Genomic DNA, 115,524 nt, shown 5'->3' on the forward strand with positions numbered 1-115,524 from the left:
GTGGTCATGTATGGATGTGAGAGTTGGACTGTGAAAAAGGCTGAGCACCGAAGATTGATGCTTTTGAACTGTGGTGTTGGAGAAGACTCTTGAGAGTCCCTTGGACTGCAAGGAGATCCAACCAGTCCATTCTAGAGGAGATCAGCCCTGGGTGTTCTTTGGAAGGAATGATGCTGAAGCTGAAACTCCAGTACTTTGGCCACCTCATGCGCAGAGTTGACTCATTGGAAAAGACTCTGATGCTGGGAGGGATTGGGGGCAGGAGGAGAAGGGGACAACAGAGGATGAGATGGCTGGATGGCATCACTGACTTGATGGATGTGAGTCTGAGTGAACTCCGGGAGTTGGTGATGGACAGGGAGGCCTGGCGTGCTGCAGTTCATGGGGTCGCAAAGAGTCGGACAGGACTGAGTGACTGAACTGAACTGAATTCAATTATTTACTAAGTTGGTTATTTGCTAATTCAAACAAGTATTTGCCAAGTGCCAATCACTAAGGAGACATAAGGCAAAAGCAAACAAACAAACAAACAAAAAAAACATAAATTCTTTACAGAATTTGAAATCTAGTGGAGAAAGATAGGGAAGAAACAGCATAAATTCCATGGAAAAAAATTAAGTAATGGCATCAGAAGAGATGCAGATATGGTAAATAAAAGAAAGGGCTGAAGGAGGGCAACATTTCAACAGAGAGAACACTCAGGGCAAAGGCCTCACATTGTCTTGCCACTACCATTCTGTATCCCATTTCCCTACCCTTTAACATTTAAAGAAAGAAAAGATTTTTTGGACTGAAGAAAGTAATGTACTTAGTAAATCAAGCTATTAGTTTCTTAGGGCTGCTTTGAGCAGGTTTTATTTTCAACACTTTGTTTGAGAGATCCATCCATTCTCCTCTGTGTGGACGCAGATCATTCTTTTTCACCGCTGTATAGTATTCTACCGTATAATGTATGCTAAATCATTTACTCATTCTATTTTTGATGGTCACTTGTGTTCCTTCCATTTGTGAGCTATCATGAGTAAAGCTGCTTTGAACTTTCTTGTGTAAGTCTTTTGATGATAGACATATGCCTTCATCTTTGTTGGGTCATAGGAGATATACATATACACACATATGAAAGTGAAAAGTGAAAGTGAAGTTGCTCAGTCGTGTCCGACTGTTTGCATGGACTATAGCCTACCAGGCTCCTCTGTCCATGGAAATTTCCAGGCCAGAGTACTGGAGTGGGTTGTAATTTCCTTCTCTAGGGGATCTTCCTGACCCAGGGATCGAACCCGGGTCTCCCGCATTGCAGGCAGATGCTTTACCATCTGAGCCACCAGGAAAGCCCTATCTATTTATCTATCTATCTATATGTACATATATGTATGTATATACTTCAGTTAAGTCCAGTTCAGTTGCTCAGTCGTGTCCGACTCTTTGCGACCCCATGAATCGCAGCACGCCAGGCCTCCCTGTCCATCACCAATTCTTGGAGTCCACCCAAACCCATGTCCATCGAGTCGATGATGCCATCCAACCATCTCATCCTCTGTCGTCCCCTTCTCCTGCCCCCCAATCCCTCCCAGCATCAGGGTCTTTTCCAATGAGCTGGCTCTTCACATCAGGTGTCCAAAGTATTGGAGTTTCAGCTTCAACATCTGTCCTTCCAATGAACACCCAGGACTGATCTCCCATAGGATGGACTGGTTGGATCTCCTTGCAGTCCAAGGGACTCTCAAGAGTCTTCTCCAACACCACAGTTCAAAAGCATCAATTCTTTGGTGCTCAGCTTTCTTCACAGTCCAACTCTCACATCCATACATGACCACTGGAAAAACTATAGCCTTGACTAGATGGACCTTTGTTGGCAAAGTAATGTCTCTGCTTTTAAATATGCTTTCTAGGTTGGTCATAACTTTCATTCCAAGGAGTAAGTGTCTTTTAATTTCATGGCTGCAATCACCATCTGCAGTGGTTTTGGAGCCCAGAAAAATAAAGTCAGCCACTGTTTCCCCATCTATCTGCCATGAAGTGATGGGACCAGATGCCATGATCTTCATTTTCTGAATGTTGAGCTTTAAATCAACTTTTTACTTCCTCTTTCACTTTCATCAAGAGGCTCTTTAGTTCCTCTTCACTTTCTACCATAAGGGTGGTGTCATCTGCATATCTGAGGTTATTGATATTTCTCCTGGCAATCTTGATTCCAGCTTGTGCTTCCTCCAGCCCACCGTTTCTCATGATGTACTCTGCATGTAAGTTAAATAAGCAGGGTGACAATATATGGTCTTGATGTACTCCTTTTCCTATTTGGAACCAGCCTGCTGTTCCATGTCCAGTTCTAACTGTTACTTCCTGACCTTCATACAGGTTTCTCAAGAGGCAGGTCAGGTGCTCTGGGATTCCCATCTCTTGAAGAATTTTCCACAGTTTATTGTGATCCACACAGTCAAAAGGTTTGGAATAGTCAATAAAGCAGAAATAGATATTTTTCTGGAACTCTCTTGCTTTTTCGATGATCTATCTGATGTTGGCAATTTGATCTCTGGTTCCTCTGCCTTTTCTAAAACCAGCTTGAACATCTGGAAGGTCACGGTTCACGTATTGCTGAAGCCTGGCTTGGAGAATTTTAAGCATTACTTTACTAGTGTGTGAGATGAGTGCAATTGTGTGGTAGTTTGAGCATTCTTTGGCATTGCCTTTCTTTGGGATTGGAATGAAAACTGACCTTTTCCAGTCCTGTTGCCACTGCTGAGTTTTCCATATTTGCTGGCATATTGAGTGCAGCACTTTCATAGCATCATCTTTCAGGATTTGAAATAGCTCAGCTGGAATTCCATCACCTCCTCTAAATGGCTGTCTGAGGAGGCCTTACAAATAACTGTGAAAAGACGGGAAGTGAAAAGCAAAGGAGAAAAGGAGAGATATACCCATTTGAATGCAGAGTTCCAAAGAATAGTAGGGAGAGATGAGAAAGCCATGCAAAGAAATAAAGGAAAACAATAGAATGGGAAAGACTAGAGATCTCTTCAAGAAAATTAGAGATACCAAGGGAATATTTCATGCAAAGATGGGCTCAATAAAGGACAGTAATGGTAGGGTCCTAACAGAAGCAGAAGATAATAAGAAGAGGTGGCAAGAATACACAGACGAACTGTACAAAAAACATCTTCATGACTCAGATAATCAATATGGTATGATCACTCACCCAGAGCCAGACATCCGGGAATGTGAAGTCAAGTGGGCCTTGGGAAGCATCACTATGAACAATGTATACACACACATATATATATATATATATATATATATATACATATATATATTCAATTTTAGTAGATATTGCCAAAGATTTTTGTTTTTCAAAGCAGCTGTACCAATTTTCACTTGGTCCACATCTACCAACACTCAGTATTGTCAGGATTTTTAATTTTAGCCATTCTGATAGATATATAGTGGTTGATTTGCATTTCCCTAGATGGTGACTGCAGCCATGAAATTAAAAGACGCTTACTCCTTGGAAGAAAAGTTATGACCGACCTAGATAGCATATTGAAAAGCAGAGATATTACTTTGCCAACAAAGGTCTGTCTAGTCAAGGCTATGGTTTTTCCAGTGGTCATGTATGGATGTGAGAGTTGGACTGTGAAAAAGGCTGAGCACCAAAGAATAGATGCTTTTGAACTGTGGTGTTGGAGAAGACTCTTGAGAGTCCCTTGGACTGCAAGGAGATCCAACCAGTCCATTCTAGAGGAGATCAGCCCTGGGTGTTCTTTGGAAGGAATGATGCTGAAGCTGAAACTCCAGTACTTTGGCCACCTCATGCGCAGAGTTGACTCATTGGAAAAGACTCTGATGCTGGGAGGGATTGGGGGCAGGAGGAGAAGGGGACAACAGAGGATGAGATGGCTGGATGGCATCACCGACTCAACGGACATGAGTTTGAGTGAACTCCGGGAGACAGTGATGGACAGGGAGGCCTGGCGTGCTGCAATTCATGGGGTCGCAAAGAGTCGGACACGACTGAGCGACTGAACTGAACTGAACTGAATCACTAATTATGTTGAGCACCATGTCCTATACTTACTGGTCATTCATATATCCTCTTTTGTGAAGTGCCTATTCAAGATTTTCCCCTTCTTCCCTGACCCTTTAAAAGTTTTAAGTGATGCCTATATTTTTGATTGATTTATGTTTATACATTCTGAATATGTCCTGTTTGTGGATATGTGTATTTTCCTAATCTGTCCTAATTGCCTTTTTACTTTCTTACTTATATTTTTTAGCTGTCAGCAAACTTTTTCTGTAAAGGGCCAGATAGTAAATATTTTAGACTTTGTAGGCCATGTGGTCTCTATTGCAACTACCCAACTTCACCTTTGTAGCACAAAGCAGCTCTAGAAAGTCATACATTAAATGAATAAGCATGGTTGTTCCAACAAAACTTTATTTACAGATACCAAAAATTTGTATTTCATATACATTCCACATATCATGAAACATTATTGTTCTTTAAAGTTTTTTCAACCATGCAAAAATGTAAAAACCATTCTGAGCTCACAGACTGTACAAATACATGTAGTGGGCTGAATTTTAGCCCATGGTTTGGTGACCTCAGGTGTATTTTATAAATGTAAGTTCTTAATTTTAATGAATTCCAATTACATCTCTTCTTTTGTCATTATTACTTTTTATTCCCATATAAGAAATCTTTGCCTACCCAAGGTCATGAATAGATTCTTCTTTGTTCTGTTCTAAAAATTGTATTTTATCATTCATGTTTATGTCAATTATCCCTCTGGGGTTAATTTTTGCAAATGTTTTTTTCTCTTTTGTTTCTGTGTACTCAAGTTACATATTTTTTCCAGGTTTTTTTCATAGCCCTTCCTTATCTGCTTTGTGAAACTTTCCCTGATAGCCCTATGTGGAACTTATATCTCTCTACTAGCCTTTCATTCAATGGCTACTTTTTGATGACTTATTATGTACCATGCTAAGCACAAGATTTGGCTTTTGTCTAAAGAGTATAGATTTTTGAAGAAAGCAATTAAATCTTTACAATAAAATGCGATAAGTGTCAGGATAATACTGCAAGTATTTGTTTTTTTTTTCCTACTAAGAATGAGTCATTTGAAGAAAGAGACCATAAACTTTCATTTGATTATCTCTAGCATCTAGCATGAATTGTAGTATAGAATAGGTGCTTATGAAAATGTGATTAAATTAATAAATGCCCATATATATACAGTGAATAAATGCACAAATATGTATACAGTGAATACATATATGGAATATGTATACCATATGAATTCAGTAAATAATGCACATAGATGTGTATGTATGTATATGTGTGTGTTAAGTTGCTTCAGTCATGTCTGACTCTTTTGACCTCACAGACTCTAGGTCATCAGGCTCTTCTGTCCATGGGATTTTCCAGGCAAGAATAATGGAGTGGGTTGCCATAGCCTTCTCCAGGGGATCTTCCCGACTCAGGGATCGAACCTACATTCCTTATGTATCCTGATTGTTAGACGGGTTCTTTACCACTAGGAACACCTGGGAAACCCATATGTATATACCCATACAAACACACAACACCTTCACACATTCTATTCTTTTTCCAGACACACACAGCTGAAGTGCCACTAGGGAAAAGATCTAATTTCTCCCTTGTATACCTAGACAGAGGACAAATTTATTCAGATTGATGATAAGAGTCTCAACGACTCATGTATCAGATGGCCCAAGTTCAAATCCAGGGTCTACCACCTTGTAATCTCAGACCAGTTTCTTAAATTCTCTGGGCCCCAGTAACCTCATTTGTAAAATGGGAACACTTTCCTCATAGAGTTTTTAATGAGTTCATACATGTAAAATAACTAGAGGCCAATAGGCTCAACAAGGACAGGAATTTTTGTCTGCTTTGTTCATTGCCATATCCCTAGTTCCTAAAAGAATGTTTGGTACATATCAGTTCAGTTCAGTCGCTCAGTCGTGTCCAACTCTTTGCGACCCCATGAACCGCAGCACGCCAGGCCTCCCTGTCCATCACCAACTCCCAGAGTCCACCCAAACCTATATCCATCGAGTCGGTGATGCCATCCAACCATCTCATCCTCTGTCGTTCCCTTCTCCTCCTGTACTCAATCTTTCCCAGCATCAGGGTCTTTTCAAATGAGTCAGCTCTTCACATCAGGTGGCTAAAGAATTGGAGTTTCAGCTTCAACATCTGTCCTTCCAATGAACACCCAGGACTGATCTCCTTTAGGATGGACTGGTTGGATCTCCTTGCAGTCCAAAGGACTCTCAAGAGTCTTCTCCAACACCACAGTTCAAGAGCATCAATTCTTCTGCGCTCAGCTTTCTTTATAGTCCAACTCTCACATCCATACATGACCACTGGAAAAACCATAGCCTTGACTAGACAGACCTTTGTTGGCAAAGTAATGTCTCTGCTTTTTAATATGCTGTCTAGGTTGGTCATAACTTTCCTTCCAAGATGCTCAATAAATCCTTGTTGCATGAATAATAAATACTGTATCAGGAAAATATCAAAAATTCTTGACTATTACCATTTAATGTACAATATAAAAATTCTGAATTATCCTTCCAATTACTCCACAGCTACAATTTTTACTTTGGGAATCCTAGCATTTTTCTAACATGACACAAGGGGGCAGCATCGGTCTCCTTTTGAGTTTGCAGCCGTGCTCCAGTTTTACTTGGTCTAGAGACAAACTGCCACATCTTAAATTGGCAAGTTCCTTTGTCCATTCTGGATTTTTTAAAAAAAATTAATGAACAGCATTGACTGTTTAAATTATTATGCACTTAGTTCTTAACTGTGTAGTTTTAGCTAAAGAAAAGATTATTGCTTGTAGAAAGGTAAAAATATGGACATGAATTGAGGCTGCTTTTCAGTAATACTAGCGATTTGTGTTCTCAAACTTCCTTTTGGTAATGAATAACTGCTTGACAAACAACGGGCCCAAATCTTCCTTTTCAGTGACACAAAGTGCAACAATGCCATTCCTTTCCAAATCTATAAGAAAAGACAAAACAGTGTGAAACTTTTTCTAGTTCTTTTTAATAAAAATGTGAGACTAATTTTGCACTCCCTTTAACGTACTCTGAAACCATAGATGAGAAGCAGAAATTTCTGATCATCTTTGAGGGTGTAAAGGAAAGAATCTTGATTTAGAAATCAAGAGTGCTTCAGGAATTCTAGAGATTCCCTGGTGGCTCAGCCAGTAAAGAGTCTGCCTGCAATTCGGGAGACCTGAGTTTGATCCCAGGGTCGGGAAGATGCCCCACAGAAGGAAATGACAACTCATTCCAGTATTCTTACACTCATTCCAGTATTCTTACCTGGAAGCACCCCATGAACTGAGGCGCCTGGGGTGCTACAGTCCATGGGGTCGCAAAAGAGTCGGACATGACTAAGCGACTTCACTTTCACTTTTCACTTTCAGGAATTCTAGTGCTTCAGGAATCCCCTTAACTCCAACTTTAAGTAAATCTCTTATCTTTCAAAAATTCAGTGCCTTCACTTCTAAAATGAAGATAATGATCTCTGCCTTACCTACCTGAAATGAGATCAGTGAATGTAAATACCTTTATAAACTGTAAAGGGCTCTATTTTACACAGCATGAGCTAATGTTAGAATCATTTCCATTTTACCTTCGGGGAAAACCATTCCTAGCCAGTTAAATGGGCTTGCCTCAGTTTTCTCATCTATAAAATGGTCTAATGATATCAACCCCACCTACTCTGGTGAGCTGTAAGAATAAAAGAATAGATGTGAAAGGGCTTTTAAAACGAAAGTACTCCACTTGTACAAGATCATTAGTTTAAGCAAATAGCTTTTCTTGAGTTTCACAAACAATCCTAAAGAAAACCATGTGTAACTAAATTATGTAAAAGAAATAAGCATGCTTGATTTAATACCTTCAGAATTCTTAAGAAACTGCACATTTAAAAACATATAGATATAGAGATGCTGAAAGTGTTATTTCATCTAGGGGAAAAATAAATAAAATTAAATGATACATTCAGAGTTAGTACTGGATGGGTGTTAGTCACTCAGTTGTGTCCAACTCTTTTTGACACTATGGACTGTAGCCCACCAGACTCCTCTGTCTGTGGAATTCTCCAGGCAAAAATGCTGGAGTGGATTGGAATATCTCTGCCACATCTTTATTTGCATCCTAGGCAGTCTGACACAAGAATCACAAAGACTTTAACCCTCAATCTATACTGGATAACTTTTAAAATATGAATTTAAAATAGGTATATTGTAGAAATAAAGTGCTCATTTAAGATAGTAACATTTAATTAACATTTGTCAACTATCTGTTTTATGTATGTGTGCGTGCACATGCTCAGTCATGTTCCACTCTGTGACCCCATGGACTGTAGCCGGCCAGGATCCTCTATCCATGGAATTTTCCAGACAAGAATACTGGAGTGGGTTGCCATTTCCTACTCCAGGGAATCTTTCCAATCCAGGGACTGAACCTGGGTCTCTTGAGGCTCCTGCATTGGCAGGCGGATTCTTTCACCACTGTGCCACCTGGGAAGCCCATTTGGTGTGGTGAACTAGGTATTTTCAAATCTTATTTCATTACTAATGTTTTAGTCCCTGGAACCAGAGAGAAATGTCAGTTCCATTGAAAAGTTGAGGAAATTAAAGTTCAGAGAGGTTGTTGAGTGTTTCTCAAGTCAAACAGCACTCCCAAGATATTCAGACCTTAAATCCTCTGCTCCTTCCTGCCTTTCCTCCATAGTGTTGCTCTGGAGGCCTCTGCTTAGTCCAGTGGGAGCTCTTGTGCTATTGAATCCAACACTTAGGAGCAGCAAGCCAACAAGTTTTGTTTAGTAAAAACCAGAGATGGAATGTAACACTTTAAAAGAACCTGGATAAATGGGTACTTGTTAGCCAAAACTTAGGTCTCCTTAAGTGAATTTCAACGACTTGGGAAATTTGGGCTCTGACCTTTTGACTACACAATTTTATGTAAAGAAACCCAGTTACCTTTCCTTTAAATATTTCCAGAGCCAATTCATGCGTTTTCAAAAAATAAAGAAATGATTAATTATTAAATGTTAGGGGTTAAAAAGAGAGAGAAATAAAGTTATGAGGTAACAAGAGATCTTAGAAATGAAGGCCATTTAAATCTCTTGGGAGGTATTAGTTATTTAAGAATGATGTGCTGCTGTTGCCACACATAATAAGTTAATCTTAAGAAGGCATTTATCCCCGCTGATGTTATAGTCTTTATACAAACTAGTTTAGTGAACTGAATGTCATTTTCAGGTGTGCATTCTGGTAGGCTATGTTTACCAGGAATTTAAATTATGTAATTACTTTGAAATGACACCACTCTAAACTATCAAGTCAGTTCTGTTGCATTTTACTTGCGAGTTGGTTTGTCCAATTTTAGGATTTAAAGCAAAGAGGCCTTCAAATGTATGCATCTGGGGAGGCTGTTTTATATCCTATTATCTAAAGAACGATACTGACACTATGCTTATGGCTTGTTCAAGTCCATTTTAATGAGTATCTGTAGTGTTCTGCTCCTTTGAAGAGTAATCCAAAGGTAATAATTGTTTGCACCCAACAACATGCATCAATTAGCACTATGATCTTTTTGTTATGGAAAAAGTAGCCCACAGAGCCTTGTAAATGGAAATATAAAGCTCTTATTTAAACATTCATTTATTTCCACCTTTTTTCCACTCCTGGAATAACAGATTTTTATCCTTCTTAATAAGTGGCTGAATTTAATCCAGGGAACCTTAAAGCCAAAAAGGTTCCTGGTATTCAATGTAGTGCTGAAGTTTACCATCAATCTTACTCAGTAACTTTAAGGACCCCAACAGCGATTGTTGAATTATATCATTTAACTACAGTAAAAGTCTAGCTTTTCAAAATGTGTATTCTTAAATTAATAAAAGTCATTCCATAGCGAGGGAAAAACAGACAGGAGATGTAAAGGGAGGTAACTTAAAATTCAAATAACAGAACAGAGGATTCTACAGTGGGATATAAGTGGCTGTCAGTGGCACTTACGATCCTCAGAGGACTTTTGATGCTCAGAGGAGGGAAAAATCAGAGAGGGCTGCTGAAGTCTCAGGGGCTTGTTTTTACTTTTCATCTGGGATTCCAAAGACGTAGTTTGGTGACTTCGAACTTCAAGGACGATCGTCATAACAAGGAGCGTGGAGTGGGCAAGGGTAGACACCAGAATCCCGGAGTTCCTTTTAGAGTGTCAGTAATGGTGAATTGGACTTGTAATTGTTGTAATTGGCCTTGTATTGTTTCTGCTATTTTAACATGTCAGGAAGAAGCATTTCTCACTGTAAAGGTGTCTAAGGGATCGGTTCTCTTAATTTCCCTGACTTTTCCTTGCTGCTATTTGAATGGAGAATGCTGGGTCTAATCTGTATCTAGATTCCGCAGCTCCAAAACTGTCTTGGAGATTCAATTACTCTCTCTTTCAGAAGACAGTGATTTTGCCTTTCTTTGCCCACTGATTGCTATGCCATCTAGACTTGAGCTTAGTTCTGTAGGCACCAAACTGTGAAAGATACCTGGGAGATGCTTCAGAGCTGATAATCTACAGAGGGCACTAGTCTTTACTAACTATAGCACCAAATCAGATGGTGATAAATGCTACAAGAGTAAAGTGTTGAAGGGGAAGTTAATTCTATCCAGGGGTCAAGGAAGGGCTCAGAGAAAAGGTGACATTTCAGACCCTAAAACAAGAGAAGCATTTTGGTAGTTAGAGAAGGGATAGATGTGTATTACAGGCAGAAGGAGAAGGAGGACAGAGTGTGGAGTGGGAAATGACTATCGGAGACAAGGCAAGTGGCTTGTGGTGGCTGGATATAAGGTTACTGAACCCCATAACAAGTCAGTATAAAAAAGAACATGATCAATATAATGTATAAAAAAGCTACAGTATTTCTATTTCTGGATGTACAAAAAAAAGACATCTGGAAGGAATATCTATTTATGGTACTGTGTGCCCAGTTTTCCTATAGGCACTACAGAAGTTAAAAGGAAAGGCCCTTGCCTTGGAAATGTTTGTACTCTACCTGGAAGAAAAATTAAGAATTAAGTACATTTTAAAATAAAATTAAAAATTAAATAAATTTAAAAGTAAAATTAAAAATAATTTAAAAGCATATAACAATCTCTAAGGCAAAGCATTAAATCACCCCCAAACTACCCCCCACCCCCACATAGTGGTACAGGTAGGTTGGGGGCCAGTTGATCTAGTGGAGGGCTTGGAATTCCTTCACCCTGGAAACAGGAGTAAAAATCACAGTTAACACCTATACCTGGCGCTGTTCTAGGCCCTGAGGGCGGTTAGCTATTTAAGTCTTCACAATTCCTCTGTTTTGGAGAAATACATTAATTCCAGTTGACATATCGGGAAATCGAAGTACAGAGCAGTGGCCAGGCCAGGATTTCAAACCACAGGTCCAGTTCCACAGTCCGTCCTGCAGTTCTTTTTCTGTTCCTATCCTCGGAATCCTGGGCTTCCCTGCCTGCAATGCAGAAGATGCAGGAGACGAGGGTTTGTTGCCTGGGTCAGGAAGATCCCTTGCAGGAGGAAACTGGCTACCCACTCCAGTATTCTTGCCTGGAAAATTCCATGGACCGAGGCGCCTGGCGGGCTCCAGTCCATGGGTCCATACAGTCACAAAGCGTCAGACACGGTTGAGCACACATACACACACGCACCCTCAGATTTTACCCCAGTATCTGGTGCTGGGTGTTAAGATCTTAAAAACAATAAAAAAAGATTTTTTTTTTCCTTTGAATATTTTTGGGATAATACGATTCAAATCAAAATAAAGACTTGAAAGCCCCAAACGTGCCATGAGCTGAACAGCCTAAACTTTTGCCTGACCCAAGGCCAGCAAGAAAATGTTTCTTTTTATACTTTTTTCCCCCTCCTTTTGTGACAGTTCAGTGTTTCTGAACGCTAGGGGCTCCCGGATTCTCTGGTTTGAGAGTAACTTTTCCTTTTAGGATTTTTTTTTTTTTTTTGTAAGGGGGTGGGGGAAAATGTGGCCTTAATTATCCTACGTCTTAGGCTGCTTAAGGAAGGGGCTGTGCTTTCAGAATCCCTTCTGAGCCAAGTAAGGAGGTCCCTCTCTTTCCCTCTCTCTTTTTTAAAAGGACCTCGTGCAATAAAAGTGCTGAAAACAAACCCTGGTGATCACAGCGGCAGCCGCGGCGGCAGCAGCAGCAGCAGAAAGAGGAGGAGGAGGAGGAAAGTTGGAGTCGCGGCAGCGCTCGGGGGTGGCTGGGCTCCGCTCAGCTCCGCTCCGCGCAGCTCCCATTCATTAAGCAACCAGGCGCGGAGGAAGGTGGCCGAGCGCCCGGGCTGCCCACTCGCTGGTTTGCGCACAGACACGCCAGCTCGCGTTGCAAGCAGCGCAGCGCTGCAGAACTTTCCCCTCGAGAAGTTGGCTCTTTTCACCCTGGACTTTCGAACGATTCAGGGTTGAGACAGGAAAAGCAGAGGAGCCCCAGGGGGAGCAGAAAGCACCACCGCCTGCCTTTGGAAGCGGGCAGTGGGGCCGCACTCTCCCGCCGCGCCCCGAGCAGCCTCGGCCGGGAGGCGACCCGGGCGTCTGGGTGTGTGGTTGCTGTCGCCGGGCGTCTTGACCAGCGCCATGCAAAACTACAAGTACGACAAGGCGATCGTCGCAGAGAGCAAGAACGGCGGCAGCCCGGCGCTCAACAACAACCCGAGGAAGGGAGGCAGCAAGCGGGTGCTGCTCATCTGCCTGGACCTCTTCTGCCTCTTCATGGGTGAGCCCGGCCCCACTGTCCCTCGGGCCCTCGGCGCCCGGCGCGCGTCCCAGCCCGACTCGGGCTGCGCGCGGGGCGGCGTTTCCCGGCCGTGCCGCGCAGTCAGCCTCGGGGGCCCCTGCAGGCTTCTCGGGGAGCCTTCGCGCGGCTCTCGGCCCCGGGGTCCCCGCCCTCTCGGTTCCCGCCGCCTCCCCGGCCTGTAAAGAAGTGTCGGGAGCGCTGTAGGCTTTCGCGGGCCACTTGGACACCGAATCCTAAAAGCCGAGCTGCAGTTAGAAGCCCGGGCAGAATCCCACGAAAAGAGTGGGCTCGTCCCGTTAGGAAAGGGAAAGTCGATGGAACCGGGACCGGGAGCCGGCGTAGAGCTGGTTGGACATCCATCCAAGTAAGATGGATCTCCTGGAGCGCCGGGCTCCCGCCTGGAGAGCGCTACCTTCTCCCGGCCGAATGTAAACATTCAGCCCTTCCGCTGAGCCTGCCCAGGCCTTTTCACTTGCTGCTCTCCTGCACGCCCCCCAGGGGTTGGGAGGGTGCTCTCGAGGGGCTTGATGCGTGGTGCCGACCCAGCAGTCACTTTTAAAGCGCCTACTGTGTACCAGGTGTTAGTTTTGACTGGCCCTCTCCGTGACTCCGTGCAGTACGAGCGAGGAGGTCCATTTCACCAGTGAGGAAACTGAGGCACTGGAAAACTAGCCACCGTCCTGCATTGGGACCAGCATTAATTGTACTCCCGAAAAGTTGAGGCAGTAGCTTGCTTCTGTTTTCCAAATTGTTTGGAAGTCACAGCTAGAAGGAGTATAGGGCGTGGGGTGGGAGGGTCAGGAGGATTTATGAACTGCCCCCGGGGCGAGGGGTGGCTATTGACACGAATCTACAGGAGTTCCAAGGTTGAAGTCAGCTTAGATTTTTTTTTAAGCGAATCATGGTGAAGTGGAAAGCGTGCAGGACTTGTCATCGGAACAGGGCCACTCTGCCACTTGCTGAGTGTGTCACCTAACTGCCTCTTTGGCCTCAGTTTCCTTATCAATTGAGTGAGTGGGTTGAACTAGTTGCTCTCTGAGGCCCCTTCCTGCATTAAGAACTCGGATTTGGTCCAGGGGCTGTTCTGCCAACTCTGCTAACTGAAGAAACATCTGTGTTCCCAATTTCATTCCCTTAAAATAGAACTCCTGCACAGGAGGTTCAAGTCCCCTTTGAATTGGATTTGTGCACACAGAGTGTGCAAACCAGAGACTTTTTGGGCTGGAGTACCAGGTCCCTGTGTTCATGACTCTTTAGCAGGGTCCTTACTGAGGTCCATCTGTCCTTGGCTTGACTGTCCATAGTGAATTTTCAGAGTCGAAGAAAGAAGAGACTCTTGGAGTTTAAATGGAACAATGGCCTCCTTTAGGTACACGGAGACAGCTGAAGGTCAGTTGTGCTCTGTGGAAGGGAAGAAAGGTGCCTGCAGTTCAGGTAGCAAATCCCATTCTCACCTCTTCATATAAATTCAACATTAAGATGTTATGTAAAGGAATTGTCACTGGGGGGCCCACCTTCCTGAAGGCAACCGACTTATGCACAGTGGGGAGATTAGTGCTTAAAGTCTTCTTGCCAAGCTATTGAATTTTTAAGAGATCCTCCCTGGTCCTGGGGGAGTACCAGGAACCCAGAAACACACTGAAGCCCTGTTTGCTGTAAACTTATCTGGGCTTCCAGTCTTTACTGGTGCGGTTTGTTGGTGGAAGGGTGAACTCTTTCTAGACTGTCTGTTGCCATGTACCCTCCTATCTCCAACTTGGTGGTTAGGGAAGCAGAGCTCTGACAGTTTTGTTACCCTTCCTTCTGCTTTCCACTCTGATTTCAGAAGGCAATCCCAAGAGATGGTGTGTCTTATCAAAGGAAAAAGTGTGAAGGAATTTAAGACACACCTATCAGCTATAGTTTAGCCAGGGACACACAAATCCCAAGATACTGTTGTGCATTGAAAGTGTGAGTAAGGTGTACAGTTGTGCATTTCAGCTCTTCATCTGTCCTGAATCTCCCTATGTCCCTTCCAAAGCTAATATTCTATACCTAGCTGTTTATTAAGCTTATTTACTCTTGGCCTGTTCCAGCAAATGGTTTTGTTTACTGTAAAAAATGTTTATAATAGGATCTTTTATTTTACCATAAGAATCACACAGCTCTCTGTTTTAAGGGTATATGCCTTGCCATTAACATCATGTCAACCAAGTCATTTAAAAAGTGTCTCCCCTGTGCATAGACCAAACCACAATATCACTAATTTGATGCGTCTTGACCTCCTATAATAGGAAACAGTGCAAGGTAAACATTTACTTGAGAAATTTATGCAGGAGAACTCCCTTTGACTTCCAAAAGAAAATTATTAACACAACATGTGATTTTAATATTCCACACATCACAGTCCTAAAAAAATGTTTCTACTTGGTTCACTTTTTGCCTGGGACTGTCAGTCATGATTTAATTTTTATATAGTCTATTGATCATGTGGTCTGGATTACAAAGCCCTAATACATGAGAAAAGACACAGTTTTCTGTTTATTCTCTCACAGGAATATACACCAAGATTCCTCTCCTTGTGTCTGGAAAAAAATAAGAGGCAATGTGCAATATACGTGTTGTTACCTTTTTGGAATGTAAAATTCTTGGTGAAACAATAGAAGTCCACTCACCTTTGAGGGTGAAAGGAATCTGGTGTCAGAGAATCACCTGTGGGAGTTTATATCTCAGAAAATAGCTATCTTTGCCAATCATTGCTTATAAAAATGGTTATGAATCTTTGCATAGTAGTTCTTCTGAAATCGATTTTGTTTTTCTTTTGGTTGCATAATATGGATGGCCTTCTGTTTTTTTAATACAATGCTTTTGCTATACCAGGTTGCAAGAGAGCAGCAGAGACAATTCCCGTGCAAGGAGGAAGGAGCATCTTTTCTATCTAAGCTCTATTAGAGTCTTTGTCAAGTAAATTAGTTTATGTACTTTTCACTGCAACTGATGAAGAGACTATCTCCATTTTATAGATGAGAAAACTGAGATTCACACAAGTAAATTTGAGTTGATCCCTAATCTTCAGCGGGCATGACTGGAGTCCATCCCCCTTCCCTCATCAGAAGAATCCTAAAACTCAGATTATTAGAAAAAGTTTAAAGCTCTGTTGGCAGAAAGCCAGGATTTCTCTGGTGATTCAGTTGGTAAAGAATCTGCCTGCAATGCAGGAGACCAGGGTTCGATCCCTGGGTTGGGAAGAGCCCCTGGAGAAGAAAATGTCAACCCACTCCAGTATTCTTGAGTGGGAAATCTCATGGACAGAAGGAGCCTGGTGAGCTACAGTCTATGGGGTTGCAAAAAGCTGGACACACTGAGCAACTGACACACACACATGCTGCCCCTCCACATTTTCCAGCTCATTATTGGCAATAAAACAGATGGATAAAGGTGGTTTGGCTCTTCTGGTCAATGATATGGTCCCGTTGCCCTAAGGCATTGCTTTGATTTGGGGCTTCTAACACTGAGTAATTCCCAAATTTTGAGGGTGCTTTTTTACCCTATGAGACAGTGGTTCCAAAGAAAGCACAAACAGCAGTGCATAACTGTTGTGCAAATGTGCAAATTTGGTAAATCTATGTGGAGCTTCTCTGCTTCATCTCATCTCTTCCCCGTCTCTCTCCCCAGGTATTTACTGACTGCCTCCTCCCAGCCCGTGCATTTTGATAGGTGGGCAGAGTTAGACAGTCTAGCTTCTTGTCAAGGGCTCTGTTCAAGGGCCTTCATCCTCTGAGGTCAGTGAGCCCATCTGTGAGATGGTGATCAGAGTAGCTGCTCCATTACATTGCCATGAGCATCAGAGGAAATATTGGATGTGAAAATTATTTGTCATCTCTCAATACTTGGGCAAATGCAAAGGATTTATAACCCAGACCCCTATATGAAGCTTTTGTGGCTATGTTTATATGCTGTGTCTCAGAATCATAGGTAGATGAGACCATGAAACAAAAACTCAGTAACAATATTATAGCAAAGACCACAAAGCATCCACGTCCAAAAGGAGAAGTTCACACTGGCCTAGCAGGTTGAAGACAGATGATTTTCATTCATTGTTGATCTAAATTTTAGCTGAGAAGGCAACCCCTAAAATTTAGCACTATTTTGAGCCATCCCATCTTCACAGTATATTCTGATCATGCGTTAGAGAAGGTTCTTTGTTCAGAATTTTGAGCATTACTTTGCTAGCATGGGAAATGAGTGCAGTTATGCAGTAGTTTGAAGACTGTTCCTCCTTTGACTTTGGATACTAGAAGGTGGGGTAACTGAGTTTATGGTGGGGGTGGGAGATCTTTGAAGGAGCAGGTGCTCAGGCAGATTTGGTTTGAAAGGCTTGGCTTCTGTGCCATTCCTTACCAGGAAACATGGTTAGTGAGGCAAAGAAAAAGAAACTCAAATGGGTAAAAATAGAGAATTTGGATAGTCAGCAACTATGCTAATAACTTAGTGGTTCTAGAATGTTTTTGGACACTTCTTGATTTGCAGTTAAATGGCTGAAACAAAATTCTAGAACTGGTTCAGTCTATGGGATAAATAAAATTATCATGTATTATTATTAAACTCTTCACTTTTAATAGTGAGAGGGAGGCAATGTGATGTAGTGAAGAGGATGGGAGACTTGGAGCCAGAAGTTCAGGTTCCAGGGTGGCCAGAGCCAGCAGCTAGTTGTGTGGTTGTGGCAAGTTAGTTTTTAATGGGTCTCAGTTTTTTCCAACAGCGAAATGGCTGGTTGGGCGGGATGGTGTCTAATGTCACGAGCTGCCTTGTGACTTTCCAGGATGGATTTCTAGTAGAGAGGAATGAAGCTTGGATTTATGGAATGTCTGCCTGGTACCTGACACTTGTGCTCTGCTTAGCTCTTGGTTGTATATTAGCTCAGGAAGTCACAAGAGTAAGGGCCTAGGAATAGGAGCTCTGGTCTTGTGCTACTGTGTCGCTGTGTGACTTTGAGAACATTCCCTTAAATTTTGTGGGCCTGATTTATTGATTATGATCACAAAGGAAAGGGATTAGATCATCTCTCAAACCCCTTCTAGCACTAACAATTTTATGAATCTGTGCTGATAGATAACTGGTGTAGAAATCCAGAAATTGCTTCTCATAGATTATTTATCAACAGTTAAATTTTTATGTTTTTGTGTCACAGAAGTATTGCTGACAATTAGCTTGAATTGGGGTTCATTCTGGAGGGATAAAGAGCATTGTCTTTTCTTAGAGTTCATCCAATATGCTGAGAACCTCGCTAGATTTTTTCCTGGCCAGATGGTGTCCTTTCACCTGCTTCCTAAAATTTATAGGAATTACAGGTGAAGAAGGAAGCAAGCCCAACGGGTTTTCCCTTCTATTTTTTTTTTAAACTCTGCTATTAGAGTCACTAAGTATGTGTTTTTAATAATGCAGCAGACTTTGATAACTTAATCTACCACATGAACCAAAGAATTTAGAAATAGATTTTCACTTAATAACTAGTGAACCTTCCAGCCAAGAAGCATCCTGAACTGATAGAAACGAGAAGGGAGCCTCCATTTCGTAGGTAAGCCCTGCTGACTCCTCCAGGCCAGTTGAAAACGTTTATTTCTTCATTGTTTGGATTGGCTAGTTTCCCCCCCCCTCCCCCCCCCCCCTTAGCTCTTTCATCCCTTTCTCTTGTACTTGATATATGCCATAGGGGTATAGCTGCCTTTGTGGGAGACTGTTGAAGTCAGGGTTGGTGGCCTCTTCCACGTTTAGTGCTATTGATTTCCTGTCAATTTGACATTCTTTCTTTTCCACTTCCTGTGCAGTTGTTTGGGCTGGCAAGCCCTGCTGTGCATAGCATGATGTTAATAATGCCAACCCCCTGGGGCTACTTCCCAGTTTAAAAAGTTTTATTAATGGAGACTTGCTACCCTGAGTGTCAGTTTAACATGGTACACATTATTTGGGGAGTGATAACTTTCAGGATTCCTGCTATATCAGTACTTCATAACCTCAGCTAATAAGAACACCTGTCTGGTGTGAAATACAGATTCTCAGGCTTCTTTCCAGAAGATTCAAATTCAGTATGCTCTGGACCACGGCCTAGGATTCTGTGTTTCATAAAAGCTTCTAGTGATTCTTATCAGGCTAAATTTGAGAATCACTGTGTTGTTTAATAGCTAGTGTCTTAATGGCGATTGAGAAAAAGCTATTGGTTTATAGAGAAGGATTAAATGTTCTGGCACTTTTTAAATTGTTAGGTTGTCTGTATTTTTTTTTTTTTTTCTGTTTGTGGTCAGTACACCTGTCTTTTCCAATAAAAATGTTTAAGACACCTAGAGATGACCATCCTAAGTGAAGTGAGTCAAAGACAAATAACATATGATATCTCTCATATGTGGAATCTAATTAAAAAAAAAATGATACAAATGAACTTGACAAAACAGAAACAGACTTGCAGATGTTGAAAACAAACTTATGGTTACCAAAGGGGGAAAGTCCGGGCAGCAGAAGGCGGGGCAAATCAGGAGCTTGGGATGAGCCTATACATACACTATAATATGTAAGACAGATAACCAACAAGGACCTACTATACAGCACAGGAAACTCTACTCAATATTCTGTGATAACCTATATAAGAAAATAATCTAAAAAATGAATATGAGTATATGTATAGCTGAATCTCTTTGCTGTATACCTGAAACTAGCACAATATTGCAAACCAACTAAACTCCAATTAAATTAAGAAAAAGATATTCAAGACTTTTAGAATTCTTTCAAAAGGAAAAATTACCACAGGGTGCTTGCCTGAAAGTCGCCTGTGATTTTTAGTGCAAGGACTTGGTGAATGTGAAAGTGTCCAACTCTGTGCAACCCTATGGACTGCAGCCCACCAGGCTCCTCTGCCCATGGGATTCCCCAGCAAGGATACTGGAGTGGGTTGCCATTTCCTGCTCCAGGGAATCTTTCCCATCCAGGGCTTGGTGGTGTCTCCTAGTTGCTGAGAATCTGGCATTTTTACTTAAGCTGAGTTCTCTGTAGTGTACTTATTGAAGGCCAAGTAACCACTTTGGATAAATGAAGTGTAAACTCTATAAATATTTTCTTTTGAGATATTGAAGTTTATTGTGTGTGAGTAAAAAGTAAAATGAATGATTTAGATTTCTAAAGAGAGCCTTTAAAAAATCAAAGTTAGCTTGGCAGAGTACTGGAGGAACAGTACAAGCTTTGGATTCACCCAGAGCTGGGTTCAAATCCTGACAGAATGTCCTCTCACATGTGACTTGGGCAAAAACTGTTTAATCTTTCAGGCCTCAGTTTCCTCACCTGTAAAATACAAAAGCAAACCTCATGACACTCATGTATGGTACAGCGTAGATGATATCATAAATCTGAAACTACTTGGAAAAGTTTAAAAGCACTAAGTCATTATTGGGTAGTATGTAGCTATTATTATTCATAGTAATAGAATTTTCCTTTCCTTCCCACTGTTCTTACTCCTCAATGGTTCTATGAAATCTTCTTTAATGTTTTGGTTGCGAAGTTGCCTGAAATGTATCAGGGGAAACAATTGTGAAGAGAGTCTAAGAAAAAGCCAGACAGGGAATACAAATGTTTTCCATTAGCCAGAGGAGAGCAGTGGCAGTTTTGGGGAAAGTCAGTGTGTGGGAACCTCAAGAGCCTTTGGTGGTTACTTTCTTCTCCTCTGGAAGTGACATGGCCATATCACTTTAAGGGAAAGACAGATACACCTTAGGAAGGCTGGGAGGAAGTTTGGACAAAGGGCCTGTTTTAGGGTCAGCTCTTTTATGTGTCTTTCGAAAGCCCAGGGGAAAAAAATCTAACTAAAAAGAGCAGCCATGTTTGAAGATAATCGAAATGCTTGTCATCCAGGGCATTCTCCATGTCTCTCGAGGAAGGGAATAACTGTGAGAATGATTGTATTTATTGTATGCCAACCATGTGCTATAGATATTAGATCCATTTAGAGAGGAGGAAACTGCAGTTCAGAGAGGTTAAGTAACTTGAACAAGAGCACCCAGCTAGTAAGGAGTCACTAAATTTTCCAGAACTCTTGTCAGCTTACCTTGCTGCCCACTTTCCAACGCAGTTTATGCCATGAAGGCTCCCTCTTTCTATTCCATTCCATTTCATTTATGTCCATTTTATTGGGCCCACATATGTACAAATGTGTTCTGTAGGCCCAATATAGCTTCTATTTTATGTCTTAGTTCTTGGACTGGAAGGCATGTGGGATCTTATCTCCCCAACCAAGGATTGAACCTGTACCCTCTGCAATGGGAGGCAAAGTTGTAATCACTGGACCACTAGGGAAGTCCCAATATAGGACACAAATATGAGTCTTAATGCAAGGATCATATCAGGCAGTAAAAGGCACAGAGTTATATAGAGATAGTTGCGCAACAGCTTGGTGTGTGCTGACAAGCCTCTCTGGACATAAAGAAAATTCCATCAGAGCAATTTTTCAGTGCCTAGATTTGTGGACACTTTAGCATTTGAAAGTACCTTGAGGATTTCATTATCAACAATACTGAGATCATTTTTCTATCTCAGTCAGAAAAATAGGCCTCTTTGAACAGGGGACAGGTAGGAGATCTGAGGAGGAAGCACAGGCTTTGGAGACAGAGAGGTGGGAGTTTGCTTGCGGTTATAAGCTGTACACCCTTGGGCACGTTGTGACGTCTCTGAGGTCTCTGTCTTCTCACCTGTGAAATGGGATAGCACGCACTGTGGAGCTGCGAGGTGATGCCTGGTTTAGTGCATGGCGCTGGGCGCTCGCCAGCTGCTATTGTCATTGCCACCACGTCCTAGTCAGTGCTCTTCACGTAGGAAGACATGGAGGCCGGGACTGGTTAGTAGCTGTTCAGTGACGAAGGAGCAGGGCCTAGAACCAGTGCCTTTTTACCATTTTTCTTTTCTGGTGTGTCCTTGTCAGTTTGAAACTTGATATCATATATGAGGTAGTGCTCCAGAGAGCTCTATTCTCATTTTTCTCTTGCCTGGGTCAATTAAAAGAGGAACAAGACAAACAGGTTTAACTTTTAATCCAAATCAGAGGATGATAGCTGAGTGAGGCTAGAGACACGTGGTGCAGATTTGAAGGACTAGGCAGTTTTTTTTCATATATCACTTTTCTTCAAACTGGCCCTTGTTCTAGAAAGTGCTTATTACCAAAGATCACTGCTGACTGATTTGAACTTGAACAGGCACCGTCTTTTTCAAATGACCTGTCTCAGGAAAGGAGAAAGAGAAGCCAATGTTTTCAAAGTGTTTGCTTTTGACTGAGGAGGAAACTGAGTCTCAGATGAAGTAATTTCCTCAAGGTCATGCATGAGTTGGTGGTCCCCACATTCAAAAGAAGGCTAGGTCAGTTTGTCTGATATCCTTGTGAAACTATTCTTCCCTTAAGTCCAAGTTAAATTATAAATGATGATCTGCATTAAAATTCCCAAATTTAAAACAAACTGAACCAAACAACACACATAAGATCCAACTGGCGACTTATGAAAGGAACTTGATGATTTCTGTGTGCTTTTAAACTATACATTGCAATCAGAGTATTGGTGGGAAGTGTGTTTTTGAGGTTTGTCACAAATTAACAAAATTATATGCCTAGAGAGTTTTGCAGAGAAATGCAAATCAGTGTAAGCGCCTTGTCATAATAAGCAGTATGCTTTGGTTCCTGTTTATGTGTCTTTAAAGCACATAATACACATGATTATTGACATGAAGGAAGCTGTTCTCATTGATGGTTTCTTTATATCTGGCCTCCAAATTAGTTTGTGGCATCAATCTGTATAATTTCTAGAGAATCTATTTAATTTTTATGTATATGCCTTTCAAGTATGTCTTATCTTCTGCAGTTGTTTCCTGAGCATCCACTATGTGTAACCCCCCTCAGTCCCTTCTTCCCCTCGGTTTGGGTCGGGTGGTAGGGTTCCTTGCACTTCAAAAATTCCCAGATTGGAAATGGTTACAGACTTTTTAATAATTTCACACATTTAGTCCCACTGACTTGGGAGTGGTAAGGGAGGGGCTATAGTTGCACAAGGAAAAGCAATGAATTTGCCTGAGGGCATGGAGCTGGGTTTTGCTAGAGAAATAATAGCCCACATTATACAGAGTAGAGAAGGAAATGGCAACCCACTCCAGTATTTTTGCCTGGAAAATCCCATGGACGGAGGAGCCTGGTGGGCTATAGTCCATGGGGTTGCAGAATTGGACACAGCTGAGTGACTGAGTACATAGTACATATAGAGTGGGAGAGAGTAGCAGGGGAAGCAACAGATGCTGAGACTTGGAAACAGGAACATGTTTGGGAAGGTGAGTGGTTGCAGGATGGAATGTAAGTGGTGTGTATTTGCACTGAGTTGGGGGGATAGAAGATGTTGGGGATGAGGCTGGAGAGATGATTAGGAGCCAGATTAAAAAGAAGAGTTATAAATGGCAGGCTGCTAAAGGACTTGAACTTTATTTTGGAGGACCAGCGAATGAAGTTGTATTTTTGTTTTCATTTTTCTTTTTATTGTGGAATATTTCATATAGAAACCAGATTCAGTATGTACCTAGGATCTGGGTCATAGGGTAACTCCATGTTTAACTTTTTAAGGACCTGCCAAACTGCTTTTCCATAGCAGCTGCATCATTTCAGAAGTGTTGTAAGGTTAGTTAAAATGTGTAAGGAAAAAAAAATTGCAAAAGTTTTACAGGCAACCTTTGGAATTAACATATTCATGAACAATTTTTAAGAGGAGGTAAATCTACTCTGATTTTTGTTTGAGATCTTTGGATTTGAGGAGAGGGAAACTGCAGGCAGAGGAGGAAGATCAATTGAGAGACAGATGAATCTGAGTTACTGGGGACAGAGAGGAGAAGGATGGGTGAAGAAGACTAAAGGAAATTGGGGAGGGGTAATGTGGAGGGGATGGGAGGATGGTGGTGGGGTTCCTGATCTCCTGGTTGGGAGCCTCTGAACCATGGTAATGCCCCTCCCTCCACAGACATTTTAAATGCAGTGTTTGTAGAAGACTTACGAAGCCCCTATTATAATAGGATTAGTAAATACTTCTTTATATTCATAATCTTATTAAAAAGATGAGGCTATAAGTTATATATATATATATTTTTTTTAATTTTATTTATTTATTTGCTCTGGAATCTTTAAATTTCTCAAATGCCCCTTAAAATAAATGAGCCATTAGAAATCCTCTTGGTTTAGGGAAACAGTTTTCCATGGGTTATATGGTATTTTTAAAAGTTTTACTGAGACCCAATTTATATACCATAACATTAATTCATTTAAAGTGTTCAATTCACTGGTTTTTAGTATATATTCACAGAGTTAAGCAAGCATTACCATAATAAATTTTAGAAAAAAATTTTTTTTTATCACTGCAACAAGAAACAAAAATGTACCTGTTAGCTGTCATCCCACATTTACCCTCTTCCTTCCCCATCCCATAGCAACTGCTGATCAACTTTCTATTTCTTTGCCTTTCACTCAGCATAATAGGAGAAGGCAATGGCACCCCACTCCAGTACTCTTGCCTGGAAAATCCCATGGACGGGGGAGCCTGGTAGACTGCAGTCCATGGGGTCACTAAGAGTCGGACACGACTGAGCGACTTCACTTTCACTTTTCACTTTCCTGCACTGGAGAAGGAAATGGCAACCCACTCCAGTGTTCTTGCCTGGAGAATCCCAGGGACGGGGGAGCCTGGTGGGCTGCCCTCTATGGGGTCGCACAGAGTCGGACACGACTGAAGTGACTTAGCAGCAGCAGCATAATATTTTCAAGGTTCATCCATATAGTAGCATGTATGTTCAGCATGTATCAGTACTTCATCTACTTTTATTGCCAAGTAATATTCCATTATATGGACAATACCACATTTGGTTTATACATCTATTGGTTGCTAGAGCATTGGGTTATTTACCCTTTTTGGCTCTTATGAATAGTGCTGTTATAAATGTTCATATACAGATTTTTGTATAGACACAGAATTTCAATACTCATGGGTATATTTACCTGGGAATAGATATGCTGGATGATATGGTAACTCTATGTTTAACTTTCTGAGGAACTGCCAAACTGTTTTCCATAGTGGCTGTACCATTTTATCAATAGAGGTGTCTTAAAATTAATTAAGATATATATGGAAAAAATGCAAACATTTTACTGAAGACTTTTGGAATTAACATATTTATGAAAACACTATAGTGTTGCTTTGTTTGTCAGAGAATTTTTCACAAAGAAAATTTTCAACCAGTTTAGCAGTGTCACTGGGTTTAAGATGAGTGAATGGAGAATAATAAAACTGCTTGAGGAATAGCTGGGTCGTCAGCTAGACCCACTCACCTGCTGAGTAACATACTTCCAGAAACTAGAGTGTGACAAGCAGATTCCTGCTTCAGTAAAATGAAAAGCAGCCTTGGATCTTCAGAGTACCCTGAAAATAGTTAAAAGTACAAATATTGAAATCTATGTATTCCTTGGATTTGCTTTATGATATTTTTAAGACCATGAAATAGAACTGTAGGTCCTGATAAGACTGATTTCTTTTTTCCCATCCTTTCCCCACTGGAGAGACAGCTGTATATGTGATTGCCTCTCAGAAACTAAAATTACGGTCCATCTTTTAGATTTATGTGCTGGACACTGGGTGATATTAGAGTATAAGACACAAGGACAAATCTTTAGAAATTGGTTGGAACTGAAAATTACGGTGCAGATTAAGCTATAAGTTATTGAAAAATTAGACCACATACAATTTAAGAGGGTGAGGAAAAGACACTCAACCTTGAATATTAGGGACTTTAGATGATATTTCACTTATCTTTTCAATCACAGAATAAGGTAGATGTCAATAACTGGTTTTGCAACTCAGAGAGGGTAAATGATTTGCCCAAGTTCACACAACTAATACGTGTTAGGTCTGGGGTTTGGACTCAAGCTTGACTAAATAATGACAGTTGCCAACATTTACCGAGTACAAGTATGTGCCTCTCACCGGGCTATACAGGGCGCAGGCATTCTCTTGTTTAATCCTCGCAATATGCCTATGAAGTCTTTGTTACTATTATCTGCATTCACAGAATTGAGATTCAGAGATATTAGAAAGAACTTAACGAAAGTTACGAGCAAGTGAGTTTGAGTTGGGGTCAGACCTGAGAAGTCCATCTCATGAGGCCATTCTTAAACAATAGGCTCTCCTGCTTTTGTTCTATTTCTGAAGCTCAAGTTTTCTGCACTGTTCCCTGCCAACTTTCACGTCAGTAACACATGAAGACTTGTCCAAAATGAATTAGTCTTGTGATCCTTACCCTGGGTTCTCTGGGCCCATCAAGGTCTACTAGGGCAATCACAGGGCATCTTGTGCGCTTTGCAGGACTTTAGAAATATCTAACATGTACTGTTCATTTTTCAATGATTAACTTGCCTAGGTTAACTGAGAGCATCGGCCTCTGCCCGGACTGGTCAAAGCGCTGGCTTTCTGTGCTTGTGATTTGAGTGTGGAATGACACCTGGCAGATCACTCTGGTCTTGCTGGTTATTTCCACTCATTAGGAGATGTGATTGGCACTTCCCGTGATTTGATTAACAGAAGCAGACAAATGACTTACATGTAGTTTACCTGGTAAATAAAGATGTCATAGAGAGTCATGGAAAAACCGCAAGGGATCTTTGGTGGTGAAAATGTTGAACATTCTAGAATGGACAGGCAGCTCTGTGGATGGTGGACACTGATTAAATGCCTAGTGTCTTCTTTTGAAGCAGCTGCTTGTATTGCTACCTAAAGGAGGAACTTCTGGCAGGCTAAGATTTTAAAATATTTCCAAAGGTAGTCCTCCCTTAATCTGCTGTTTCATTTTCCATGTTTTCAGTTACCCTTGTTCTGAAAATATTAAGTGGAAAATTCCAGAAATAACTCAAAAGTTTCAACTTGCACACAGTTTGAGTAGTGTGATCAAATCCCTCACCAGGACCCCCAGCTGTCAACATGGGCTGCTACTGACCTCCAGCCACCCATGTTGTTATGTCTTGATGATCCACAATCACCCGATGCAGATGGTCCTGCTCCTGACGTAAGATCAGAAGGTCAATAGTAGCTTAATACTGTATCGAACTTTATCTTATCATGTAGGTATTGTATCATCTTACATCATTGCAAGAAAAAGGGCGGCTACAGTACAAGCAAATATTTTGAAAGAGAGAGACCACATTCACATAACTTTTACTGTAGTATATTATCATAATTGTTCTATTTTATTCTTTGTGATTGTTTTTGATTTCTTCCTGTGCAAAATTTATAAATTAAAACTTTCTCATAGCAAGGGTATGTACATACAGGAAAATTCTTAGTACTTCTATTATTCAGTACTGTCCACAGTTTCAGGGACCCACTGGAACGTGCTAAGTCTCTTCAGTCATGTCTGACTCTTTGACCCTATGGACTGTAGCCCACCAGGCTTCTCTGTCCATGGGATTCTCTAGGCAAGAATACTGGAGTGGGTTGCTATGCCCTTCTCCAGGGGATCTTCCCAACCCAGGGATCGAACCCAGGCCTCCTGTATCGCAAGCGGATTCTTTACCATCTGAGCCACCAGGGAAGCCCCAGAGGTCTCAGAAGTTTCCCCCCAAAATAGGAAGGCTACTGGACTGGAATCTTTTGTTTAGCAGGCTTCTCATTTAAATCTGTTTAGAGAGAGTGGCTCCAATGACACAGAAGGAGGGATGATGGTCCCACTCTTTGGATGGTCTGTGCTGTAGGCATGGTGTGAATGCAGACTTCTCTGGGGCTGGCTGGGAAATTAAAGTATACTTCTTGGGTCAAAGCATTCAAAATACAGAGCTTTCAATCTCAGGGGAAAATAAGCCCTCTTGATTTAGGTTTAATTTTCCAAAGGCCAACTGATGGAGTTGAAGAACCTTTCATTATAATTTTGCTTTAAATTGGTTGTTTGTAGCTGTGTTGGCCTCAGCCGTGAAATCCAAACATTTATTATTAATTAATAATACCTTTCACTGAATAGTGCTACCAAACGATAATGTATGCATTAGATAATTTGCATGTAAATATTCTTTCTTGCCTCAGTTCATTTTTCTCAGTCTAGCTCTTAAGCTCCCCAGCCCTGAAAAGCCCACAGAAAAATATACCCAAACCACCCTACTGAGGAGGTCATTTTCCAGATGTCAACATGAAAAAGGCTGGGAAAGGAACATTTTTGAACCCTTCCACTATAGTCGAGCACATTCCCATTTCTCATCAAAGTCTATAACGGTGAATGGAAGATATTACTGTAACTGATTTTACAGATGTGGCAGTTGCCTTTGGGAAAGGTCGAGGAGCTTGTTGGGTATCCTGTATCTAGAAAATGGTGGAACGCCTGGGATAAGAACCAACCAATACCTGTGTAGACTCTTTCCTCCCATGGTGAAGACTGGCACTAAAATTTGCACTGGCTGCTATTTTCAATAATAAACATATGGAGAGCCAGCAAGCCAGCCAGAAAGTTTCAAAGTTAAATGACCAGGCCTTGTGAGGTATTCAAGTGTTATTTGGGGGTTAAAGCATTTTGCCCATTTTACTATTGTTTGTTTCTTTGTAAATTCCTGGAAGATAGAGATTAGACTCAAAAACCTCTGGGCTGGAAGTGGGAAGGGCATGAACTAAAGAACATCTATCTTCATTGCAGGCAGTCATGCAAGGGGCTGGTTAACCTGCTTGAATTTCGCAGCAACCTATGGAGGAGGGTGTCGGAGTTCATTTCAGTTTTCTCAGCACCTGGTTAGCCCTACCTGTCTCAACTCTTTTTGGTGGGTAGTATATTAATAATTCAGCTAGTTCATCACTAGGGGAGATTGTTTACTGAGACTCCAGGGGAACTGCTTTGCTAGGATCTACTTGGAGCTGGTAGCTTGGACCATGTATCCATTTTGATTGAAACTATGTCACAGAGCTTCCCAACTCCAGTTCTGCAGAACTTGAGATGAGATGAGATGAATACTTTGCCAATTTTATACAGGAAGGGAACGACTTCTCTTCACACAGAGGGATAGCAACCTCAGATGATATTGTTAATTCTTCTTATTGGTCTTCTGCAAAGGAGTTTTTTTAAAAGGCCGAGAAATGCAACATTTTGAGTGCAGCAGCTTACACTTGGGTTAGAGGCTCTGTGTATTTCCCAGGCTATTGTAGGGCTCCTATTCAGCTGGGATTTGAATGGAGTGTGATTTGCATAAGAGCAAGTGTATAAAGTAGGTCTTTTTTCCCCTTTCCTCAAAGAAGTTTTGTGGCATTTCTTTTTCTGACAGAGTTGGCATGAAGCTTTGACAAACACAGAGCCATGGAAAAGTTAAACAGGACTGAGAGCAAGCCCATTTTGTACAGATTCTTCACGCTTAGAATGCAGAGCAGCTGGCAGGAGGCAGCTCAGATCATAGGAGTCATGGCAGGGGCTGTTCGTCTGCTGTGAACTGGTGATGAATGGGAAGTGCTCACAGGACCAATGGGAAAATGGATCATTGCCTATTTACCATTCTTTGTGGTTGGGGGAAACTACAGATGAGAACATTCCTGGACTCAGCTGGCTATCTTATCTATCCTTCAGTATTTATTGAGATAAATACAAAGAGATAACAAAGAAATACTAAGAGGTGGTTCCTGCCCTCAAGGGGTAGGTAAGAAGATGAGAAGGGAGACACACATTCATTCTTGGGGAAAACATGACCAGGTGTCTTGAGCTGATCATTAAATGAAAGTTTAAAAACAGGAGGTCTACGAGGCAGCTCCATGCTGATCCTGGGCTGTGTTCCCAACTTTGCTGTATTAGTTGGATGATAGAATGGAGATGATGATTCATTCCTTGCCTACTTCATGAAGCTCTTGAGACCAAGTGTATGGTATCATGTTTATATAAGGAAAATGCTTTGAAACTGTAAAGTCATATTTGTACAATGAATATAAATGTGTGCATGTGGCTTCCCTGGTGGCTCAGACAGGGAGACCTGGGTTCAATCCCTGGGTTGGGAAGATCCCCTGGAGAAGGAAATGGCAACCCATAGTCTGAATCTGCTGTCCTCTGTTCTCCCTGTTTCTATCCCATTTTATCTTTAATTAAAAAAATATTTATTTATTCGGCTGTGCTGGATCTTACTTGCACCATATGGGATCTAGTTTCCTGATCAGGGATCAAACCTGTGCCCTCTGCGTTGGGAGTGCAGTCTTAGCCACTGAAGCAGGGAAGTCCCTATTCCATTTTAAATGAATTTCTTCATACACCTAGATGTGAAAACATTCCTTTACAGGTTTTATTTCTAGGGGGATATGCTTTCCCATATATTATTTATGCATTAACTATATAGGAATAATTTCTCAAAACTGCAATTTTAATCACATAGGTCCTTCTCTTTGGGATTTTTTTGACCATCACCACCCCCCCCCAACCCCACCCCCGCCCCCACCCCACCGCCCTGGTTGACTGTACTAAGACTTCTTAGTATATTTGAGGCTCTTTAGAATCTGGCCCCAACCAACCTGCTAGTCCCTTTCTTCCCATCCTCCCACTTTGTGCCTTTGCCCAGGTGTTTCCATTCTGTGACTATTCCAGAAACTTTCCCACCAAATCATTTGTTTGTTCCATATATGTTATTCACCTCTTATAATCAATTCAAGTGCCACCCAGTCTGTGAAGCCCTTTCTAATTTCCTCTGGGCAGAATTAGTTCTTCTTTAGGTGATCATAGCACTTTGTATTGACCTTTCTTATGTCAAAATTTTTGGCTTGTTTTATAGTTTGGTACAGCTCTGTCTTAATAGACTATGACTCCCTTGTATAGAACAAATGCTTGAAAATTTTTAATAAAGTCAATACATTGAAGAAAGTGTAAATAAAAGGCTGTTTTGGTAAATATAAACAAGAAGCAAACAGAAAAATACAATTTTTGTTGCCTGTACTGCACAATCTTAAAACAGCTACTGGCACAATATCTCTTCTTTCTATAAATAGCTGAATTATTATTAAGTATAATTATAAAGCTAAACACTGGGTGCTTAATACATACTTCCTGCAAATCAGTGTGATGAAATGGAAAAAGCCTTCACTTGCTAGAGTTTGTAATAGCCTATAATAAAGTATTAATTAACCTGAGAGATTGGGAGTATGTACTTAACTAAAGGCAGCTAGATATTTTAAGTTCAAGTTTTACATGTACATAGTGTTTTGAACTTGGTCAACAGACTGAATTTGTACTAACCATGATAGCTTCCATTAAAAAAAAGCTGAAGTTACCCTAAAAACTAGGGCTATATTTTAGGATGATTGGGTTTTTTCATCCTAGTCCTGCCCTAAGGAGAGGCTCTGTGAATGAGCAGAGCAGAAGCCTCCTATCAGAGAAAGATGCCCAAGCGGAGAGTTAAGAAATCTGGGTTTATGTCCTACCTTTCTTGTTAACTTACTGGATCACTTTAGCCAAGCAGCTTTCCTTCTCTGTGACTCTGTTGCCTCCTCTGTGAAATGTGGCATGGAGAATTCTCCAGGCATTTCCTCTGAAATCTCTCTCTGTGCCATAAAATATCATGAAGTTCACATTGAAGGAGGAAGAGAAGGCTTTTTTTCTCCTTTCAACTCTTTTCTGTTTTATCATATTACTGTTCTGTTTATTTCTGCTATCACATCAACAGTATTCATTCATTGCTTTTACCCACTGGAAAAACTTTTAAAAACAATCTCTTAATATCCTGCTGCTGCTGCTGCTAAGTTGCTTCAGTTGTGTCTGACTCTGTGTAACCCCATAGACGGCATCCCACCAGGCTCCCCCGTCCCTGGGATTCTCCAGGCAAGAACACTGGAGTGGGTTGCCATTTCCTTCTCCAATGCATGAAAGTGAAAAGTGAAAGTGAAGTCGCTCAGTCGTGTCCGACTCTTCGCGACCCCATGGACTGCAGCCTACCAGGCTCCTCCGTCCATGGGATTTTCCAGGCAAGAGTACTGGAGTGGGGTGCCATTGCCTTCTCTGCTTAATATCCTAAGACACCACAATTTGTATGTTTACCTTTTTAGATATTTATCTGGGTTAGGCTGAGATTGAAGTACCAAAATGTCTGATTCAGAAGAGAAAGGAACTCAGAACAGAGCACCTAATGTGTTTTATTCAATGCTTATGATATCCTTGTGTAATGGATTATCACTTGAATTTTACAGATGATAAAACTGAGGCATGAAGAGGTTAGGTACTAGGAAGTAACCCCAGTGTCTACCTTGCTATAATTTTAACCCAGTATCAGCTATGTTTGGTTGTCATGCTGGTAAGTCATTATTAATATTAATAATAATATCAATCAGTTTTATAATTAGAAGCCCCTGAATAATCTGTGGTGATGCATCACTTCAACTAACACCCATTGAGCACCTTTCATGTACCAAGTACTGTGCTTGGTGTCGGCATCTAATGATGAACTGGATGTAGTCTTCTAGAGTCTTCTAGAATGGACACTGGGCAGTAGCAGTTCTAGAAATACAACCTGGACACTGTATAGAGGTAGCAGAATTGAGCTGAGGGGTCTGGGGGTAGTAACATCACCACTTGTTCGGATGGCCAATTCAGGAGAATGCTCTTGTGCACTGTTGTTGAAAACGGCATTGCACTGAAGAACTTCATTGAGCTGAGTGATTCGTCTGCCTAAGTTCTAACCATTGGTACAGTGACCATCCTTTAGAATAATCTTAGAATGCAGGAGTGGAGGGGCCCAAGGATCAAGGGTTTCCCCTTGCCCACTCCCATCTCATAGGTGGGGAAACTAGGCTCAGAGAAGTTTACTCTCTTAAGAAAATGAGTAAAATCCAGAGCCAATAAAACCCTTACCTTGTGCAGGTTCAAGTTTAAATCCAATAAATACCTTATTTTAAAGCATCCCTTTACACCGTGGATTTGGTTATTCTGTAAATCAGATAATGGTCCCATGTGTCATAATCTACAAAGCCTTTTAAACCTTAACATAACATCCCAAAGCACGGTAATGCACTCTTATAGTAAAAATATTCCAAAAATATGATTATGTTAAAAGGGGATAACCCTCTCATCATCCCTCCAAATTCCATTCCCTGGAGGCATTGCTGCTAACAGTTTGTAGTTCCTGCTGACCTTATTTTGAATGCACAGGTATTCTCAGTGGCATCCACCTTCATCCACATTGGTCTCATTTTTTTTCCTGGACACACCCCACAGATGTCTGCCTTCTGGCCTTGGATCATGTCTTTGCTCTTCAAAGCACCCTCCCCTTCTTCTCTGCCTATGGGAAATAGTATCCATCCCTAGGCTGGTTTCTGCACATCTCATGCCCTTACTAGTCCAACCTTAGGGAACTTTCACGTAGTGACCTTCAATCACTTTGTTGGTCTTTTCTTTCCTAAATAATTGGACAGGTGAGTGAGATGGTCTTTAAGCTTTGCTGAGTTCATCAAATATAAAGGACTCCACATTTAGTTCTGTGCTTCCTGGTTGGATATCTTGATCCATGTTGAATTGCTGAATCCTATCAGAGGGTTGCGACATAAGAGGAGAGATGAAGAGAGTCACCCTAAGAAGTTCCCACAGTTTAAACTCAAGTCAGAAAGTTTTAAACTTTCAGAGGCCACATGACATAGTGGAAAGAGAATGTGTCCTTGGGGACAGTTCTGAACTCAAATCTTGGCTCCACCATTTGCTAGCTTATAAGTGGAGGCCAGGGTTGTAACCTCTGAACTTCAGTTTCATCATCTATAAAATGGGAAGAACAATTCCTGTCTGACAGAGCATCCCAAGATCAGGAGATACAGACAGTAGGCTCTTCCACATTAATCTCTACCCTCCTTCCTAAAATCTTTTTGTTTGGAAACTCTTATCTGTCAGAGTTGGCAAGCTTCACAAGGAATGCGAGATAGCGTTACCTGGATGTATAGCAGATGTAGTGTACAGAGAATGGATGAGATGCGGTTTACCTGATCTGTGAAAAGGAAAAGTTTGGAGTCCTTCCAGGGACTCATCAAGCAGCTGCACAGATGTAGTTACCTTTCCATCCGCGCTTGATGAAGGAAGGTGTTTTCCCATTTGGAGAGAACCTGCTGGAAATGTGTCTTTAATGCATTCCACTGTTCTGAGGCAAAACTTCCCAAGAAATTGAGCAGAGCCTATGAACCAATATCATTGAAAGTTGATTAAAACTATCATCTTAATTAAATACAAGGGAACAAGAAGTTCTCAGTATTCTGGTAGCAATTAAAGACTAAAGAGTCAATTTGAAGTTGTTTTTGCAACTCTTAAAATAATACTCCCTCTCCCCCACCCCTCATGAAAAGAGTTTTTAGCTATAGACATGCCCTCACATTGAGGTTTTTGAAAGCCGTGAGGACCACAAACCTGCTGGCAAAGCCTTCTGCTGCCAAGACATCGAAGTTCTCAAAAGCAAGAGGGTTCAAGCTCAGGATACGCTGATTTGGAAAGAGAGTCCAAACAAAGGGCCTTTTGAGGCAGGAAACTGGGCTTTGGCTTCAGCACAGAGCGATGTGGGATTGGAAAAGCGCCCTGGGACTTGCTGAGGAGGAGAGGGACTATGAGATCGATGGAGGAAGTATAAAGTTTCTCCATACAGTGAGAGCTTCTTTCCAAACCCTCGAAAGTTGGTTTCAGAAGCTGTTATCTTTCCTCTGTCAGCTTCATCCACATGCCTTTAAAATGTGGACTTCACAACACGGTATGTCTTTGAACAGAAACGGGGAAATGAGTCTCAAAGGTACTTGTGGATGTTCCCCTTTTAGCACGACGCCTGACCTGAAGGCCAGTGGTTTTCTTTGAAAACCAAAGCAACCACATTCATGAATTCATTCATTCACTCGCTTAATTGCAAAATTTTCTGATCACCTGCTACATGCTAGGTTGATGGGGCTATAAAGCTAAATGGCACAATTCCTACTCATGGAGCTCAACATCTAATTTACCAAAACTTGAAGTTTGTCCCACTGTGTTCTGTACACATGACTCTCCTCCCCTCCATCACCCTAGTAGGGTTTTACATGTGACCTTTCCTGAGGTGAAACTTGTCATACTCACCTTTACAGGTATTCTAAATAGCACACTGACCAACAGGAGTCCAGCAGGGCCAGTCCAGGCAGAGGAGCGCTATAAGCACAGGGGAAGGCTCAATGATGGAGACGAGGGAAGAGAAAATAAATTCTGCTGGATTCTAGTCTTCATTTTTTTTTTTTCTGTTTTTCATATTTCACTTATATATCTAAATTCACCTGTCAACTGCTTGGTAAGAGGGAGGGAGGGGAGTGGAAATAGAACAGTAGGAACAACAGAAGGAAAAGGGTGGATTTGGCAGAACCACCGGCAAGAGAACTTAATCTGGAGGGGCTGAGTCAGTGGAGTCTATCCGTCATTGTAGAAGAAGAACAGTGACTTTGGGTTATACATTTGGAAAACTGAGTTTCCTGGAACACAGGGGACTCAAAGATTTAAGGCAAAAAGGGACGAACTTTCATGTATTAGCGATCTTAACTGTTTACTCTATGCCCCAAATGTGTATTGATAATGTAGCCCATGCTTATGTGTCTTCCAAGAATCAAGACTCCAAGCTTACCCAGTCTCTGCCTCGTAATGTTATGTGCCAGGTTACTATTAATTGTTCCTAAACAGTAGTTTTACCAACATATGCTGCATCAACAAATGCAAACATGCTTGAATTCAGAGGTGGAAGGGCCTTGAATTTGAGTAGAGGTTATCCTAACGTTAGATGTTGTCCTGTGACATAGGTATGTCTTGATTCCTACTGCAAGTGGTGTTTTTGATGACTGAACTGAATCAGAGAAGTTACAATGGCTGGTTGGTAGACTGAACAAGATTTAGAAGAAAACTTTCTGGTGTGTTTGCCAGCACTGGACCATACACATGGCTTTTCTCTTGCTCTTTGAATTGGAGCATTTGTATGGTGGATTAAAATTTTGGGAAAATACTGTGTTCCCTATGTATATGGAGAGATATAAAGAATAAGTGAGGGTTTATGTAGAACCTTGACAGTGAAATCTGAGGTGGGGACCTTCTTTTTCTTACTTTTCTATTTCTAGTGCTTAACTCGGGCCTGTACATATAAGTTGTTCAGTAAAAATTGAACAAAATAGAAAAACCCAAGTCAGTTTTGACACTCACATAAGTTTTATAGCCTTTTTTCTAAAGGTAAATTTGTCTTTCAATATGATATGTTAAACTACATCACCAAAAATATAGGGAAAATAGGGAAGATCATGTATAATTCACCAACTTGCACAAACATTACTATTAGGCATATTCCCTTTTAATCATTTTTTATTTAATTTTCTTTCAGTTACTTAGATTATTTCTGTGTTGCTAATAGTCACCATAATGGAAGTTACTTTGTCTTTGCTTGATTGTATGACCCTTTACAATCATTCAGAATTAAGCATCATCCTCTAATCACACAACTTTCTCTTTCACCCTCTTTCTTTTTCCTTCATCCTGCTCCCCTAGACCATAACTCTACTGGGGGAGGCACTGTTGCCCCCAGTTTGCTTGGATGCCTGTGAAAGTACCACAAACTGGATGCCTTAAACAGCAGAAATATATGGTCTGAGAGATATGGAGATGGAAGTCTGAAATCAGAGTGGTGCAGGGGATTCTTCCTGGGGGCCACGCAGGAGAGATCTGCTCCCGACCTCTCTCTAGCTTATGGATGGCTGTCTTCATGTTCACATGGCATTCTCCCTGTGTACCCTGTATGCGTCTCTGGATCCAAATATCCTTTTCTGCAGGTCACCAATAATATTGGATTAGGACCCACCCTACTTTCATCATTGTAACTTGATTTACCTCTCCAAAGACCCCCTTTCCAAGTAAGACCACACTTGGAGGTCCTGGGAGGTTACAACTCCAATATATGAAACTTAGGGGAAGGCACAATTCAATCTCTAACACCTCCCATTTATATGTGAGAAAATTGAGGCCCAAGCCAAGTAGCTGATCTGATTTTGGGCCTAAGTGACTCTGAGGTCATGTGCTATCATCACATCCTGTTTTCTCCCCATGAACTGAGAATATCATGAAGAAAGGGGGAAAAAAAAAAAACTTCCTTTATCTGAGTTTATTTATCATGAGATAAGTTTGATGGTTATTAACTGATAAATTTAACTGAATTTGACCAGTTGAAACCTGTATAAATCATGTTATTTAAAAATAAAGTCAAGTATAGGACATTATGCTTAGTTAAAATGTTTTATTGCTCTGAAGCATCTGCTAAGCCTGTTATACAGATTCTTCTGTTCTTATTTGAAAGTACCAGGGAATACAATGACTGGTAGGCTTTATAGCATCCCAGTAATTGTCTGGCAATTGGACCACGCTTTATAGCAAAATCAGTCAATGTTAGCTATGGATCACCAATTTTTATCTTGTTTGTCTGTCTTTTCTGTAGATTCCATTTAGGTTTTTCGTTTTCCTTATCCTGGGCTAGTGACTATGGCAGGCTACATGCGAAGACCCCCCCGCCCCACCCCCTCCCCGCCACACACGCACACACACACAGGTAGGCGCCAGGGAAGGCTAGGGCCAGCGTGACCACACACACAGGTAGGCGCCAGGGAAGCTAGGGCCAGCGTGACCACACACACAGGTAGGCGCCAGGGAAGGCTAGGGCCAGCATGACCACACACACAGGTAGGCGCCAGAGAAGCTAGGGCCAGCGCAACAATAATCAGCTAATGTAGCCCAGCATGGTGCAGCTGGTCAGTGCACGGGCACCTGTGTCCTTTTGCCATTGAGCACAATTAGGCAAGTCACCGCTGCTCTTAATTTCCTCACGTGAATTAAAAAGCAAACAAACACTTTGACTTAATGATCACTACATCACCCCAGTTGCTCTTTTCTGGGCTTTGTTCATTGTAGGTGCATAAAAATATTTACTGGGCAAACATGATTGAAAAGAAAGTGAACACATAGTCTCGATAGATGTGAACCAAGGAAGATCCAAGTGACATTCCATACAAACCAGCATGAAGTGCTGAGAAAATCCCGTTATTTTCTTTTAGCTGGAAATAATTGAACATTGAAAAGACGTTGGTGTTTTAGAAAACTCTGCATATACTGATGGCCTTGCCTGCTTTAAAGGAAAGGAAAGCTCCCACATAGAGACATAGGGCTACCCTCATCATCATTCTTCGTTCTAATGTATTTTGGGGGGAGACCATGGAAATAACCGTAGCTTCATGAATTGAGTGCACTCTGAGGTGGTGCTGTACTTCCAAACTTCACAGTAACCCCTCCTCTGACCCCATTTTGCAGATTCCCTGGAGAGGTTAGCAGCTTACCCAGTATCACAGGACTAAACAGAGACAGAGCTGAGCTTCACGTCTATTTGACCACAAACCCTGTGCTTTTCTTAATCATCTGTATTGCCAGTTACCCACTCCCATTGCATAAAAAAACCAGAGGCTTGGTGATTTTAAGATACATGTTCAGTAACTATATGTGAAGTACATAATGCATTTTTAAAATATATTTATTTATTAATTTAGCTGAGCTGGGTCCTAGTTGCAGCACATGGAATCTTCAATCTTTGTTGTGGTACATTGGATCTTTAGTTGCAGCTTGTGGGATCTAGTTCCCTGACCAGGGATTGAACCCGGGTCCCCTGCACTGGGAGGGTAGAGCCTTAGGCACTGGACCACCAGACAAGTCCTCATAATGGATTTCTTAATGGGCCAAGGTGACACTTGTCTCGCTCCTTCTTAGAGAAGACACACCATCCCATATTCATGATACCAGTAATATTAATTGAGCATTTCAGTGTGCCTGCATTATATGAAGCATCTTTTCATATCATATCTTTTTCATGTCATATCCCTATGGAGAGTTAACTGACGTGTTTAAGGTGGAGGCAGGACTCAGGCGTGACTGACTCCGAAATCCACACCATGCTACTCTTTGCCATGTTCTTCAGTAGCCAGCAGATGAATTGACACTCCCTTTAGCTGCATTCTTCTTGTCTATACCTAGTTATGCTCCTGAATAGTGCTGTGTGTTAAGATAACCTGAGAGAGTCTGATACTAGCAGTGAGTTTCATAGAGGTGCAGAAAACAAAGAGGGGAACAGCCCTGGCCACTCCTGGAGAGAAGGCAGTGATTATTTGGGTTGTCCTCTCCAGGACCTAGCTTAGTGTCAAGGCTTTAGTATCTCTTTTCAAGGGCTAATGGAGATGTGTCTAGAAAATACAGATTTTTCCTTGGGAAGATGCTTGGTCATGCATCATAAGCAGGGAGCTTTAGATATGAAGTCCTATGTTCCAACCCCTCTTCCCCATGGCCACCAGGGTGCTCTTTCTCAAACACAGCCTGGCCATGCTGTCCACCCCACATCTACCCCCTTATTTTGAGTCTCTGCAGTGCACCCAGCACTATATGATTGAATGGCATTACCGACTAATAGGATAGGATTAAAAAAAAATAAGATAAAAAAACACCATCCCTGATGGCTAGGAAATCAGTCTGTTTGAAAGCCATACCCTCAAAACATAATTTTGGAGCTCGTGAGAGATCATTCAGGCCAGCTTTTCTTAGGGAGGGCTCTGGAGAATTCTGGTTCTTCTAGGTTGTACACTTCCCTGTTGAAACTCAAAAGTGAACTCTGATGAAAGCTCCAAGGAAAACAGTTTTTGCCAAATATGCTTTGAGATATAACTGAGTTGTGCAGCCTCCTCTCCTTAATAGAAAAGGAGGCTTGGCGAAGAAAAGGGACTTTGTGAAGTCATGGAAGTATCCAGTGTTGGGCTCCAAGAGCCAGCTGTGGGCTGCTTCTGCTGCACAGAGCCCCCCTAACATTTCTCTCCACTCTGTTTCTGTCTTTAGACCAGGCAGTCCTAAAGTATGTATTTTTTCCTGTATCTTGAAACCATATGTTTCTTAGGTTTTTTTTCTCCCCTCCCCTCCTAAGATAAGCCTCTGATGTTTTGTGTCTGAAATCATTCTGGGGTTTTTTCGGAGCCATTTCAGCAAAAACATTAGAAAGCTAGGTTTATGATGCAGCAGAAGAGAATGTGAGAGGAGGATTGCAGGTTTGGATTCTCCCAGGAGCTCTAGTAGGAAAGACAGGGTTCCTATGGGAATGTTACTGGCCCCCTAAATAGAGAACTGCTTGAGGGCAGGAACCCTGCTTTACTCGTTGTGATATTTCCCAGCTCCAGGACACAACAGGTACTCAGTAAACCTTTGATATTCGATACGGTTTAAAATTTTGTTTATGCTTTTTAGAGTAGTGATTCCCAGATTGCCTTGGGATAGAATCATCTTGAGGTCCTATTAAAAAGGGCAACTTTCAGGCCCTTTCCCCAGAGAGTCTGATTGAGTTATCAAGTGGGTTCTAGGCCGTGCCCAGAATGTGTTTTTTAATAAGTGTCCCTGATGGTTTGGATGATTGACCAAATCTGAGAGTCACTATCCAGAAGATAATCTTGTTTGATCCTCCACGTCACTCTTAAAGACAGACATGAAAATAAGCACTGACCTCCAGGCCTGGAACCTTCAAACAAACACACCCACAAAGAGCTGTGGAGGAATATGGAAAGGATGTGTGCAGAACAATTGACCAGTATAGCCTGGGTCAGATGGAGAGGGGCGATGGGCAGCAATGATTTGCAAGCCTAATTAGACCTGCTCCCCAGTTCTCAAACCTGCAGCTCTAAGCCTCCTGCTAATTGGCAGTCCCTTAATAGATTAGGACTTGGCATCAGGTCTGCATGTTATTATAAACCACACACAGAAAAACCCAGTGGCTGAGGAACTCCTGCCAAACCCAGGCCTGGGTTTTTGTGAGGCTTTTGAAGTGCGCTGGCCTTTCAGTATTTTGTATAGTCCGTGTACTAAAAGGCATCCAACCATTCCTTTGGATGGGATTTGTGAAGGGTGAGTCTGTTGAATAATTAATTCCCCAAGACCCATTCTGTCATCTTGATGGACAGGCCAGAGCCCACATACACAGCTCTGCTCTCAGAGGTCCTTGGAGCACGACAGGAGAGACAATTTCTCACAGATCCTGTCCTGTTCTTAGGAATCTGTCCCCCTCCCCTTTGTGCGCTTGTGGGATGGGGAAGAAGAAACGTTAAGAGCCCATCTGCTGGAACCGGGCTGTGTGACACACCATCTCAGGAAATCCTCACAGCGGCCCTTCCGAACTGCCTGATCTGTTTTGCCAGGGAGGACGCAGATGTCCTGAGAGCTCACGAGTCCAGGGTCACACTGCCACATGTGTCAGAGGGGGATGGGACTCCTACCTGAGTCTGTTCCCTCCAAACTGCCACCAGACCACACCAAAGCCCGAAGACCCTTTTTGTTTTTCTTGGTGTTCAGCTGGTTAATCTGGGCAGCGAAGGAACGTTTTCTGCGATTTACAGCACCTGCAGGCACACCTGGATAATATATGTCCTGTAAGCCCTCCCCTCCCCCCTCACGTGAGATAATAGGGTCCCTGCCCAGAGGCGTGGTGCCTTTACAGGGCCATGTTGTGCAGAGGGGCACAGTGGACAGAGTGGGGCTGCAGAGAGGGGCTTTGCCGGAGTGCGAAGGCCTCCTAAGGGCTGCCAAAGGCACACTCAAGTATTCCTGGGGCCTTTGAGCCATTCCATGGGCCTTGCCCTCTGCTCTTGTCTGCCCAATTAGGTTTCTGTGGGGGCTCCTTCCATTTTTTTCCAAATCCATTTCCACAAAGGGTGAGCTGTAGTGGAGCCTGAGATTTCCATGAAAACCTTCCATTTTTCAGGCAAACATACCAGGCAGCTCTCGTGGCAATACCATGGTGAAGGAGAATAATGTTATTTGGCATTTCGCCCTTTTAAGAAAGTGTATGTGTGTGTGCGGGAGGGGGGGTGGGTGGGAGGGGGCGTGGGGGGTGTGTGGGGGGGACAGGTTGGGGGGAGGATGGGTAGAGAGAACAGTGGGGGCTTTGTAATTTACTGCAATAGAGAGGTCAGTGGGCAGGGTCATGAGGAAAAGAGGGGAGCAGAGAAGGCCTGAACGCCCCCCAACCCTTGGGCTTCAATATCCTCTACTCCCCGTTTTCCTGATTCATACATATTGAGAGGTTGTAAAGGGGACGTTGACGAGTTCTTTTTATGTTTTTATTTGGAAGAAGGACTCTAGACATTCTGTCCCTCTGAGAGAAGCTGGCTCCTTGCTGCTTTGCAAGGATTAAGGGCCTGGCTTCCAGAACTGTTGAAGAAACATCCCAGGAGCTACCCTTTTCTCTTCACAGCTGAAAAATGCATCATGGAGCAGGGGCTTCCTGCAGAGTTTTGGCACAAGAGCTTCCCTCTGGAACAATAGGGTTCCTATAGCAAGCCACCTAGGAGTTCTTTACTGCTGTGGCTCTCCCACGTGTATCTGAATGCCCACATTTTGTTTCCCTGATCCTAGTGGGGATGGGGCGGGGCCAGAGCAGTGGAGGGTGGCCCCAGCGCACAAGGATTTCTAGCTAAGGAGGGCTGACCAGTTTATGAGAAGTACCCCGTTGGAGGTCCAGTCAAAGTCACCTACACATAGGAAATGTGATGCGGGGCACTGTGCAAAGCCAACCTGACCTGGCAGGGTTCCTGCACTGCTGCTCTGTGGACTTATTTCTCATCTTCAGTTCCGGCCTTTGCAAAATCAAGCGGGTACTGTTTATTGGAAAGGATTACTGGGTGGGTTAGATGGCTCAGACAGTAAAGAATCTGCCTGCAATGCTGGGGACTCAGGTTTGATCCCTGGGTTGGGAAGATCCCCTGGAGAAGGAAATGGCAACCCACTCCAGTATTCTTGCTTGGAGAATTCCATGGACAGAGAAGCCTGGTGGGCTACAGTCCATGGGGCTACAGATAGTTGGACACAACTGAGCAACTAACACTTTCACTTTCACAAATGAGAGGCAGCTCAAACTGCCCAGAATGGTATCCAGTTTGCAGGAGTAACTGATGCTAATTCCCCCCGCCTCTAACCCACACTGAAATGTTATTGATATCTACTTCTTTGACTGAGCCAAGAGCTGCCCGTCTTGAATTTGGTTTGCATCTGAAGATCGGCAGATTTGGGGATGTTTTCTGAGGCTCTTTATTTTTATAAATGAGCATCTTTGAATCTTCACAAACTTAAAATAGACTGGTCCCCAGTGGCCCCAGCTGGGATAATGGATAGGAGGTGATGCCCATCTGCTCTGTGAGGATGCCATGGAAACAAAGCCTTTGGTTTGTTCAAAACATGCCTCGCACTCCTTGGATAGAGGTGACAGCTCCGGAAGGTCCATTAGACACCTGGTGGGACCGCCTCTTTCCTTTTGCACTAGGCATTGCATGCCTGTTGGCTGCCGAGTCACGTGCTATCTTCCGTGCTCCCTGAATATTTTAGAAATGCCTCCGTTGGAAGTTTCCATGAAGAAATAGAACCCAAGTGAGCTGAAGTGTGGTGATATACAGTTAGCAGCAGAGTTAGTACTGATGAATAAACAATTTTATTATTAGTTATCATTTGTTAGTATTTATTTTTAAGGTGGCCTTAGCTGTGGCTCAAACGGTAAAGAATCCACCTGTGATACTGGAGACCCAGTTTTGATCTCTCGGTTGGGAATATTCCCTGGAGATGGGAATGGCTACCCACTGCAGTATTCTTGCCTAGAGAATTCCATGGACAGAGGAACCTGTTGGGCTACAGTCCATGGTGTTGCAGAGGGTTGGATATGACTAAGCGACTAAAACTTTAGCTAGAGAAACTTAAATTCCCCAAACTCACTTGTGCTGTCTTTTTACTACCAGGCATTACTCCACTGAATTAAAAATTAGTGTGGAGATCATTTTCCTTCCAGGATATTGGTTGAGCTGAGCCAGCTCAGACTACTCGAGACTCCTCCTTGCTCAGTAGGTGAAATTTACTCAGTAGGCTAATTTACTAGAACAGACACAAAGCTGAATGACTCTAATATACTTGATCTACCTTCAACTTATTACAATTTATAGTGATCCTAGTGATGAGAAGGAGGAGAAGGGGATGACAGAGGATGAGATGGTTGGATCGCATCACTGACTCGATGGACATGCGTTTGAGTAAGCTCCAGCAGTTGGTGATAGACAGGGAAGTCTGGCATGCTGCAGTCCATGGGGTCGCAGAGTCGGATGTGACTGAACAACTGAACTGAACTGAACTGAATTGAGTGATGATTAAGTTAGAAACTTCTTCCTCTAAGGAAGAGATTTTTTCTGAAATGAATAACATTTTTAATTCTGTTTTTTCTCTTTTTGTGTCTTTTCAGTATCTGAGTTTTAGGAATTAGGTGGGTTCCCTTACACTACTTTTCTCCTTTTTTCTCAAGGGTAAAAGGTAGGTAGGAGATGTGGGTGAAACACTGAAGCAGTTTGTTGGGGGTGGGAGAGGCTTTTCTGTTCTGGATTTTTCTTTTCTTTTTTGTATTGCCTTAAGTACAAAATTGGCATTGGAATGACAGCAAGGAATCTTTGAAATGCATTTACTGGGCTAGTCAATAAACCGGTATTGCTTGCCTATTGGCTGCCAAGTGATGTGCTAAAGGGCGTCTTCCATGCACCCTGAATGTTTTAGAAATGCCTCCGTGGAAGTTCCCATCACGTGGCATCATGGGTAGTTGTCCCCAGAGTATGCCTTCTTAGAGAGCAGAGACCATTTCTTATTAATTTCTGTAGCTCATAATTCTCTCAGTGAGGAGTTCCCTCCTTCAAAGCAGGCTTTTTCTCCTTCACTTTCTTGCCACCCAGTGCAATTTGGAGAACTCAGTGAGGCGTGCACCAAGCCTCAGATGTCTGGGAGAGAAGTTTGACTTGCACTTTAATCAGGTGTTCTGTAATGCCATTCACTCCCTGGATATGTCTAAAACGAAAATATAGCCTAGAAGGACAGCACAGAGAGAGGAAATAAACTACAAATTAAAAAGTGATTAGTGAGTGTTTAGGCAGAAGGTCAAAGGGATTATTTTGGACTTCAAACTTTTCAGCTTTCAGGGCTTGTATTCAGTTACAAAATTACATCCTTGAATTATTTGTGCAGGTGGCAGCTGTCAGATTTGAAGAAGGTTTCTGTGTTTTACAAAAGGAACATTGACAGGGCCAGGAGTGGGGAGGGTGCTCCTGGGGTGAGGGCTGTCTTCTCAGCCGCGCACTGGAATTGCTGTCGTCTTGGGCAACCTGCATGACAGTCCTTGTCTGAGCTGACACAGCCTTGTCCAGGTTAGTCCAGCCACCTTCTGGAGGAAACCAGTCAAGCTGCTTAATTGGTATCGTGGAAACAGCCAGAGAGTAGATTTTTAGGACTGTGTTAAATGCAAAGCTACATTTAATAAATACCTTGATTAAATATGGTATTTCATTCTCATGGCTCTTCAAAGTGGCTCTTGGCGTCCATTTTTTTTATAACTGGGCCTCAGCAAAGTTAAGCAATTTGCTGAAGATTGCTTAGATGATAAGTAGCAAAACTGGTTTTCAAATCCAGGTCTGTTGCTTTCTTGAAATCTGTGCTCTTCCTCTTACTGGGAACTTTCTTCAGGGCAGAAATTCCCAACAAGATCAGAGCAACTGGGTTAGGTCGAGGTGTGCTGAAATTGATCCTCGGCCCTTAGCCGATGGGACGGGGTGGACCAGGTGCTGACTCACCACAGCAGCCTCCTCACTTTACCCCTTCCCAGTATTTTCTGATAGTTTCAAGGCATGAAACATGTGGGAAACTCTGAAGATTAATTGTCTTAAAGATTATCCAGTCTAACCACCCATCTGGTACTTGAAGCTGGTTAGGTTCTCCATAATTTATTCCTGGTACAGTCATCTGCGCTTTATGAGGGTACTGTGTTGCTTTGGGAGACTGTGTTCAAAAAACAGGATTTATGGATATGAAAGAGATTAGATTAAGTTCAGAAGCAAGGGAGCATGGCGGGGAGGATTCACAGATCATAAAGTGTGTTAGGGGTGGAGCCTTTTCTTCTGAATTTTAGTCTGTTTCCTATACATCGATTCAGTACATGTTTGTTGAGCACCCACTAAGTGCCAGGAATTATTCTTTGTGCTGAGGATACAGAGATAAATAAAATAAGGACCCTTTTCTGAAGAGATTTCCTAGAAAGGAGTAATCACGATGCTAAGGTGTGATGGGTCTCAGTATTCCCATCTAGTAAATGGAATATACTATAAAGAAAGCTGAGCACTGAAGAATTGATGCTTTTGAACTGTGGTGTTGGAGAAGACTCTTGAGAGTCCCTTGGACTGAAAGCAGATCCAACCAGTCCATACTAAAGGAAATGAATCCTGAACATTCATTGGAAGGACTGATACTGAAGCTGAAACTCCAATACTTTGGCCACCTGATGCAAAGAACTGACTCATTTGAAAAGGCCCTGATGCTGGGAAAGATTGAGGGTGGGAGGAGAAGGGGACAACAGAGGATGAGATGCTTGGATGGCATCACCGACTCGATGGATATAGGTTTGGGTGGACTCTGGGAGTTGGTGATGGACAGGGAGGCCTGACGTGCTGCAGTCCATGGGGTGGCAAAGAGTCAGACGTGACTGAGCGACTGAACTGAACTGAACCGGAATAACTGACGCCTCGGATCTCTCGTAGTTTCAAAACTTTCCAGCATATTACTATAATGTTCCTGACTCCGCTAGAGTAAGATTTGTAATTACCAGCAACTATTTGGTGGATTTTTATTTGTAAATTCCTTCTCACTTGGCTTTACTTTTTAGAATGAATGAGCTTCTAATCAAAAAGAGGCTTTTTCTTTCTTTAACACTATTGCCTTGAAAAATAGAATTCTCTGATAACTTCACTTAGTATATCACATAGACACGTATAAGTTGTGTTTACTTCTTTCTCCTGAAGCATAACCATGTAATTTATTAACACATACACCTTGTTTAACTGGCCAGTAAGGCAGATTCGTTCTGGCCCCACTGCCACCCTCATTGAATAAACTTGCAAAGAACTTCGTTGTTCAACAAGCCTTGGCTTTCTACCTCATTCCTTTTACTAACCGTGAGATCGTTGGCAAATCACTTAGCTACTGAACTTCAGTTTCCTTGTGTCTAATATGCAGATATTATTAACTGCCTTGCAGTGGTGGCTTGACACAATGTTTGGCTTTGAAAACATTGATAGGAGGCACGGTCTTTGGTTAAGTCTTTGACATACCCATGCACATACCCATCCACATGGGTCTAATATGGCCATCACTTACCATGGAGGAGATGATAAGTTGAATCAAGTGTTCATTGTTTCTATTTTTATGGGTTCAACTAAGGACTTTATATTCTTGACAGCAGGGATGGAAAAACCAAACATCTCCAGGGATCAGATATTACTATTAACCTAAATGACTGAAGTACACCAGTTACAGGAAGATTGACGGTACAGATTCAATGGGAATGGAACCAGGATGTAGCCTTGGTGTCAGGGGGACAGAAGGGCATGGTAGTGCTTTGGAGAGTCTGTGTAGCTAGTTACCGCTACCTACATTGATTGCCACAGGACAGTAGAGCTGGCTTAAGATGCTGAAATCTGGGACTTCCCTGGTGGTCCAGTGGTTGGGAGTCTGCCGGCCAAGGCAGGGGACACAGGTTCAGTTCCTGGTCGGGGAAGATTCCACATGCCGTGGAGCACCTAAGCCCATGAGCCACAACTACTGAGCCCTCGCACCCCTAGATCCCATGCTCCTCAACAAGAGAAGCCAAGGCAATGAGAAGCCTGAGCACCACAACTAGAGAAAACCCTTGTGCAGAATGAAGACCCAGTGAGGCCAAAAATAAATAAATAAATAAATAAAAGAAGGAAGCTGAAATCTGAATGTTATATGTAAGACCTCTTGTTATTAAATATCAATAATGAATTTAAAAATATCTTAAAAACTGGGTGGGCCAAACAGAAGATCTAGCCTTCAGAGATGCCAGTGTGTCAACTTTGACCTAGAACTTGGTAGGGCTGTGTAGCTTGATAAGTTGGCTTAAAGTGCCCTGGTGGCCTTGGATTACCTGCCAGCATGTTTTTGTTCTTGCGAGGCCTCCAATAATGCTTCAGTTCTTCATTTTTGGTGCTGCATCTGGCTCCAGGCTCGCTTTCTGACTATCTCTAAAGTGTCTGATGTCCTGCCAGTCCCTGTACTGTTTACTGTACCACCACATGGACTTGGTGTTGTGTACACCTGGATAGCGTGACTGATGAGCGCACACTGCTGACGAATGTATGTCTAACTGTTGGAAAAGTAAGAAATGTTTTTCACCCTATTACACCTCCCCTTCAGCCTCCTGTGATCTTTAAGAATGCGGGGCAGGGTGCCTGCTGTGATATTTCTTCTCTGTGTCAGGGTGCCAGTTCCTGCTAACCCCTTCTGTTTACACAATCCCAAGAAGTCCCTGGAATTAAAGGATTTTATGAGCATGCTTTTCCCGTGGGATCAGATTGCATTGGGAAAGGGGCTGGTGGGGCTGTGGCTTTTGACAGAACTCTGATCATGTTTTGTCCCTGCTTAAAAGCTTTCTGTGGCTTCCTATCACATACAGAAGCAAGAAGTAACATTTACAGAGCCAAGTGACTACTGGATGCTTTATAAATTGTCTCAGTCCTCCCAATCCACTCTGTATGTTGAGAACTATTGCACGGTGATGGAAACAGAGTTCAAAGAGGTCAAGTGACACGCCCAAGGTCATACAGTAAGCATGACAGGTGATAGAAGTAGAATCCTGTCTGCCTGATTCCAAAATTTCTGGTTAAATTGGAAAAAAGTAACTCTGCCAGAGTGGGTTATGTGGCTAAGTGGCTCCTTTGTAGAAAAGATATTCAGGTCTTGAATCAGAGTTTGCCAGTGATAGTTTAATCCAGATGTTAAAAACATTACTTTCCAGAATTGTCAGGAAGATCAGAGGTGATCATTTACCTAAGAACTGTGAAACCACACATGTGATTCTTACCATGTCCTAGTTCTGGGCAGTATATTGCAAATGAACATCTCTGGCTCATAAGACAGACTGAGAGTAGCTGGATCTGTACAAATTCATCTCAACATCTAAGGCTTTACTTTTTAATCCTTGTTTAAGGTCAACCTCCACTTTCCAGAGCTTTATAGCTTTGCGAATCATCTGCATAGACAGAGTTCATGTGTACTTGAGAAGGGCAGGCTCACTGGCCCCATCTCTAAATGAACTTTAGAGTCAGAGTATTTGATTACATACTCTGGTTACACCTCTTATTAGCAAAGTGGATACTGAGGCAAATTATAATCTCTGACCTTCTGTGCTTTGGTAATTAACTGATAATTTAGAGGATTGTTTTGAGAGTTAAATTAGTTGATATATCCAAACCTCCTGGTGCACAATAAGTGCCCAATGAGTGTACATGGATTCCCATCCTTATTTAAAGAGGCATCAAAAGAGAGAAAGGAGGTCTTGACCTATTTATACCTGGCGGAGAGGAATCATAAGTCCTTTGTGTAGTAATAGAAATAAAGTATCCCATTTGTGAAATATATAATGGCAACAAAAGAGGTCTGGAATTCTCTCAGTGAAAGGTATAAATCACGGACTGTTGGTTGACCTGTTTTTTACTTCTTGGTGGATATGGCAGCCCTTTAAAATTCCAACTGCAAAAGCCAAAACTTCCAGAGCTGAGACTTTTAAGGTGGCTATTATTTATTCTAAAGGATAAAATTCTTTTATAATACTTTAAGCACTTTCAAATTAGAAAGACCATTCAAAGTCATTTTTCATACCCACAAATAGACTAAGTCAGGTGTCTCTTTGTCATGGAACCTGAGTCTTTCTGAAGTTAAGGAACCCAAAACAGTGCTCAAGGTTGTGTGCTGAGCACCTCACACCATGCCCAGTGCTCAGGAACTGTCCATATGTGCTTGTGGAATCCAATTAAAGACCCAGGATTTAGACTCAAGGAACCCAGGAACCAGGGCTGGACCTGCCATTCCTTTCTTCATTTCTACCATGTGGTTGCTTTGGGTTCTGACAATCTTCTTTTTGTGGGGAAAAAAAAAAAAAAAAAAAAAGGCCTGAGCTTTCCAGGACCAAAGAATTGAGCATTTGTCAAAGAGAACCTCTAGACCAGAATGCTGAATGTTCACACCAGCCAACAGCAAGTGTTTTTCATGGCAGCCTCTTTCAAAGGTGGGCAACGCCTTCATAGTAAACTTAGTTTTGTCTCATCTGGATTGTGTCCAGTCTAAAAATCTGGACAAATATCGTAAACCAAAGAAAGTTTGCACACTTCTAAGACCAGTAGCAATTAATTACTTTAAATAGAAACCCTGTCACTTACAAGCAACATAAATATTTGTATTTTGAACCTCTAAGTAGTAGTTGGGTTGACCATTCTGGCCTTAAGTGATTAAAAAAAAAATCAGTTGGTCATATTTTAACAGGGAAGACATTTATAAAGAAAGGGAGGGTCAGGTCATGGAGTAAGAAAACATAAGCCAAAAGAAAGACAGACCTGAGTTCAAATCCCAGTGACCAGTTGACTCACTTGGGAACCTTGGCCATGTTATAAGAGTTCTGGCTTCAATTTTCTGTTGGGTAAAAATGAAAATAAGAGCCTGTAACTTTTCAGAGCTGTTGTGGAGATTAAAATACATTGATTCCTAATTAGATTCTAAACTCTTTGGAATCAGAAACCCGGTGTGGTCCATCTGTATTTTTCTTCTTTTTCTTAATATTTATTTATTTTTGGCTGCATTGGTCTTAGTAGCAGCAGGATCTTTCTCTGTGGTGTGTGGGCTTTTCTCTTGTTGGGGCCTGCAGGCTCCAGAGCACATGGGCTCAGTAGTTGGGCCACACAGTCTTTGTTGCCCCGTGGCATGTGGGATCTTAATTCCAGGATCAAGGATCCATCCTGGGTCCCCTGAGTTGGCAGGTGGATTCTTTACCACTGGAAGTCCCCTGTCGAGCTCTACTTCTATATTGGTCTGAATTGGTGCCATTTACTCACTTTGACTTCAGATGGGCTTCTTAACCTTTCTGAGCCTTAATTTTCCATTTGCAAAGGGAGTAAAACAGTAAAATTGATAGAACTCTATACCCTAGCTAAGATGTATAAATTCCTGTCACAGAATCATTAAACAACTAGACTGCACATGGGCTCTTTATCCAATATTATTTTGTGAGTAGATATGTAGGCTTTCTGCAGGTATTAGTTGAATGCTAGACTTGGCTCATTTTAGGGTAACTACAGTTTGGGTGAAGTGGAAAGTTGGACAGTTCTGGAAAAGGTCTACAGGAATGATGGGACAATCTCTCCCTGATGATCTGATTTTGGTCATGCAAAAGTGCAAAAATTTCTCATTCACTCTCCCACCCTACTCTTCTCCTACCCTCACAAATGCTTTCTAAAAATCACTTTGAGAACAGGAGGCTGTGTTTAATTTTGCACAAACTTGAAGCTGTGGCTGGAGGGAGCAGGGCTCTGGGGTTGGGTCACTTTGGTAACACTTCCCACATGACTTTATCAATGGGTGGGCCACGAAAACTTATCCCATGTTTTTTTACACCCCACCCCCAAACCGCCCAACCTGCCCAAGTGTTAGTTTTTCAAAGCCCAAGAACTTTCAAAGGCTGAACCCAACACAGGGGCTTTTCTTCACGCTTTGATTTTCTGCCCATTAAGTGTTTGTCAGTGAGTTCGTATTTCACCTCCCCTGCAGCCTACACATCCCAAGAGGTCCCTGGAGGTTTAGGAAGTTAATTGATCCTTGATTAAAAGAAGGAGAAATGCTTGAGTCCGAGGTCTTAGAATCACCAGATGGGGTGTGTGTGTGTGTGTGTGTGTGTATTCACTTACATTTTCATTTTTCTTTGCAAAAAGCTTATAATGTACCTTTCAGTATAGATAAATTTAATTCCAGGATACTGGCCTCAGAGTTTTAATAATATTAGACACTAGTGTGTGTAGTACACGGTAAATGTTCAGGGAACAGGAACCAGTGCCGTAGCCTTGACTGTTCCAAACAAAGCACTTTCTTTCTTCAAAGATCATGAGATTTGCTGAGCTTCAATTAATTATTAATACTCATAGGTGCTTCCTTCTCTCTATTTTAAGTGACTCATTTACTTTAGAATGTGCCCAGGAGTCAGAGCATTTGAGCCCATCCACCTCCACAGCTTTTCTGACCCAGTGACTCTGGTAAGTCACTTTAATCCCTTTGAACCTTAGGGTGACTTAATGTGTTAACGTTTATGACTGCTTCTCCTATTGGCCTTTGGGCCACTGGAAGGCTGGGGCTCCAACTCAGTAGTTCCATCAGTGCTGAGAACAGAACAGGCTGCAGGTTTGTCTGACTTGCCAGTTTATGTGGGGATCTTCTGTACCTTGGGTATCTCGCTCACCTCCGTGGCCAGATTTAAAAGTGCATTTTCGTTATAGCAGTGACCCTCATTTTGTGGATAGCCTATTGCAGTCCCGTGCTCTGTGATCAGTTACGTAGTTGTATCTGACTCTTTGGGACCCTGCCAGGCCCCTCTGTCCATGGCATGGGATTTTCCAGGCAAGAATACTGGCTTGGGTTACCATTTCCTCCTCCAGAGGATTTTTCCTGACCCAGGGATGGAGCCTGTGTCCCTAGAGTCTTCTGCATTGGTAGACAGATTCTTTACCACTAGTGCCACCTAGGAAGCCCTATTGCAATCCCTAAGCTACACTGTTTTTATGAGTGTATTTAGGACCCCAGGGAGAAGGAAATGGAAACTCACTCCAGTATTCTTGCCTAGAGAATTCCATGGATAAAGGAGCCTGGTGGGCTGCTGTCCATGGGGTCGCACAGAGTCGGACATGACTGAAGCGGCTTAGCATGCATGCCTGCATTGCTGCTGCTGCTGCTAAGTCGCTTCAGTCGTGTCTGACTCTGTGCGACCCCATAGATGGCAGCCCACTAGGCTCCTCTGTCCCCAGGATTCTCCAGGCAAGAACACTGGAGTGGGTTGCCATTTCCTTCTCCAAGGCATGAAAGAGACAAGTGAAAGTGAAGTCGCTCAGTCGTGCCCGACTCCTAGCGACCCCATGGACTGCAGCCTACCAGGCTCTTCCATCCATGGGATTTTCCAGGCAAGAGTACTGGAGTGGGCTGCCATTGCCTTCTCCTATGCCTGCATTAGGATCCCAGAAACCTACTCACATGAGTGTCAAATTAAACCTCCCCTCTGGACCATCTTTAGTGTCCCCTGTAGAGTGCTCTTTTGTGCGTTCATTGTACTTTCTACATCTGTCGGTCCTCACACTGTAAAAATATTTTAGTGCACTTGTTTTCATGACCCTTTTTACAACACCATGAGCTTCTTGAGGCCAGGTACTTTGATGTACTGTCACCTCAATTTCCAGTACCTATCACTAGGCATTTTCTTGAAATGAAACAGTCAGGAAATATAGTGATTGGTAATAAAAATAGTGCCAACATTGGAAATGGAAATCCTGCTTTGGATTAGAATGGCCTCATCTCTGTGTCCTGGAGAGGCAAGGCGTTATGTCACTTGAGGACTGGCTGCCCCATTGAGGGAGACATATTTATGCTTTTCCCATCAACCAAAGGGAATCTGAGGTTATTCTTTTCCTGGAGCCAAGTCAAGACTCTACTGGCATCACCCCCAATCATGCCACAAGTCTGTAGGGGAGACAGAAAGGCCATTGGGTTTTCTCAATGCTGTCTCCATGCCTTTCAAGAAAATAAAACGAACCATATTCAGATCCAACTTCTTGTCTGCTTGTCGTCATCATCCATATTATTGGAACCGGAAACCCTCCCCAAGCCTTGGACTAGGAAGGAAGGAAGAGGGTTTGGAAGGCTCCCAGGTTGAGTGCAGAAGAACTGACTAGACAGATTTTCTTTCCTAACCTTCTCTGTGGGACTTTCGCTTCCTTCTTCCTTACAGAATTTTTGAGTGTCCACAATGTGCACCAGACTCTGTGCTGACCCTTCCCCATGCTCTTGCCTGTTTTTTCCCAACTAAAACAACTCCCTGTACTGATTTCATTCCATTATCTATATCTTCCCCTACTAGACTATAAGCTTCCTGAGGGTAGGACTTATGTCATCTCTGTATTCCTTGTACTTCATAGGCATATTTGAGACTCAATAAATACTTGTTGAATGAGTGAGTGAATACATTAATGTATTATACCATCCCATCAATCTCAAAGCAAGTCTTCATTTTTCCCATTGAGCAGATGAGAAGGGGGTCGTGAGATGGGAAGTAACTTGCTCAAGTAGTGGCGAGCAGAGTTGAAATCATTAACCGAGTTCAGTCTGACTCCACAGCTCTTTTATATGTGTTTTATTGTCCTTAGAAACATATGTTTTACAGGCCTATCATGTGAACACTATTAAAAATAGAAGCTGGAGGCCTAAGAGCGGAGCACAAATGTAAGGAACTGGGGGTCTGTTCCCTTCCTGAGTTTATTAGCAACGCTTTGGCTCCTCGGCACCACAGAGGCTGTGGCTGGGCTCAGATGCGAAGCTAACAGGGTTGATCACGATGTGTGGAACTTTAAAAGCGGACTATTAATATCATACTGCTGGCTTCACAGCTCCTTTTCATAGCTAACTTGGCCACATTTCAAAGTGTTCAGGCAGTGGAATGAAGATGGCTCCGGCCCACAGGATATCTTCTCTCTCCTAGCCCCCAACCCAAGAGGACCAGCTAACTACACTTGCCGCCACTAAGCCAGAACACGCATTCACTGTCTCCCCTTCCTCCTCCTTTTCTCCGTCCTTGCAGAGACAGAATTTCAAGAGCTGCTGGTGATTGCCTTCCAGGGCCCCTCTGTGTTTACTTTCTGAAGGTCAGGCACAATGCTGTGGTGTGTGGCTGGGCTTTCTTTTCAAAGCACCAGTATGAATTTGATAAAGTAAATTGTTGTTCTAGCAGGAAGCAGTTAGGGGTCACAAAATAAATAGCCGTAGAATTCAAATAAATCCAAAGAATAAAACCAAATAAATCCATGTGTGTATGCACAGTGATACATAAATACACTTTTTAGAAAGTGAGCATTTTTATCACTGCTGGCCTGGACTAAAGTCATTGAAAAAACTGTGGAGTTCATGGTACATTTCTTTTTTTTTTTTTTTTTAAGGCAGTCTGGGCCTTTGAGTAACATGACATGAGCTTAATTCTTTTGGAAAAACATGAAAATGGAATCTTATCTTTTAAATGGCTGCTTATCACATTTTTTTCCCCCACTAATGAAATTCCTATATGGATGAAACCAATTTGTAAAGTTAAACTGGGGATTCGGGCACTTTGGAGGTGGACTAAGAGACTCTAAGTGAGCTAAACAGTCATTCTGAGCCTCTCTTTTCTCTACTGGGAGATGAGTGATAGTAGTGCTTATATGATTTTAAAATGACCACTCAGGGTTGTTAGAGGGTTCAATGCAAAAATGGATGCAAAGTGTCTTATACATTGTTGGCACACATCAGCAGTGGCTATTATCATTGACCAGATATTTTTCATGGTCTTCCTTAGTCTTGACATTCAGTGGCTCACCTTTCACTTTTATTTTACCTTTTCCTCATCTTGGTGAGGTGGCAATGGGGCTTGGTGTTGAACTTGGAGGTAGGGGAGGAAGTGTCTTTCAAGCTTAAGAGGAGAGCATGAACCAAGACAGAGGTCCTGTGTCATTTGGTTGGAGTGTGTGTCAAGGAGGTTTGGGTTGTGGGAACTCCAGAGGTTGGACTTAGGGACATCATCTTGTCCTGTGTGGTGGGGAACCATTGACAAACCTTGAGCATGGCCGTGACATGCTCATGCCCAGGAAGTAAACAGGTGGATATATGTAAGAGGCACAGAAGGCCAGGAGACCAATTTGGAGGCTGCTGCCTGGTCCAAGCAAAAGAGACTGTGGGCCTTCACTTTTTGCTTCAGGCTTATAAAGGCCTTTCCTGGCAGGTGATGAAATCTATTTTCCATGACCTTTAAGAAAATGGCATCTGAACTGGACGCTGATAAACTCGCAGCAGCTGCGAGAGTGCCTCGCGGTGCTCCTGATGCCCTTGGGCTCCGCTCCAGGTCTGCAGGCAGCAGGGCCCAGCTCAGCTCTGTTCAGTCTTGTCAATGACTTGTTGAACAGTGAAATAAAAGAATTGGAAATGCTGTTCACTGAGTAGCTTCTGTATGCCAGCACTCTGCTAGGAGTTTTGGATGCTTTGATCCCCTTTAGGCATTAGTACAACTCATTTGTGAGGGAACTGAGGCTCAGGAAGATGGAGAAGGAAGCAGAAGCCACATTGCTAGGAAGTGGTGGATCTGGGGGTTCAAATTCAGATTATCTTACTCCAGGGTTTTCAGAATTCCATGCCTGAACGCCTTGAGGTGAGCTTTTCAAAAGGGAAATGGTTGGCTTAAGAGAGGAAGGCACTTGGAGGCATCATGAGACCTCATTAGATTTGGAACTTTGTTAGTGATAATTAAAAATCATGCTTTGACTTTAGCAGGATGATGTAGATTAGTGGAAAAGCTCCTGCCTGGTGCTTGCACTGTCTCCCTCTGTGCTCTTGGTCAAGACAAGAGGCTCATGCTACATCTCTTAGTCATGAGTGAAGGCAGAAAAGGGGTGCATGTGGAGAAGGCTTTGTTGTGGTTTCGTCACTTAGTCAGTCTTGTCTGACTCTTTTGCGACCCATGGACTGTAGCCCGCCAGGCTTCTCTATCTATGGGATTTCCCACGCAAGAATCCTGGAGTGGGTTGCCATTTCCTTCTCCAGGGGATCATTCCAACCCAGGGATGGAACCCTGTCTCTCCTGCACTATAGTCGGATTCTTTACCACTGAGCCACCTGGGAAGCCCCAGAGAAGGCTGTGCTGCTGCTGCTGCTAAGTCGCTTCAGTCATGTCCGACTCTGTATGACCCCATAGGTGGCAGCCCACCAGGCTCCCCCATCCCTGGGATTCTCCAGGCAAGAACACTGGAGTGGGTTGCCATTTCCTTCTCCAATGCATGAAAGTGAAAAGTGAAAGTGAAGTCCTCTGTCCTGTCCGACTCTTCGCGACCCCATGGACTGCAGCCTACTAGGCTCCTCCGTCCATGGCATTTTCCAGGCAAGAGTACTGGAGTGGGGTGCTGTGGGGTGCCATGGGTCACTACAAAGGCAAGGAATTGACGTCACTATCGATGCTGCTATCTTGGGTGATGTTTGCTTCTTCTTTGGCCCCTTTGCACTGATGTTTTCCCTGTTTTGTTTTCTCCCCTGTACATGGTGATGATGGTTCCATCTTGACCAGCCGGCCTGCCTTTCATCATCATCGAGACGAGCACCATCAAGCCTTACCACCGGGGCTTTTACTGCAACGACGAGAGCATCAAGTATCCGCAGAAAACTGGGGAGACAATCAACGACGCTGTGCTCAGCGCCGTGGGGATTGTTATTGCCATCCTCGCGGTAAGCGCCCAGACTTCGATGGGCAACCTGTCTGATTCCCTGGCAGCACATCATGGTCTATCTGATATAGCAGAGGTTTAGAAGATCAAGTAGAATTTCACTTGATTAACACTATTTCATGCAGTTACTACTATTACTAAAAGTATTGGGTTGGCCAAAAAGTTTGTTTGGGATATTCAAAACCCAAAAGAGCTTTTTGTCCAACTTCATATTTTAAAATAAAAAAATACATATACACTGTAAGTATTATAAAAGTATGCTAAGCAACCTTCTAAAATACTTTGTATACATTATCTCTACAATAGTCAAAGTGTAGGTATTGTCCTTATCTTTCTTCTACAAATTAAGAAACGGAGGTCCGCAGAGTAAAAATAATTTGCCTAAGGTCACTTGGTTCATGAATGATAGAGTTGGGGCTTAAACCTAGTTGTCTCCCTTATCCCAGGCTTCCCAGGTGGTGCTAGTGGTAAAGAACCCGGCTGCCAATGCAGGAGATATAAGAGATGAGGGTTTGATCCCTGAGTCGGGAAGATCCTCTGGAGGAGGTCACAACAACCCACTCCAGTATTCTTGCCTGGAGAATCTTATGGACCAAGAAGCCTGGCAAGGCTACAGTCTGTGAGCTCATGAAGAGTTAGACACGACTGAGTGACTGAGCATGCATGCACGTCCCTTACTCCAGAGTCTGAGCTCTGAGCCACCATGCTGTAAATCTGAGCCCCAGAGGACAGGAGAAATGCCTTCCTGAATATCTTGGGCATTTTCTGTGTTTTTTTCCACACGATTGTGCTGCTGCTCTGACAGTGATAATGCCACTGGCATGATCTGCATATTGTTTAATTCTCTCACCTGGTAAATGAGACTTGCAGTCCAAAGACCTAGGTTCTAGACCTGGCCCTCCACTGCCAAGCTGTACATATTTAAAACCAAGGGTGACCATCTTGCTTCAAAGCTTTGCAGTGAGGAATAAAAGACATCATGAATACTGAAGTACTTGATAAACTCTTAATTGCTGACCAGGTCGCTCATACCCAGGGGTAAAGTCTAGACTTATATCCAAATCTTCCCTTAGAGGATGAAGCCCTCACTGCAGGTGCAAAAATGTGCTACCAGCTTGACAAGGTCCAGAATTATTTTGAGCAATGGTAGCCATGTGGGAATTGGGGTATCGTCTATCTGGGCTGTACTTAGATCACAGCTTTGTTTTAGATGTGTCCATTTAGAGCAGGGGAGGGGACGAGTGAGGGAATCCAGTCTTATAATTTGTAGTTCATACGTTTTCACAGACATCCATTCCACATATCCGCTATTTTCAGTTTTTTCTTTGTCCTTGAACCCCAGCAACATGGGCAAAGGGCTAAGTATCACGTTCACCAAGATAAAAAATTCTCTCTTCTAGATTCTAAGTCATCTTTGTGTTAATCCAATCATGGAAGCTTATCTTTGGCCTGTATTAGCAAGCCAAGAAGGGAGAAAGTTAATGGACTTCTCCAGGCCAGAATACTGGAGTGGATAGCCTTTCCCTTCTCCAGAGGATCTTCCCAACCCAGTTCTCTCATCTTGCAAGCAGATTCTTTACCAGCTGAGTCACCAGGAAAGCCCAAGAATATTGGAGTGGGTAGCCTATCCCTTCTCCGGCAGATCTTCCTGACCCAGGAATTGAACCGGAGTCTCCTGCATTGCAGGTGGATTCTTTACCCTCTGAGCCACCAGGTAAGCCCAATATTAAGAACACTGCATGTAAAATAGGGGCTTAGTGTTCCCATCATTCAAATGGAAAATCAGAAGCCCAGAGGAGTTCAGTGATATCTCAAAGTCAAAAGCAAGTAAAAATTGGGGTTCAAGCCTAAACCTGGTTTATTCCAAAGCCCTCTGTCCGTGTTGCTGACTTGATTGTGGACAGGCGGTTGGCTGTCCTAGTCAAGTGCTCGGTGGGATAGGCGGTTAGCTACTCTTGCCTTCTCTGCATCAAATATAAACAGCTGATGGTCCACGGAGTGCACTCCATGAAGTTTTTCTTTTGACTTCCCCACTCTGGGGGTGGGTTATAAACTTTGAGACCCCTCTTTGTTTTTTAATAACATCGTAAACCAGGCACACAATCAACAGTTTGACATTGGGGAGGGGGCAGGGAGGCAAGTAGAATTCTTTCCAACCTTTAAAAGAAAAACAGTCCATTTGGCAAGTGTTGTAAAGGTGGACTAAGGATCTTTGTGTTCAGAAGCTGAGAAATACAAAATCTAATTTTACTCTTTGCTCCAAAGTTACAGTTGGGGTTGAGTTCTTTAGGAAGAATGGCTTTGCCTGGAAAAAACGTTTGTAATGGAAGGTGAATACTTAACATGGTATCTGGTGCTCAGGTTTGAACAGGTGTTTTGACACTTGGACGCTCAGTTAAATTGAATCCTTTTAGAAGCTGGCTCTAACTCCCTGTTGAGGTAAGAATATCACATTCACAGGGATGGTCTGTGGTCTCTGCTCTCTTTACGTGCAGTTATTAATGGCCTGCCTAGTGGGCTGCTCCTGGGCACGGCACCAGGGAGAGAGACCTGGGGCCCCCTAAAGTATGTGAATTAGGTAAATCCCTGGGCTGCCCTGGTGGCTCAGTCAGTAAAGAATCCGCCTGAGATGCAGGGTCCATCCCTGTGTCAGGAAGATCCCTAGAGAAGGAAATGGCTACCCACTCCAATATTCTTGCTTGAGAAATTCCCACGGACAGAGAAGCCTGGTGAACTACATACAGTCCATGGGGTCACAAGAGTCGGACGTGATTTAGCAACTAAACCACTGCCACCTGGGTTTTCTAGGCCTCATTTTCCTCATCTGTAAAATGAGAGTACTGTTTGATTTCTCACCTGGGGGGGAACATCCTTAGCTGCAGTGGGCTAGGAGGATCCAGGGTGCTCATGTCGCTTCTTCTGGATCCTTGCTTCTTCCTTGCTCACTAAGAAAAACCTGCTTTGAAGAGCTTAGTTATGGCTGGCTTCTCTCCTCCTGTCACTTGGAAGTTTTAATGAAAATGCTCCCTGACCTCCCAGATTCCCCTGAAAGAGTCATGCACTGGGCCTTGGCTGTGGCATGGGATGTTATGGGATGGGCTTCGAGGACGTTTCCCCCACCCACACAGTGCCAGCAGCATAGGTCTGGATGGTGCTTCCCTTTGGTTCTGAGAAAGCCGTCCTTTGTCAGGTGCTACTGTTGCGTCATGGAAAATTAGGGTCGCGTTCAAGCCTTTTGCACCCTCCCAACACACACACACACACACACACACACACACACACACAGTTTTCTGGTGTCTCGGTTTCACACGGGGTTAAAAATGTGGGCTCTGGTTCACCCCCAAGCTCCTCTGCTATGGAACGTGTAGAAAATTAGTAAGCCTCCTTGCTCTCATCTATGAAATGGAGATACTATGTCTACTTATGAAGGTTTTCAGAAATAAATGAGCTAATATGTGGAAAGTAACTCTGTGCCTGACAGGCAGTATTTTCAGCAAATGTTCACTGTTTTTATTGTGAGTAAACAGCATCAAAAAATGATGAAATAAAAAAAATAATGATGAAGTGACTTAGTCAAGACCTTTTACTTGGCAGAAGTAGAATTAGGAAAGGCCCTCCAGCCTTTGGATTCATCACATCTCCCGCTCTTCCCTTGTAGTTTATTCATGAGAACTCAGGTCTCTTGACTCTCGTGCCAATACTCTTTGCAAAAAAACTTTAGCCTCCTGATCCAGCTGCCCCTGCATATCAGCTGGAGGTGTGAGATGTGGGCTCCTAATGAGGTATGCTCACCCGCTTACCTGTCATTAAGGACCAGAGTAATCATGAACAAGAGGAAAAGCAAAGACCTCAGAGGAAAGGTGAATAATTCCCATTAATACATATGGTCAATTCTGGAAAAGCTATACAACTTGAATTCAACAACAACAACCCTCTCTCCCCTTGTGACTGGCCAGAGAGCCTGGCTGGCTCCATGCAGAATCTGCTTCTGATCAGAGGGCGTGAATGACAGTCAGGGAGGGTGAAGGGGGACCCGGAGCTGGAAATCTAATCAGCCTGCTACTTGCTGCCCTGGCCTCCTCCCGCCAAATGTCAAGTTTGTTTAAAACAACAAGAGAAGCCTTGACTGATCTGGGTGCCCCTGCTCCAGTCTGAACAGTCCCCACAACAAAGGAATGGCACACCAGTGGGGTTTCAAGATGCAAATTTCAGAAGTTATAGAGAAAGCAGACACCTTTCTATGGCAGGAGACTTGGAAAAATCGGGTCATTTTGACCTCTTTTTCAGATGTATCTTAGATTTTGAAATTATAGCATAATAGGAATTCCTTCCAAATCCACAAGGCAATGGTTCCTATCCCTGCCTCTTAAGGGTTTAATGACTCTAGCAGCAGTGAGATTAGGAGCAAAAACAGTAAATATCATCTTTTATCTAGCCTTCTCTCCAATTGCCTTGCACCATGCTGTGCAAAGAATTATGCGCAAAGATTTTAATATGGAAAAAATGCTTAGTATTCCTTTTAAATAAACATGGGCTCAAGTGCTTGCTTTGGTCAGACCCTGAAAGGGGTTTAATAAAGATTCTTAATATCTAGGAGTTGAAGTATGATGAGTCATGAGTGAATCCACTTCTCCCTCTGGCCATAAAAATGCTCCTTTTCCTCACATCCCATCCATTTTGAACCTCTGTTATGACATTCCTAACTAGAGAAAAAGCTCAGATTTTGGCTTTGATTGAGGTTCGTGGCCTAAAACTTCTGAGCTTCTTCATTCTGTGACGTGTCCTTCAACTTCTGTCAAGGCATTGACCCCTTTGGAAAAGAACTATACCTGCGTTTACTGTAAATTGGTGACAATAGCTCACCAACTGCACGGCTGGTTCTGGGCCAAATCCACCGACAGTACGTGTGTCATCAGTGAGAAGTGGCCTTTTCATTTCTGTAGTGTTGTACAGTTTTCAAAGTGCCCTTCATGTGCACATTCTCTTGTTTGCACTTAGTAATGATTCTGTGATTCTCAGGGGTGGATTGGTATGGCTAAGGGAACTGGAGATCAAGAAATGAAGTGACTTTCCCATAATGAATGAGTGCCAGGGCCAGCCCAGGAGTCCTCTGATTCTAGGGCAAGGCTTTTTGAAATGAGACCATTGCTGCCTTCTAAAGCCTGCTTCCCTTCCACAATTACCTATTAAGCCCACAGGGCGTGGCAGGTGCTGGTGATCCAGGATTGAACCTTCGCCTACCAAGCTGTGTGTTGTCTCTTGTCACTAAACTGCCCGAAGCTGCCCCATCTCCAGCAGACAGATAGCACCTTCAATATATATCACCTTGCAATGTGATTTGTGTCCACTTTTCATCTCCCCAGCTAGATAATAGGTTCCTGCAAGGCAGAGATCAGATCTTTCCCTCTTGCACGTGGTAGGTGCTAAATAAACACCAAGCCAATGTCGCCTTCTCCAGGAAGCATTCCTTGACTGCCTCCTCCCCCACCTTCCAAAGATCCCAGAGGTCCCTGAGCCCACCTCTGTCTTTGCAGTAACTGTATTGAACTATCATGTCTGTTTACTTGACTATTCCTGGTGATTCTGCTAGAGTAGGGATCGGTCTGATTTTGATTTTATATTGCAGCATAAGGCACAAACTTGGGTACTCAATATATATGATTGTGAAAATCATAGAGGAGGCCGTACATTTCGAGCAGAAACTGACAAGCATTAGGTCAAAAGATGTTAGAGGACCTAGGTGAGCAGGGACACGTGTCCTGTTTGTCTCCCTAAAATCTGGATGATGGCCTCTGATGCATGTGGGAGCCTGCTCTGTACCACATGCACATTTTTGGCTGGAGAGACAAGAAGAAGAACTTATACCTCCAAAACTTGTTTATTCAGGATCAGGCTTCGGTTTGCCCACATCTGGACTTCATTACTTCCTCCCCACCCCCCATCTCCTTTTATCTGAGAGAGCACTGCCAAGAAAACAAGGTTCCCCAAGACTGCCTCCTCATTAAAGGTTAGTCGAGTCTTCAACTCTGAAAAAAAATGTGAAGTCAGGCTGGCCGAGCGGTGCCTTGGTGGGAGACCCAGTTCCCCCAGTTTACAATCCACTATATCTGTGCAATTACCAAGACCACCAACAGAGAATGATCACGTTAATCCTTCAACTGTGTCATCCCTGATCAGAGGGCTACAGAGTTCTTCAGACCTCCTTACTGCCTAAGGAGGGGGCGGAGGGAGGGGCCCTATTTGCCATGTAACAAACACAGGCACTGAGATTAGGATTTAGGTCCCCTGGCCCCCTGGCCCCCTCAACACACACACACACACACTGTAGCAATTCTTCCTTAGTTATCATTCTTAGGGGTTCAGGACTATTTGGAAAATCTATCTAATATGCTGCTGCTGCTAAGTTGCTTCAGTTGTGTCCGACTCTGTGCGACCCCAGAGACGGCAGCCCACCAGGCTTCCCCGTCCCTGGGATTCTCCAGGCAAGAACACTGGAGTGGGTTGCCATTTCCTTCTCCAATGCATGAAAGTGAAAAGTGAAAGTGAAGTCGCTCAGTCGTGTCCGACTCTAGTGACCCCATGGACTGCAGCCCACCAGGTTCCTCCATCGACGGGATTTTCCAGGCAAAAGTACTGGAGTGGGGTGCCATTGCCTTCTCTGATCTAATATGAGGGTCATGATATTCTCCACTTTAAGTGACAATTCTTAGGAGGCTGGGCAATCTGTTCATGTGAGTCAGTGTTAGGGGATGGGATAGAGGATTAGACACCATTGACCCACTATCTAGTGGGCTGGAAACTAATATACTTTATCTTAAGTCCTCTTCAGCATCTGCAGGGGATAGGTATTACTGACCCCATTTTACTAATGAGGGAGGGTCCTAAGGTTTACAAGGGGAGTGTGGCCAGCATGAGGTCATTCTGCTTGGTGAACAGGGAGCAGGAATTGATACCCAGGTCTGTCTGGCTTCAAAACCCAGCACAGGAGCTGACATTGAAGACCCACTGTGTGCTTGGGGCTCTGCAGAGTGCTCTGTATTTAGTGAGCTAGAAACTCTAGACTTCCTGCTTGTAAAGAGCTCTTTGTATGGAGGAGGACAAAACAGCTAGGCCCCTGGGCAGATGATTGCCCAAGACTGACAGTGTGGGATAGTGGGTTTTCCTTTTTTAAAAAACAATTTTTTGTTTGTTTTAAAATAGATTTTAATTTAGTTCTTACTCTCTTTTTATTTTAATTATTTATTTGTTTTTTGGCCTTGCTGTGCAGCATGTGGGATTTTAGTTCCCCGACCAGGGATTGAACCTGCAGTCCATGCATTGGACGTGCAAAGTCTTAACCACTGGACCACTGGGGAAGTCCCTGGGATAGTGTTGTGTAGGAAGTAGTTGTTCAGAAAGTGAAAGCCTCTCTGAGTGAGATCTTCCTTAGAACATACAGGCAGCTTCTAGGCTTCTCTTTAGCCTAGAAGCTGAGATACAAGACACAGATACTGTCCTGGGAGCTTATGGAACAGGCCAAGTACATGATTGACTGTACCATTAGACCCTCAAGGAGACTAAAGAACTGGTCAGGAAGCTAGAAGATAGTCAGGGCAGAGAAGGATAGTAAGACCCAGAGAGGTGAGAGCTTCAAGGACAAAACAAGAGAAATGCTGTAAACTAGCAGTCCCCAACCTTTTTGGCACCAGGGACTGGTTTTGTGGAAGACAATTTTTCCACCCAGTGGGGTGGAGGTGGGGGATAGTTTTGGGATGACTTGAGCACGATACATTTAATGTGCACTTTATTTCTGTTATTACATCAGCTCTACCTTGGATCATCAGGCATTAGATCCTAGAGGTTGGGGACTTCTGCTGTAGATGGTCTAAGGCAGAAATAAAGTACTGTGGGAGTTGATAGGAAGATCACTGAAGGTCGTTTTCATTGGTGAAGGCTTCATCATCATCATCATCACTCATGGAGCACTCCATTTAATTATCACAACAACCCTTGGGCTCTTGCTACTGCCACCATATTATCTCCCTTTGTACACATAAGGAGACTGAGAGTCATAGAGCTCAGTTGCCCAAGACTCTTGGGTAAAGGAGCCCTCTAACCTGGTGCACTAGCTGGCATTGAGCTCTACTTTGAAGCAGAGGTGAGACTTCCATCAGAGATCCTGATGTTCCAGACAGAGGGGATGGCTTCACCGAGACTGAAACAATAGGGCCTTTTCAGGAAGTGTAAGCAGACAGACCTGTTCAGCTAGAGAAATAGAGTATAAGGGAGAAGACAAAGATAAGGTAGGAAGAGATGATTGCAAGATTATGAAACTCCTTGAGTGCTGAGGAGTTTTCACTCTCATTAATAGGCTACAGATTGATGAAAGTATTTTCAGCTCACGTGGCCAACTTTTCAACCAAGGTTAAGGATGAGTTCTGAACTGCTGTGGTGGTAATGCAAAGAGAAGAGAGAGAATAGGATGGATATGACATCCCACCTTGCAAACATGAGATGAACAGAATTGGATGACAATGGGGTAAAGGAGAGGGTGCGGTCTAAGATTTCCTGTCTTTGCAGTTCTGTGTTTGGTGGCATCTTAAGTAGGAATGGAGGCAAGAGAAGTGAGGTTTGGGGCAGAAGTTGGAATGAGTGTGACTTGGTCAGGTGGACGTGCTGATAATACTGGTTTGATAACTAGTTGGAACATTTGGCAGAAGATTGGAATAAGACTGATGGGGTAAAGGGTGAGCTGAAACTAGAGAGTGAAAGAAATGCCCTTTTGAAGGTTGTTTTCACAGGTGAAGTCACAGAGAAAAGGCAAGGATACAACCCTAACAAGACTGACATTTATTAACAGCACCCAGAAGAGGAGCCACTGGAAAGAGAAAGGTGTTTGAGAAATAGGAAGAAAGGCAAGTGGTGATATTAAGGATGGTAGGAAATTCAAGATCAAAGGAGCGAGAAGTGGGCACTGGCAATGCTATAGAGAGAACTCTTGTGTGGATAGGCAGAGCTGATCATCTAGGAGACTCTTGTCTTTGAGTCCCTGACTTCCGTCCGTGGGATTCTCCAGGCAAGAATACTGGAGTGGGTTGCCATTTCCTTCTCCAGGAGATCTTCCCAACCCAGGGATTGAACCCAGGTCTTCCGCATTGCGGGCAGACGCTTTACCATCTGAGCCACAAGGGAAGCTCTTGGAAAATAGACTGCTTCATCTTTCAAAATGCCTCCTTTGTAAAGCTTGAGGGCTTAGGGCAGCCACTGTTGATTTCAACCATAAATAGCTTCTGTGACCTCTCTCTCTGGCTTCTTTGCTGTCCATATTCTAGCTGCTGCTGCTGCTAAGTCGCTTCAGTCGTGTCCGACTCTGTGCGACCCCTTAGACGGCAGCCCACCAGGCTCCTCTGTCCCTGGGATTCTCCAGGCAAGAACACTGGAGTGGGTTGCCATTTTCTTCTCCAATGCATGAAAGTGAAAAGTGCAAGTGAAGTCTCTCAGATGTGTACAACTCTTAGTGACCCCATGGACCACAGCCCACCAGGCTCCCGCGTCCATGGGATTTTCCAGGCAAGAGTACTGGAGTGGGTTGCCATTGCCTTCTCCATATTCCAGACCTACCCATAAAGCCTAGAAACTCCACTGGTGGCCTTGGACAGATTTGGGTCCCCATTGCCTTTCCTGATCTATGAGGCACTGATCTCCTACCAAGAGGTTAAAGACAACTGAGTGGGAGAAGAATGGGAAACTAAATTTCTCATCAGTTATTTCTAGTCACTGAAGATAGTGCATTTCATTGTAGTAGATGGAGCAAAGCTCAAAGAAGATAGAGCAACACTTCTGTCTCCATCCTTAGAAGCAGGACTTTGATATGTTACATTTCCCTTTCCCTTACTGAGAAATCAGGTGAGAAAAATGATTCTTCCTTCATTAATCTCCATCATTCAGTGCTTGTTGAATGAATGAATCTCTTCTGGATTGAAAAAAGTTCATTAATTCACAGAGCTGGGATGTGAAGGGGGAGCTTGGTGCTCTGTGGCTGAAGGGGATCTGGATGTGCAGGTGCCTGACAGGGTGACATCCTGCCACCTGCTAGGGCTTCTAAGAGAAAGACAGCTAGATGCCATTGGGCAGAGCATGGAAGGCCCAGGCTGCAGCAAGCGCCCTGCCACTGTCCACTACCTTATCCCCAAGGGTGATGCAGTGGCCTCACTGGCCTTCATCACATGCATTTATAAAGTGTGGAGAATAATTTAGCAATTCTTAGGGTGTTGTGAGAAGCAGGTAATGCAATGGATAGGGAAAAGTTTTGTAAGTTGTTACAGACTATGCAGATGTTATCATTGAAGCAGATAAGAATACTAGGGAAGTTTGTCCTTCGAATTTGGCAGCAGAAGATGAGTTCTCAGACTCTGTAAGAGGGATTGTTAGGACTCTGTGCAAAAGCCTTACTTTTCTTGGGATAATCTATATAGTGGACTGTTACAAATAACACGAACACTGCAGTAGAGTAGCCCTTGCTGCCTGGAATTTAGACTTTCTTTCTGCTTTGTTCCCCTGAAAAAGACATCCTAGATGAAATGGTCAAAACCCAACATCTCCATACTCATATTTTTCTGGTTCTACCCTGGAGAGGTGGTACTTCCAAATTCTTTAGTGTGATATGTTCTTTTCCAGGGATCTCTTAGAACTATTTTGGAAAAGATGTTTTATACAAGTATAGACATTTCCTGGAGCTATTGCACGTTCCATTTCAGATCATTGCAATAAAGCGAATATTACAATAAAGTGAGTCATGGGTTTTTGGTTTCCCAGGGCATGTAAAAGTTACGTTTACACTAAACTGTAATCTGTTAAGTGTGCAATTGCATTATGTCTAAGAAACAATGTTTATGCCTGAATTAAAAAATACTTTATTGCTAAAAAATGACCACGATCATTGATTGTAACAAATATAATAACAATGAAAAATTAGAAATATTGAAAGTATTACAAATTTCAAAACATAGTACACATAGACATGAAGTGAGCAAATGCTGTTTGCGGGTCAGGGAGGGGTGGAAATAAAAGTCAATAGACTTGCTTGATACAGGTTGGTCACAAACCTTCAATTTGTGAAAAACAGCAACCACAACAGTATCTGCAAAGTGCAATAAAATGGTATGCCTGTGTTAATTTTTTGTTTCTTTTTTTCTAAGGGAAGGAAAAAAAAAAAACCATTATTGTTTGCAGAGCTCTTCTGCTAGGTGCCAGATATTTGATATATCATCTTCTTGATTCCCCTGGCAATCTTGCCAGGTAGATTTTAGTCCTTTTTAAGTTTTTAATTTCTTTTTTTCCCTTTAAAATTTTTGTTTTATATTGGAGTATAGTTGATTAACAGCATTGCGTTAGTTTCAGATGTACTGAAAAGTGATTCAGTTATACATATACACATATCAGTTCTTTTTCAAACTCTTTTCTCGTTTAGGTTATTACAGAATATTGAGCAGAATTTCTGTTGCTATACAGTAGGTCCTTGTTGGTTGTTTTAAATATAGCAGTGTGTACTTGTCAACATATTACTCTTATTTCATAGACAAGGAGACCTAAGCCCAGAGAGGTGAAGTCACTTGTCTAGGTTCATGGTAAGAGATGGGATACACAGATCCAGATTTTTCTGGCTCCAAAAGTCAGTGCTTCTTTCACCACTGTGTAATCTCTCCTTTCCAAAATGTCTCTCCTAATGTTTTTACAAATTGTCTCTCCAGAGCAGCTCAATATTTGTGAATATGTGGGCAGTTGAGCTCTTGTATACCAGAAAAGACAGGAAGAGGAGCTGTCTTAAGAGTTGGAGCCAACTTCCCTCAAACTCAGCCATTCTCTGGCGAGGACTGATTGATCCCTTTCTGTCCCCTCATAGCTTAATTGCAATGCTTTCCCACTTTATTAGTTTCCAGATTTTGTGCCAAGTGCTTTAAAAGGCAGGTAGGGGAGAATTCTCCTCTGCTTGCCTGGCAGCCTGCCATCACCCCCAGAATCTGTTGCTTGCTGTTTCAGAAAGGGATCGACATTGAAGGCATTTTTCTCAGCCGTGAAATTTACATATCACAACTTTGCTGACTGAAGCAGAAATGAGGGCTCCAGGGGCCAGAGTGCGAGTGGGGACAGAGCCTTTGTAGGGGGAGGGGGTGGGAGGGAAGAGCTTATTTTATTACCCGGGAATAAAAACATTGCGAGTAATGAATAAAGTCCGAAAGCAGTAAATCTGGAACTCCAGACTTAGGTGTGTAACGTGTTGGAGAACAATTTAAGCCTTCGTCTCTTCTGCAGAAGTGAGGTATTTGGGCAGCCCGAATTTCATTAAATGGTCTTTTAAGGGTTAGGATTACAAGAAGCCAAACCTGGCCAGTTCATAATGATGATTTATAGCTGTATTGTCGACTCCCCGACCCTTCTGTACAAGGGGATGGAGAAAATACATAATTTGTTGCTCATTAACTCCAAGATCTGTCAGGGCTGCCCCAGAAGCCATGTGGTCCTGGAGTCATATGTCTGCTAAATGGCTTCAGCCTGATCCTGTCCTTGAAAATACACAGTTGCTATTCTATAGTGGAAATTGTTTTTAATAACAGAAATAATAAAACGATCTTGATGTAGTCTTTTGTGGGTCTTTGAACTTGAGAGTTAGAATATCTGGGCTCTACTTTTAACTGTCAGCTTTCTAGCCTCAAATCCTTCAGATAAGTCACTATTTCTCAGTGCCTTAGTATTCCCACCAGTAAACTGGGTATATTGTCCTTACAGGTTGCAGATTAAATGCAACTGTAAGTTGCAAAAGAAATATAAAAGATTGCTAGTATTATTAGAGTTGTTATTGGGAATTTGAGGGGCCATCAGATGTTCTCTTTATATCATTATCTTCCTGTGAGAGGAGGAAGCATTTTACTTAGCAGCTTGCTATTTGCAAAACTGTGGCATTGAAAACTGAAGTTTCAGAATGAAGGATGTGAGAGCTAAAGGTTGTCCTTGCGGTGTAACCAAACCCTTTCTCCCTGAGATGACTGAAGCAGAGAGGTGACTCCCCTGGGATTAATCAACTATAAAATGATGTAAGAGATGCTGATCTGCAGTGGGAACCCACATGTTCTTTTTCAGTATCAAATTGGAAATCACACCCAAGACATGCCCATTTAGACATAGTTTCTTAATCTGTTTCAGTGGATGGTTCAAGGAACTCAGAAGCCATCCTAGGGCAGAATTATGCATGGGGTCTTGATTCTGTTCTTGGCTTGTGTCATCTCACAAGTACGTTTCCTTTCCTGCTGCTTATTATCTTTGCTTTGATGAGAGGCTACTGGTGAAGGTAGCACGGGAGAGCTGGGAATAAATGTCACTGCAGTTATGAAGGAATTAATCACGGAGTCTAGTGCCTTCATTTTGCAAATGAAGAAGCTGACTTGTCTCAGATCACTCAGTGAGTAGGGACTCGAACTCTGGCCCCTTGACTCCTAGTTTAGTGCTTCTCCCCCATGTCTAAAGTCAAGTGAGCATGATTTATAAAAAAAGAAGAAGAAGGAAGAGAGAACATGATGGTGGTAATAAACATCTGGAACATGTTAGCCCATAAGGTTACACAGGGTAAAAGCATAAACAGGTTCAAAAGGGGAATTAGACCATGAATGGTAGGAAAGAATGCTGGGTGGAGAATTAGAACACCTGGGTTTAATCTTTAGATGTGAGTTAATTTGAACTTCAGTTGCTTCCATATATAATGGACCCTTTCATTTATGACTGGCTAGGCTTCTCAGATTTTAATCTCTGCAGCATGTTGTCAAAGGACTCTTGGTAATGTTTAGAGGACATTTCCAATTTTGCAATAAAAACAACCATGTGGACCACCATCTTGCCCCTTCATTCACTGATTCATTCAGCTGATAGTCCTGCTGCTGTCCCAGAGAATGGCTAAGCCAGGATGCCAGACGGGGCTGGCCTTTGACCATCTCTCTAAGGGAATCATATGATCTCGGAAATTCAATATGATCCAGGAAACCAAAGGGTGGCACTGAGAAATCACCAGTATTTATAAACACAGGAGCACTGTATAAATGTTAGCAGCACTAGTAGCTGTTCTCACGACTGCACCTGCTTGCCCCTGGGCCCAGCTGGCATTTCATGGCCATCCTCCCCTCCAGACTTGGGAGCCCTGGACTTGGATCAGACGCCCAGCCTGGATGCCTTCCCCAGCTGAAAAAGAATGAGGGGAGACCATGAGAAGAGTGCCCGGATGTGTCAGTCTATTGCTTCCCTTGTGGCTGTGAACATGCTCTCTGTTCCCTGAAAGGGCACGTGTGGCTCATCAGCCTTCCCTGTGAGGAAGTGTGAAAGGGGCTTTGTGGTGAGTGCTGAGTTGAACATCGCTGTCCCGGCACTGTGGTTGTGACCAGGAAGCGGCCAGGGCTGTGCTGTGGAGTTAAGTCAAGGACAGCAGGCTGAGGGGTGGTGTAGCGCCAGCGCAGAACTTATCCTCAGCTGTGTAGGCATTTAAGGTGTTTACCTTACGGAGAGTCAGCTGACCCCCTTCCCTGCCCCAAGCCCCCACCATTCTTTACCTGCATGTAGAATCAGGCAGTTTCAGTTAGAGTGCTTTTCCTCTCTGAGTCTCAATCTATCTCCTGGTGGTTGTGGGGGTGTCATAAAGTATATAAAAAATAAATACTGACATGCTGTTCATAATCAATAGTTGCTGGCTCTTTTGTATTTTTTTTTTCTTTTTAAAGAAGTTATGAATCTCCCTCCCCTAAACGTTAAAGAGTAGACACCGTGGGATGGAGGAAGGATATGAAAACCCCGACTTGCTCACTGTCTTTCAGGATGGAGGAGACAATGCAGGCACCCTTGGGAGTTCACAAACTCTGAAGGGCCTTGGGTAAAAGTTTCTTGGTTTGTAGGCCAGTACTCTTTTCATCATGCCCTACTTAAGAGTAAAATGAAAGAATCCCTTTCTGTGACCCAGGGCATTTCCAGCACTTGCCATGTTTCTGACTACCTCTGTAGAGGCTCAAGTTATTTTAGACGGACACCAGGTAGGTGACAGAACCTGGATTCAAACCCAAAACCAATTCAGGGAGCATTCACCCTTTCCCGAAGAAACCTCCGCCAGGGCCCAGTGTGGCACAGGCGAAGGCCCTGTGTAGGGTTTGATTGTGGTTGGTGATTCGTGACCCCCAGTCCTAGAATCTGGAGATTTGCTCAGACCCTCTGACATCTTGCCATGCTGTGCTGAGTCGCTTCAGTTGTGTGCGACTCTGTGCAACCCTATGGAGTATAGCCCTGGCTCCTCTGTCCATGGGATTCTCCATGCAAGGATACTGGAGTGGGCTGCCATTTCCTTCTTCAGGGGATCTTCCCGACCCAGGGGTCTGACCCACGCCTCTTATGTCTCCTGCATTGGCAGTCAGGTTCTTTACCACTAGCGCCACCTTGGCCACCCTTAATCATGATTTTGGTTCCTCAATAGCTAAGTCCTTATTTGTCTCTCTCTTTGGTAATATGTGTGTGTGTGTGTGTGTGTGTGTGTGTGTTGGGTTGGCCAAAAAGTTCATTCTGGTTTTTCCATAGTGGAAAAACCCTAACTAACTGTTTGGCCAACCTGATACACACACACACACACACACACACACGGATATCTATATCTTAATATAGATATTAATATATATTTTATATATTTACATATGACCGTATTTGATTACATATATTTCTTCCTACAAAGGTCCAATATGGCCATGTACGACTTTTTATATAAGGAAAAAATGACTGTGTTAGTATTTCAATCTTTTCTCCCATGCACATTGGTGTCTTACATACTTCTTGAATAGAAAATTGGGATTTTTCTAGATTGTAACCTATAGCTATGTACTGAATATCTTCTTATGTCACTGAATATCCTCACCGCCTCACTTTTGTTGATGGGTCCTGATGCCGCCTCACTTCCCTCTCCGTTGTCTTTCAGATCATCACAGGGGAATTCTACCGCATCTATTACCTGAAGGAGAAGTCCCGCTCGACAATTCAGAATCCCTACGTGGCAGCCCTCTACAAGCAGGTGGGCTGCTTCCTCTTCGGCTGCGCCATCAGCCAGTCCTTCACAGACATTGCCAAGGTCTCCATAGGGCGCCTGCGTCCTCACTTCTTGAATGTCTGCAACCCTGATTTCAGTCAAATCAACTGCTCCATGGGGTATATTCAAAACTACAAATGCAGAGGCGAAGACAGCAAAGTCCAGGAAGCCAGGTGAGACTCCACCTCCCGTGGCACTGGGTGCACGCCTTTGCTGCAGGCAGATCAGTGAGTACTTACTTAGTACCAAGCTCAGTGCTGGGGCCCTGATTCAGATGGACGAATAAGGCAAAGTCCCCATTCCTAAGGAACTCATAGTCAAATAGCTGACAGATGGTAAAAACAATTACAGTGGAGCTTTGGTAAGTCCATTCATTCATCTGTTTTTTCTTTCATTTATTTGTTCATTCATGGGTGCTTGCTACGTCCCGGGCAAGGTGTCCAAAGCACTACCACGGATGCAGCAATGAGCAAGTGCTACTCTTAGGGTCACAGTCCCGGGAGGGAAGACAGACAGACCGGCATGTAGTGGGGATATGAATATGGCCCTTACACAGCCATCTCTTGCTCTTACAGGAAGTCCTTCTTCTCTGGCCATGCCTCCTTCTCCATGTACACTATGCTGTATTTGGTGGTAAGTACTTTGTCTCTGATTCCAATGAAGTCCAACCCCAGCTTAAATCTCATCTGTACATACAGCCCTTGTAATGGTTAGGGGCAGACTTCCCTGAGGAATCTTTGAAAAAGAGGTTGGCTAGAAGAATTAGTTTCTATTCTGAGCCCTGCCACTGCGTCAGCAGAAGTCATTTCACTTTCCAGATTTTTCCCGTTTTTCAAATAAAAATAATATTTACCATGGCTGCTTGATAAGGATTGAGCACCCATTTTGGAATGATTAAGTGATAAAGACACTTGTATAACATTTTGTGGTAACAAGCACCATTTTCTGAAAATCCATTAACTCAGTTGAGCCTTACAGGAACTTTGTTATAAGTAATATTATCTCTACTGTGGGAAAGGATCACTAAGTAGGGTTCAGACAATTCAAGCAAAGTGCCAAAATCACTTAGACACCAGAACTATCGCTCAAGTCCATGCCTTCTGATCAAATTCCTCATAATGTTCTCCATGCCGTGTCCTCCTCCATCGTCTTCTGATTTAGGCTTTAAATGTCATTATCTGTCTGCAGAGTGATTTTGAGTTTTGCAGACTCCTTCTGCATCCATGAGCACAGGTGACCTCATAATAACAGAGTGAAGTAGGAAATCCTCAGCCCCAGTGCTCAGATCTAGAGACCAAGGCCCAGAGAGGATCACAGTGTGTTGGAGGGCCTTCAACTAGTGGTGGACCCGTCTGAGGCCCCATGTTGGCCTTGCCATGGCCATGCTTCCTGGAGATGCTGGGACGGTTGATGCAGGTGAAGCACCCCACCCCCCTCCGGCTGCCACGTAGACAGACAGCTGCTGGTCTGTTTCTGTTTGTCAGTTAAATATGGTCCCCCTGCCTTTCCCCTTGAAATGAGGTTCCTATGCCAAGGCACTTCCTGCTTTTGGCTGCTTTGATGGAGTTCAGAGTGAGAAGGCCCTGAGAGGTCAGACATAGCTCAGAGGAGCATAAAGTTGTTTAGAAAAAGAGCATTTTGCTTTCGTATTTAAAAAAACATAATTAAGAGTTGGAAGAAACAACAGAGAGGTTTTTTTGTTTTGTTTTTTTCCCCCAGTCCTTTCCAAGTCTGGAGGCCTCCAGGCTTCCCGTTACCTAGGATACAGAGCTACAAGGTGGGCCCCAACCTCTAAAAGCATTAAACATGGATTTTTAAAATTCATGGATAGTACTTCCCACCATACTTTATTTTTCTGTTGTTTTTGTTTCTGCTTTGCTCTGAGGAAGGACAGTTTAACTGATATTTCATTTCCTGCTGCATTTGTATTTTACCCAGGTCTGGAAGCAATTTTACAAAATGTAATTTCACTCTTTTGTAAAGTACAAGTGCTGACAGGTTTCTGGTACCTTCTGTGTGCCAGGCACTGTGTCGTGCTCATGCTATGACTCTGAGATTCTCTCAGTAACCCAGCGAGATGCGTTTTGTGTTCAGTTTCAGACACAGAAATAAACAAATCTGAATTTAAGAGGCAGGAAAGCTATTTGAAGGCTGGTCTTCATGACCCGAGCCTTGTTGTATGTTCTTTTCATGGTGCTGTGTGATAAAAAAAATCAAACAAACCTCTGCAGGATAAACTTAAGATACAAGCTCCAACCCTAATCCCAGTGTCACTTGAAGGCAACCTGCTTTTCTCAGATCTGCTCTAATGGGTGAGATGCTGCCTTACCCCCACTGCGCATCACCTCCTGGCAGCTATGATTATAGCAAGAGCGCTCTACGGGGGTGTTGGGTAAGGTGTGGATTGTGACTCAGTGTTTATTTACATCTTCAAGGGAGGAAAAAACTATAGTGGCTAGAAAGAGAGAGAGAGGAAGAAAGAAAAGAACCTCTTTAATCCTTCATCTCTGCAGCATATTTTGACACATTCTTTGGAGCACCTGCACACACACATTCACAATTCACAGGCACCCACATATACAATGTGCAAACTCAGGGCTCTCTTTTTAGCTCTAAGATTATCTTGTCTTAAAATAACCTCTGAAAGTAAGAGCTGAGAAGTAGGGAGGACAGTGTCCTTCACCATGGCTCCTTTTTATGTGATGTTACACAGAAATCTCAACCCTTTGAAAGTCCAATTTGCAAAGCCTTCAAAGGAAGTTTGAAGAACACTTTGCTGCCTGTCTGGGGAAGTAGAAGATACTGCAGTCCATCAGAGAAGCTCCTCCCGCAGCTTTTATGTTGAGCTTCAGGAAGTGCCTGAGTTGGACACATGAGATTCTGGCAGCCCCTAGAGCCCTGTGGGATTTTGTTCAGGCAACCTGGGCTCCAGCTTCCTTGGAGCCTTGGGAACATTCCCATTTGGACTGGCTGAGTATGGCATTGCCAGTGTTTGCCTTTAGAGTCAGACAGACCTGGGAGATTCTGGACATGCTAATTACTAGCCGTGGAACTGTGAGTTGGTTTCTTAGGTTTTGAATCTCAGTGTACTCTTCTGTCAAGTGGAGACAATCGTGTCTGTTTTTGGAAGTTGGTGCCACTTTTCTTCTCTAGGCTCTGCTTTCACCAGCTACCAAATGTCAGAGTGGAATTAGATGGTGTCTACTGTCTAATTGATTTCTCAGTCCCTCGTGGTTGTTTTTAAAAGAAGTTTGGATTAGGTGTTGAAAGGGAAGATGGGAAGCAGGCAGAGACAATTTTGTCCTGATTTCCATGGAGTTCAGAGAGCGACGGACCAGAACACCAGCCATCCCTTTGCCAGGCTGCCATCTAGAGCTTCCCATGGCTTTGGAGGGTGCTCCGTATTAGGTTTTGATTTGGAAAATGGATAGCTTGGAAAAACCATAGCTCCAAACACCAAATTATCTCTGGGTACAAAAGCTTAAGGATGAGGTTAAGGCTTGCCAGAGATTAATGCAGATACAAATCAGAGAAATCCCACAGCATATATAAACCTAAACGGTGCTCCCTACCCTTGAGCCCTGGTCTAAACTCCAGAGGACCACATCTGGATTGGCCCTGAACCTTCATGGTCAGGGACTGAGGATGACCTGGCTGTCTGGATAAAATGCCAACACGGTTGGGGGAAGGAAGGGGGCACCAATTCACATAGCATATCTGGAGTTACCTCTGTTGTACCAGGCACGCTGCTGCCTTCTGGGGCTACTAGATTAATCAGCCCTGGGCCCTGCCATCAAGGAACTCACCTATGCTTTCAACATTCATCATTCAGCACCAGTTTAGTGAGGAATTGCTTCCCAGGTGGAGCTAGTGGTAAAGAACCAGGCTGCCAATTCAGGAGACATAAGAGATGCAGGTTTGATCCCTGGGTCAGAAAGTTTCCCTAGAGGAGGAAATGGCAACCCACTCCAGTATTCTTGCCTAGAGAATCCAATGGACAGAGAAGCCTGGTGGGGCTACAGTTCATGGAGTCACAAAGAATTGGACATGACTGAAGCAACTTAGCATACGCACATGCAAGCCTCATGCTAGAGGTGGGAACGTAGTGACGGGCAGGGTATGGTCATGGACTTCAGGGAGTTCAGTCTAGAGGAGTAGATGGACAATGACGATAGGCTGGTCCATGGTGCAGGAGGGACAGGGGTCTATAGGTTATTATGGAAACTCGCTAAACTGCAGAGAAGGGTAGAAGCCAAAGAGGGTATCCTGTAGGGTAGTCTCTTGATGGTGGGAGGTTAGAAGGACATGAGGACAGTGGTATGGGGTCTGCACATGTTCAGTTGAGCATGGCTTTGATGGCTGACCATGGAAGGTACACTGAGAGCTGAGAAGACCCTGTGAGCATCAGCCCTGACTCCTCCTTCTGTTGCTCAGATCAGGCAACAGCAAGTTCAAATGAGGCCTTTCCTGGACTGCTGAGTTCCTCTCCCAGGAACCTGCACCTTGCTCCTCCACTTCCTCGGGACACTGTTAGAGAAGCCTTTTCTGGCTGCCCCATCTTATGCTCCCTAGCTTCCTTTGCAGCCTTATTTTTTCCCCCCGTTTCTCACCATCTGAAACAGCCTTTGTGTATCTCCACTAGATGTATTACAAGCTTTGTGAAGTAGAGGATTTTGTCTTTTGATTTATTGCAATCTCTCACTTCCCCAAACACTATCTGACAATTAAGAATGCAACGAATGCTTGATGAATGAATGAATGAATGGACCCAAGTAGTGTCTGACAGTTAAGTATGCAGTGAATGTTAGATGAATGGATGGATGGATGACTCCTGAATCTTCTGACACTTCCAGGCCATGCTGCTTTCCATTCCAATCAAAATTTTGTTCACCTGCTCATCACTGACTTATAGATCATGAAGGGCCCATGTGATGTAGGGAAGGACTTTGCTACCTCTGAAGTATTTACCTGTGGGCTCTTCACTGTGGTACCCATGAGAATTGGTGTCAGAGGGTTTGTCGGGTACCAAGGAAACAGGGAAGTGGCAATGCTCTGACAGCCATGTTCTCCATCCTGTGGTTCTTAGTCATTGAGGTTTTGTTCAACATGTTTAGAATCCCAGAGCAGTGGGGTCTGGTATGTCCACGAGACATGCCCACAGATCCTGGGAGTGTCTGGTGAAACCCCTGCCAGGAACAAGATTGTTGTTTCCACGGGGGAATAAAGAAACCACAGGACCAGATGTTTTTCCTCTTCTTCCTCTCTGCTTCATCCATCCATCCAGCATTTTCTGAGTACATGTTCTGTGCCAACACCTGGGGACACCAAGAGAGCTCACATTTTGTGAGGAAAGCTTGAAAAGTAAATAGTTGCAAAGCAGCTGGCTGAGTTCTCTGATTGGGGTGGACTGAGGGTTTGGAGGTCAGAGGAGAGGGCTCTGAGGCACGCTGAGTCAATTCACAGGCTCTGCTGAACTTAAGATCAGGTCAGAGACTCCTCTACTCTAGCTCTTACGAAAGCTATACATCTGTGTTTTCAGACATGCACACTTAAAAGGTGTGACAGGTGAGCTAGAGGAGCCTGAAGTTCTAAATGTCCCATTCAGGTTGTCCTTGAGTCCATGACACCTGTGTAGTCCCCTCAGATTGCTTCTCCAGAGACAGAAATCCAATACAGAAGACCAATACTTGGCTTGCAGAGCACTCATTCCCTAAGGAAAGCCAGGTGGTTCTGTGGTTAGAGCATGGACCTAAAAGACGCTGCTCTTACTCAGTGTCAGTCATGATCCACTGTTACCTTGAGCAGGTGGCATGGCCTCTTTTGGCCTTGATCTCTTCAACTGTAAAATGGGCACAATGGTGTCTGCCTACCAGGATGGTTGTAACAATTGTAGGGAATGTAATTTAAGGCCCCTTGCTCAGTGTCTAAACGCTGAGCAAACTGATAGTTTCTTTTTCTTCCCCTGATAGTGACAGAAAGCAAGACCTCTTTCCTTCTCAAGGAGGAGAAAAGTCAACTAAAAACTCCTCTTTGTCCTGAATGTAGTTGAATAACTTCCCAGTTCTGTACCATGTAGACTCACCAGCTCTGTGAACCACAGTCAAGTATGAGCTATGGAGGAGATGGGAGAAGGGAGAAAGTTTCTCCCTGTGGATGTCAGCGATCTAGACAGACTTCCAGGAAGAGAGTGGGCAGGGACAGAGGAAGGACAAAAGCCTCCTTCTCACGCCTAGCAGAGAGCTCCCAAGAGCAATGGAAATGAAGCCAGAGGACAGTACAGACCTGTTTCACCCGTATGCAAATCATGTAATGAAACACAAATGACTTAGCAAGAAGCAGTGAGACTCACCCAGGTCTGACTTGCTGCTTCAGCCCCGAGCCAGCCTGAACTCTGCCAGACTTTTCTAAGGAGGTTTTGTTGGAATTCCACAGGACCACAGTTTGGAAGCTCGGACCAGAAAGAAGAGAGCTCCATTTCTGGAGTGAGTTCTGTGTGCTGGGGACTTTTCCTGTACATTGGGGTCGGGGGCAGATATATACTTTTCTACTGTATTTTCCATATCTACAATCAGCAGTTTTATTTTAGCAATTGGAAGAACAATCTTTGCCCCAGAAAAAGATGGAAAGATTATATTCTTTTTTGTGTGTGTGAAGGAATTTGTTTTATTCGTGTCTGTGTCTTTCACAGAGTTTTAGACAGAATTGATGCTTACAACATTTTTTTAAATAAAAAAAAAAAATCTCCTTATGTTACATATGGGAAAGCAGAAATTCAGAGAAGCGGAGTGCTTTGTCCAGGTCAGACAGCTGGTATGTAGCAAAAGATTCAAATCCGGTTGTTCCGTTTGCAAGTTAGGCACTTTCTGTGGCATCACACTGATGCCCAGGAAGTGGGTTCTCTGAGCCCAGAGGCCTTAACACCGTTGGGGAAATAAAGACAGAGAACTCAGGACCTTGGGGTTGCTGACCCGCAGGAGAGGTCAAGCTGATTTAGGCTTTCTGGTTTTGTCCAGTTCTGCTCACCTCTTTCTAAATCACCCTTTTCAGGGAACCTGGGACTTTGCTGAAGCCCCTGCAGGAGTTTTGATTCTTGGAAAGGCTCCACGCTCTTTGGCCCATAACAGGGGATTACATCCTTGTGGCTGGTATGTTTGACTCTGTCTCCTGGATAAGGGCTACCTGCCCCTATGGAGTATGGAGCCTCCTGACCCACATAGCATTCCCAGGTCAGATTTCCCAAGGAGCAGGGCGCTCCAGAATGTACTCATGGATTCTGAGGAGGCCTGAGCCTCTGATCCTGGAATGAGTGGCTCATATGAACTGGGCTCTGAACTGGCAAAATCCAATCCATTCAGCGCTTAGATTGGGGTGGGATAGAGGGTGTTATCAGATTCTTTGATCAACCTCAAAGCCTGCTGCCCTCAGCTGACTTCTCATTTCTTAAGTAGTCACTGGGCTAAAGGTCATTGCACAATCTTTTTCTTTAGTGATTCACTTATTTTGGTGAAATCAACTACAGTCATTTGAGTCAGTCTCATCTATCAAGGCGAATGGGTGGTGTTGATTTCTAAAGAATGCCTTCAGTCCCTGTCTTATGCCAGGCAGGGTCCTGTGATGTCTCATTTGATGCTGGCAACCCTGAGAGGAAGATCCTGTCCTTCCTGTTTCACAGAGGAGACTGAGGCTTAGAGAAGTTAGTAAGGGACTGAAATAGGGGCCTGTGATGCTAAGTCATGTCTGACTCTCTTGTGACCCCATGAACTGTAGTCGGCCAGGCTCCTTTGTCCTTGGCATTTCTGGAGTGAGTTGCTGTTTCCTTCTCCAGTAATCAGGGTAATCTCACCCCAGAATTCATTTAATTACTGCTGTGCCCCAGCTGCGGACACCAGGCTTGATCCTGAGATCTCGAGACATTTCTCAATAAAGGTACAAGTTACCAGTGGGTGTAGGGGAACAAGCTTCCATCTGCCCACTAATTCCATGTCTGTGTGTGTGTGTGTGTATGCTCAGTCATGTCTGACTCTTTGCAATCCCAGGGACTGTAGCCCACCAGGTTCCTCTGTTCATGGAATTTTCCAGGCAATAATACTGGAATGGGCTGCTATTTCCTTCCCAAGGGGATCTTCCCGACCCAGGGATCGAACCAATGTCTCCTGCATTGACAGGCAGATTCTTTACCAACTGCCCCACCTGGGACTGCCTCCCAAAGGGACTCTAGCCCCATGGTGGCCCCCTCCTCCTTCCTAAGCACTCCCTTCCTGAAGCTATTCTGGCGACACGTCTCTTTCTCCCTCCTTAAGCTCCTCTCACATATTTATTCTTTTCTTGTATTAAGCTCTAGCCTTCAGTATCTGAGTCGGTGGATGGGGAGATGTGTGCCTTGTCCAGCTGGGAAACCTGCCCTTCCTCTGCTCCACCTCCATCTCCAGGGCCGGTGACATAAAGGCTACATGGAGGGGGGCAGGGAGACTTGGAGGATTTTGAACAATCATTTTCTGAGGACCTATAGATTTTTAAGTTGAGAGAAATGAGAAAATCTTGAGGTTATCTGGTCCAAATTAAGGAAAAGAAAAGTGGTTACAGAGTAAAATCATCTGTTTCTTTGAGCAGTACCTGGTGCCAGGCATTTATCACCAATCTCTGCTACAGCCTATAAGGCAGTTGTTACATTTATTTTACATGGGAGAAAAGTGAGGCTCAGTGAGGTTTATCTGATGAAAACCTGTGCCGTTTCAGCTACCCCCTTCCCCCTTCATCCCTGTTCCTTGCCAAGACTGGCTGGAGGAAGGCTGGTCCATGGTGGTCACACTGCATATGGACTAGTCCTTCTTCCCTGAACTTGCCGTTGTCTTAAAGACCAGACTGAGTTGGGGCTACCAACATCATTCCCATTCTCACTCTCAAAAGGAAGAGATTCCTTTGACTCATGATTGCAGAATCTGCTGTTTGTTGGGTTATTTCACTAGAAATGAGGGAGTGGCCTTTGACCTGCACATTATTTTGGGGGGGGGTACTGAGTCTCTTACTTAAAAATAATTTGATTTTTTCACCATGGCTAACAGTAATATTTCCTGGTTGGGATTCAATAGATAGATACTCTATAAAAATAATAAGTCTTATAAGTGATAAAAATAAGGATTTAGTATTTATCAACCTTTTTTTTCTTTTTTTTTTAAAAATATAAATTCATTTATTTTAATTGGAGGCTAATTACTTTACAATATTGTATTGGTTTTCAACCTTTTTTAAAAAAAGACCTTTGGAATGTTCCATGCAGTATGGTTTGGGAAAGAAAGACTGACCTAAATAGAGGCCACATTCCTTTGACATGCAACCCCCATCATGAATTGCCCCTGCTTGCCTCTGTAGCCCTGTGTCTCACACCCTGACACCTCCACACCCCCACTGGTCGTATATACACTTTTCTGTTATTACTGAACTTCCAGAAGTTCTTTGCAGCTCTGACTATTGGCTTCTAAGCCACTGAGCTGCCTAGGATACACACTTCTCAATACATCCCCTTCAGTTTAGTTCAGTTCAGTCACTCAGTCATTTCTAAATCTTTGTGACCCCATGAATTACAGCATGCCAGGCCTCCCTGTCCATCACCAACTCCGAGTTCACTCAAACTCACATCCATCGAGTCAGTGATGCCATCCAAGCATCTCATCCTCTGTTGTCCCCTTTTCCTCCTGCCCCCAATCCCTCCCAGCATCAGGGTCTTTTCCAGTGAGTCAACTTTTCGCATGAGGTGGTGGCCAAAGTACTGGAGTTTTCAGTTTTAGCATCATTCCTTCCAAAGAACACCCAGGGCTGATCTCCTTTAGAATGGACTAGTTGGATCTCCTTGCAGTCCAAGGGACTCTCAAGAGTCTTCTCCAACACCACAGTTCAAAAGCATAAATTCTTCGGTGCTCAGCTTTCTACACAGTCCAACTCTCACATTCATACATGACCACAGGAAAAACCATAGCCTTGACTAGATGGACTTTTGTTGGCAAAGTAATGTCTCTGCTTTTTAACTTATGTATCTTTAGGATTCAAATCAAGTATGCCTACCCTTTAGTAACTGACCCTGGTACCCCAGCTTCTTTCATAGTTTCTATAAAATCCGTAAGTGCACTTAAACCTGTTTTCATATATTCATCTATATTTAATATATTTCATATATTGCCTCTCATAGGGGAGGAATGATAACTTCTCATTTCTGTGTGCTTAGCACTTAGCAGAGTGCCTGGCTTATGTATTGATGTATTTGTGTGTGTGTATGTGTGTATATTTATTTATTTGACCTTTTAGTTTAATTTTATAATAATTTTTTTAAGTTTTTTCTCTAAACCTTTTTAGGATGTTCCTAGGAATATGATTAAATTTACATATTATCTTTTGAGTTTATAAGTTGAGGGTTCTTATAAATGAGTGTTCTTAAAAATAAAAATTCTGTCTATTCAAATTGTCCTCCATGTCCTTTGTTTCATCCTGGCTCTATGCAGTTCTTGGTGAGCTAACTTCTACTTATATCATCATCTGGGCTATGATGATGATTTTACCTCTTCTTTTAGATTTAAAAATTTTTTTTAAATTGGCATATAATTGCTTTACTTCTTTTTGATATTTAATGGGGTATTTTTTTTAATGGGGTATTTTTAATATTTGAAAAATGACTGGGTTTTATCACTTGCTTAGCAGCCAACAACATCAGTACACTGTCTTTTTAAATTTTTTATCTGTTGTTCTTAGATTTCCCCAAAATATATTTATGTAATTTCATAATGATTATAAAGTTGGCTGCTGTTGTCCAGCTCTGGGTTTTTTGAAATTGTCTTCCAAGTAGTTGAGGAGTCAGTGTTAGGCATTCTTTCTACATGGGCAAGAATGATTCTGGAATCTTCCACTCTTCTGTCTCTCAGGTTTGCTGCTGGCTTGTCTTTCCTGACCACCCAGAGGAAGGTGTCCATTTGTCTCAGGAAGGGCAGACTCACTCCCTTGCTGCTGCCCCAGGTCTATCTTTAGGCCGCCAGCCCACCCCCCCCCCCCCCCGGGCTCCTCCCCTTTCTCTGGTCTCCCAGTGCCTTGCTTTGATTTGTGTCGGAAGTTCCGCTTCGTCCTCTTGCCTCTTCCCCTTCATTTCCCAAGTTCCCACAGGAACCTGAGAAGTAGGTTGTGCCCAGAGGTTAGAACGGAAACTGCAGCAAGATAACTTCAAGGGACAATACCCAGTTGACGTCATTGCAACTTCTTTGCCTCGGCCAGAGTGGCTTTTTTTCTTCCATTTTCCTTCAGGTTACTCTTCTACTCCACCCAGTCCAGTCCCTGTCAACCTCTGTTTGAAAGATCTCATGCATTGTTTGGTTGGTTTATGTGTTTCCTCGTGTTGTGATGCAAAATCCATAGTTCCAGGTGGTGACTTAGAAATTTGTTCTTTGTTAGAGTTGCTTTCATTTGAATCAGAAGCATTGCCTTGTGATTGTCATAATAACCTCCCCTGATCAGCATGCATGAGTTTCCATGATGCTTCTGAGAGGTGGGAAGTGAAGGAATTGTGTAGCCATAATCTCTAGGAAAATACACAAATGCATTGAATGAACTGTCACTGAATATAAAAAAGAAACTGCTATGAACCCTATTTAGTGTTCTTTAATTGGCTTCAATCAAAAAATAAGAAAAGGAAATTCCCATTTATGGAATGTCAGGCAGCATGCTAAGGCCATTCTCTTGGATTTTTTTCTTCAATTCTCTCTAGCTTAGCTCCCTAGAAAAGCTCCATTTTTCCTAGTTTTTAGTAGAGGAACTAATGCTTAAGTTAAAAAAAAAAATGGCCTTGAGGTCAAGTCCAATTTGAATGCTCTTTCTTGCAGATGATTCCATGCATGGGAATTGACCTGGGATTATGCTCTTTCTTGCAGATGATTCCATGCATGGAAATTGACCTGGGATTAGAATGCAGGTGAGCGGCCAGTCACTCAGTGTCTGTTCTTTCTGTCTCCTCCCTCCAGCTGTACCTGCAGGCCCGCTTCACTTGGCGAGGGGCCCGCCTGCTCCGGCCCCTTCTGCAGTTCACCCTGATCATGATGGCCTTTTACACAGGACTGTCCCGAGTGTCTGACCACAAGCACCATCCCAGCGATGTCCTGGCGGGATTTGCTCAAGGAGCCCTGGTGGCCTGCTGCATAGTAAGTAGCCTCTGGTCCTCAGCACATGAGCAGGGTCCTGAACAACTTGCTCATTAAATGTTTTTGGTTCGGTGACCAGAGCCAGGGCACTCTCAATCCTCTTCTCTGCCTGGTGTCCAGGGAGCCACTCTGCCCAGGACCTCTTCAATGAACTGAGGATAATTCCTGCTTCTTTCCAACCTGGAAGTTTTATTTTATTTTTAAATTTTTATTGAGTTATAACTTACCTCCCATACAATTCACTTGCTTTACTTGCATAATTCAATGCTTCTTGGTATATTTACAGAGTTGTGTAACTATTGCCACAGGCATAGGATTTTTTCACCGCAAGGCATGTGGGATCTTATCTCCCCAGCATAAGGGGGATCTTATGCCCCCTACATTGGAAACATGGAGTCTTAACCTGTGGACTTCCAGGGAAGTCCCCATGGAAGTTTTAATCCACCAGACTCTATAAATCCTCTTCTCCAGAAGGGTTAGGCTCATAGTTGCAATTGCAAGATATCTTAGATAGTATCCTACTCACTTACTCTATTCATGAGGGCATTTAGGGTTCAGGAGGGGAAGAAACTTCTCCCAAATCATATGTCAAAAGTCTAAGTCTCTGACTCATCTGTTGCTCACATGCTGCTTTGGTGATCACTTACTATTCAGAGGCACTTCCCAGTTTCTTGAAAACTTTTACCCTTCTTACTGTGACCTTGGGCTTCCCTTGGAGCTCAGTCAGTAAAGAGTCTGCCTGCAAGCAGGAAACCTGGGTTTGATTACTGGTTTGGGAAGATCCCCTGGAGAAGGAAATGGCAACCCACTCCAGTATTCTTGCCTGGAGAATCCCATGGACAGAGGAGCCTGGCAGGCTACAGTCCATGGGGTCTCAAGAGTTGGACATGACTTAGCGACTAAACCACCACCACCACCATGACCTTTACTGGACTTAGTCAGACCCTTGTCTCGGTGTTGGCTGGGTAAGAGAGAGCTTGGCGAAGGCTCAGCTCTCTCCTAACCTGAGGGCTTTGTACATCAAACCACAGAGCTTCCTGGAGAATGGTCTTGAATGGATCACATTCTGATTTTCCCCAAATGGCAGAGTTACCCCTTCACATACCTCCTCCCTGACTCCTGGTGAGGCTGAAGTGAGGCATTCTACCTCTGAGCCTCTGTGTCTTCAGGTATTTCTGCTTTTCTTGCCTGCAACAAGTTGTTTTTAAAAGTCAAAAAGAGAAACTTAAAAAAAAATCTGTACAACATTAAATTTTGTGCTGGAACCTTTGAGGGGCTTATTCAGCCAACATGACTGAGCACCTCCTCTGACACCATGCTTTCCTGTTCTGTGCTAAGGGGTACTTACCCTGGTCCAGCAGGAGTTCTAGAACAGAGAGTACTGGCTGGGTGTTCAAGTACTACATGTGCAGGTCGTATTGTTAGTTTTAGCCCTTGTTCATTCCCAGTAAGAACCATGAGGTAGAGAGATCTAGACTAGCCCCTGGTCCTTTTCTGGGTACTCAGCCTGGCTGAAGCCTGGTGTCTCCCTGCACTAACCACTTTGTCTCCTATATTCATCACTCTGTGTTGAAACTGTGAACATGTGTCTCCCTTTAGGCCTTTCCTCCTGGACAGGGATCCTAGTCAATATATGTGTTTTTCTCCTTATGTCACCAACACCTTTCAGGGATGCTAGCTCAGACTAAGTGAATGGGTGTGTAATAAACAAAGCAAGGATCTGTGAGCTGATCCACTTTTTCTTGAGAACATTCTCTTGAAGGCAGGGGTTGGATAAGGCACAGTCCTTGCTTTCAAGGCAATCCCAGTTCAGTTGCTCATAGCCAGGCCAGGCATAGGAACTATAGTAGGACGAGGGGCCATCATGGGGACTGGCCAGGACATTTTAGCTGGCATACAAGGTGAGAAGAAGGGCATGGAGTTGGGGCAATCAGAGTGGGCACCACGGAGAAAGTAGCATCTGAGCTGCCAGCCAGCCTTGGCCTGGGAACCCTAGCCTAGGGACTGGCTGTTTTGCGGGCTTTATTCTTTACTTTCTTAAGTATTTTTTTTTTTTTCCCTAGTCAAGGCCAGATGCAAGAGAAATTGGGGGAGCACACCGTTAATGAGAGCAGCTTTCACTGGGCAGCTTGTTCTCTGCAGCCTGGCCCTTTAATGTGAAGTGACAGCGGGGGATGGGTGTTTGCATGACAGGGTAACCCTCTGCTGACCGTGCTGTCTGAGCTTCACTCGAGGCAGGAGGTCAGCCCACGGGGGCCTGCTGTGGTGTTTCCTTTTCGGCGCCACTGCCCTAATTAAAATCTCCTGCACCCCCAATTAAAAAAATTGAAAGATCGGGGTGGGGGTCCTTGATAGCCTTCCTGCCTTTTATAGAGTGCGTTGTACTACGTACAATGGAACAAAGTGTATGGGAGGACCAGGGTTTATTTTCGAGAAGGGAAACAAGGGGTCTGACTTTTATCCTGTTTGGCTCTGGCAGGCTGGAGCACTGGATAGGAATTTGGTCCGAGCGTTTGTCAAGCACCTACTCTGTGTTGGCTCTGTTATAGATTCTTTACTCATCGGTTTCTTTTAAGGCATATGAAGCCATTTTACAGATGAGGTAACTGAGACTCAGAGAGATGACTCAGGTTATCCAAGATGAGAGCTCCTGGGGATGCTCAAAGCTGTGCCCTCTGGGATTGGCAAAGAGGCATGGTCACCTGAGCCAAAGTAGCCAGTGTATGCAGCTACTTCAAGAGCAGAATTTAAGGGTGTCAGGGGCCTTCCCAAGCCTTTAGGCTGCTCTAGTTGCTGCTTTCAGTTTGTTAGCCTGTTTTACAGTGTAAAGATGGCTTAGAAAAGGGTGGTAAGCATTTTTCCCTGTCCCACTTAGCTCTGAACACACCAGGGTAGGGACTCAATATTTATCATTTTTCTCCCAGCGCCTGACTCCCAGCTTAGTCCTCAGGAGCCCGTGGTCCTAACTGGCTCAGGATTCCAGCACCGAGTGAGCCATTTCACGTAAGCTACTCAAAGAGGCCAGAGCAAGGTGTGGGGTCAGCTTAGGAGCTTGAGGATGTTCAACTGGGGGAAAGGAAGGCAGTGTGTCATTTTCCATCATAAGAAGTATGAGGAAGACAGAAACAAAACTCAGGACACAGGATGAGCTGGAGATGGGTCTGGGAAACTAAGAAAAGGGGACAGGAAGGTGGATGAAAGGCGTCTGCCTTACAGGTTTTGCAGCACCACTTATCAGGGACTTTCTTGGAGTTGTACCAGGTAGCTTGTAGCCTAGGCAGGAGCCTGTGGTCTCTGCCCTGCTGTGTCTCATAGCAGAACTTGGTCCCAGGAAACAAGGCTGCCCAGGCACATCCCAAAGCCATATTCTCTTCTCACCCATGAATGTGGCTGATTTGAATGGATCTTGACACAGGGGCATCACCTGAGACTGGTTAGGAGGACCAAGAAGAGGCAGCCCAGTAAGGTACAAGGCCACTTCACAGGGGGCCAAGGAATGTATAAGCCATTTCCCACCCTCGCCAATAATCTCCTGAGCCAAGCTTCAGTGCACCCCCAGCGACAAGGGCATCGCATTTGCTAACAAGCATGGAAAGCTCATGTACAGCTACTGTGTCAAGCACTTTACACTGATCATCTCCAGTGCCCGGAAAACCCTACACCCTTCACTGTCCTCACTAAAGAGATGAGGAAACAGACTAGGAAGGATGAAGTAACACAGAGAAAGGGTAGAAGGTAGAGGGTCGACTCCAGGCAGTTCAGCAGGGCCAGCTCTGAAGATCCCAGCCTCTTGTAAGACCTCATTTCCCACTCCTCTCACACCCCCTCACCTCCAGGCACAGCACTTGAAACAGATTTTTTGGAACCCTGAGGTCCTGTCTTAGACAGCTGTCCCCTTTTGATGGAGCACAGTTTCAGTTTCACTCCATCATTGATGAAACCTGTGTTACTTTCCCATGTCGCTGCTCTAACAAATTGTCACAAACTTAGTAGCTTAGAACAACACAGATTAATTTTCTTAGAGTTCTTGAGTTCTGAATTCCAGAATGCATCTCACTGGGCTAAAATTGACATGTTGCAGAGCTGCATTCCTTCTGGAAGATCTGGGGAGAGTCTCAAATACCAATGATTGCTTGACATTTCCAGCTTCCAGAGGCTGCTTGAATTCTTTGGCTTGTGGTCACTTCCTCCATCTTCATAACCAGCAGCGTAGCATCTTCATCTCTCTTTCAGACTCTCTGGCCTCTGATCCCATCAGCACATCTTCTGTGTTTCTGACTCTCCTGCCTTCCTCTTTTGAGGGCCACTGTGATTACATTGGGCCCACCTGGATAATATAGCATCATCTTCCCATCTTGATATCCTTAATTTAGTCACATCTGCAAAATCCATTTTGCCATGTAACATATGTATTCTCAGGTCCTGGGGATTAGGGACCTGGGCATCATTGGGGGTGGCATTATTTAGTTTGCCACATCTTCTCTTCTGCCTTTTCTGAAGACAGTTGCTTAACTTTCTTCTAATGGTGCCATGGCCCCTTGAATGTTTTCCACTATGACATTCAGCCTGGTTCTGTCATGATTGTTCAAATGTCTGTCTCCCCAAGTAGCTTTATGGGTACCTTGATGGCAGAATCCATGGCTTAACCCTTGGTTGTTCATTCTCAGTGCCTAGTGCTGTGGCTGACACACAGTAGGTGCTTGATAAGCATTGGTTAAAGAATGAGTGATGTTAGCTTGTGACTTTCGGCAAGATACTTCTTCCCTGAGCCTAGTTTCCTCATCTGTGAATTGATCTTGGAAGCCCTTTAGCTCCGTGACCTTCTCCCACAGAGATTCCGAGGCTCAGCCAACTTTGGGCTTTGTAGTAACTGAGCTGGATTTGCCTTCTTGGGGCTTCCCAGGTGGCTCAGTGGTAAAGAATCCACCTGCCAATACAGGAGACACAGGAGATGTGAGTTCTATCCCTGGGTCGGGAAGATCCCCTGGAAAATGTCCATGGCAACCCACTCCAGTATTCGTGCCTAGAAAATTTCGTGGACAAAGGAGCTTGAGGGGCTGCAGTCCATGGGGTCACAGAGTTGGACACGACTGAGCAGACATGCAGAGAGAGACCTGCCTTCTCAGACAAAACCGTCTCTCTGCAATGTCCATGTAGGTGGCCTCTATTGGGGGCCACGGCATATCTTTAAGTCCCCAAGGGTTACAACACATCACTCCAGCTACTGTGGAGCCTTGGGCAATAGGCTATGACAGCCAAGCACTTTGACCTGGGTCTTGAGAGTAAGTCCTGTCACAGCAAAAAGACGTGTCTAGGCAAAAATCACATGCCAAACAGGAGAGGGTTCGGTTCCCTCCCCCACTGCTTGGGAGTTGAACTCTTTCCAGAGGAGGGAGGCAATGGTGCCCATCACAGACAAAAAAACCTACACGGCATCGTGGACTCAACACGGAGACACAGACACATGGGGGTCCGAAGGGCAGGCGCACTGATGTACACCTTCACACGTGTGGATGCGGGTGCATGGCACAGAGGCACATGGTCAGACCCAGTTGTACACAGTCATCCATCCTCTTTCTGTCACCAGCTCTCAGAACCACGGATACACAGACAGGCCAAGGCAAACATAGGCACATGCTCACCGCTCCCCCCCCCCCCCTCCAAACACACACACATACACACAGTCACCCGTCCCAAAATTTGAACTCTACAGCTAGGCTCAGCATTCCCACCCTCGGAGTAACCCAGGGACCCGGATGAAGTGACAGACAGTGGGTTCATTTCCTGTCTGGTGACAACTTGCCTATCTGGCCACCTCCTCCCTGACCCTCCAACAGATGGCAAATTACGGGGCCCTGGGAGGGGTCAGGGCAGGGCCAGGCCGCCATTGCTGTGGTGCAGCAGAGGAAGCAGCTGCTCGTGAATTTCATAAACACGAGGCAGAGTCTTTCCTGGTTTTCCTCTTGTGGGGGGTGTGGCTCAGCCAGCCGTAGCTCTTTTGTGTGCTGCTGTCTTCCTCCAGGATGTAGGGAAGGGCAAGGGTGTTCTTTGTCTCTGCCCCAGAGAGGTGACCTTGAGGGAGGAGACAAACGAGGATGTGAATGGAAGAAGAGTTCAGCGATGACAGCCCCCCCAGAGGAAACTGGGGTGCGGAGAGAGTGAGACACACCTGAGGACACATGGTGGCAGAGTAGGAACCAGATCCCGGCTCTCCTGATCTTATCTTAAAAGATTAAACTAGGAAACCCCAACCATATGCAATCTATGCCATGAATTTGTGGGATGATCGCCTTCTGTACCGGGAGATTTCCATCTGTTTCCACTGGATTTGTTCCACTGCTGCCCAGGCACAGGGAATGGATGAAATAACCTCCTGAATCTCTCTGACCCTGCAAAAGCCTTGCTGTTTGTCCAGAAGCTCCGGGATGACCTTGCCACTCTGGGCCCCCATTCTCAGATGGGCAGGGGTGACAGGAATATAGGTGTGAGAGAGAGAAGAAAGCAGAGGCAGAGGTAAACTCTGCCCCTCAGGAGATAACGACAATTTGCAGAGTCATTGTATTGGGTTGGCTAACATGTTCATTCAGGTTTTTCCATAAGATAAAATCTGCTTTCTTATTCCCCTGCTGAGATGAATGGGATGGATGCAAGGCTGACTCAGAAGGGGGGAGTTGTATTCTCACCACTTAGTTAGATATATTGGCCAAGTTACTTCCTCTCAGCTGCCTCTTCCCATCCCACCAGGTGGGGATGATACGTCTTAACACACAACCTCATCTTTGGATTGAGGAATCAATGAATTAAAGATGTGTCATGCTGGCATGTGCAGCACATTGATTGACTGTGTATTCTGTGTTAAGTATGATGCTTCGTTTTAAATATTCACAAGCTGAAAAGAATTGGTTCTTAAAGAGCTTATGGTTCAGTGGTTTCCCAACCACAGTCCATAATAAGAAATAACACCGCACATCATAACCCATGAGAGGCAACTGTGCATGCGTGTTCAGCTGTGTGTCCGACTGTTTGCGACCCCATGGACTGTAGCCCACCAGGCTCCTCTGTCCATGGAATTTTCCGGACAAGAATACAGGAGTGGGTAGCCATTCCCTCCTTCAAGGGATCTTCCTGACCCAGGGATTGAACCCATGTCTCGTCTCCTGCATTGGCAGGCAGATTCTTTATCACTGAGCCACCTGGGAAGCCTAATAGAGGCACTGACACATAACTAAAATATTTTGCAAAATAAGACACTTACTATAGGTGATACAGTCTACTGTTTTAAATTTAACCTTTAAAATGCTGGTAGTGACCACCTAATAAGTTGATGTCATGACTTATTAATGACTTGGACTGTGCAGTTTGAAAAATGCCACTCTAGTGGGAAGGACATAAAACACCCAAGTGCAGTAGATGGGCAGAGCCATTAGGATGGGCTCCTGTCCTGGGGACAGTGGGGCCACGAGAAGGGGAGCGCTCCTTTATCTTGAAGGTGATGGAAGTCTGGAAAGAATTCCTAGAGTAGGAGAATATTGAGCAATGTATGGGTATTTTCTCTGAGATATGAAAGATAAGGAAGGGCATTTCATGTGGGAGCAATAACACAAAGACATGGGGATGGATGTGTATATGGCCTGACCTGTGACCCTAAAAATTTCAGAACGATGGAACATGTGGGATGCTTGGGAGAAGTCAGTTATAGTAGCCTCCTTTACGCTTTCCACTTCAAAAGGTGGGATTTCTGGAAGCGGTCTCCTGCTTCCTCCAGTCTCTATAATTCTTGGGTACCATGTTCCTGAACTCTGGCTGATGCTGGATCTAGCATCCTAGTGAACAAGCATCAGCTCTCTGGGTCCTCCTTACCAGCTACCCTCCTCTGTATTAACTGAGAAGTGCCCTCCTGTGAGGCTCTCTACAGGGTTCAGATGCCTGTTTCCTTCAGAACTGCCCATGACTTTCCTCTGCTGCTCCAAACCCTCCTTTTCATGGGACTAATTTCCTTCATGACCCTCAGTATTGATGATGGTCATGAAAGACGATGACTGAGGATTTGAAGACCCTTTCATAGGTATGAAGTGTTTTTCCATGAATCCTTCCATTTAAGCCTTACAGAAACCATAGGAAGGTAGATTTTTAAATAGCCGTAGCACACAAATGAAGGGCAGACCCATCATCTGAAATCACAAACCTCTTTGTCTTGCACAAGTGCAAGCCCAGACAAGAGTGTGCATTGGCCTGGGTCACACAGCAGTAGCAATTTGGGGACTAGATCCTGTAGCCTGACTTCTTGTGTGATGCTCTTTCTACCTCATCAAGTTCCCACTCACATACACAAGGAAATTACTCAGTATGGACACTGGTAAGTCCCCAGGGCCAAAAAGTCACTGACACTGGCCTTGTTAAGGTCAGAAAATAATTATTGTAATAACGTAACTCCTATTTAGTCAAAAGACAGGGCTGCCAAAGATGCCTTTTCTTTGCATGTGTGCTCAGTCACTCAGTCATGTCAGACTCTTGTGCGACCCCATGGACTATAGCCCGTTAGCCTCCTCTGTCCATGGGATTTTCCAAACAAGAATACTGGAATGGGTTGCCATTTCCTCCTCCAGGGGAACTTCCGGACCCAGGGCTCAAACTCTCATGTCCTGCATTGGCAGGCGGACTTCAGGTGTGAGGGTGAGCCAAGACCTAAGGCAAAGGAAAATTATTCTGTAATCGGTGAGGTTGTTTATTATGGTAGAGCAGGATGCTCGAAGGATATCCCAAGACCAAGGCATAGGGGGGTATGCAACAGGTACAGCCCATGGTTTCTAGCTTCATGAGGGGAGTGAGTGGACTAGATTTACTGAGGGTTACGCATGCTGGGCTCTGAGCACAGCTCATTCCCTTGAGTAGCTTGTTGTCTAAAGGGAAATCATGACATCACATTTAAGCACTGCATCTGCACTAAAGTCTAGTCCTCATACTAAGATGGAAGGTCATTAAAAGTTTAGTATGGGTACCGAAGAGAGCAGGTAAGAGCAGCTCAAGGAAGGGCTCATGGATCCCCAGTGTGCAGATAGGGGAGTTGCTCTCAAAGAGATTACAAGATGTCTAAGACACACAAGCCATTAAATAGCAGGCCTAGCAGCCCATCTGATCATCTGGAGCTTGGTGAGCTCTAGGCAGGCAGCCCCTCAGCTGGGCTGGGCTGTGTGCTCTGGGGAGTGGCATGTCAGAGCTGGTGAATGCCTGCAACACGACACTGGAAGCATCTTTCTTTTTGATTGGCTGACTCATTCCCTCCAAAAGCCCCAGAAAGTATTAGACTTAGAGAGCAGATCCTATGTGTCCTATGGAAAACTCCCATTTCACATGGTCTTCGTGTCTGACTTGAATCGATACAGGCTTTCATGTACTCATTCATATGCTCGATCATTTCTATTTCCCTCTAATTTTTCTTGTTTCTACTTCCTTCTCTTCTTTTCTTTCTACCCAAGAGGCTGGGGAAGAGAGGTGACTGGATGTGGGCAGGCACTGAACACACAAGCCGGTGATCATGGCTGTTTGCTATCAAGCCCCACTTGCGCCTTTTGTGACACCATGTATTCCTTAAGTAAGCCTGAGGTATCGTATCCCTCATTTAGGTATTTTGCTGCAAGTGGCAGAACTTTGATTTGAAGACAGAGTTGTCCTACTCCCAAGAGCAAAGCCTGTCGCCGGTGCTGCATGTGTAGGATGGGGAGTGGGACATGGTGAACCATTGGTCCAGTAATAAGAGTCACCATTTATATAAGGAGACTCCTGTACATTTCTCATCTCATCACCTCCAGTGGGATTCCTCCAGCCTGGAGTTGTCATGTTTGTGTGTAGCCTTGCTCTGGATGGAAGGACTACATTCTCCTGAGTGCTTGCCTGAATCAGATCACCATACTCTCAGATTACAGATCCTCTCTGACTCAGGAGGTCAGAACCATATCTCTAAGCCAATGTCAGAGGGAGCCAGAATATTAGAAGGCAGAGGAAAGCAGAACTATAATTCCCCGCCACCCCCCAGGATAGTTACCCAAACAGAGTTTTGATGGGAACAAGTGCAAGATTTCTAGAGCTGAAAACAAGACTAGAAAGAGAAACATAGGTCCCCCTGCACACACATCCACCCACATACATACGCACACCTCTCTCAACCGCAGTTCTGGCCTCAGCCTTTCAAAAACCCATCTTGTCTTCTTTGTCTTCACTGCGTGATGGTTGCACAGGACTCATCGTCTCCTCTTCTGCAACAGTGTCCTGACCAGTATCCCTGCCTTCAGGTGCCCAGCTCTCTTTCTGATGCCTTCTTCTTAGATAATCATGATCTTAATGCAGGTCTCCCCACCATTTTGCTTTCCTGCTTCAGCCTTGACCGTGGCTCCTCAGGCTGTGTCATACTCCTTCTCAAGATCTGGCTCCTTCTCCAGCCCCCCTCACCGCTCGGCCCTCCCCACACTGAGCTTCCTGCAGCTCCTGGACTTGCTGGGCTCCCTCACTCCCTTTTCATGTGCTACTCCCTTTGCCTAGAACAACATTCCTGGCATTCACCACCTGGCTCCCTCCTACTTATCCTTCAAAGCTAAGCTCAAATAGACCACCTTTGGGGGAAGCTTTCTCAGGCCCTCTTCCCTCCCCTTCATCCTGCGTTAGATGCTGTGTTCTCTGTACTGCTTTAACACCCTGGCTTCCCTCTATCATAATCCTAAACCATGCTATTGTATTGCTCTATTTACCTGGATCTCTCCCTCATTGACCTGTGAGCTCTTAGAGGGCAAAGAATTCTGTCTCCTGTATAATTATCTTTATCATCTCAGGGCTTGGAACAGAGCAGATGTTCAATAAGTGTTTACTGATTGTGCTTTTCAAGAATGTAATTTATGAAATGTAGAGAAGAGAATAGGAATTGAAAGCATATGCTCAGGGCGAGAGATCTTAGAACTCTTACTAGTGCTTTGCACATCAATTTTGTGTTTGCTGAGACTGTTGTCTGCTGACACTTTCCCGTGGCAGAGAAGTTCTGTGCAGTGGGCTATGGGCTTGGAGGGGGTTTGTCCCACACACCTGGGGTAGTCACCTAATTTGTACAGACCCTTCACAGCCTGGGCTTCTGGGTTTTCTTTCTGGGTGGAAATCATCTTCTATGGAAAATAGAACTGCTCCAGGACAAAAAGTTTTCAGTTTTTCTAGTCCTTTTTGTGTTCTGCTGTTCAAGCATGAAGAAGACAGAGCCCTGTTTGAGTCTCAACAGGATCATGTTTCATGATCCCCAAAAAGTGTTTGTTGTAACTTCAAGCCATGTGGAAGGTGAAATATAGCTTATGGGGGGGCGGGGGGATCCTGCTGGACCAGAGTCTACTTTTCATCTTGCTGTGGGGCTGTGTGCAATTGGTGTGGGAGGATTTGATCCCCCTGAGGTCTGTAAGAGTTCTACATGGTGAGAAGATCCAAGGCCAGAGTGCCTGCTTCCAGTAGAGAGAAGTGTAGAATTTCGACACCCAACATTTTATAAGCTCCTAATATGTGCAAGGTTCAATGCAAAGTGTAGGTGATGCAGGATGATCGGGATTGGACTCCATCCTTAAGAAGCCTCCCATCAGAAGAAAGGCTGATGAGCAAAGTTTTGCAGACACGAGAGCACATGGCTTACTCTAGGCCCAGACATGACTTTGGTTCCCAGACAAGGTACACCTTTTCTTGAACTATGTGCCAGACACAGGTTCAGAATTCTTATCAAGTATGTTCTCGCCTTTAACCTTCATTTCGTTCTTATCTCGCAGTTAGGAAACGGAAACTCTTAATATGTATTGGGTGTGAGCTCAGGAAATTAAATCGGGAAATCAGCCAGTAGATAGAGGTGGTGTCAGGATCTTGAAGGGAGGGATGTTTGTTTGAGGGTGTCCTCTGCTCTCTTTGCCCTCAGTAGATGGCATGCAGGCTGGGAGAAAGATCTCTAAGAAATGAGATCAGTAAGAGCCTTTATTTGGTGGGGCTCGCTGCTGGGCTGGAGGAAGTGGAGTTGAGAGCCAGCAGTGGAGGGACGGGCTGAAACCTCTTCCTTGGGGACAGAGAGAAGGAGGAAGGAGAAGGTAATTTCCAGGTAGCGATGAGGACATAGGTTCTGCACCTGTCAGAGAAGAGTTGAAAAGTTTTATTGATCTCTACATTTAACTGTGTTTGTTCAGATTTCCTTATACTGAGGCATCTGAAAACCCCCTTCCCCACTTGTTGGTAAAGAGTTCCCAGACAGGGCAGCCTCGGGCCTCCTGGCAGGACTGAACAGACCTTTTCTCTCCTGAGTCTCAACTTGTCCCTGGCTACGAGACAAACCTTCCTGTGCCACAGCTCTCACTGTTCACACCTCATTAGAAAATGAGACAAAAGGCTTAATTTTTTCCTTTGCAAAGGGTCTATTCAATTGCACGCAGACTGTAAATGTTTTCAAATGTTCCATTTCTTGACTAATATTTCACTTTCTTTTTTATTTTTATTTTTCCCGTATAACTTAAGAAATTGCCTGGCTTTTCTTATTTTTTTTCAACAAAGGAATAATAATAAAATGTTTGAGTAGGTCATCTATGAAATGGGTACAAAAACTCAAAAGGTACAAAGGATGTTGTGGTGGCTAGTAAGTCACTGTTTCCTTTGGCCTTCTAGTCACCGAGTTCTCCCAGGGTAACCAAGCGTCCAGTGATAACCAGCATCCCCAGTGATTTTGATTGCATTTTGCTGATGACTGTATCACTAGAGAGAACACTGTGGAAATTGGTTCAACAAAGGATACAAGTCCCTTCTGTGGCCAGGCTCTGGCTGTTACAGCCTTGGTGTAGGTGCAGTCTTACTAAGAACTTCATTTTTATTTTATTTTTGTTGCCTGTATTGTGTCCAGAATGAAGTCACAGGGCTGTCCTTATTAGTGAGTGCATTACCATCTGCAGGACAAAGATTCTTCCATCCAGAAAGCTGTTAGACATAGGAACTTTGAAGTGTTTTAGTCCCCATTTCAAAACCCAGCCATATGTTTCCTATTAAATTACATGATTGACAGCTGCCTCTTACAGTTACTTAGTACAAACTCCTGTTGCTAACTTGCTCAAATGGGGATCTGTGTATTTATTTTCCCACCTAATACAAATCTTAAATTTCTCTTACTTGGGTAACTGAGCAAGTTCTTGAATCTTTCATCGTAAGCTAATTGAGGCAGAAACTGCCTGAGCCATCCTTATACGCTTGTGAGTAAGCACTCAGTAAATGTTTCTCAGTGATTCTAAGACAACTCAGTGAGGTCATATGCTCAGGAGGAAGGAGGTTGGGAATAAGTGATAGGAGAGTTTTCATTGACCTTTCCTCCGGGTTAGTTGCTGACTCCTTCAGCTAAGAGACCCTGGCTTCTTGACCTCCATCAGCTTGTTGACATCACTGGGCTTTCAGGAAAAAGTGATCATGACTGCTTCCTTGCTCCAGTGCCTGCTGATAGGAATTCATATTGGCTGATCTCTTTTGGTTACACCCTAGATTCCTTTGTGAGGAAAGGGAAAGTATTGAGGACTAATGCTGGTGACTAATGCTTCCTTTGTTTGAGAACTTATCTTTCATTGCTATTCATTTACCTTGAGAAATAAGGAAGTGGGGCATGTAGATAGGGAGCACTGGACTGAGAGCCCATGGATATGAGGTCTGCTCCTACCCTGGCTGTGTAACTCTGGGCCTGTCACTACCCTTCTCTGGGCCTCAGTTTCCCTTTCTGTGCAATAAGAATTGGACTCTGTGGTCTCCATGTTGTTGTGTGTTTAGTCGCTCAGTCGTGTCCAACTCTTTGCAACCCTTTGGACTGTAGCCCCCTACACTCCTCTGTCCATGGGATTTTCAGGCAAGAACACTGGAATGGGTTGCCATTTCCTCCTCCAGGGAATCGTCCTGACTTAGGGATCCAACCCATGTCTCCTGCATTGCAGGCAGATTCTTTACCTGCTGAGCCTTTGGGGAAGCCCATAGTCTTTGTGGTCCTCCCCTATTCAAAGTTGGGGGGCCCCTTTTCCTAAAGTGCACACTCTTAGGATCTTCCCTTTGCCTGTCCCCAAGGCCCAAATGTTAGTGACTGATTGGGATCTCTGATTTTATGCTTCTAGGTTTTCTTCGTGTCTGACCTCTTCAAGACCAAGACAACGCTCTCCCTGCCTCCTGCCACCATCAGGAAGGACCTGCTTTCGCCTGTGGACATCGACAGGAGCAATCACCACAACATGGTGTAGCTGCCACCCACCATGAGCTGTTCTTGGAAAATGACTGCTGACAGCAAGTTTTGCTGCTCTCCAATCTCATCAGACAGTAGAATGTAGGGAAAAACTTTTTGCCCGACTGATTTTTAAAAAGGAAAAAAAAAAAAAGAAAGTCTTACCTTGTGGCCTTCCAAAATAGGTAGCGTTCACCTGTATGGAAACAACAGCAAGCTAACAGCAAGTGCGGGAATCCCGGATATGCGGTTGGTTTAAGTGTTCATGTTCTAGTGAACACGGGCTTGTTCTGGAGCAAACACTAAGACGATTTGAGTAGAGTCTGCTGGTCACCTTTGTGAAAGCTGTTGGGAAAGCTCACATTCACCTTGTAGCACACGATGCCAGAAATAGCACTGAATCAGCAAACTAGCCATTGGGGGCTCCCCTCTTGTGTCTCTGTCCACACCACTCGATTCTCTACTGTGACTTTGGTTCAGGAACCTTATGTGTTTGTTTGTTTTTGCTTTTAAATATAAGAAAAGAGCAGGTTTGCTCAGTCCAGTGATCAAATCCTGAATCCAGATTCCCAGTCATGAGGCCTCATCACTCACTTCCTCAGCCCATAGGCCAGCACCCACAGTCCCTCACTTATAGTGATTAGGTGACTCTTTGTGGATGAGTGAATTTCACAAATAGCACAATTTTGGAAGAGCTGGAGGGTTCAGGCCCTCCTGTGTCTTCTCTTGACGCACCATCCTGTGACGCTGAAATGTTGATTACAGGATGCTGATGTTGTGTACAGCAATCACCCGGGCACTGGCACACTCAAGTAGTGATGATTAGCTTCGGCTACTGCTTTCTCCCTGGAAACCCTTGCTGGGTGCCCACCGGGATGGTCTCTGAGGGCCGGAGATGAGCACAGTTGTGGTCTGCCATCAGCTGATGGAAAGCAGCCTTCCATGCAAGAGATGGAGGAATGAAGGGGGCAGAATGAAAAATGAAGCAACCCTTTGGCTACTCACAGTCTGACTGAGCCAGAGTAGCAGATGGTCTCACAGCCCAGAGGCGGCCCTTCAAGATAACAGAGTTGACGGGGGCAGGATCTCTGGGGGAGCCGCTCTTGCTAAGCTGTGTAAAGCACTATTGTCTTGGGGTTGATCTCTAGGGCAGTTCTTGGTAGGTTCTGCTGGGCAGAACACGTGGGTTAAATCTCCGTAGAGTTTCCTCATCTTCTCTCCATAAGTGTCCTTCCAAGCAAGGTCCCATTTGAGGCAGCAGTCAGGGACCGCTTCTACTGAACCTTTGAGGAAAGGAGGAAGGAAGAAATGCTTTCAGATCTCGGATGCACACCTTTCAAAGGGCTAAGTGTAACCACATGGGTCAACCACATGCACAGCCTTACTACAGAAGCCGTCCTTTCATTTCAACTTATAGCAAGCTATGATTTTTATATATAAATATTATATAAATAATGTATAAAACATTAAAAGGTAACTATGTAAAATATTATTTCTGAAACAATTTTAGCTATATCCACTATGATTATAAACTGTGTCTCGACCTGTGTTATTTACATTAGCTGCTTAAAAAAAGCATCGAGTTTAATTTTTTTTAATATCAACTAAAATACCGTAGTTCTGTGGTAGATGTTTTTACAATGAAAGAAATAACTGCAACTAGAGAAAACTGTATAAAAACATTAAATTGCCAGTATTTTTGTAAGGTTCCATTTTGTAAAGAGAATAATATTCAAAGACTTTTGTAGAATACAAAATGAAAATTTGTATCTGCGAAACTATACTTGTATTAAATGTGCTTTTTAAATAAAAGCTCATAACAACTAAGGAGGGAGCTGGAGACTTGGAATGGTTGAGGGGGGTTGGTCTCGGTGGTTGGGGGCTGGGAGGAGGCCATACTCCTCCAGGGACTCTGCTCCCCCACAGGGCACCACTGTGGGATTCTCTCCCTGGGAAATACGGTGGCTGTGGTGTAGATACTGATGCCCTGAACTCTTTCATCTCCAAGAGCCTGTTTGCAGAGTGACGCTCTGGTCCTGCTCTCCTCTTCTAAAGAGCTTTTGTATTCTAAAAGGGGGTTTCCCCAGGGAGGGGGGAGTTGTGGGTCCCCCAAAGGCAGATAAGGAGCAGGCTGTCGATAAGTTATGCTTGGGAGTTCACTGAGGCAATCCTTTACACAGCCGGTGACATCAAAGGCAGGAGGGTGCACTGTTAAGAATGGCATTTGGCTCCTGCTTTTCCTCTCTGATCCCCTGGAGAGGGAATGGCTACCCACTCCAGTATTTTTGCCTGGAGAATTCCGCAGACAGAGGAGCCTGGTGGGCTACAGTCCATAGGGTCGCAAAGAGTTGGATGCAACTGAATGACTTTCACTCACTCACTTTCTTCTCTGTGTTTCCCCAACCTGGAAGAGGAGGGGAAGCTGGACACTAATGTCGTTTAAGCACCAGTGTGCCAGGCACTGCAGCCTGTCTGTCGCTTTTGATTCTTCCAGGAGTTCTGATTTTTAGAAATAAGGAATACGAAGGAATGCAAAGATGATGTTCAAGATTGTGGAGGAGTAAACCACAGGCCAGAACTTGGATTCCTTTCCTATTGCTGCTGTAAAAAAATTACCCACTAACTTGTGGCTTAAAACAGCACAAGTGTATTACCTCCTAGTCCTGAAGGCTCTAGAGGCGCTGTTTCCTGGTCTTTTCCACCTTATGGAGGTCATCCACTTTCTTTGGTTTGTTTCCTGTCTTCAAAGCCAGCAATCGTGGGCTGAGTCCTTCTTATTCTGTCATCTCTCTCTCTTCTGCCTCCCCTTCCACATTTAGGGCCCTGATGATGACGTTGGATCCACTCAGATAGTCCAGGATAATCTACCCAAGTTACAGTCAGCTGATTAACAACCTTAATTCTATCTGCTACCTTAATTGCTTAACTCCCCCTTTGTCATGTTACACAGCATACTCACAGGTCCCAGGGATTAGGATGTGGACATCTTGGGGGACCACTATTCTGTCTACCTCTGGCTCCCGAAGATTTACATGCATCCCATATTCAAAGTACACTCACCCTATCCCAACATTCCCCAAAGTCTCAACACATTATAACATCAGTTCAAAATCTCAAATCTCATCATTCAAACTACATCATCTAAGTAAGGTAAGAATGAGGTTCTAGGTTTAATCTATCAAGCACAGTTGCTCTCCATCTATGAATCTGTGAATTTGTGAAACTTAAGAGATAAGCTACCTGCTCCCAAAATTCTACGATGGGACAGGCCTAGGATAACAGTTATAGATAGTCCTATTCAAAAGAGAAAATGGAAGGAAAAAAGGAGTCACTGGTCTCAAGCAATTCTAAAATCCAGCCAGGCAAACTCCATTTGGTATCCCTACTCAGATCCCTGTCCTAATTCAGCATTTCCTCGGCATTTTCCTGTGAATGGACATAACTTTGGATCCCAGAATGTAGAGAGGGGGATTCTTAAGTCCAGAGTCTGAAGTTTTCCCTTCAAATCTAGGGGACCAAAGGTCCAGATAGATAAAATAACTTGCTAACAGGAGGAGGGGGATACACAGCAAGTTAGTGGAGGAGCTGTGGAGATCAAGTCACTGCATACTGCTAGTCTCCCTGTCTTCCCGTTATACTTATCCAACAGTACTTGATGAATTAAACTAGTCTCAATAAGAAGTAGCACCATTTCATGGGTACTTAAGGGAAAGATGGACTTCCCTTATGGCTCAGTTGGTAAGGAATCTACCTGCAATGGAGGAGACCTGGGTTTGATCTCTGGGTCGGGAAGATCCCCTGGAGAAGGGAATGGCTACCCTACCCAGTATTCTTGCCTGGAGAATTCCATGAGGTTGCAAAGACATGGCTGAGTGAATAACACTTTCACTTAAGCAAAGATGGAGCCATGCCATAATATAGGGCAGCGCTGGGATTCAGAACACTCATTAAGTACTCTGTACCAGGCACTAGTAAATCCATAAAGGACAGTGGGTAAAAGGGACAAGATCACAGCTTCAAGGGATTTGTGAGTTAGAGAAGAATGCAAAAAGTCAAATAATCATTTAACTAGGTAATTAAGAACTAAGACAACTGTTACAAAGAAAGAATACAGGAAGTTAAGAGAGATATCAGCTGGAGGACCTATCCTGTCTGATGGTGGCTTTCCTGACATCTACCAAGGGCCAAAGCATGTTTACACTATCCACACCAATGACATGAATGGAAAGGGCTCCACAAGATGTAGGTCTAGGAGAAGAGACAAGTGAGTGAGTAAGTGATTATCAGTTCAGTTCAGTCGCTCAGTTGTGTCCGACTCTTTGTGACCCCATGCATCGCAGCACGCCAGGCCTCCCTGTCCATCACCAACTCCCGGAGTTCACTCAGACTCATGTCCATCAAGTCAGTGATGCCATCCAGCCATCTCATCCTCTGTCTCACCTTCTCATCCTGCCCCCAATCCCTCCCAGCATCAGAGTCTTTTCCAATGAGTCAACTCTTTGCATGAGGTGGCAAAATATTAGAGTTTCAGCTTTAGCATCAGTCCTTCCAATGAAGTGATTATGGTAGTATGATAATGGGTGGAGGAGCCTATGTGAAATGTTGCAGGAGTGTAATGAGTAGAATGAGTTAGACTTTGATGTCCTCCATGTGGACCCTCTCCCCATCTCTGGTAAGCATCCTTTCTAGAACATCCAACCTTGAAAAAAATTCCAGCTTCTGGATGAACCCTTCCAATAATGCTAACTTTGCCTTCAACAGCCCACTGCAGTCTTTGGAAAACTTGAGTGCACACATCACATTTGGATTCTCTTCACCTCCTTCGAACAGAAGACAAGGCACGAATGGCCCCAGATATCAGAGGTGAATGTTAGAATCAGCGAGGCTTTGGTAGTATTCTTTTGATATCAGAATGGTTTGTAAATGATGAGTAAGAAAAAGAGATACAATCCATTTTTAGAACTTTCTAACAGAGGGTATCTCCTCAAAGTTGCTCTAGTGCTGAGCAGCCACTGCTCCAGTGCCTTCCGTCTTGATGGGGCTTCTCTGACCTTGGACATGTGGTGTCTCCTCAAAGTCACTCTAGTACTGCACAGTCCCCGCTCCAGGGCTGTATTTTGACACTGTACTTATTTAACTTTCTATGCAGAGTACATCATGAGAAACGCTGGGCTGGATGAGGCACAAGCTGGAATCAAGGTTGCCGGGAGAAATATCAATAACCTCAGATAGGCAGACGACACCACTGTTATGGCAGAAAGTGAAGAAGAAATAAAGAGCCTCTTGATGAAAGTGAAAGAGGAGAGTGAAAGAGTTGGCTTAAAACTCAACATTCAGAAAACATTCAGAAAAGATCATGGCATCTGGTCCCATCACTTTATGGCAAATAGATGGGGAAACAGTGGCAGACTTTATTTTTGGGGGCTCCAAAATCACTTCAGATGGTGATTTCAGCCATGAAATTAAAAGACTCTTACTCCTTGGAAAGAAAGTTATGACCAACCTAGACAGCATATTAAAAAGCAGAGACATTACTTTGCCAGCAAAGGTCCATCTAGTCAAAGTTTTGGTTTTTCCAGTAGTCATGTATGGATGTGAGAGTTGGACTATAAAGAAAGATGAGTGTCAAAGAATTGATGCTTTTGAACTGTGGTTTTGGAGAAGATTCTTGAGAGTCCCTTAGACTGCAAGGAGATCCAACCAGTCCCTCCTAAAGGAAATCAGTCCTGAATATTCATTGGAAGGACTGATGCTGAAGCTGAAACTCCAACACTTTGGCCACCTGATGTGAAGAACTGACTCATTTGAAAAGACCCTGATGCTGGGAAAGATTGAAGGTGGGAGGAGAAGGGGATGACAGAGGAAGCGGTGGTTGGATGGCATCACCGACTCAATGGACATGAGTTTGAGTAAACTCTGGGAGTTGGTGATGGACAGGGAGGCTGGCATGCTGCAGTCCATGAAGTTGTAAAGAGTTGGATGCTACTGAGTGACTGAACTGAACTGAACGGAAGGTATACAAATGGTAGACAAACATAGAAGTGTGCTCAGCTTTATTAGTCATAGGGAAATGCAAATTAAAATCACTGTGAGATATTGCTTCATACTTGTGACCCCCTTGTCTAATTAAAAAAAAAAACAACAACAACTGGCAGTATGAAATGTTGTTGAAGAGGTAAAACAACTGAACTCTCATTCACTGCAAGCAGGGATGCAAATTGGTTCAGCCATTTTGGAAAACGTTGGGAGTATTTACTAAAGCCAATAATATGCATATCCCATCCTCCTGAAATTCTACTCCTACCTAAATATACACCCAACAGAGGGATGTATATATTCTCACCAAAACTGGAAACAACTCAAATCTACGTCAACGATTGAGCAGATCATTAAATAATGAAATTAAACATTCACACGAGGATACCATTTAGCAATGAAAATGAACAAACCCCTTCTGTGCACAACAACACAAATAAATTTCACAGAAAGAATATTGAGTGAATGGAAACAGGCACAACAGAATACATACAGTATGAGTTCGTTTTTATGAAGTTCAAAATAAGCAAACTCACAGCAAAAGAAACAATCAACAAGAAGTCTACTGAAAGGGAAGATAAATATCTGCAGACTTTATATCCAATAAAGTGTTAATACCCCCAAAATATAAATAAAGCTTACAACTCAATAGCAAAAAACATATAATCCAATTTAAAAATGGATAATGGTCCTAGGTAGACATTTTTCCAAAGTATATGGATGACCCACAGGTACATGAAAAGATGCTCTACATTACTAATCACTAGGGAGAAGGCAATGGCACCCCACTCCATTATTCTTGCCTTGAAAAATCCCATGGATGGAGGAGCCTGGTAGGGTGCAGTCCAGGGGGTCACGAAGAGTTGGACATGACTGAGCGACTTCACTTTCACTTTTCACTTTCATACATTGGAGAAGGAAATGGCAACCCGCTCCAGTGTTCTTGCCTGAAGAATCCCAGGGAGGGGGGGAGCCTGGTCGGCTGCCGTCTATGGGGTCACACAGAGTCGGACATAACTGAAGCAACTTAGCAGCAGGGAAATGCTAATCAAAACCATAATGAGATATGGCCTCATGCCTGTTAGAATGACTAATATCAAAAAACAAGATATAATAATTGCTGGTAAAAATGTGAAGTACAGGGAATCCTTGTTCAAGTGGTGGAATGTAAGCTGATACAGCCACTATGGAAAAACAACATAGAGGTTCCTCAAAAAAAAAAAAAAAAAGTAGAATTATTATATGATCCAGCCATTCTACCTCTGGGTATATATCTGAAGAGACTGAAAACTGTGTTGAGATATCTGCACACCCCCAACAAAGTTTTTAACACCATTATTTACAATAGCCAATTCATGGAGACAACCTAAGTGTCCATCAACAGATGAATGGATAAAGAAGGTATGGAATATATTACACATGTGATGGAGTATTATTCCAGTATAAAAAAGAAATTCTATCATTTTCAACAGTGTGTATGTAACTGAAAGGCATTATGCTAAGTGAAGTAAGTCAGACAGAAGAAGGCAAATGTTGAGTGATCTCACTTATACGTGAAACATAAAAAGCAAAAACCAAACTCTTATGTGCCAAGAAGGAAAATGATGTAAGATAAGCAGTTAGTGACTAATGGAATACAGTAGAGTCAAAATAACTGAATCTAGGTTGTTTGTGCTCAGTTGCTCAGTTGTGTCTGACTCTTTGTGACCCTGTGGTTGTGGCCCACAAGGCTTCTCTGTCCATGGGATTTTCCAGGCAGGAATTTTGGAGTGGGTTGCCATTACCTTCTCCAGAGGATCTTCCCAACCCAGGGATCAAACCCATGTCTCTTTCATCTCCTGCATTGGCAAGCCAATACTTTAGCACTGTGCCACCTGGGAAGCCCAACTAAATCTAGGTTACTAAATCCCAAAAGAACAAACACGTCATGAATGACACCAAAAGGGATTGTTATAAGCTTTCTCCAGTTCCTTTCATCACCTACTAGAAGATCCCTCCAAATATTGGGGTCTAATCCCTCTTCTTTACATTTTATATCCTCTAAGTCTGGGTTATCTAGGAATTTGTATAATTATGAAAATGGTAAAATATATGAATAGTTAGAGTTTCTTTCACTGGGGGTTTCAGGTCTAGACTCCACCATTGGTCACTGATAAATACATTTTCAAGAGTGGCTATTTGCTTGTTTCAATTTCTTTTATGTCCCAATAAACCAATTTATTTTTAAGATACACATCTTTTATAAATGAAAGAACATATGACAAACAGAGTTATAAATTATCAAAACAATGTGGGTTTAGGATGATGCTAAGAGGTAGTTTAGTTAAATTGACATTTTCATTTTTAGAACTAAGTTATTTTGGCTAGAACTAACATGACCCTTTCAACATGATATTCACATTTTATGACAAATTTAAGAATGATTATCAATCAGAAAAGATAATCTTTACAGAAATGTTAATGTTTGTCCATTCTTTGCTGATATTTATTATATCCTGGGAATTTTAAATTTTATAGCAGAAATCAGGGGGAACAAGGATTTTAATATACATAATTTTGGTTTAAGGATAATTTCCCTCTCAAATATGTTGGCTGGAAAATGTATATAAAATTTTAAATTTAACTGTCACCCTTATTTTATGGTATACTCCAATTCCATAGGCATTGTAAGTTCATTTGTTTAAAACAGCTCATGATTTTATCTTAGGAAAAAAAAACAAAAACAAAATGGGAACCAAACTCAAAGAAAAAGAGATCAGATTTGTGGTTATTGGAGTCAGGGGCTGAAGGGAGGTGGAACTGGATGAAGGTGGTCAAAAGGTACAGACTTCCAGTTACAAGATAAGAGCTAGGATGTAATGTACATGATGATGTAGTTAATGTTGCTCTATGGTATACATGGAAGTTAAGAGAGTAAATCCTAAGAGTTCTCATCACAAGGAAAAAATATTTTCTTAATCTTTTTTTTTTTTTTGTATTACAAGAGATGATGAATACTGACTAAACTCATCGAGGTAAACATTTCACAATATATTCACAATATATGTAAGTCAAACCTTATCCTGTACACCTTAAATATATACAGTGCTGTATGTCAACTGTATCTCAATAAAACTGAATAAAAAGAAAAAAAACCAAGCAAGTAAAAACAAGGAGTTAGGTAAGAACAGAAAATTCCACAGCAATGATGACACATTAGTCAGAAAAACTTTACACTTGAACCGAAAATAAATATTTGTACTACTTGATTCCTAGTATTGAGTGGGCCTGGTAGGAAACCAAGGAAATTATTTGACCGTCATAATGATACCCAACCTTGTTTTTCCTACTCATCTCCCGTCACAGATTCTCAAAACGGGGATCACTGACTTTCCCAGCCTCCGTGAAGTTGATCATGTTCTATGTATTTGAGAAAACAGGAAAGCACTTGAGATGTCTCAGTAGCCTGGTTATTGCTGCTTCCTTCCTTCAACATTTTGCTGTGAGGGTATGATGTTTGGGGCGGTGGCAGCCATCTCACCAGCCATAAAGGAAAAGTCAGAACCTCACAGAGTCACTGACCCAGAGCCCTGGGTGAATCAGCTCTGGAACCAACTGGCATCTAGATGACTCACTATGTGTGATAACTACTGTATGTGTGTGTGAGGTCTGTCGTGTCCAGCTCTTTGTGAACCCATGGACTGTAGCCTGCCAGGCTCCTCTGTTCATGGGATTCTCCAGGCAAGAATACTGGAGTGGGCTGCCATTTTCTCTTCCAGGGGTTCTTCCCAACCCAGGGATCAAACCTGCATCTCCTGAGTCTCCTGCATTGGCAGGTGGATTCTTTACCACTCTGCCACCTGGGAAGCCGTGATAACTAAATGCCTCTGTTTATTTCAATAAATTCAAATCAATATTTTAAACACAGAAAATTTATGTATAATGATAAATGTCAGGCTTGTGATCACCTTTAGGCGCATATTGACTGAGAGAGGACTTAATTTGGGTGTTGGTCCCTTTGTGAAAATTTATTTCATGCATGTATTTGTCTATTTCTATGTCATAGTTCAACTGAAAAAGGGAAAGGAGCAAAGTTTACTAAAAAACGAAACAAAACAAACCTCGATACCAAAGGAAAAGATTGACAATACATTGGCAATTTTTACTTCATAAATAGCTTTCAAACTCACCCCTTCCCTTTACTCCCTTTATTTGAGGCCTCATTAACTCTTCAAAATATTATTTATTTATTCATTTGGCTGTGCCAGGTCTTCTCTCTATCTGTGGTGTGCAGGCTCCAGAGTGCTTGGGCTCAGTAGTTGTGGTCTATGGGTTTAGTTGCTCTGTGGCATGTGGGATCTTAGTTCCCTGATGCTGTGCATTGCCTGCATTTCAAGGTGGATTTTAACCACTGGACCACCTGGGAAGTCCCTCATTAAGTCTCTTTTAACCAACTCCAAGAGCCTCCAGTAATCAGGTTTTCCCTGCCTGAGTCTTCATTCTGCTAAAAACTCTTCTGCATAGGGGCCAAAGGGAGCCTTCCAAACAGAAATCTGACCATGTCATTCACCTTCTCAGGGAATACAATCCTTCACATAGTATTTATTCTTCTTTTTAAATTTGAATTCATTTCAAAAATGTAATTTATACAGAGAATAACACAAGAACCGTGTGCCTACCACTCAACTATAAGAGATTAGCATACTGCCCTGTTTGTTCCAATAAAATATTGTTGCTAAGAAAGAATCAGTTAAGATACAATTTCAGCTCCATCCCTTAAGTCCACACAGGCCCTCCCCATTATCCTGAATTTTGTGTGTGTCTTTTCAAATCAGGTTTTCTTATTAACCCAACATAAGTATACATCCATGAACTCTATATAACTTTTGTGAGTTTAAAATATGTATATATGTAAATAGTATCAAAGTAGTTAGTTTTTTTAATAATCTGCTCTGATCACAACATTGTGTTTTTACAATTTATACATGATGGCATATAGATCTACAATATTCGTTTAACATGCTATAGCATCACTGTCGGAGAAGGCAATGGCACCCCACTCCAGTACTTTTGCCTGGAAAATCCCATGGATGGAGGAGCCTGGTAGGCTGCAGTCCATGGGGTCGCTAAGAGTCGGACACGACTGAGTGACTTTGCTTTCACTTTTCACTTTCATGCATTGGAGAAGGAAATGGCAACCCACTCCAGTGTTCTTGCCTGGAGAATCCCAGGGACGGGGGAGCCTGGTGGCTGCCGTCTATGGGGTCACATAGAGTCGGACACGACTGAAGTGACTTAGCATAGCATAGCATAGCATAGCATCACTGTATGGGTAAACCATACCTTACTGATCTATTATAAAGTTGGTGAACATTTAGATTATTTTCAACTGTTTGCTATTACAAACAATGCAGAAATGGACTCCTTTATGTATTTCTTCCTTTAGTTCCAGTATACAAAGAAATGGAATTGCTAAATGGTAGGAAGATAATATACCTCCACTTTAACAGATATTATTGCCTAAATGCTCTCAGAAGTAGATGTAAGAAATTTGTGCCATTACTAGCCAATAGGAGCATATGAAATTTTGCAATTGATTTCCATCCTCAACAACTGGTATTGCTAGAATTTTAAATTTTAACAATCTGTTAAGTATGAATATGTATAATCCCTTTGAATTTTAATCTTCATTTTGCATACTAGATAGATTAAGCTTGTGTGGTCTATAATTTTTTATTGTGAGCTTATCTATAGCAGGGCTTATGTTTTCTGTGGGAATCCCTTGCACCCTGGTCTCTAGAAAGCCATTTTGTCTTTGTGATGCTAGGAAGGAATCCCAGGGGGTTCATAGGTCCTACGCTATGCAAATCTAATTTTATTATTCTCTTTTTAAACTTTCTACAGAAAGATTTCAGAAAATAGTCCAGTTTCACTGGATGGATGTATAAGACTGCATGATTTGGCTTCTACACACTTCAACTTCAGCTAGAAGCTTATTACCTTGATTTTATACTCTCCTTTTATTTCTGATACATGAAATGTCTGATCCATGCATCAGAGTTCATTTGATCTGTATTCAGTGGAGGGAGGAGCTATTATGTTTTATTCAGTATTTCTGTGTGTGTGCTTTTTTTTTTTTTTCCTGGGATGGCAGTTCTATGTTAATGAAGTCTGCCATGTTGCTAGATTTGGAATTTCAGCATGGAATTCCTTTCATGAATTCATATTTCCCTATCCCTCTACCCCTATTTTTTATGATTCATCTACCTTTCCCCTTGTCCTCTAAAATCCAGCTATGCTGAACTGCTTGCAATTCTCCCAAATTCATATCACTTTGCTTTTGTATATGTAGCTACCTTTTCCTAGTCATTGTCAAGGATCACATCTGCCTCTACCTCCCTGGAAAAACTCTGAGCTCAGAGGTTGGGCTGGATGGCTTTGCTGGACTTCCACTGTCATCTGGCTCTGCAATTGACTAGATGTCTATCTATTTCACCTACTGACTGTGAACTCCTGCAGGCAATGACAATGTCTTATCTTTCTTTTCTTTAGGATGGAGCATAGTGGCTGATACAGAGTAAGTACTCAATTAATTATTTTTTGACTAAATAGATGCCCAGAGGGTGCCTTTTTTAGTATATGTGAAAACATGGTTATGTGTTAATTATATGCAAGGATGTACATATAATTGCAAACATATGGTTGTGTATCTCTGAACACCCATGCAAGTGTGTGTGTGTCTAAGTATATGCATGTATGCATATATTTGCTCTGCTACTTCTGACTGGGTGACACGAACTCTTAGGTGGCTTTTGTGGGGATGCTAAGATGTTTGCGGTGACAGTGGAAAGAGGAAATAAAGGATAATTGCCACTTGGGAGACCAAACTGTGGAATATGTGGTCCAAGCAGCTCTCAGAAACTCACCCCATGGAGGGCGCCTTTTATGGGGCTGGGGTGGAACTCAATGTACCTAAGTAAACATTACATTGCCTTTGAAATCAGGGGTTTGAGAGGAAGGGTTGGAAAGAGTTTTGACATCAGTGGGACAGCCTCAGTGGACAACTCCTATGGACCTGATCTCTTTGATTCCAACTGAAGCTTTGTGCCAAATTTTTGATTTTCCTTTTCTTTTTAATCCTTTTGGGGCAGTTCCTGCCTCACACTGGAGCCTCTTTCCATCCCATTAAGCCTCCGCTTTCTATTTCTATGTTTCCTTTCCTCTCATTACTCTGGCATGTGTGGGCAAACAAACTTTCTACCGGCACTCCCAGTTGACATCTTTCTCTTTCTACCGGATTCACAGGATGCTGTCTGGGGGTCCACCTTGATTGGCAGAGGAGTTCTATGACCATGATGTCACCTCTGCTCAGTTGGCGAACCCCAGCATGAATCGAGACATCAGAGGAAATGAGTGGTGATCCCCCAAGGAGACAAGCTCATAAAGTCATTATTGGTGACAGCAAAGGAAATTAAGGAAAACTGAGGTCAGAGTTATACGAGTGCAACCAGTGTTTGTTTATTCATTTCTCATTTATTCAGTGACTATTCACTTTGTTCCTACACTGTGAATTAGACATAGTTCCTGCCCTCAAGGAATTTCCAGTCTAATGAGGGAGGCTGATTGGATGGACAAACAGAAAGACAAAGGGAAGCCCAGGGTATTCTGAAAACTTATAAGAGAGGAATCTAAATGGCAGGATGGGGAAACAGTGGAAATAGTGACAGACTATTTTGAGGGGGCTCCAAAATCACTGTAGATGGTGATTGCAGCCATGAAATTAAAAGACGCTGGCTCCTTGGAAGAAAAGTTATGACCATCCTAGACAGCATATTAAAAAGCAGAGACATTACCTTGCCAACAAAGGTCTGTCTAGTCAAAGCTATGGTTTTTCCAGTGGTCATGTATGGATATGAGAGTTGGACTATAAAGAAAGCTGAGTGCCGAAGAATTAATGCTTTTGAACTGTGGTGTTGGGGAAGACTCTTGAGAATCCCTTGGACTGCAAGGAGATCCAACTGGTCCATCCTAAAGGAAATGAGTCCTGAATATTCATTGGAAGGACTGATGTTGAAGCTGAAACTTCAATACTTTGGCCACCTGATGCGAAGCACTGACTCATTGGAAAAGACCCTGATGCTGGGAAAGATTGAAGGTGGGAGGAGAAGGGGATGGATGACAGAGGGTGAGGTGGTTGGATGGCATCACCGACTCAATGGACATGAGTTTGAGTAAACTCTGGGAGTTTGTGATGGACAGGGAAGCCTGGAGGGTTGCAGTCCATGGGGTCGCAAAGAATCAGACATGACAGAGTGACTGAACTGAACTGAAATGGCAGGAAGATCAGAGAGGAGACAAATTTTACACACATTGATAAAGAACATGGGTTCATGGTCAGATAGACTTGGGTTTAAATCTCCACTCTGCCACTTAACTACAGAAGCCTGTCATTCCTCGAGCATGTTTCTTCAGTTGATGTTGGAAATAAATACTTAGATAAAATGGTTGTGACTATTAAATGAAATGAATTTTTTTCTTTAGTTTAGAGCCTGACTCACAGCAAGCATGTAAATGGAAGATATTTTCTATCTTATATAGATGATGCTTAAAGTTAAATTTTGAATCAACAAATAGGAGATGGCTAGATGAAGAAAAGGGAACATGATGTTCTGGGCAGAGAGCACAACCATGTCCAAAGGACTGACATATTTCATGAGCTGATATTAATATATAGTATGTTGTGGTTGAAATAAAGGGGTTACATGTGGGAGCAGTGGTAGATGAAGTCAGAGAGGTAGGTTGAAGCCAAACCATGTAGTCTTATAAATCTACCCAAGAAGTTTGAACTAGTTTCTGAGTTCTGTCTTTAGAGATTTTCTAAAGGGAATAACATGATTAAATTCATGTTTTTAAAAGTTTCTCTGAGGTAACTTGACAAAAGTGTTAGGAGCCTTAAGCATGGCCATATAATTTGCTCTAATAATTTTATTTCTAGGAATTTGTCATAAGGAAATAATCAGAAATAAAGACAAAAATGTATGTCCAAGAATGTGCACTGAAGACACATTAGTGAAACTGGAAAGAATCTAAATGCTGAATAATTAAGAAATGATTAAATAAATTATGCTACATGCAACTGATGTGATATTTAAAGCATTCAAATCATTTGGCAATATTTCAGTGTATAGGGACACAGGCATAATAAAATGCCAAGCCAAAAAGAAGAATGCATGATTCAGGTTTTGATTTAAAATAGATAAATAAATATATGCACAGCAAAACCAGGAGGAACTGTACCAAAAGCAAAAAATAACTATAGTTATCTCTGCATAGTGGAATTATTGGTGATTTCTGTTCTCTTTTTCAAGTTTTTCTGTACTTTCCATATCTTTACAATGAAAATTCAGCTTTTACAATTTAAAATATATTTTTAAATGATCACTTATAGAACAGAGTCTTATGTAGGAGAGACAGAAAGAAATGAGATAATTAGTTGACTACTACAATAATTCAGGAGAGAAATGATAAGATTTTCAACCAAGGCAAACCCAGAAAGAATGTAGAAGTAGGGGGACAAATTCTAGAATATAAAGAGTTGGAATTGACAAGACTCCATTGCCTACTAGATATGGGTAAAAATAGAGAAAAGAAATCAAACATGATGTCCAGGTTTCTGACTTGGGCCCTGGAATGTGCACTGATCTCAGAGGGAGAGGGAACGTGGAAAGGGTAGTTG

General features: G+C 43.3%; 1 protein-coding gene across 1 annotated transcript; it reads left to right on the forward strand.

The window, feature by feature from the left end:
- The first annotated feature begins 12,135 nt into the window (after nt 1–12,135).
- On the forward strand, nt 12,136–100,274 carry PLPP3 (phospholipid phosphatase 3). Its single transcript, XM_055585777.1, has 6 exons — nt 12,136–12,815; nt 57,127–57,284; nt 73,254–73,534; nt 73,937–73,994; nt 85,358–85,534; nt 99,670–100,274. The coding sequence occupies exons 1-6, from the start codon at nt 12,677–12,679 to the stop codon at nt 99,790–99,792; spliced, it is 936 nt and encodes a 311-aa protein (XP_055441752.1). The 5' UTR covers nt 12,136–12,676; the 3' UTR covers nt 99,793–100,274.
- Nucleotides 100,275–115,524: the final 15,250 nt, after the last annotated feature.

Source organism: Bubalus kerabau, chromosome 6 (genome assembly GCF_029407905.1).
Source record: "Bubalus kerabau isolate K-KA32 ecotype Philippines breed swamp buffalo chromosome 6, PCC_UOA_SB_1v2, whole genome shotgun sequence".
In the NCBI taxonomy this organism is placed as follows: Eukaryota; Metazoa; Chordata; class Mammalia; order Artiodactyla; family Bovidae; genus Bubalus; species Bubalus kerabau.

Bases quoted from the DNA above. Each gene is read 5' to 3' on its own strand.
- PLPP3 (XM_055585777.1), top strand. From the start codon at position 12,677: ATGCAAAACTACAAGTACGACAAGGCGATCGTCGCAGAGAGCAAGAAC. The intron at 12,816-57,126 runs GTGAGCCCGGCC...CATCTTGACCAG, and splicing joins CCTCTTCTGCCTCTTCATGG to CCGGCCTGCCTTTCATCATC. The intron at 85,535-99,669 runs GTAAGTAGCCTC...TTATGCTTCTAG, and splicing joins CCCTGGTGGCCTGCTGCATA to GTTTTCTTCGTGTCTGACCT.